Source organism: Zeugodacus cucurbitae, chromosome 4 (assembly GCF_028554725.1).
Source record: "Zeugodacus cucurbitae isolate PBARC_wt_2022May chromosome 4, idZeuCucr1.2, whole genome shotgun sequence".
In the NCBI taxonomy this organism is placed as follows: Eukaryota; Metazoa; Arthropoda; class Insecta; order Diptera; family Tephritidae; genus Zeugodacus; species Zeugodacus cucurbitae.
In genome coordinates, this window is record NC_071669.1 from 23,340,216 (window position 1) to 23,484,394 (window position 144,179).

The 144,179-nt window shown below is 35.0% G+C and overlaps 6 protein-coding genes across 6 annotated transcripts; 1 reads left to right on the plus strand and 5 right to left on the minus strand.

The window, feature by feature from the left end:
• Positions 1-7,693: 7,693 nt before the first annotated feature.
• Mkp3 (dual specificity protein phosphatase Mpk3) lies at positions 7,694-80,494 on the minus strand. The gene is made up of 5 exons (XM_011188080.3): positions 78,630-80,494; positions 11,446-11,560; positions 11,171-11,354; positions 9,734-9,869; positions 7,694-9,667 (listed from the first exon to the last, which is right to left on the minus strand). The coding sequence occupies exons 1-5, from the start codon at positions 79,087-79,089 to the stop codon at positions 9,156-9,158; spliced, it is 1,407 nt and encodes a 468-aa protein (XP_011186382.2). The 5' UTR covers positions 79,090-80,494; the 3' UTR covers positions 7,694-9,155.
• A 20,030-nt stretch (positions 80,495-100,524) lies between these two features.
• LOC105214603 (uncharacterized) lies at positions 100,525-104,340 on the minus strand. The gene is made up of 5 exons (XM_029041907.2): positions 104,242-104,340; positions 103,081-103,200; positions 100,978-101,133; positions 100,743-100,910; positions 100,525-100,674 (listed from the first exon to the last, which is right to left on the minus strand). The coding sequence occupies exons 1-5, from the start codon at positions 104,338-104,340 to the stop codon at positions 100,525-100,527; spliced, it is 693 nt and encodes a 230-aa protein (XP_028897740.2).
• A 937-nt stretch (positions 104,341-105,277) lies between these two features.
• LOC114804267 (uncharacterized) lies at positions 105,278-106,115 on the minus strand. The gene is made up of 3 exons (XM_054229121.1): positions 105,909-106,115; positions 105,660-105,806; positions 105,278-105,427 (listed from the first exon to the last, which is right to left on the minus strand). The coding sequence occupies exons 1-3, from the start codon at positions 106,113-106,115 to the stop codon at positions 105,278-105,280; spliced, it is 504 nt and encodes a 167-aa protein (XP_054085096.1).
• Positions 106,116-112,608: 6,493 nt separating this feature from the next.
• On the plus strand, positions 112,609-113,078 carry LOC105214602 (uncharacterized). The gene is made up of 3 exons (XM_011188125.3): positions 112,609-112,635; positions 112,704-112,871; positions 112,929-113,078. Exons 1-3 carry the CDS (start codon positions 112,609-112,611, stop codon positions 113,076-113,078), a joined length of 345 nt encoding a protein of 114 aa, XP_011186427.1.
• Positions 113,079-114,548: 1,470 nt separating this feature from the next.
• Positions 114,549-115,922, minus strand: LOC105214601 (uncharacterized). Its single transcript, XM_054229123.1, has 3 exons — positions 115,901-115,922; positions 114,770-115,032; positions 114,549-114,701 (listed from the first exon to the last, which is right to left on the minus strand). Exons 1-3 carry the CDS (start codon positions 115,920-115,922, stop codon positions 114,549-114,551), a joined length of 438 nt encoding a protein of 145 aa, XP_054085098.1.
• A 23,754-nt stretch (positions 115,923-139,676) lies between these two features.
• LOC105220393 (uncharacterized) lies at positions 139,677-140,240 on the minus strand. The gene is made up of 2 exons (XM_029045781.1): positions 139,896-140,240; positions 139,677-139,829 (listed from the first exon to the last, which is right to left on the minus strand). Exons 1-2 carry the CDS (start codon positions 140,238-140,240, stop codon positions 139,677-139,679), a joined length of 498 nt encoding a protein of 165 aa, XP_028901614.1.
• Positions 140,241-144,179: the final 3,939 nt, after the last annotated feature.

Consider the following 144,179-nt stretch of genomic DNA (forward strand, 5'->3'; position numbering starts at 1 on the left):
AACTGGTCCCCGAGTACAAGGCCTTTATAAATATAATGAGGGTATCCGAGACTTCTGTACATTTTAGAGCATTCCAAAACGCACGGTGACATAGCGTGTCGAACGCTTTCTCAAAATCTATGAAAGCTACATATAGTGGAGAGCGCCACTCCGCCGACTATTCTACGATTATTCGCAGCTTGTTTATATGGTCAACACACGACCTTCCGGGGCTATACTCCGGGGCATTTCTATACTTAATAGGATCCATAGCTGTAAACTCGGCAGTCTGTTCTCTTTTTCGTAACTTACTAAAACTATGAACAACAAACTTCATTGCAGAAATAAACTCGTTAGCAATTAGCAATAATTAAACTCATTTCCATATGTGGCTTCGTCTTCTTCTTCCTCTGCTTCCACCATCAAGTACTGCATCGCTGAATTATTTCTATCTCGAATTACTCATACAGTTCATCGTTCCATATCTCGAAAACTCCCAGTGCCGTCTCATCGGATGCTGAAATCGTCCACGCTTCTGCACCATAAAGTAGGACGGGAATAATGAATGACTTGCAGAGTTTGGTTTTTATTCGTCGAGAGAGGACTTTACTTTTCAATTGCCTACTCAGTCCAAAGTAGCACATGTTGGCAAGAGTGATTATGCGTTGGATTTTGAGGTTGACCTTGTTATTGGTGTTAATGCGGGTTCCTAAGTATACGAAATTATCTACAACTTCTATAACCTCCAGAGATACAAAACACTGATCTCCGAAAGATTATTGGCTGCCTCCATATGCACTATATACATTTAACACCACCTAATTTGTTATTTAGACAACCTTAGTCAACTGTAGGAAGTCATAATCAACAATTAAAGAACCTTCTTACGCCTGAAATCGTTGAAACATTTGACAAAGTTTCATTGCGGTCTTTATTGAGTTTTCCTAAAAACGGTGCTCCCACCGAAAAAAATTAATAGTTAAAAAGCAAATTGTACTTTTTCCGTCTCAGCGCAGTTCGGTCACTTTTCAACACCAGTCACCATTGATCAAAAATTTATCGATTCGGTCCATGAGGATTTTGTGTTAACTCATGTGGAATCCACATAGCGCGATTCTTTATGCATGCAGAGTTATTTCAATGGTTCCAAAATGTTAGTAGTGCAATTTTTAGCTCCCGAACAATCAAAACAGTGCTAACAAGGTGGTCGGACTCGTATGTTTCTATTATTTCATCGATAATTTCGACAAATGGCCTTTCAAGGTCTGGGCATATTTCACATCATTACTTTATGAGTGAAACCAAGTTTATATTTAAATACTCTAATAATACTGACTTTCTATCTACCATTTTTAGCACGAAATCTTACCTTTCTGCCTGATTGCACTTATACAAATCGTGATACAGATTACTAAAGCCATATATCGGATTTCTTTTAGACCTAGACAACATCTTTTACAAAATTGATGAATGGAATGGAATTTAGCGAAAGCTGGAATACTTTTGATCACCTATGTATATTGAAAATGAAAAATTATCAACAGCGAACATTATCGGTCTCTAGATTGATCTTATATCATGTTCCGACAGGAAATTTGAAGTGAAGAGTTGTTATTTAGTCTTGTTGTGATTTCGAATGGAAGACAGCTGTAATTTACTCATTACTCTCACTAATTTATATATTTTTTTAATAATTTTCCAAAGTCACCATTCATAACAATTACGGCAACGAAAGTAAAACTTGTTAAAATAATTTTGATTAAAAAGTTTATTCAATAAGCAAGTACACAAAAACATATGAAATGACATCGGCCTGTCTTCTTATGCAATCAGAACTATTTTTTAGAGCTTCTTCTATTGTTGTAGTCAAAATTTGTGTTTGTGTAAAGAACATTTCAAAACAGGGTGTAACCGAACATTTTATACTCTCGCAATTTATTTATTTAATTTGATTAATATAACATTCGGCTTATATATATAAAGTCCATTGAAAGTTTGAAAACCCAAATATTAGGTATATGGGAGCTAGGGGAAGTTATGACCCGATTTCACTCATTGCACGGATACATATTATTAGAAGAAAAATATTCCCTCTGAATTTCTTCAAAATATCTGAGAGACTTACTTATATTTTTGGTAACAAATTTGTTAGAAGCACTGAGGTCTTGAAAACTTATGAACCGATTTTTAGATGGGCGATGCCACTCTTTAAATACAGTATTTTTGCACAGTTCTATTCGGATATCTTCACTAGTGCTTACTTTATATATCATAAAGTAAACGATTCAGATCGACTTCAAAGTTCTGGTATATGGAAAGTAGGCGTGGTCGTGAACCGAATTTCATTGAAATTGGTCGAGTAGTTTCGGAGATATGGTTTTATTCAATATTCAAGTCTTCCAAGTTTCATTAAGATATCAGACAGACCTCCGGATTTGGACTCCACTCATCACCGTGATCATCTTGATATACATAACCCAACATCTAACTCGATTAGTTTTGGGTGCTACAACCAACCGTTATGTGAACAAAACTATAATACTGTCATTAGCGAATTGTTGCGAGAATATAAAGGGTGATTTTTTAAGAGCTTGATAACTTTTTTTAAAAAAAAAACGCATAAAATTTGCAAAATCTCATCGGTTCTTTATTTGAAACGTTAGATTGGTTCATGACATTTACTTTTTGAAGATAATTTCATTTAAATGTTGACCGCGGCTGCGTCTTAGGTGGTCCATTCGGAAAGTCCAATTTTGGGCAACTTTTTCGAGCATTTCGGCCGGAATAGCCCGAATTTCTTCGGAAATGTTGTCTTCCAAAGCTGGAATAGTTGCTGGCTTATTTCTGTAGACTTTAGACTTGACGTAGCCCCACAAAAAATAGTCTAAAGGCGTTAAATCGCATGATCTTGGTGGCCAACTTACGGGTCCATTTCTTGAGATGAATTGTTCTCCGAAGTTTTCCCTCAAAATGGCCATAGAATCGCGAGCTGTGTGGCATGTAGCGCCATCTTGTTGAAACCACATGTCAACCAAGTTCAGTTCTTCCATTTTTGGCAACAAAAAGTTTGTTAGCATCGAACGATAGCGATCGCCATTCACCGTAACGTTGCGTCCAACAGCATCTTTGAAAAAATACGGTCCAATGATTCCACCAGCGTACAAACCACACCAAACAGTGCATTTTTCGGGATGCATGGGCAGTTCTTGAACGGCTTCTGGTTGCTCTTCACCCCAAATGCGGCAATTTTGCTTATTTACGTAGCCATTCAACCAGAAATGAGCCTCATCGCTGAACAAAATTTGTCGATAAAAAAGCGGATTTCACATTTCGAACCGAACACTGATTTTGGTAATAAAATTCAATGATTTGCAAGCGTTGCTCGTTAGTAAGTCTATTCATGATGAAATGTCAAAGCATACTGAGCATCTTTCTCTTTGACACCATGTCTGAAATCCCACGTGATCTGTCAAATACTAATGCATGAAAATCCTAACCTCAAAAAAATCACCCGTTAAAAATTACAAAATATTATTATTTAAACACTTCGCCGCCCCTTTGGGTATGCAATGAAATGCAATAAATTTTTCACTTTTTATCTGCCTCTCTCTCGCTCTATCCCTCTTTTTCTGCATATGAAAGACTTGAGGGACGAACTTATGATGATAAAGACTTATTCCAGAATTTCATAAACCCATGTTGAGTTATTAAATTTGAATTCCACACACAAGAAAAATCCTTCAATTGTATAAATGTATGTATGTATGGAGTTATGTGTGTGTATATGTAAATTCATTCAGTTTTGTATATGAGAAACAGCTTACATTTTATTAAGTTATTTATCAATGGTTTATAAACAAATTTGGCGATGGACAATTTCAAAACTGCATTGCTGCATTATTAGGTACGTCATTACTTACTTATTACATAATTTATGCTTTTTTGTGTTTTTTTCTCAACAATATGAACATTATACCCTTAGACTTATGATTAAATATATATATTTTTTTAATAATATTTATGGATTTTGCGTACGTTTTTTTTACTACACGATTTTCTATTTGCCAAAAGTGGTCCTTTAAATAAACTTAAGAGAAGTTTACGCTTACTGCGCCGCACGTACACACATACAACCGTTGGATAAGTTTAATTTTCATCGATTTTAATTTTATACGTTTTAATATTTTTATTTTTTGTTTATTTTTTTTTTTTTTTTTTAAACGTCGCGACTTTTGACTAATACACAAGTTACGTTTACGTTTTGCTCATTAAATACAAAGCAAACTAATATAACGGTACTTTGTAATTTTAATTTTTTATTTTTTTCATTCTTCAAGATATTAAATTTAAAAAAAGAATATTAATTTTTTTTTAATTTAAGGTTTTGCATATTTATTTTCACATGCTCTGTCAAACTTAGTTGTAAATTACTTTATTTATTTTCAATTAAATTTTTGATTTTTTTATTTTAATTAATTAATTTTTTTTTTCATTTATACACAGCCTTCATTTTCGTTCTACATGTATCATTCACCTGAATTATTTGTACGCATCACCTTTAGCTCAAACCATGCCGCATAAAGTTACAAAATTCTCATAAGCTTAACCCTTGTGTGGGCACACACACACACACACTTCAATCGTATATGATTTTAACGTTTTAATTTTTAATATAAAGGATATTGATACTAAGGTTTGTAGTAAATTTTTAATTTGTACACTTTATGATACGATCATGTCATACATACAACTATAAATCTGTATGTATGTAATATATAAATATTTTTGTAATTTTCTGTCTGTGCAAATGTCAGTACAACGGTATATAGTATGTATGTAAATATTTATGATATTTTATTTTGTTATATGTTTGTATATAGTTCATAATTAATTGCGAGCCAAATTAAAATAAAAACAAAAATAATTAATTAAAAAACATTAATCGATGATAGCGAATTTTGGGTACACTGATTCCAACTTTCTGCATTAATCTCGGTTTCCTTTAATCAAGCACGTGAGCTAGATCCCAGCAGTTAAATCAAGTAGTTATAAAATATTTTCCAACTGTTATGTAACTTAAGCTTTAAGTAAACCGAATTTCTTTTTTCCACACGAGCAACTCCTATCTGTTACACGTTGCAGTTTACCAGTTGCCAGTTCTCTCAGATATCAGTACGGAAATATATCAATCTCGCACTAGTCCGAAATGAATAACTATCTGGAACAGTTATTTTTTTATATATTAATTTGCCGAGAGGGTATTCTCATTCAGAACTAGGTTACCAAAAAATGTTATAATTCGAATGGTTTTTAGTGATAAATGGTTTCTACTCCACCATAAGTCTTGATTAAATTTTAAATAAGAATAAATTACTTAACGTTTTGTCTAAATGTCTTATTAACAATGCAAAACCCACAAGTATGATATTTACATATTCTCCACGTTTAGGTTAAACCAGTGATTTACTAGGAGAGGAATCATATATGATTCAAATCTTTTAAAAAGTTTTTAATATCTTGCAGTCATCATCGACAATACTTGACGATTTTAATCCTTCGATCTTCTTGAGAAAAAATCGAGAAATAGGTCATATACTTTGATTTCGATTATTCGGGCCTAATAATAAAGTTAAAATTTAAAATAATAAGTTCAGTAAGACCCCACTTAACGCTGGGGTTCCTTCAAAGCAGTGCGTAATGCGAAACAGTGCTAAACGAGGTGTAAAAAATGGGGTTAGGGGAAAGTGGATAAAAAATTGGTTTGGTATTAAATTTAATAATTATTTTTTTTTTTATAAAACTAAGAGCAAACATCTATTTATTACAATAGTAAAAACAAAATAAACAAATATTCTAATAAGAACACATAAAATACAAAGCATTCATTTAGTAAATTCTGTGTTTCCGATTTTCTAACTTTTTGTTAAGAAGCTATCTAACGTAGTTTGCGTTTTAATTTAAGAAGTGGTTGATAATTGGATTATGTATCTATAACACCACGGCATACTTCTGAACTCCTGTCAAAATTTGGATAATTGGAACAAATTGGTAATAATTTCAGTTATAGTGGTCAAATTCCTTTTTACAAACGGAAGCGAAACTTGTTTTTCTTTGAAAACACTATTATCAACATTTTTGTTTTCTTCTTGCTATGTGAATTTCTTGAGCTCATCATTATATATACTACTTGGTGTTTCTTGAACTATTTCCCCGACGTCTTACCTACCGGTCTCATTTTACCGGTTTGTTTCACTAATTCCACTATGTCTTCCATATTTTACTTTAAACTGGCCAAATATTCTTCCATACTCCTCTCAAAGAACTTAATGTTATCTCATTTAAAAAAGATGTTTGTTTTCTGTAGTTTTTTCAAAAATTTCTTATTATTATTTTTCTTCTCCGTCTGTTTTTCCCAAAATCTGTTTGAAAGTACGCCGCAAGTAATAATACTTAAAATTGTATATAATGCCTTGAATTAAATGAGCGCTAAACCGATGTAGCGTTAAACGAAGCTTTGTCAACCTGGCTGGCTTCTAAGTGAAGTTTATATAGATTTATTTAATTACTAAAATTGAATGCCTAGTTTTCTGCTTTTAAGCTTAAGAAATTCCTAGGATTGTAACCAGAAAAATTAAGCCATTCGATTTCTGCTCTTGTGGGTTCAATCTTATCAAAAAAATAATATTTAGAATTATTAGCATGCCCAATATACCCGAAAATAGCTAAATAGATATGAATTCTGTATAAAATATCAGCAATGCAATTTGTACAATTCAAAGAGCTATTCAAAATACCCGAAAATAGAACTTGTTTGAATTAAAATGAATTGTGATATCAGTCACGTAAGTAGTGGAAAGGCATAGGGCCTTCATATGACAACATTGAAGAGAAATTTTCATAAGAACTTGTTATATGTACTAACAATATTACACTGTCTGAGGAGTTTAAATCATGAAAATGCAAAATATTGTTTAACTGTTCAGGACAGTCTGTGCGATTCATATAAAACTGAGCTGGATGGAGGGCTGTACGCTTGTCAAGCATTCGATGGAATATGATCTTTTTTATAACACATAAACGGTCCTAGTTTTAGAAAATCAACTGCCAGGCGTGTATTCTTCGATGATGGTCATGTATATCTGTTGCAAAAATCTGCAAAGTAAAACTTTTTTTTTTTTGCAATCAAGGCTCAGGTCGAAAGTATACTGCCTTTTTACTCAAAATTGAAATTAATTTTATGCTGTCCATATCTCAGATGTAAATACGTAATCGGAAAGTAATTATAGTTTAATCTGGCAAAAATAGTCGACTCAGTAGCATTCCTCATAATTATTTCTGGAATCTGTTCCGACAATACAACTTTCCTTAAAATATCTGTCATGCTCTAAACTTTAGGCTGACTAAATATTTACAGAGGAGAAATTACCATTATTATTATAGATCCCCCTAAAAAGTGCTTTTCAATGCTATTATTCTTGCTTTTTTTGCCTTTTAAAATTATATGCATCGCCTGTTGTAGTAGAGTATGCTGTAAATGCTGTGATCCACTTGGAACCCAGTTGCTGGTAGTTGTTTTGAGTTTTTTAATTACAATTTTACTAGTTCAATAATATGGTAATGAGCGCTAAGTGAAATTTAAAATGAAAACTGAAAAAATAATAATTTCTATATCAAACAAACTAAAAACTAAACAAACGAAATAAAATGCAATAAATTTATGTTATATTATTTTGGCAAATAGTTTGCAATTTCTTTCAAAAAGAATTTTTATTATTTAACAATATTTAATATAAGTTTTAATTTGAAACGTTATGTATTAATTAATGAATTAATTAATTAATTAGTGCACTTCATTGCTAACGGCTTGAACTTAAATTACGCTTCACTGCATGCGCCTTGGCGCCTTGACTTTATACTTCATTTTACATTTGTTGATACGCTTACATTTCTATATGTATGTATATATATAAAATACACTTTACAATATGTAAATTTGTAATTCACTTAATTTCGTAATTACTTTGCATGCATATTGGTTAGATCTGTAGCTATGTTTACATATGCGTGTATTTGTATCTGTTAGGGGTTTTGTGTAATTGCAGGTTCTTGTGCTTTGACATAAATCACGAACTATATTTTGTTGTAATAAGTATGTGTGAATGTCTAATTACTAATGATAATTAGCATACAGTTATTACATACGTTACATAGAAAACTTATCGTAACAATGCATTTACATACATTACTGGCTTAAACTAGATTGTGGGATTTGTGTTACAGTACATTTTGATATAAAAATAAAAAAAATAAAATTAAAATAATAATTTGTAAATTTATGCTTGAATGCTTTTGGTACAGGTTGTCTCCTGGGATTATCTTTTTCAACTTCATATATTTAATTCATTTGCACTTACTTAACTAATGTTTATATTTAATATTACTTATAATGTTTTGCGATGATTTCTGTTATGCTATGTTGGCATATGTTATGTTAAGTTATGCGTACGAAGTGTGTATTTTATAAATACATATACACCTGAACTGGAAATAGCCCTGATTTGTGCTATACTCAATGACTAATCATCTAAACAGTTATACGGCTTACATATATATAAAAAGGAAGCAAATAAATTTTTAAAATTAATTTTATATTTAAATACAAAAGGATACTCATTATTTAGACTAATTTTTATAAAAAAAATATTTGTTAGCAAACAACATATGCATTTTTTCACAGCTGCTTCGAAAACTTCTTTATTTTAATTTTTTATTTGCTGCTTTTGTGATATATGTTTGTATGCTATATGTATGTTAAGCCGCCTTCCGCCTTAGCGTTTGTGCTACTTTTGTAGTTGCAGTTGTTGCTGTTGCTGCTTTTGTTGTTGTTGTCTCCACCACCATACCTGTAGGAAAAAAGTTTCGCGTGCCTGCGACACACCAACTCAATCGCCAATACCCCCGTGTGCCCATTTGTAGTTCGGCCTGGCCGCCGCCGCCTTTTATCGCTCGTCGACGACGCTCGGCACCACTTCGACCACCGACACTGCCTCGGCCGTTGTGGTTGTCGATGTGGAGGAGGAGGTAGTCGAAGCTGGTGACACATTGTCGGCGTTATGCGCCACTGGCGGCTCCACAATACTCGGCGGCAACACGAAACTTTTTCCCACAAGTTGATCTCATTTCAGTCCCGTATCGCTAGTCGGTGTCCACCGATCGAATTCAATACCCGAATCGGGTGACACACCGGTTGCCGCCTTCGCCAGCTGCGCCATGTAGCCGCCCGTTTGCATACACTTGCAGTCCGTTGCAATGCAATTGCATGTGAATTTCGAACCCATATCGCCGGCACAACGGCCAGCCATCAAGGTGTTGCCTAAGCTCGCCTGTGCGGTGCAAGAGGGCACACTAACGCCGCTTCCACCACCGCCACTCTCATCCATGGCGGTACACTCATTGTCGCCACCGTTGCCGTCTCCAGCTGGACGCAATTTACGTTCGAATGAATGTAACTGTTCCATGAAATGGAAGTTGGGTGCCACATCTGGTTTGCGATCGCGCACCAACGTGAATGCGTCGTTCAGGCTGAGTGTGCGCGTCTTCATCAGATAGGCGAGCGTCACCGTCACCGAGCGTGAGACACCGGCTAGACAGTGCACGAGCACGGCGGCGTTGTTGGAGCGTGCTTCTTCTGCAAGTGGCGTGAAAGTAATGGTTAAATCTTGAATGTATAGAAAGGGCTGTTGCGGTTACTCACCTATAAATCGGATGGCAGCTGGGAAATGCATGGCCAGATCTTGGGAATAGTGATCGGTTATTGGAATTTGTAAATACTGTATGTCGCCGGAGGACTCGAAGACGTTTGGAAGATCCGGTGTGACGTTTAAAACATACTGAAAAGAGAGTACAATTCCATTATAAACCAATTTATAACAGTGTAAAGGCTTCACGAATCTAGTAAATGTTGTCGAATCATTGTTTAGTTTCAGTCGAAGTTGGAACATAAAAATTCCCGTAGTCTGATTCATCAAAAGTCGATGATATCTTCAAGTATTAATGCAGATCCATGCGATATGAAAATTCAGAACTTTATATTCGAATTAAGCTTTGGAAAGAAGACATCTCTTAGAATTCTTGCACTTTGAGGTTCTCGGAATAGGATAAATATCTTGATAGACCTAATAATGCTATGTTGTTTTTGGTCTTTATAGAGGCTTCGAAACTTATATCGAGTGATCCAAGTAGGCTTTTTTGACAGATCACGCGTGAGTCGTGTCGCAGCTGTCATGTTATTTTTGTTCGGTATTGTTTGGCATTTCATCATGAAAGGACTTAAGCCTTAATAACGTCTACAATTCCACATTCTGTAAATAATGTCTTTTGTGCGATTCGCTCAGCCTATGATCAACATAATTGGCATACTGATCGTCCAACACGCGGTGAAGAAAATATAGCAGCGTAAACTGAGAGTTTACATGAAGACAGTGAAGGGTCGATTCGGCGCCATTCGTAGCAACTCGGACGACTTGAAGAATTTTATTTATGTCGAAATCTTAAATGTAAAGCGTACAAAATACAGCTTGTGAAAAAACTGAAGCCATTCAACCTTCCCATTCGACATCGCTTCGTTCTATGGGCTCTTGAAAACTTCCAAGAAGACTTGAGGTTTTCTAGCCAAATTCTGTTCAGTGATGAGGCCCATTTCTGGTTCAAATGGGTCATATGTAAACAAGCAAAATTGCTACGATTGGGAACCAGAAGAGATTCAAGAGCTGTCATTTCATCCAAAAAAACAACGATTTGGTATGGTTTGTGGGATGGTGGATCGGCCCATATTTCTTAAAACTTGTTGTCGGTGAAAACGTAATCGTCAATCGCGACCGTTATTGCGCTATGATAACCGACTATTTGATACCTGAAATTGAAGCTCAATCGCATCAATCAATGGACTTATTGAGAGAACACTTCGATAAGCAGATAATTTAAAGTTTCGAATATTCTTTCAAATGATAATAAATATTCCCCAATAAATTAGCATTTTCCGTGTTATTTTCTTCAAAAAAATAGGGTCACCCTTTATAAGAGCTTCGTAGATTCAAAAGTTACCTCTGAAATGCTTTACATTTAAGCTCCGAAGTATTTTCTTCATTTACTTAATTGATTTTTTCAATATTACTCTTCCATCTGAACTCACCTTAATATTGTACTTTTGTAATGCGCGTGAATCACAACTATGCGACTCATTGCCAAGAAACAGGCCCGGAATGATCTCCACAGGTGCCTCATTGATATTGTGATGTGTGGTGCTCTCACAATCGGAAGATTCAGCGGAACTACTGCAGGTGGAATCCGAATGCGGTGTCGATATTCGCAAAGATCTGTGAAACAATGGAAGAAAACAGAACGCATATTATTGACATTCACTGAAAAAATATTGCGCAATTTCAGCAACAAAATGACAAAACATACCTCAGTCCCATTAATTGATCGGCCTGTGTGCTGTGACTAGATTCCATTTCTTTGTTTTGTGCACTATCATCCTCACACCACTCGGGAAATGCCTGACGGAAACTCGAAAAACCATCTGGAATGAAATTCGGAAAAAAGAACATAACTCTAATTAATGAATTTTCGGTGGAAAAACATACAATACAATAAAGTTAATAAATTGTGGATGAAATTACTGTTATTTCATGGTATCAAGACGAAATCAATTATACGCGAAGTCTTCACTTTTTACTAAATACCGTAATGTAGCAGTAATAAGCTGTCATTGCGACTGTAATTCGCTGAGTTCCGAAAAATATGTATATTGTGTTGTAAGAGTGTAATTAATTAAGCGAATGAATGCAGTTGACGTCATTGTTGTTTTGTGTGTGTGCTTTGTTCAACCCACTGACCTTTTGAGTTTTTATATTTGCATTTCCGCCAACGTGAAACCACACTTATTATACACCCACGAGCGAAAACAATGGCAAGTGGGCAAGTCACAAGTGTAGTCGGTTTGTAGCCATATATATGATTGAATATATATGCATATATGTAAGTATATTTGTATTGGCTTTAATAAATTTGTGAATGTTTTCCCAGCAAAAAATTTTTGCGCTTATATAACGCTGACAATACAATTACATTTCTTACAATACAAATTTCTTTACGGCGTTCGACAGAGTTAGCTACACAATCTTAATATCAAGTTGGTTTCTATCCTAGAAAATGGATATTTGACAAGATGAAAATCCAATCAGGTTCTGTGACACCAGTGAAAATCGGAATTGGTTTGCAAATCTGTCTTGGATTCCACAACATCGCAGATGTAAGGTCATGATTTATAATGCCTTTGATTTTTTTATCGCAACCTTTATCACTACTTTTGGGTTTATCTAGTTTAGCATTTTAGGTTAAGTTTATTCAGACTCGGTTAAGCTGCAACCCAATCGTAATGATGTTGTTTTCTAATATATTTCTATATCCAGTCTGGTTATTGACTCCATATTTGTTCTGTTTAAATCAAATTTGCTCAATGGGCAATGTAAACTGGCACTATACAAATCTATCGTTCGAAAAGTACGGCAGAAAATAAATCTGAAAGTTTTCGAAATAAAGACCACATTTTTATATGGAGCAGTAAAAAATAATGACGAGCCTTTATGAGGGAACCATAAGCTGGACCAACTTATAAAAGGTGAAACATTCAAAGCGCAGAAGACAATTATAGAGCTTAAAGCGTTCACCACTAAATCAAAGGGAGACCAACTATCAAGAGGAGGCGAGAAGTGTGGAGACACAATTTGCCGTGAACCAAAAGCTACAAGGAACTGTAGCACGAAAGGATGATCATGAGTCATTAACGATTGACTCTACATATATTTACACCTCAATGAGATTTAAACAGCGCTGTTGCTAACGCATATTCTATACTTGCTTTCATTCGCTGTTTCAGTACTGATCTCAGGGATCCAAGCACCCTGAAATTATAAGCATATCTTGTTTGGGGTTTCTTTATTAATACTAGTCGGATCCGATTACTCCTTGCAACGTTAGATGTATTCTGAAATTTTTGGCTGAACATATATTTTTTGCTTGTTTGTTCCAGTGAAAAGAGATTCTAATCTGTTTAGCGCTACGTAGTGATCGTCCGTTGTATTAATATCCATATTTAAATAGGAATTTAAAATTACAAAGGAATGCTTTACATTATTTTTGGGTGATGGTTTTTCAGAATCTTTATCGTTTTCCATGGCGATAGAAGTCATATTCATTGGGTCTGAAATATTCTAATATCTAAAATTTAATAATATTTGAAGGGATATTTGTATTACTATTCCTCATCCATAATTCGAAATCAGTTGACATCAATTTTTGATCACAATCAAGGATCATCAGGAATATTATCTTCGACCAAATACAGCCTTTGTCAATTTAAAAGTTCGAATTATGGAAGGAAATTTGTATGAAATTTGACTCCTATTGCCAATTCAAGAGTTCCAGTTATGGATATTTTCGAGTTAGTTGAGTTCAACTGTATTTTTATACTCTCGCAACCTGTTGCACAGAGTATTATAGTTTTGTTCACATAACGGTTGTTTGTAACACCCAAAACTAAACGAGTTAGATATAGGGTTATATATATATAATGATCAGGATGACGAGTGGATTTGACATCCGGATGTCTGTCCGTCCGTCTGTCCGTGCAAGCGATAACTTGAGTAAAAATTAAGATATCTTAATGAAACTTGGAACACACATTCCTTGGCACCCTGAGGAGGTTGCTTTCAAAAATAGGCAAAATCGGTCCACGCCCACAAAATGGCGAAAACCGAAAACCTATACAGTGTCATAACTAAGCCATAAATAAAGTTATGACATTAAAAATTGGAACATAGGATCGCATTTGGGAGGGGCACATTTGGGTGTAAATAGGCGTGACCCCGCCCCCAAATAGGTTTTTTGTATATAACTCGCAAACCAATAAAGCTATATAAACCAAACTTTCTGTAGTCGATTCTCTTACGTACCCCACCAAACCCTATGAAAATAGTTGAAATCGGATAATAACCACGCCCACCTCCCATACAAAGGTTAGGTTGAAAATTACTAAAAGTGGGTTGGCTAACTCACTAACGAAAAACGTCAGAAACACTAAATTTCACATAAGAAATGACAAATGGAAGATTTTTTTTTACAAAATGGAAAATGGGCGTGCGTCGCTCACTTATGGGTTAAAAACTATATCTCAGGAACTACATGACCGATTTCAATGGAATTTGGTTTGTAATAGTTTCCTTACCTCCCAATAATATGTTGTGAAAATTGGCCAAATCGCTTCACAACCACGCGTACTTCCTATATACCAGAACTTTGAAGACGATCCGAATCGTTTACTTTACAATATATAAAGTAAGCACTAGTGATAATATCGGTGCAGAACTTTGCACAAATACTATGTTTATAGTGTGGCAGCCCCATTCTAAAAATCGCCGAAATCGGACCATAGGTTTTCAAGGCCCCATATATCGAACATGAGGACCTCGGTTCTTCTAACCTAATATTAGGGTTTCCAACTTTCAATGGACTTTATACAACAATATATATGTTGAATATGTGGGTCAAATTGTGTATTATATAATAAAATAAAGTTAGATAAATAAATTGTGAGAGTATAAAATGTTCGGTGACACCCGAAATTAGCCCTTCCTTACTTGTTTAAAAGTACTTATATCCAGTGCGCACTGTAACACCAATTGCAACTCTGTGACAACATAAAAGTCGCATTTCATTTTAATTAATCCATATGTAACGAATGCGCGGCCACAAATGCATGATATTGCCACAAATAAAAAAAATAACTCAGCATTTTTTCATTAAAAATATATTAAGCACATTTGGAGCTGGAAGCAAGCGACCGTTCGCCATTGAGACTGTTGCGCTGACATCATTTGCATGCCTTTAAGTGGAACAGGCAGCGACGGAACAAGCCGCACGTTAGTTTCGTGATTCAAAGAAACTTATATACAAACACATTTAGTTTGAAAATAATTTTTATTTTAATTTTTTTTTCAGCATTTCCGCGCTTATACGTTGCTGCTGCTGCGGATGCGCTTGTGTGCCGCCGCCGCTGCTGTTTTGCTAACATCAAAACCGAATTTGAATAAAATCACGTCAAATGCGCAAACAACAAAAACATCAATTGAAATGCGATGCTAAATTAGCGTAAATAAAATTGCGAACAATTGTGTGCTGTTGCTGTTGCTGTTGTTGTTGTTGCTACTTATTTCATTGTATGTATGACGAGTATTGTTTTTAATACTAAAGCGTGCAAATAACGCGTTTGCTCTGAGCCATGAACGCGCTCATTCATTCGAACTCGTGCGCAAGTGCCGCTGCAAAAAAACAAAGGCCTGGAACATGTCTGTCGGTCAGCATGTGTGCGCATATATGAGTGTGTGTGTGTGTATGTTTGTGTATTTGTTCCAGACAAATGCTAATTCATTCATTGGCACATTCAAAGTAATTTTAGCCACAAAGCGATGACTGACCGGCGTTTATTGTGCGCCGACAAACAACAGCTCACACACACACACATACAGAGAGGCAGGCAGTTAGTCGGCGTATCTCACTCGGCCGGCTATCTGCTTAACCACCTGCCACCCAGCTTATTGCTGCCAACAGTCATTCACAAATCGCAAATTACCGCTCACGTTGTAGCGTGAAATTCACAGTTGTGCTGCTGTTGCGCCGTTTACACTTTGCATTCATTATTTCTCTGAATTTTTTTATTTTTGTTTTTGTAATTTAATTTATTTTACATTGTATCATTTGGCGTTGATAATGCGTCATAAGCGTATTCCATTGAAGAAATAATTTTTTATTTATTTCTGCCTTCTTACGCCAAGCGCTTCTCACATTTAGCTCATTTAATGGCAGCGCGCTCGTCACCAAAACTATCTATTTACGTGTGTGCGCTTCCAACCATATTTATTTCTGTGTCGCAACAATATAGTTTTGCTTTCACTTCCGCTCGGGCCGGAAGTGTGCGCCACCCGCACAAATGTGCCTAATGGGAATGCACATTGAAGACACACGTGTTGTGTTGCGGCTCACAAACTCATTTGTTTATCTATTCGAGGAAGTGTACATGCGGACAGACAGACATACATACACTCCTATAATGTGTAGAAAAAAGTAAGGACGTAAAAATACTTTTATAGCTTCAACGTTGGCGCTTTCCAAGCAATTTCATACGAACAGCACTTTGTTGCTGTGAGCTAAATTAATTGATTCTATCTACATAGTACATGCTCATGATAAAGTATGCACAGTCGTAAGTTGATCGGTGGTCCGAAAAGTTTAGCACTAAAAAACCAAAAGATGGCTTTAAATAACTATAAGTATGATGTTCTCTTTTCTAAAATGTTTACATATGGAGAAGAAATATAAAATTTTTATGAAAAGTGAAATTCTGAATCGAGCTTTCCTTTCAGTGGGTGGTGTGGATCTTGATAACATCCCACATATGGTTCAAAAGGTTGTAGAAAGAACATCGTCATTTACAACGTTTTATAACCACAAAATAGCAAGTGTTGCCATCTGTCGAATTTGTTCTTAAATACTTAACACTTGCTATCCGTTATGATCTCGAATAGAGCGTGAAATATGTCAGCAAAAATTTTGACGAATCACTAAATATAGAATATCTCCAAATTTCATTGAATTGGTTGGTTTGGAACCTAAGTGTACTGAGCCCAATCCACAAAAAAGGAGACCCCACAATCTGTGCTAACTACCGTTGGGGATAAGCAATCTCAACATTGCATATAAGGTTCTATCGACTGTACTATGTGAAAGACTAAAGTCCACCGCCAACAACCTGATTGGACCTTATCAGTGTGGCTTTAGATCTGAAAAATCCATAACAGACCAGATATTCACCATGGACCATCTCTTTGTCGATTTTAAAGCTGCGTTTGACAGCACGAAAAGGAGCTGCCTCTATGCCCTATATCTGAATTCGGTGTCCCTGCAAAACTAATACGACTTTGTAAGCTGACGTAGCGCAACTCCAAAATCTACGTCAGGATCGGGAAGGACCTCTCAGTGCGAGTCGATTCCAAACCAGGCTTAAAACAGGGTGACTCAGCTGCTGACGTACACCCGCGCCGTTAGTTCTGATTTTTCCAGACTGGATAAGGAAGCGAAGCATTAACAATGTCAGCCCTGAAATCCAACCCAAAATCGTTCAAGTTATTATCCCCGTCCTGATTTATGGTGCAGAATTGTGGACCATAAGATGAGACGGCACTAGGAGTTTTCGAGAGAACCGTTTTGCCGAAGATTTATGGACCTTTGAACATTAGTAATGGTGAACTGTACGACTTATACGACGACAATGGCATAGTTCAGCGAATAAAAAGACAGCGATTGCGATGGCTTGGTCATGTTGTCCGAATGAACGAAAACAATCCAGCTTTGAAAGTGTTCGATGCAGTATCCGTTGGTAGAAGCATAAGAAGTGGAAAACCTCCACTCCGTTGGATAGACCAGGTGGAGAAGGATTGCTATGATTTTTTATGCATTAAGCTCAATTACAATGTTAGGCCTATTTCTTAGTCAGCAATTCCTGAAGATAAATGCATTTCTTTATAATGTTATAGAAGATGATAATATATAAGTACCAATATGATGACTTTTAATACAATATTTAATATATAAATTGAGAGAACTTGAGAACTCAAAATATATTTCGCTGTAAAAAAATAAGCCAAATTCAATAAAAAAAAATTGGTCACACATATAAAGAATAAGTTACGTCATTCGCAATACTTTCTCATGTCAGCATTAAAAATAAAAAAAAAAAAAAAACCAAATATTTTAATTTTCCGCAATATGTTTATCCAGCCTTTTAGATAACCCCCATACAGTTATCTTATTTGCATTAAAAGGTGGCCAGCACCCTGTATGCAAACAAATAGGTGTTGTTATGCATACAGAGGATGTACAACACATAAAAGTATATGTGTGCCTGCATAATAACAACAAATTAATGTAGGCAACATAGCATACCATTTATTTGCCGGAAATAACAACAAAAACAAATATGTAGCTACATATAACCGACAGCATTCGGCGCGGCTCATGTGACGTTTTATGGTAAGCCTTTGCACACTACCATCGCAAGCATTTTCCCAGTACAGTGTCGTGACTAATTGTTTAAATGCAAACACACACGTATGTCTGTCTGTCTCTCTGTATGTATGTATGTATGTGTGTGTGGCGCACATTTATATGTAATTAAACTGACTTATACATACTAAGTATTGGTGCGTAATTCATTTTCATAATTGAATTTGTGTTTACAAATGGGCATTTGCATATCTATGTTTTCCACAAAAGCCATGAAGGGCTCCCACAGAACAATTAAATATAATAGAATTAGGTTTCTGTACACAAAAACGATTGCTATATCTTTATAGAGGGTGCTATTTTCGAGTTATACTTTTTTATAAAGAACAGAGGGTGGTTTGACAGCTACCAAGTGTCAAAAAAGATTTGTTTGTTTCGAAATAAAAAGGTAAGAAAGCCTACCGATCTTTTCGCAAAGTTCTCCTCTACTTAGTCGTAGGGGTTCTAACTGGTCATTGGTCCACATTGTAGATTAAAATTTTTAGCTGATGATACTTTTAGAAGCAGACTGGAGGAGGACGAGGTCAAATCATCTAATCACTTTCTTCCCGAATGTCCGGCCTTTGCGAGATCAAGACAAAGATTTCATGGGTCTCACTTTCTTTAACAACCGCGCGAAATAGCGGTTTTGTTGTAGGTTCAAGGCACTTTGTCGAATCTTAAGAGGTATTCTGGCTTCCCAAAAGCATGCCTTTAATAGTTTACGTGTGGTTCACTGGGAACCTAGGTCGTGAAGAGTCAATCCACTCTCCATTATCCTCTTTTTTTTGTAAAATAAGTGTTTCATACCAAAAGATTGAGAACACAGAATGTATAATTAATTTTGGAAATAATTCCATTGTGTTCAATACCATATATAAAAAATTAACCTTTATGAGTCCACTTTGTCCTCCTTTTTACTGTGTAAGGTTAGGTATGTAGCTACGCTGCTCATAACTAGATCTTAAAGTAGTTATGGAATGTCCAATTTCAAATTAATATAGCTATAACTTGTGAGACTTCCATAAGATATAGATATCGGAAGGGAGATAATTACATTACTGGATTCGAAAACTGGTTTTCTTAATAAAAATTTTCTTCAAATAATGAAGTCAATATTGTTTCAAAAATTATTCGATTCTAGGTCAGAGAAAGAGGTTGTATCCATCGCCTTATCATGGGCCCTCGGAAGTATTATGGTAAACGTTTTTAACTCCAGCATAGGTCAGTCTTATGATGCTTCAAATCTCTAGGAGCAACAGCGAGATATCTGAGCATATCGACGCATGAACAAACATACTTTTAGAACCAAATAAAACTCAAAAACATTCTATTCAAGTGATTTATAAAATATGTTTAGTGATAATGAAGCTCACAATAATAATAAAATTTCATAGATTGAATTTATATTTACTTCTAAGCACTTTGCGTGCGCTCCAAATCTATATTTAGAGACATCAAACGTCCAAATTTGACTGACATTTGCTATTTTTGCCGTGTTTTTAAATACATCTTTAAATATACGGGTCTGTCCATATGCAAGCAAGCATGTTAGCAGATAAATTTAAAACAAAGTTGAACTCATAAATACAATCTACGCATGCACAATCATACCTATATATGTACGATTGTATGTTTGCCTTCATATTTTGAGATATTTCTTCGTTATGCGAATGGAATGCTCGTGTGTTTTTACAAACTAATAAATAAGTTTTTTTCTGCAGCGCCGGCCGCATTGAATGCTGTGTTTATTTATTTACTGCGCTGTCACTCAAAAAGCGGGAAAATAGAAATTTAAATACTGCCGAGAGTCAGTGCGTAGAAATTTTAACTTAAAAGTTGTTCGTCATCTTAGCCGAACATAATTATATATCAATATTTGTAGATATGTATGTATTTTTTTATAATTTATTATTGGCGCTTACAGCTTAGCTGGTTGTCAGAAAGCGCTTGTCTTGCTATTTGTGGTATGCGTCTTAATTTTATTGAATAAATTAATAATAGGTGGTCGAAGATATAGCCAGGGGTAACGTACTACTGCCGGCAAAAATTTGGAAAACAATTTTTTCTCATAGTTTTGATTGGTAATCATGGTTGGATTTTTAGTTCATTACTCACGCAGGTGTATTCACGCACACATCTCGTATTGGTGATTACAAAAATTTGATTGAAAACACTAAAGCAACTACATTTAGAGGTTAGACCAAGATTTCAAAAAATTTATTCGTTGACAAGCTACCGAAAAGTCTTAAAGGTATAAAAGTGTAGGAAAAGTTCTTGTTTTCTCAGAACAAATCTTTGAAATTTGTTGGTTTCCATTGATTGTTAGCATACATAGTTGGTATTTCGATAAAGATCGATAAAAGTTGTCTTTAATACACTAATTATTGGATAGTAGCAAATCGAACAAACTAACAGTTTTTCAAATAGATGGGCATATGTGATAGTAATTTGCCAGTTTATCCATTTAATAAGCCATATGAGAATTCTTGGATATTATTTCAGCAAATTCCAGCTCAAGTTTTTCAACCTAGCCTTAATTTTTTCAAGAGTCTTTTCACAATGTAGCAGTAACTTTTTATTACTTAACTTCCCTGAATTCGTTAAATATTCGAGCTCGTGCTGCCACTCCTTTACAATAGATCGGGGGTATTGTCACAAAAAACTTTAATAGGATCAAGAGAAAGCTATTTTAAAAGTGACAGAGGTTACTAGTAAATTTTCTGAACATAACTATCTTATAAACTTTTTCTTTCAATCCTAAATCCATGAAATTTCTCTATCCATAAATGTGTATTAAAATAATAAAGTAAATATTGACCCTGATAAATATTGTTTTTTATCATTGCAGCTTCTACAAAATTACTTGGTGACAAAACTATTTAATCCATGGCAATGATTATGAAATTATGAAATTCAGTTTAAACAAGTAGAAGTTGAAACACTCAGAATTGAGCCTGTATATGAGGCAATATTTGCAGCTTACGATTTTCTGTCAAAAGCGATAAGCTGTGCTCAACAGCGTCAGTCATCATCAATGTCATCAGCAGTCGACTAGTTATCGCTAATGAGTTGAGGGGGTAACTCATACCAATTCCAAAAGTGATGGTTAAATTTCCTTGCTAGTTTATAGCTGTCCAAGTCGAACATGCATATAATGTCTGTATGTATGATGCTCAACTTTCCGAAGAAAGTGAAAATCACAGATAAATAAATATAATCCGAAATATAAACAGTGATCTTATGCCCACCATTGATGAGTTCATACAACAACATGCCAAAGTAGCGGCTATTGATGACAACAGCAAGCAGCGAGTAAATATAAAATCTCAATTAACGAAATCAATAAATGACGAAGAAAGAATTGAAATAGCTAAAATAAACATATGTGACAAATATGTTGCGAGTTATTGAGCTTCAATGAGATTCTTCAGATGCTACGCGTACAAACACGGCCGGTTCATTCATAGAGCTTTTTGAGTAATACAAAACAAAAAGAAGAGTTCAAACAAAAACCAAAAGGTAAAAAAAAGAAACAAAAAAGAATTGAAAAAAGTCACAAAGAAAAATAGGAAAAAAACAAGAATTATTCTCTTAGCACAGTAACATCAGCACAGCATCGAAAAGAACGCGCGTCGGTGTGTCGCGGCAAAGTACTCGCTGTTGCCTCGGAGACACGCAGTCACCAAACCGGATTTTGAGTTCAACGCCAACAAAATTACGCTATAAACAGCATAAAAGCGAATTGAAGAAAACAAAAAAAAAACAGAGAAATATGTGCCATAAACGACAAACAGCAACACCTACAGAGCTAGCAGAACTAACGAGAAATGTGGAGCCGCTAAAATAGACTAACAAATACAACAAAAACACGCAATATTGAAACCCACACTAAATAAAAAAATTAGAAAAATAAAATAAAAACAAAAACAATACATTAAATACTGTAGCGAGCGCTTGACTTGATAAAAGTCCAACTATTTGTATATCTGTATATATATTTGTATATTTGTATTTATATTTCCCTACACACGGCTGATTGCTCTTGACAGCGTGTGGGGGTACTGTCAGCTTTATCATTACCTCTCATGCATATTTTTTCACTTTTGTGCTTTTTTGAAGTCGCGTCACGCTGAATTGTGCCGTAAAGTGAGTGCTACTCGTCCCCCAGACGACCGTTATGACCCGCCCTAGCCGATAGTTGAGCAGCTAAGCTGTTGGTTATTCTATCATTCACACATTTTTTGAGCGAGCGCTGGCAAATTCAATTTGTTTTTTCTATTTTTACATATTTACATACATACATACATAAATATACTGTAGGGTATATACTACGAACTACAAGTATTTTCGCCGTTGTACTGTTACAATTTTGAAACTAAGCTCCATCAAGTGATTTTCAGCACAACTTCTTTCACAAAATGAAAATATTTTTACAACTACTGCCACACTCACATATGTACATACATAGAAGTACTTACAAATATGTCTGTGTGTGTGCTGTCCGCAGTGGCGTATGAGTTATCTACTAAGGTAAATGCAACAATTGAGAGGAAGTGGGAAGCATATGACTGTTCGCTACTTTGTTGCGTGACATTTTCTGTTTATCTGTATATTTGTGCGTAAATGGGTGTGTATAACCGTAATACAATACACATATGCATAACAGACAACAGGAGTCCGACTGATAAAAGCAACAAATACCTGCATAAAGCGGAAATATTTACCACTACCATAGAGTTTTTGTATTACGAAGGTGTATTTCGTGCTTTTTCATTTAATTTCCTCCCTTTGTATGTATATGTGTTAGTTGTAACGAGCGGCCTTAGTAACTCAATTACATAATTTTCATAAATTTTTCATTATTTCGAATGCAAGCGATTCTCATATGACATTTATTATGTTGTGACTGTGAAGTAATGGAGTTTTGTTTTTATTCCACGGCGCATGGAGATTGCATTCCGTAAAGGTATTGCCTAAAGTAATTTCTCACTTTTTTTTATACCAAAGACAACCAAACTTGAATACTTTTGGACGCAAAATTTTAAAAATAATATTGCTAAAGCAAATAAGAGATCTGTAAGTTTGAAAATTGTGAATAGTATTCAATTTTTTTCTAAGTTTTAGACGCAATTTCCCTGGCCACTATGTTTGAACTCTGTTCTCTCACTCTCTCCTAGGTCGGTTTCAAAATATCAAAATTTAGATTTTTTTGTCTTATTAAATAGAATAATATGTTTAAATTATTCTCCAAAAATATCAAATCGATCCGAGTAACATTTTAAGAGATAGACCCACACGATATCTCGAAAAGTTATAAAGCGATTTTTGTTTTTATAATTTTGCAGACATCTTTTTGGAATAGCATTATCTAGTTAATGAATGAAGGATTTTTTCTTTTTATTAACCCTTTCATGCAAAATGTTGCCTATAGGTTATTAAAATTTTTTTGTGCAAGCTTACAGTTACATTTTTTGTTATGAGCTGTGCACGTATTCATTCAGTAGGCGATCTCCGCAGAGTGGAATTGTCAAAATCGGTTTCGCGAAAAAAGTTATACTAAAGTGGTTATACAAAAAGTGTTCAAAAACATAAAAATGATTGTTTTATTTTAAAACAAAGTGAACTAAATGAGCTCCGCCCATTTTAATTCGGGCATGAGAGGGTTAAAGCTATTTTTTCGAACCAATATATGGAGATAATTTGACCAAAAAAATGATTCTCTGCTTTGATATCGATATAATTTTGGGTTTTTGATTTTAGATGAACTTTATTAGAGTAATGATGTCCATGACAAGATCTTTTTTTTAACACATCATGGAAGATGAGGTGCCAACAAAGGCTGAGTTTTTAGAATTTTTAAATAAAAATTTCACAAAATACTATTTAAATATGTATCTTTGATATGTTGAATTGTTTAAATGAAATATATGGTTATATATATTAAAAAATGGTAAAAATATCCTGGTTTTCAACATCTGAAACCCCTTAAACCCTTAAGTAAGGTTGCAAAGTTCTTCCAAAGAGTATATCTCTTATAATATATATTTCTTGCTCCCTCCTCCCTCTATTATGCCAGTCTGTTTGTTTTATACCAGTTGTTTACTCGATTCGGCACTCCCTAAGTTTTGTTAAAACGACTAAAACTAGTGACTGAGTTATGTTTATCGTACTGGGTGGACTTGCCATTTCCAATAATTGAAGTAAAAATCAGTCAATTTGTAAATTGAAGCGTTACGGCTAATTTAGAACAACTTTCAGTCATAATTTATACAAATACTTAAGTACGCAATTTAATAGATTTTTGAACCATTAGGGAAAATATTATGAAGTTTCTAATCTAACGGCTGCTTATAGTTTATTCTTGTGATTGAAAAACATTTACATTTCCTAGAGATTATTTATTAATTCCACAATTTGTTGAGAGATGGTTAAGCAACATGGAGATAAAATTATGAAAAAACTTGCATCATTCCAGTAATTAACTTATAAACTTTTTAAATAAAGGTGTCTTTTTTGCAATGAGCGGATTCACAAATGATTCTGTTTTACGCTTTCTAATAAATTTCGATCCATGTGATTTACCGCAATGTATACGAGGTTTTACTACTAAAAAATAAAATAAAATATAATTTTAGAATTCTTAATGATTTCATGCGAATTGTATGAAACTACACAATACATTCTTTGAATAAAAATTTTGATTATGTTGAAAAAATATAAAAATATATGCTTCCAAACGAAATTAGCAACTAAGTATGGGCATAAGAGGCACTTAGGAAAATCTGTCACTTCCGTTAGCGCTCCAACAATAAAGCTGATCGCATTGTAGGTTGTACGATCGCCTCTTCAACATACAAACAAACATATATACATGCGAAGGCAAATGTAAATTTATATATTGTATTTGTACAACAAAAGCAACAACAGCATTATTTGTGAATGAATGAATGAATGAAGCGCATTAAATTCGATTCGTTTGTGGGCAGCACACAAAGAATTCGAAGTGAAATGAATGGACAGCGAAAAAATAAATGAATGCATGAATGATGAAATGTATTATAGACATACATATATATATGTATATATAATATATATATATATACATTTGTATGCTTGCGAATCAGTGAGACAATAAAACAGATGGCAAACAGACGCTCGCATACAATGGCAAATAGGAAATGTAATAAAATCACCGAAATACGAGTGATACGTGTATACTCTCAAGTAGGTATGTTTGTATGTAGGTATGTCCGGTGCTATTGAAAAAACGCAAGCGGAAGGAAGGAATAATACGCTACTGCTGTTTAAAAGCAAATGAAGCACTTGGATGTGGGTGAGTGCCTTTGGGTACTTTTAAGTGCTCAATGCCAAGAGAAGCAAGCGAAAGGCATGGACTTTCGGCAATGCCTTCGGAAGCTAATTAGGTACATTCATATGTAGTTATTTTGGTACATATTTTCATACAACTGTAGGTATAATGCTGTGGAAATCAATAGGAGAATTAGAATTTCTTAAATTTACCGATCACAATCGAAAAAACTATAAGGCCGATAGCATTTTTTTGGAACGTTGGTATCTAGTTAGGTGTATTATCACGCCAAAGCATCAATTGCTCTGTTGTCAATTTGTCAAAAGTTAGAGAGTATCAAAAAACAGCTGTTCAAACAGATTGGCAGCACTTATTGAAAGGAAAAATATTTTGTTTCAATATTTCAAAAAATTTAAAAATGTTACTAAAAATGAAAAAAAAGTAAAAAAGATCTTCTTTGGTACTACAACCGTGTATCTGGATCTGGGCGGAGCACACCAAAAAAAACAGTTGCCTATATACTTTGTGAAGTCACGTTAGTTGTACATCCCAAGTGCTAACAGGTCCTTCCATTGGATGCGAGGGCGTCTTCCGTTGTCCATCCATGGGTCACGAATCGAAAGAGATTTTCTCCGTAGCATCATCTTTCATACGTACGACATGGCTCAACCAGCGCTTTCGTTGGATTTTTATGCGCTTACCTATATCTATATCGTCATAGATCTCATACAGTTCATAGTTCCATCTTCTTCGGTATTCCAAAAATCCTGCGAAAAACAGTTCTTATGAATGTTCCAAGTACCTTCTCACATCGGATTGTCAATTATGAGAGACTAATAGAGTGTAATTTTTAATTATCGAAAGAGGGATCTGCTTCTCAATTGCCTACCGATCCCTAGGTAGCACCTGTTGACAAGAGTTATTCTGCGCTTGATCTCCAGGCTTAGATCGAGGGAGGTATTTTTATTGGTTCCGAGATAAACAAAGTCCTTAACTTTTTCAAATGTATGGATGCTAATAGTGACGTATGTAGTTCCCGCGAGGAATATTTGTGTGTGACCTCCAGGTACTTTGTCTTGCCCTCGTTCACCATAAGACCAACATATTTCGCTTCTCTTTCCAGTATGGAAAAAGCCGCGCTGACGGCTCTGTTAGTAAGGCCTATAGTGTCAATGTCAAAGTGTCATTGAAGAAGACGTACTAGAGTGAATCACCCTATCTAAAACCACGTCTAACAGTCGGTTGAAGGTTAGGTAGGTTGAAGCTTTTCTAAGTGTAAATAATTAATAAACAAAATAACTTAATAATATAAGGAATGAATGGTAGGGAAAATAATAATTATTGATTCACGTATTCTTAAAAAATAATAAGAAAGTTCACACATATTTTCTCTTAATCGCAATGATTAATTTATCTTTAATTTTGTCGCAATTTTTTCCAAGAGAGTTCAAGCGAGTTTCTCTATAATATGCATTTTTTTATGTATATTTTTAGACATTATCAGCCGCTTCGAAGGCAAAAGGGAAAAAATATAAAGCTAAATATAAATAATGCATGTCGAGGCAGTGAATGCGGTTACACTTTACGCCTATCGGCTTAACACTTTCGCTGGCAATGCGCTAATCCGCCGATGTGAGTGCACAACATTTTTATGCACATTTCCTCTACTCTGCTATTTTTATCGTCATCGCTCATATCTATTACCGTTATTTTAGTTTTGCCTTGTAGAGGAAATTGTGCACTTCCGTTGCAGACCTTTTCTCAATTGTAACGGAGCTTCTCAGTATCACGGAAAGGGAAGGGGGAAAGGTGTGCTGATTTGAATGAAACTCTATTTCCGTGATATCTCGGGTGTGTATTAACCGTCAAGCTTCGGTTGTGGTAAAATTGTCAGTTGTAAGTGTACTTAAAATATTTAATAGCAATGACAAGAGTAGAACGGAATTTGATATTTTACTGACATGCAGACTTGAAATAGTATTCTATATCCGTCTCCTATATCCAAATTACTATTGTCTCAGTGGCATTAAATATGTAAAAAATATCAAAAATATTTTCCGTTAAAAATAAGATAAAATAATCCGGTATTTATCAACTGGTATCCTCAATCCATAAACTATTTTGGCTGCTTTTTTAATTTAATTCGTTTACCATATTAATTTTATTATACCAGTATATTTGATTTATACCAGTTGAGTGTTCATTTGATTATATCGATATATTTGATTTATACCAAAATGTTCATTTTATTTAGTCAGTATATTTAATGTCTAAAGTCTATTTGATTTATACCAGTTTAATGTTCATTTGTCATTATTATTATGCCAGTATATTTGATTTATACCAGTTGAATATAAGCTTGACTATGCAGCCAATTTGATTTATATGAGTTTAATGTTTGCCTGCTTATGTCAGTCTATTTGATTTATACCAGTTGCTTGTTCGATTCGCCACTCTCCAATTTGGGCGTATTCTTTGCTAACTTACTACCCTTAATAATAATACTACTATTAATAATAATTTTATAATATTTCTGCCCAAATTGTAATGTTAAGTGCAAAAAGCAACCGATTCGCATGATTACTTCCTTTGGGGCAGCTATTTATTTTTAGCATAGTAAGTGATGTATTTTAATGGCAGCATAGCTTCATCACGAATGCAAAATTTAAACAAACAAAAACTGGCATCGACCTTTATCAAGGGCTCAATAAGCGCAAAAGCAACGGCTCGTACCAAGCAGTCGCTATTTGCATGGGTAAATATGTACATATGTATATTTGTATGCATGACGACTCAGGCTGTCAGTCACTCAACACTCTTGACTGATTCTGCTCTATGCCTGTCTGCCGGCTATAAATCAATAATTCCAAAGATGTTAAAATTTCATTAAAAATTAATTTGTTGCCGCTGAAATAAACACAATACATATGTACCGATGTATGTATGTATGTTTGTATATCTGACAGAATCTGATGTGCCACGAGTGGATATCTAGTATATTATGTAAATATAACAAGTATGGAAAGGCTAAGTTCGGGAGCAACCGAACATTTTATACTGTCGCAATTTATTGCTGTATTTTTATTAAGAAAACACACAATTTGACCCATACATTCGGCATAAATATATTTCACATATTAACCGATTTATAAGCTATTAAGCTCATCGTATTTTTGAAAATCCTATAATTAGGTATTCTCGTATATTCATTTATAAGGGAAGTTATGACCCGATTTTAACCTTTTCTGGTACAGAGACACACTATTAGAAGAAGAAAAATATTTCCTCTGAATTAAATTAAGATACCTGAGAGATTTACCGAAATTTTCGGTGAAAAGTTACCATGGGGCACTGAGTTCTTCATATTCGATATCCGGGGCATTGAAAAGTTATAGTCCGATTTCGACAAATTTTTCACAAGTGATGCCACAGATCATATACAGTATTTGTGTAAAGTTTTATTTTGCTATCTTCATTGGTTCCTTATGTATATATTATAAAGTGAAGGAATAAGATGGAATTCAAGAATGAGTTATATGGGAAGTTGTCGTGGTTGTGAACCACAACCATTCCATTTTCCACACGTGTCATCAGGGTGTCAAGAAAATATAATATACCGAATTTTATTCGAATCGGTCGAGTAGTTCCTGAGATATAGTTTTTGACCCATAAGTGGGCGATGCCACGCCCATTTTCCATTTTGTAAAAAAATCACAGTGCAACTTCCTTCAGCTATTATTTCTGTGAAATTTAGTGTTTCTGACGTTTTTCGTTAGTGAGTTAACCCACTTTTAGTAATTTTCAACCTAACCTTTGTATGGGAGGTGGGCGTGGTTATTATCCGATTTCAATTATTTTCATGGTGTGTAGTGGGGTACATAGGAGAACCGACTGCAGAAAGTTTGGTTTATATAACTTTATTGGTTTGTGAGATACATACAAATAACCGATTTGGGGGCGGGGCCGCGCCCACTTCCCCAAAAAAATTACATCCAAATATGCCCTTCCTAGTGCCATCCTTTATTCGAAATTTTACTTTTATAACTTTATTTATGGCTTAGTTATGACACTTTATAGGTTTTTGGTTTTCGCCATTTTGTGGGCGTGGCAATGGTCCTCACGCCCTCAGGGTGCCAAGGAATACGTGTTCCAAGTTTCGTTAAGATATCTCAATTTTTACTCAAGTTATCCGTTGCACGGACAGACGGACGGACGGACGGACAGACAGACATTCGGATTTTGACTCGTCTCGTCACCCTGATCATTTTGATATATATAACCCTATATCTAACTCGTTTAGTTTTATAGCTTACAAACAACCGTTATGTGAACAAAACTATAATACTCTCTTATCAACTTTTGTTGCGAGAGTATAAAAATCTGATTGTGCTGTAGAATGTGGTAACGGTTGTTTTGTGTGGCACTTCAGCCATATGTTTCATTTTTGATATCGGTTACGTGATTTTCACGGAAAATCAGCAGATATGGCATGAAGATGAGCATATTTTTGTGTGTTTTGAAAATTAGGAATACAATTTTAAAAATCATTGCAACCGTATTATTTCAAAAAATTATTTTCGTTCACATCTACAGAATCTCACCAGATTCGATTTCGCCCAGTCACTAGCAACACAGAATGCGAGTGCGTATACGTAACCTGGCAAAGTTCATCGTGCGCTGCGCCACTGCCACTATTGTGCTTGTTGTTGGTTTGCCGTTGGCTGTTGGCAGTTTTCAAAGTTTCCAACCGCGTATCAACAACTTAAATGATGCTAACAAATTACAAATTTTACAACAACAACAATGCAAACGAAAAAGAAATTATGGCATGCAAACTTTTGCTACATAGAGAACAACAACAACAACAACAACAACAGCGACATCAACATATTAAATAATTAGCAACGATTTCTGTGTACGCCGCTGTGCTGTGTCAGAATCTAATGATATGGTCGCGTAAATATCACACACACACTAAACATAATGTACATATGTATGTATAAAGCCACAACTAACACCATGTAACCCAAATACAAATGATGCTGTAGCCATAATTTGCCCAGTTGAAAGTTGATATGCAAAATTAATGAGATCGCACTGAGCGAAATTGTAGGCAAACGCGTTATTAATCATTTTCGTTTGTCATCTAAGCGATTAGTTTTCGAAACTCTTTGGCTGATTCAACTCAGCGCCACTTATGCTAGATTTAGTTTTTGCTAGATCATTTTAGATTTTTTTTATTTTTCTATTTCTTCGTTTCGTTGTCTCATTTCATTGAATTTCTCCAGTTCGTAAATGGCTTGAGAAAAGTGTGATGAGATTTTAATTGTTTCATTTGCCTTGAAGGAAGTATGAAGGGGTAAAAACCCAAAACTATTCTCTTCCACAAAAATAAAAATGAACCGTTATATTTATATATAAAAATGTATAACTGTGATTCGGAGTTTATTTATGTAAATTGTAAGAAACGATATTTTAATATTGCGTATTATATAAATAGGTAACAGGGTATTACAGGGTTGCAGAATCTTTAGAATTAAATAAAAATCTTCATCTCTCTTGATCTTGGTCTCGTTAAACTTTACAGCATTTTACGACGGCAATTTTTTTATTCGGCAATTTAAGCTTACACTTCAGATATTTTGGGATTGGTTACAAAAGCAAACAAGAGAATAATATATTTTATTTATTTAAAAAAATCTATAACTTTCAATATTATGTAAAGAATGTTATGAAAAAATAGTTTAATATTTGTATTCTGCAATAAAATCGAATGTTCTGATAAATATTGTAGAGAACTTTGGTTATTCCAAAAAAAATGATTTTATACCAAGACTGCAGAAAAGTACTTTGTATTATCGACTAACCGAATTAACCGGTTAGGGGATTATTCGAATTATAGTATTCGGTTTGCAATATCCGGATAGACGTAAGTTTTCGACTATTCGAGTAGCCGCTCATTTCCGACTATCCGTTTAACCGTTCGTTGTCGAATATTCGAATAGTGTAAGCTCATTAAATTTCCATTTTTATTGAAAAATGTGAAACTCAGCAGATCAACTATTCAAATAGTCGCAGCAGAACTACTATTCGAATAGTAATAATCGGTTAATAGTCATACGAACGGTTACAAACCGGATAATCGAATAATCGGTTTCAGGTTATTCGAATAATTTGTAGTATTTAACTTTGCCTAAAGAATTGATATTTTGGAATATTTGTATGGAAACTTACAATTTCGAAGTAAGCCTGAATAAAGAAACAATAAATTAGAAATATCATTTAAAAACAAATCTATTAAGCTTTTGGGCGATGTGAAAGCTCTATGCGAAATAAAGCTTTTAATTGCTGATAAGAGTACATTACTTGTGTGTTGGGTTAAGTGAGTAATGAACGACGGTAATGTTTTCATTATTATAATAGAGAGATGATTATATCAAGAACAGTAGAATGTCGGAACGATACATGGGGGGTATTCAGCAGCTTTGTTAATTCGTTAGTCGTTATTCGGTAGTTAGTTACGTGCATTTTGTTTTAATAAAATCAACAAATGATCGTTCTATCGAGTAACGAAGTACCAGCCTGACAACACTCGACACTGTATTATTTTACTTGGTGAAATCAAAGAAACCAGAATATATTGTTGAAATAATTATTTCATAGTTATTAAATTCACCCATTTTGGTTAATGTTTTGGTTATGAAACTCGATTATTTAAAGATTATTTAAGAGATCTGCTGATTTTTTTTTTAGAAAGAGAAGATCACTAAGATTAAAGGTCGTTTTAAACAAGCTAAAAAAAGTCATCTCCTGTCATGGAATAAGTTCTCATAAAACACATATATCGTTCGGAGTCTACAAAAACCAGGGATAAAGGGATGTCCAACTTATTCCAGTGTAAGAGCGCCTCAAAATTTGAGTTTTTTATAACATTTTGCATTGTTACCAGATCAGACAAAATTTTAATTTTTGGGCATTTAAATTAAAATACCCAACATTTACTACGGTTAATAATTTGTATTTACTTAACGATTAATATAAATAATAACTATTCAAATCTCGGTTAGCGATATTATGGTATATTAATACTGGTTTTCGAACTTTTAGTGATAAATAAAGTGAATTAGGACGTATCATTTTTTTTATTTATTATTTTTTTTTATTATTTTCCATGGAAAATTAAAGTCACGACGCTGCAGATCACAAAACATTTCATCAAATACCTTAAAATTTCACGTTTCCATTTATATTTATTGTTTTGAGCTCTTATAGATGATCTTGCACGGCTGTTAAAAATGCCTCTGTCGTATAATTTTTTTGGCAACATTTCAATCTGGCCGTTCCAGTTTCCCAATTGCGAAACGTCAAAACTTACTAATATATTCCAACTGTCAAAAGATTAGTAGGTTTTGACGTTTGATATTTCGCGCTCACTTCCAATGAGATAAGAGTTGTACATCTCTTTATCTCTGACAAAAACTGTCCGAACTCTTCGTATCTTATCCATAAATAAAATCTAATTTTGGAAGAAAAGCGTTGATACAAAGATGCAATCTCTTAATTTGAAGTTAGGTGACAATTATGAATAGAAACCAGATACTTAGTGTCCATTTAAGGATTCAGTTTTTACGGACAAATAATTGCTTAGGTTGGGTTATCTCTTCAAATCTTCTGTAATTGAAAATCGATGTTCTCGGAAATTAACTCTCTAACTGCTTCTTTACAAGCTATGAATTTTTTAATACTGTAATAAGAGCAACCACTTTCTAAATGATAGCTCAACTCAAATCTCTCTTCGTATCCTAGCTTCTAAGCATTCTTAGCAGTAAAAGGTTTAAAAACAACTTTAATGAAAGCCATCAAAATTAAGTTTCGATTTCACTGCTTTTAGCTAATATCTTCAATACATATGGTATGTATGTATGTAGAAAGCTCTTACGAGACAAGTTGTGTTAGTTCTAATGTGTTTGTTAGTCATTATTTAAGATGTGTTGCAAGATGTTGCAATAAAATTTTAATATCTCACAGTATCGGCAACCGATGTGAAGGAAGCAGCAAGTCATTAACGGTCTGTATACCCACATGACACATACATATAATTGCGAGTATTTCGAGATTAAATATTATTCAATATTACGCGCCGGCTGAAAAGGTGTTGCAGAGCCGTATTGGCGCAGCGCCATACACACGATCAGACGAAAATATCTAGCACAAATGTATAAATATATAAATGTACAAATGTGTGTGTGTGTGTATGTTAATATGATTGTTTCTATATTAAAATGTTTATTTGTTTGCTTGTATGTATAAATTAAGTGTGCTGCTCTCTTTCCGGCAAGGGTGCTGATAATTTATACGTTTTTCCTCAATTCAATTCATTCTATTTTTTCGTGCTTCGTTGTTGTTGTTGTTGTGCATCCCCACATTTTCGCCGTTGTTGTATTCAGACATGTTGTAGTAGTAAAATTTTACTGCCGCTTTGATTTGCTTAAATTACGAAATATAAACAAAATGCACGGCAATATGCTATGTCCTAGCTGAACTTTCGCGCCTGTTGTTATTATTATTGTTGTTGTTTTTGTTTTTTTCACTTTTGTTTTTATTATTATTGCCAGCTCATATCCGTAGGAAAAGCACATGTGTTTTGTGCTTTTTTTGGATTTGTTTTTACGAAAATTTCACTTTTTCCGATGATTTCTTAGGGATGTGTTGTTTTGTTCGTATGTAGATGCTGTTTATTCCTGCATTTTTTGTTGTTGTTTCGAAACCATACAAATAAACAACAACAGCCGAGAATGAGTCGAGTCGGTGTACGCGCATTTGAAACGCTTTAATTTAAGCGAAAATTCATCTGCCATGTCATAAAGCAGCTACTATGAGCCAGCAGCACTGCTGTTTAATTTCGAAGCAATAACAACAACAATAAAAGAAAAGCATAATAACAAAATAAACAGAATATTTACACCGCTGTTTTTTAGGTTTTGTATGTAGCTGCAGATCTGCGGTATTTGCTATGGCAACTTTTGACTGTCGATTCTAGTGAATGGATAATGATGAGCAGATTGGCTGTCGGCGGTGGGCGGCACACGCACGCTTACACATACACACACAAACAGTTGGCATGGTTGCCATATTTTTATCTAGATCTTTATGTTTGTTTGTGTCTGTCCATTGCGGCGCTTGTGATATGAGTCAGCGCCCAGCGCTGCGGCGAAAAGTAATTGGAAAGCAGCGAAATGCCACATTGTTTAACTCTTTCATGGAATTGTTGTTTGTTTTCCTTTTGCACACATTTTCACATTTTCACCATTTCAGGTGTTTGTGTGTGCGCCTGTAGGTGTGTCTGCGCGTGTTTACTTGTACAAATGTGTAATTTTGAGTGTAAGAATATGCATAGGTTGCGCAGTTCCGCTGTTGTTGTTGTTGCTGGCCGCTTTCATTTTAATTTTTACTGAATGACTGAGAATATCTTGTGCACACAGTTAGCGATATGCAGACACACAAACATATAAACACATAGAGCATATGCGTTTGCAGCTTCTACAAAGAATTTGTACAACAACAAGCACATAGATACATATTTGTAAAGGAAACTGTGTGCTATAGATACATATATACATATGTACTTATACATAATTTCACATAAATATTACAGTTTTTCCCTATGCCTCTATGCAGCAGCGCATTCATTGTTCTATGCACCATTTTGCTCGCCACCTTTTTTCCCATTCAGTTTCACTTGCATTGTGCATTGTTTTACGAAATTCGCTGTTTTTTGTCGCAGGCTGGCCTCGTCTCGCTTCTAAATATTTTTCAATCATTATTACTTTGTATGCTTTGTCACGCCCGTGCCTCTGCTGCCTCACTTTGCTGCCTCTTTACGGTTTTGTCTTTTATCTTTTGTCAGCTGGCTGCAGCACAGACCGACGTACATTGATATTTTGCATGCTTTTGAATGATTTTTTTAATTGAGCAGCGAATAATGTGCATATATATATAAATACATACATAAGTATTGCTTAATAAGTTTTCATTGATATTTCATTGAACTTTTTTAGTTCTATTGACACTTTGTGCGAGTTGGCGTTGTAACGAGCCAGCTTCAATGAAATGCATTACACTTTGCTACCAAAATGAGTGACATCGAAGAGTGTCTCAAATAAATATCCAACAAACATAAAATAAAGTAAAAAACAAGAAAAAACCTTAACTTCGGCTGTACCGAAGCTAATATACCCTTCACAGGTGCATTTCTTTTAGTAACTAAGTGATTAAGCAAATATAAAGACGTAAGAAAAAGTAAGTAAAAAAAAAGAAAACATTTTACTAATTCTTTTTGGCCGGGTTGTTTGCTAGAAACATTTAGGTTATATAGTTAACCGATCTGAACAATTTCTTCGGAGATTATATTATTTCCTTAAGCAGTAATCCATGTCAAATTTCGTGAAGATACAACGTCAAATTCGAAAATTTCCCATACAAGCCATTGATTCCAATCGTTCGGTTTGTATGGCAGCTATATGCTATAATGAACCGATCTGAACAATTTTTTCGTAGATTAAATTATTTCTATGAGCAATAACTCACACCAAATTTCGTGAAGATATGTAGTCAAATGCGGAAGTTTTCCATACAAGCCCTTGATTCCGATAGTTCAGTTTGTATGGCAGCTATATGATATAGTGGTCCGATATCGGCAGTTCCGACAAATGAGCAGCTTCTTGAAGAGAAAATAACATCTGCACAATTTCAAAACGATATCTTAAAAACTGAAGGACTGGTTGGTATATATACAGACAGACGGACGGACATGGCTAAATCGACTCAGTTCAACATACTGATATATATATACTTTATAGGGCCTCCGACGCTTCCTTCTGGGTGTTACAAACTTCGTGACAAACCCTGTTCAGGGTATAATAATTATGTATGAAAGTGAATAAACGACGCACGGGAATATGTTTCTGGTGAGTCTGAACTCTCTGGCCCCCTCCAGTCCTTAAGGTGCTATTTCTGAAGGATTATTGGATACGAGTAAACTCTTAAGGTTGCTCAGTTTCACTAAAAAGGTAAACAAAATAATTATTGTTGTTCTGGTTTAGGAATTAGCTCTTACTATTATAATAAAACCAACAAGTAATGCACTTTCCAATGCTTATATACATATGTACATAATCCATGTGAAGGTATGCTGAAATTAGTGAAATAACACTCTCTTTATTGAAACTTGCTATCACAATTTATTTTAAAATTTTGAACAAATTCATAATTGCATATATTCTATATTTAGTGTTTTAAACATTTTTGATTTGCAATGTCAGACTGGCTGCTGTGGTGTGGTGTTCTAGGTGGTGCACTCTACAATTACGCAGGAATATCCTTAATATAAAGAACATCAAAAGTTGTTTCCTCTAGTAGCCTTTTTGCACAGCCAAATCAATTTAATATAATACATTAAGATTATAATTGAGAAACCAGTTTTCGCCTTTCGCATAGCCGGCTAAGCGATTAACGATCAGCTGATATACATTTTGTTTTTTTCTGTTCATAAGTTGGTAAATTTCATCAGCTGATTTCTATTTTTTTATCAATATCCACAGCTAAGTAACTCTACAGCGTGGACAACAACCTACAGAGTTGCATTCCAATTTCAACTCGATTTGTGAGGTGAAAAGGTCAAAAATTCGTTTCTATTTATATAAATACTACGACATTCATTTAATATTTTTTAAGTATTTTGACGAATACTTGCTAAAATTGAAAAACGACTTATGTTTCTTATAGTTTGTGTTTTTACGTTTTTCTTATCATCTTCAGCTTTTACATTCCATGCCCAAAGTATAACACACGTTTGTTCACACTTCAAGGAAATAATAATTTTCATACTAAAGCATCAAATAGGAGGGCAGTATTTAGCTTTTGCTTGTGAAATCTGAAGTAAAATTTACTTGTTAAATATATCTAATAAACTCACCGCACATTCGACGCAATTAAGACAAGCTAGCTAACAAATGCTTACCTGAAAATAGAATAAAGAAAAGATAATGATTAATCGATTTATAACGCAAAATTCTAATGAATAAATTCAATTTAACATTAATTTAATGAGTTTAGAACTGTTTTCACATCCCCAGTCATATCATAATTCGCACTATAATATTGCCGACATCACCCACATAGCAGGAATGTCGTCAGTGGATCATTATTTCGAAAGTTTTTCACTTTATTACGCACCTGGTTTCCTAGAATAAAAACTTTTTTCACTTCATAGAAAATTCAACAAAATACCGTAAGCGTGAAAATGTTGCTGTTTTGCACTAAGCAAACAGAGAGAGAGAGACACTCACTCAGTTTTGTTTCTGCGAAAGGATGCTAGTCGCAGTGCTATATATGTATATATACAATGTATGAATTTTTTATGTTTCTGCGAAAATGTTAGGCGTGCACAACATACCGATTTGATTGATGGCTTAATGATTGATGCTGCTTCTGCGTCATATCATCATATCACCAACAATAAAAGGGAATATCTGAGAGGATAGATTGTCATAAATATGTACGCATGTGATTGGGGACGTAAGCAGTTCTTCCATAGTCAAATAGTGCAATTGTAGGCGTACAGGGAATACATACACCATATGTAAATATGTATATAAGTAACGCTAAAGAGCGCCCTACTCAGAAAAGGGTTGTGTGCTGAGTATTCGCTGGTTACGCAGTAACTCAGAGGTAAGCAAAGATTAATAAAAAAGTTCGGTGGCTCGTTTGAAACCACTTTGCTTAATTAGAAAAATAGCCAAATTTCTGTTGTTGCTGTCTTTTTTGAGCGATGAATTATGCAAGCTTTAATATGTCTGCAAGTATTTTATGAGCTTCTAGCGTTCGTAGAAAGATAAGTGGAAAAAACCTTCGTATCTCACAAGGAAGGTCTAAGAATACCTTGCAATCTTTTTAGAATTCAGCCAAAATCGGTTAAGTTTCTATCAAGAAGAAGAAGAAGAAATCTCTCTATTACTATAAAATCTTCATTGCTTTCTCGGCCGGTAAGGTTGGACCTGTTTTTAAAAATCTGACGATTTTTGTTTTTTTTTTTTAAGTTCACTACTCAGAAACAATACGGTAACGATGCCCCAACCTCCATATTCACCAGACATGACGCCGTGTGACTCTTTTTTTTTCCAAAGATAATCTTAAATATTTTATATAAAACTTTTTGGATTCGAATTTTCTAAGCTCCACACAATAGATTCTGTGAGATCAAAGCTATTTAATTATCGATCTATGCTTTTAGTATTATCCATCTCTATCGTATAATGTACTCGATTCGCTACTCTCTAACGCTTGGCGTATCGAATACAGCTGTATACAACAGCTTGCTTAGTAGAAAAATGACATAACTCCAAAAATGTAATACAGTTGTACTTCCATAACTAGAATTTCTATAACTCGAAGTTCTCCATAACTCGAAATCTTGAATTGACAATAGAAGTCAAATTCCGTACAAATTACCTTCCGTAACTCTAAAGTCACTCTAACTCGAAGTTTTTATTTTATTTGTATTCCACTTTTTAATCAATGTCGAAATGAAATAACGGTATACTTTTAAATGTTGTTGTTAAATCAATTAATTTGCTTGTCATTGTCAAAGCTTTTACTAATTTGAAATCTTTAATATTTTAATTAAATATATTGGCAAGTATTAAGCATCGAAACGTCTTCGTAATTGGAAATACTGATATGGGCTTGTTAGTTCAAAATCAATTTATTACATACACATACCACATACACATGTAAACATAGTTAGTTTAAATTGTCTAATTAAAAACAGTTTGCCTCCATCCATCGTCCATGCAACAATGACCCACTGTGCCACAGCATAAAGGATAAAATTTCAACTGAAACATCATAGCATTGTGGCAGCAGAAGAATTAAGTATTCGGCTTGAATGCCAAAGTAATGCGTATTTAATTAAAATTGAGTAGCAAGTTCTACAATGTGCACTTGTGGTAATACTAAGCACATATACAGACATAAATATGTATGTACATACAGACACATCTAAGAAAGTAAAAGTGAGTAAAGAAAAGATATTTGATTAAATTGCCTAGCTTCTTGAAGCGCAAGTGAGGTGTATTTCAATTGAGTCAGAGCAACTTTCAGCTTGACAAAAAGTAAAAGAAAAACAAATTGAATTTCAGCATAAAAGTAAAAATAGCAAAATGTTTAGATTTCGCGTAATTTTCGCAATGAATATTTAAATAATTTTTTTTCTAATTTTATTTTTAATTTTTTTTTCAAAATAAAAGCTGTTTGGTTGCTGCTTGCTTTGCATATGAAAAAAAAAATAAATGCGAATTGTTTCAAATAATCTCAGCGTTTTGTTGCCCCACGGCAAGCGGTCGCGTGTAGGCGCTGCGCATAGAATTATTTGCCAGCTAACGCACAGGTAAACAAACAACAAGTACAACAAAAACAAAAAAAAAAAACATTGCGAATACTAAATATACACTTAAACAATGTCAAGGCGAGGGGGCTGATGCTACTGCTGGCGGCTGCAAGCTTTTTATTTCGACTTTTGATTTCAACCATTTTTTTTGTTTTTTTTTTCATTTCCGATTTTTTATTTATCCAGCCATGGTAATATGCGCTTTGCTTGTGGAATTCAAAAATTTCCAACACTCTCTCAAACCAACATAAATATGAACCTTGAAAGTAGCAGCGCTTTGCCGTGGGAGTTCGTACGCCAGCGTTCATGGTGCGGCTGCTGTGCTGTGCGCTTTGTGGTGGGCGTTTATCAATTTATTTTCATAAGAATAAAATCAAAGCACATTTCCAGTTAAATTAAAGCACACATAGTCAGGATTCCAATTTTATTTTCAATGCCAAGTGCGCAGACTTTTTTGTTGTTGGCGTTACTTTCGCATTTTTTGTTGGGTTTTTTGTTTGCTATTTTGCTGTTTGCAGCGTAAAAACAATTTGCAGCATTAAAATTATGAAGCGATGGAAATTTTTTTGTTGCGTTGAATAATATATTTTTGGAGAAAAATTACTTGCATATCAGCTTTTGGGGAAGAGTGAATGTGGTCGCATTTGAAGTATTTACAATAACAAATTTTAAACTTTATCTGTTAAAATTTGGGAAATCAAGCAAATTTCTTAGAATTCAATTCATAATTGTATCCAAGTAGTGTTATCGCCACAATTATTATTCGCATAAAAGAAATTTACCACTTTTTTGGAGATTTTTTTAAATTCTTTGTGCGTGATAATCTTAAACCAATTCTAGAAAAACAGCATTCTTATTTATGTATTTCACTCGGGAACGTTACATAGCATCAAACAATGTTGATGATAGGTTTTAATAGTACTTGAGGATGACGTTGTTGCTAATACGCAATGAAATTTGCTGACCAAAATCAATACTATGCGGTTCTTTGTTAACTAAGCGCTAAGATCCAATAAGGGGTTATTCAAACATTCCTTCAAGTTCTCAAAAATTATTTTGAATTTTCTACCATTAATATGAACAATACTGAATGGTTTTTATCATTTTCCTCGACTTCATTTTGAAACAGGTGGCAACCCTTCCCAAAAACACCACAGGTGGTAACCCTTCAAATAAATTTCAATGATTTCTAAATAACAATATTATAACACCAGCTATTATAATATTGAATTAATTTGATAAGTTTGCTGGAATTAATATTTTATGGCAACTCTACTCAAAAATATGGCCGACATAAATTTTGCTAAAATCTTTCTTTGTTTGAAACAATAATTAATTTAAGTAATAAATTTAAGCATTACAAAATAGTTGTATAAATAAAACAGGTGGTAACCCTAAAAAACAGAAATCAAATATTCCTCAATTACAATACTCTAACACGAATTATTACAATATTAAATTAATTTGATCAATTTGCTCGAACCAATTTTTTAAAAGGTGGCAACCCTGCTCAAAAATATTTTCAAGATAAATTTTGCTCACATCTTTCTTTCTAATCTAAGTCATCACATTAATAATTAAAAAAAAAGAATTTATTAATAAAACAGGTGGTAACCCTGCAAATAAATAAGTATATTTGCAAGTCTTCTTAAACTTCTTAAGGTTAATTTTATATAAAAAAAAATTGTATACCATATCAATTTTGTTGAATTAAAATTTACTGATAGGTGGCAAGTCTACATAAAGATAATTTTCGATTGTAAGCTTTCCCTAAAACATTCGCCCAAGAGATCACAAAGATAAAATATAGCTAACTATACTAATACTAATAGACTATGATTGCCCTAACGGTGATGCGACCGCACCTAGGTCATCATTAGGCCCATTGAACCCTAACCCACAGGTAATGCGGCAACTAAACAATTCATTTTATTTAACGAAAGCTGCAATTTTCGCTTAGGTTGTAGTATTAGGAGCCATAGAAAGTGGTTTTTGTTAAACGGCTGAAGGCTGGGCATTTTGTTGTTTATAAATATTGGAAATTTAAAGGAAAGATTAGCGCTTCTGTTTTTTAGCAGTTCGAGTAAAATTTATTCAATAAACGGAAGTGCCTTTATTCGATGTGAATACTGGTTTAGAACTCTCAAAATGTTAATAAACTAATTATCCTACTAAATCTACTGTCCATTGCATCAGTTCAACATGTTATAGAACAAAAGTAACTGTTAAGGTGACGAATGCACGAGCAATAACTAACGAGAGCGAACTGCAGCAACAATCAATTCAGTGTGACATTGAACCTTACTTACTTAAATTCACTAAAAAACAAACAGAACAGCATCGGAGAAGAACGAAAGTGATGTTGTTGGCATTGCCTGGTGGGTGCGACAGAAGGCAGGATCTGTTGGATACATACCAAAAAGACGCCGGCTGTTCGCTTTGCGTTCGTCAATCTGCTCATTCATTTCTACAAAACTCAACTGGATTTGGCAATTGTGCTGGCTGGCTGGCGAAGTAACGAAACGAAGCTACCGAACTTTTCGTCGAACTCCACACGCACATACAACAAAAACAACAATGATTATGCTAAAGAAGGATAAAAAAGCAATGCTTTGCACGCAGCGGGCATGTGGAGCATTCGTGAATGAAAAGCCGTTTTATTTTGATTCCATTGCTATACAAATACAAGCATATATAAATACATATTGAGATACATATATGTATACATATGAATATCTATCTATGTATGTATGTATTCATGCTGGAAATCAGTAAGTATCCAAGGATGTGATTGGCAAACACTGCAAGAGCGAGTGAGTGGGAGAGCGAGCATTTGCAGTTTTCGGGTATAGTCGAAAATTTACCATAAATAGGATACATATTGTATATACATATGTATGTTAGCAGGTGTGTGAATACAAAATAATCTGCACTGCGCATGTTCGGAAATTTTCTAGGCTTAAAGCCAAGAGAGCGCGCGCCCCAAACCTCGCACATTGCAAAAACTAGTGAAGCTGTTTTGTAGTGCGCAACCATTATTGGCCATCAAAATGAAGTTCATTGAAATTCGTTTATGTAATTCGTCGAAAGTTCCACAAGTGTACTAAACTCTGGTTGTGCTAGTCTCTGGGTGAAGCGTTCCTTTCAGTCTCATATTAGCAGTAAGTAAAATGCATTTTGTTGAATATTTTCACTTTTTTTTACACTAAATTGTGACCACGAGCTTGTGAAATACAATTTTTCCCATGAAATATGCGTATGTACTCATACATATGTAAGTGTATGTATGCATGTGGATAATAAAATTATTTATATATGTATGTATGTGTGCAAAAACATCAGCGCGTGTGTTTTTGTTTATTTTCTGTGCAAAAAAGTGTCGCACAGAATTTAAATTGAATGAGGTCAAGTTTAATAGCCATTTCCTGTTCACACCGTGTGATGCCAAACGACCGTTGCTTGTTTGCTTAACGAACGTTTACACCTTACATAATATAAAATGCGGTGTGAAATATTTAAGTAAATTATTTAAATGCATTTTTGTAATTTTTTCATGCAAGTAATGTGCACACTAAAAATATTATTTTTATAATGCAAAGCAAATACCTTAAAATCAATTGACTTCTATTGGAGGTGTAACTCTTCAACCTTTTTTGTATTTTTTAATCTTTTTGACATATTTATTTGCAAAATCTCTCTATATAGCCTTTTCGCACAGCCAAAATAATTTAATATATTAAGATTATAATTGAGAAACCAGTTTTTGCCTTTCACACAGCCGGCTACTCGATTGACTATCAGCTGTTATACATTTTTGTTCTTCTTCTGATTGCTATTTTATCAATAAACACGATCAAATTTACAGCGCGGAAAAAATTCACTGAATTGCATATCAGTTCCAACTCGGGTTTTATTCGATTAAGAATTGATCAATTAACTCCTGTGCGAAAAGGCTATTAGTCAAACTCGTTTCGTAACCGTTATATCGGTAATAATCGACAACCACAACAGCAACACAACTCACTCGTTGAAATTTTAAATAATATTTTATCAACTCGATTATCCTTCAATTTAATTTTAATGAACTCAGTTTGTAAGCAAGCAATAGCATCTGATAGGGTTAATCTACTGTGACCTACTCAAACGAGTGACATTCGGAATAGCGCTAATCTTTATCGATGGAAAGATGTGAAGAGTATGGTTTTTCCCTTCTTCATAATAGCAATTTTGCACAATAATAGCTGCCATCGATTGGTCACTTCTCTGCTCGCTATCTTTGGGCGCTGCTCGCCTCTCAAAAATATTACATGTGAAAGCAACAACAAAGATATCTAGTTGAATTCGTGCTGGAGAGTATGCGAATACCGCATTAAAATTTCAATAGTCGCTTGCTGAGTGCTACCAAGTTTTGTTTTACTCATTTCAGAACCATTTTACTATTGTGAACGGCTCAAAGGACAAATTACTGTCAAAATAATAAAAATTGTTATACACAAATTTGAAATTGAAAAGGGCAGGCGAAGATAAATCGTTAGTATTTTTGTATTGAATTTATTGAATAAAAAACTTTAATAAAAATTAAATTTGTTGCAGAAAACGTTAGACATAGACGGTGGTTGAAGAGTTCAGTGCGACCAAGTATATACAAATCGATTTCAGTGCTGGCAGTTTGTATAGAAATTTGGAAAGTTTGTTCTATTGGCTTGTCTATAGCAGTTAGCCAATCGATGACAGCTAATGTTTACTTATTTGTCATTGAGGAATTTAAAATATATCGAAATATTGTGTACTAATTCACTAATAAATCCCATATTAAGTTTTTCTGGGTTAGAAGTTTGGGATATGTATTTGATCTCTTCCAGTTTTGCTAAACTTTCGAGAAATACCTACATAGTCCTATCTTTAACTCTGATTAGATTTTCTCCTAGAATATTGCATTAGTTTAATATTCGGCCGTGATTGATAAGTGATCAATATTAAGTAAAAAACCGATTATAGATACATATATTTCTTAGCTGTCACGCACAGTAGATATTATCTATAATATATATATGCATGTAGTTATCACACTAACTAAGAAATTATGTATATTTCTGATAAAGTAAACTTGAAAATCATTTTCCTTGCAGTCAAATTAAAAGTAAATACAAAAGTGGGGTGTCCTCTCTCATTAGTTTACTTACAAAGAGAACAGATGGTCACAAAGTGATTAATCATATCATCATTAGTGTTGGCGGTGAGCATATTAAGCTTAATAAAGGCAACGGAAGGCAAAGGAAGAGTAATGTGAAACATTGGCACGTGTTGCTAGGATGATTAATAAAGTAACTCTTTTTTCACATGGCAATTTAAATAATTTAACCTAATATATCACAGTATTATTTTATATATATATATATATTTATATTATAAATTTTTTGATGTCGGAAGGGTTTCCTTTACCCTCATGGGTTCCTGAAGAAAACTTTCTATGATATACTGATTTCAAAAATTTTTTTTTGTGATTCGGAAGGGTTTCATTTAGACTCATAGGTTCCTCAAGAAAAGCTTAATATACAAAAAGAAAATCCTTCTTAAATGAACTAGACAGTGTCTGTTCTGAACTAGTTTTAAAATGTTTTATTTCTGAGCGAAATCTGATAATAGTCTTCCCCTTCTTCCCCTAAGTTAATAACTCCTTAAAATTAACATTGTTGGTATTGAAAATTCGGTTGATTAGTTCACTATTTGTAAAGTTGTGATTTGACTGCAGAGCATTCCGTTTCAGTAATTCTCCACACAAACAAGATATCTATATACAATATAACGGCATCGTAACGGCACATAATATACAAATAAAAAATAATACAAAAATACTCGAATCCAACAAAAGAAACCATTGTATAAATTAATTCGTCACGTTAGATCGCAAAATAAATAGACGCAAATCCCGTTCATCGTTATGTTAGTCACGTGCCAGCTATCTATTGCGATTCAGCGACAAATGTTGCGAATCTCATATAAATATTTACATATTCCAAACATTTCTACTCCTACTCCTACTTACAACCAAACAAACATGCATAATAGTGTAGTTATTTGTGGGGATCTATATAGATTTATCACTACATAGAAGTGTAAACATACACATAGTATACAGTAATTATACTATATAGTGTGGATTTTTTGCATTTTCGCATGCGCAAAATATTTATTTTGAAACGTTAATATAGCAAAATTGAATTGAATTGCAAATAAACAAATGTCAATGTCAATGAGCTGAGGTTTTGGTCATGGTCACGGTGAAGTGGAGGCGTAAAGTCGGTAGAAAATGAAGTGAACATATAAATTGTACGTGTCTGCATAGAAATGGTTCAAAATATCTAAGTATGATACAAGTGGCTTAAGCTAATAATAAGGGTATAAATATAAAAACAAAATTTAATTATTTAGTTCATTTGAAGAAATATTTAACCAATTTTACAGCTATAGATAAATATACCATAGAAATGTGTCCAAAATTTTCAATTTTGGCATTACCCGGGAGCTCTAAAATGAATTAAAGTTTCCACATCAACGTAAGTTTTAACAGAGTAAACGTCTTTGTGGCAGATCTAAAGTGATGGTCCAAAAAATATACTAACCCTTATGCAACTATATTTCTGATTTCCATAATAGTTAGGCCCGTTCGGTAGATTCAGTTATTTCGTTTACGTCAGCATATAATCTTCTTCTCTACATTAGGCTCCTAAACCTCTCTTCAAACCATGGTTTTGAAGGTATTTCAAGGAATATTCCAAATTTGTTCGTGAATACCTTCAATTCTTTATAGAGACATCGGGTTGTGTGTGACTGAATCTTCATTAAGGCCAGGTAGTTACTATAAGATTCTCGATGGCGTAGTTATTGTCGGATCATCTATCACTTTTTGTTTGAATTTTCAATTTTTTTATTTTGAGCAGCCGCCATATTGGAAAAAAAATTATCTTGTGTATTCCTTCGATCAATTACAAGATTATACGTTACTTTAACGAAAGCGTTTGATAATTTAATTTCAGATGATACAATTCAGAGGTATAGTGGTCACCGTAAAACGCCTTTTAGGAAGGGGTTTCTGGAGATCTGCTGTAGCAGCTTCAAGAACTGTTATTTGTACAAATAAAAAATTATTCAATATTCTTCAAAGTAGGGCTCTTAAAATTATTCGATTAACCTGAAAACCGATTATTCGAATATCCGGTTTGTAACCGTTCGTACGAATATTAACCGGTTAGTACTATTCGATTTGTCACAATGTTACAACTATTCGAATAGTCGTTCTACTGCGGTCATTCGAATAGTTAGACTGTCACTATTCGAATAAATGAAAATTGTTTGAAACCCAAGCAGACTTTGATTTTTGTTTGTTTTTACTTGTGAAAATGTCAGTTGTGCGCTTTTTTCCTGTATTTTACTTTTTTCAATAAAAATGGAAATTGAATGAACTTACACTATTCGAATAGACGACAACGAACGGTTAACCGGATAGTCGGAAATGAGCGGTTAATCGAATAGTCGATGACTGACGACTATCCGAATAGTGCAAACCGAATAATGCCCTATTCGGTTAGTCGATTAGTCGAATACCAAGAGCTCTACTTCAAAGTTTACCTTAGAATAATAAATTTAGAAAATTTCTCAGGAAAAATGTTAAAAACCTAAAATTTAGGGCTACTAACTATATGTAAACCATATATAAAGGGATCTTAGGTTCTTTGCTAGATGTTGTACTGGGTGAAAGCGTTTTTTGCTATAGTGAGAGAATCGTTTTGTCGATAGTATTATAACTTACAGAAGGAATGTTGTGTTTTCTAGAATTCCTATTACATTTTATAACTCCTCTATCGTAAAGACTTGACACAGCCGTCTTCATACAGACCAATCAGTCTTCTACCCTGTCTTTCTAAAATATTTGAAAAAGTGTTACTATCAAAGATGTCTCCTTTCCTCCTTGAAAATAATGTAATACCAACGCACCAATTCGGTTTTCGTGCAAAACATGGCACTGTAGAACAAGTAAATAGAATTACTAACGAAATCAGAAGGGCGTTCGAGTATAGAGAGTACTGTTCTGCTATATTTCTAGATGTGGCTCAGGCGTTCGATAAAGTGTGGCATGACGGGCTTTTATATAAGATTAAAAAAAGCGTACCTCTCGAAATGCATAAAACCTTGGAGTCTTATTTAAAAAATAGAAAGTTTACTGTCAAAGTAGGAGACTTCATATCTGAAGAACGACCAATAAAAGCTGGTGTACCTCAGGGCAGTGTTTTAGGGCCAACTCTATACATAATATATACAGCAGACCTTCCAACAGCTAGTAATATTTTGACATCAACTTTTGCGGATGACACAGCTTTAGTGAGCCGAAACAAATGCCCAATTATAGCATCAAAAGTATTAGGAGCGCATTTGATTTTTGTCGAAGAATGGCTAGCAAACTGGCGTATAAATGTAAACGAACAGAAGTGCAAGCATGTTACATTTTCTCTAAGACCAAAAACGTGTCCGGAAGTTAAAATTAACAATATTTTAGTACCCCAAGCGACTGAAGTAACATATCTTGGTATTCACTTGGATAGAAGGCTCACGTGGAGAAAACACATATCGTGCAAAATAACCTGCATGAAGATAAGAGCAGCACATTTAAATTGGCTTTTAAATAAAAATTCAAAACTTAGCCTAGACAACAAAGTTCTATTATACAACGCGGTCATAAAGCCGATTTGGATGTACGGCATCCAACTGTGGGGTACGACCTGTGCAACCAATATCGATATAATTCAGAGATTCCAATCAAAAATGCTTAGAACAATCACATGCTCACCATGGTATATGCGTAATGAAAATATCCATAAAGATCTTGGTATTCTCATGGTAAAGAAAGAAGTAGAGAACAGCAGAAATAAATATTTGTCCAAACTCCGCGATCACCCAAACCCATTGGCTAATGCTTTATTACATTCTTGTAATCAATCACGTCTAAAAAGAAGAGATATGCCAGCACACTGAGGAGCAACGTTTCACCAAAACAACTCAATCAATTGGTTGAGCTTGTCTAGTTTTAATTAGAGCAGATTCAATAAATAAAGAATTATATGAAAAAAAAAAACTCTATCGCATGTTTTGTTGGTTCACACTCCATAGCAATTCAATAATCCAGGCTATCCGCCTAAAGCTCAATTATAATTATTATAAGTTAACCTATAGATAGTCAAGATCATCTGATTATTTCATAATACCTTCATTAGAGAGCAGCTCAATAAATGTTCCTATATCTTCTAATTTTGAGATATCCAACTATGAGGCTACTGTCAGATCAGAAGAGAAGCCAACACTTGACAACAAACTGCCTCAATAACTGACACGTCGATATCCTCAATTTAATTGACGTTCTTCTAGAGCAAAAAAGCGCACAAATAAACTACAGACGATTGCAGAAATTATGCAACTAAAAGGAAAATGCGAAATTGAAAGTGAACAAGTAAACAGCAAAAACTAAAACACAAAGCAGACACAATATGCAATATAGAATGTTAGAGAACAAGCGACATAAAAACTAAAGTGACTTGCCAGCAACTGCAGGCAACAACAACAACAACAAAGGTGTACAAAGACTAATAAAAGTGCAAAGCTAGATTGCTGCAGAGGAGCAACGCTGTCGAGGAGTCAACAATCAACGAGATTATGTCCAGCGAAGAAAGAGCAAAAGTTAAATTGCCACTAAACTTGTAACATTGTGAAGGTGAGCGCGCCAGAACAAGAAGCAGCAAGAAGACACTACAAACAACTGCAGAAGCGATTTTACAGCAAGCAACAGGAAATCTTTAAATTCATGACGTTCGATAGGCGGCGATGCGAACGGATGGCGGCGGACAGCAAGGATTGCGATGGACGTGTGTAAAGAGGTGAGGGGCTGAGATACGCATAACACGCATAGAAGTATGAGAAGAACATAAACAAGCAAGAAATTGCAGAAGACGCTGCAAACGTAGCATGGCAAAGTATCAAACGACGAACGTAGTGGACTTAACTTTAATTTGCACTTACTGCGTGCAGTATATATTCATATATGTATGTATGTATGTATACATATACATATGTATATACAACTACATGTCGCATATGCAGCTTAATGGCCACGAGGAGTCAAGCAAGCCTTGCGCATTGCCTTCAGGCAATGAATCTATAATACCAGCGTTGTTGTTGTAAATTTATGTATGCACACTGGCATTTATATTTTATTGTTGATTCTGAGAAAAACAACGCCAACCATAGCAACAACAACAACAGCAACAACAAGTAAAAAAATAAACTTTTAAACACTGAAAGGAAAAACAAAACAACAACTAAAAGACAAGCGGAAGGCACACACACATACATACATATATACAAATGCACATATCGCAGGAGCGTTGGATGCGCGCGCCACAGGAAACGCGAAATGTGCCTGCTAATCAATGCAGTCGCCCTTTGCTGTGCTGCTACGCCAACAACAAGCCTGCTGCGGTGTGGTGGGTATAATTCTTTTATTTTTTTCTGAGATTTTTTATTGCAACTCGCTTTTATGATGGAAGTTATACGCCTATCAACAGCACCTCGAAGTGAGTAAATTCGCGAAAATTTTCAAATTTGCTTTCGAAAACAGGGGCAACAATTGTGCGCGAGCGCTACGTTTGAGCAAACGCCGAGACAGAGGACAGTGCGGACGGCAGACTATCAATGAAGGGACACATACATACTTACATACATACATATATAATACATACCTATGGATTTTATATATGTATGTTTGTAGTAGTGCCCGGCGGCATGGCGTGTCGTAAGAATGCGTGACGCGACCACAATGCGGCGACCTCGACACCGGAAATCGTCAACAACGTCGCCGATTGTTGCGAATTTCCTGTCTTATTTGTGTGGAGTCGTCTTATTTGTGGCACAACTTGCGCTAAGCACTGTGTGTGTGCGAAACAAGTTTAAGCATGTTGCGGCTGGAGTGTTGGGTGCTGGTGTTTGTTGACTTTTGAAAATTTTTATGTATGCCAATTTGTGGAATGTGATTTTCACATACTTACATATACATACATACATATGTACAAATGTAATCGCAAGGGCGCATGCAAAGGTCCGAAAATATAAATGAAATGAAGTAATTATTTATTGATCATTTTTAGAAAGAATTCAACTTTTGACGAATTTAACTACCGATTTTCCATATATAAGATTCATTCATAAAGTTATTTCGATACCAATTGTATTAGCAGTTTTAATGGATACTTCTTAAATGAAGAGACTAAATAGCTTAATTTTGAATAATTAAAATGAATCAACCATTAAAGAAAGGGTATATATGTATGTATTTATTTTATATGTATAGATATCATACATGGTGCGTTCAAAAAATAACGGGAATTATAAAATTAAAAATTTCACATGGTTTGGAGAGCCCAATTGCCAAACTCTTCTTACTTTGTCTGTAACACCCGCTAAGTTTGAACGTGTTTTTATGAGATTGGCGCCTTTCGTTTGTTAAATGATCACACTTCATTCTTTGTTCGTATATATTTTTACGATGCCCGAGCCTCCATATTCGTCAGGCATGACTCTGTGTAACTTCTACATATTTCTAAAAATAAAGAAGAGTCATTTTGAAACAGCTAAGGCTATCTCAAAAATCGAGTTTGAAAAGTCTCTCGACGATTGGAAGGAGCGATTTTGACGATTGTAATAAGTGCATGATATCTAATAGGAATTATTAAATAATTAAAGGCGGCAAGATTAATGTGGACGAATGAATAAATATTTTTTCAAAAGCAAAAAGAAAATTACCGTTATTTTTTGAAGAATCCGTATTCGTGTAAACGAAAAATAAGTTTCTACATTCTGGGTGTAGCTAGTTGACAAATTGGCAGTATAAAATGGTTCTAGATCACCTGTTGGCCAGTTACCAAAGATGGAAATAATGATTTGACATTAATAAATTCACAATTTTTTTAATTAAAGTCTAAATAATTATTTATGATTTCACAGTCGAGTATTTCCATATTTCATTTAAATATTTATCCTCCAGCTAACTTCACATAACATTTTCCATTCATAGTAGTAAAAAGGTTTTCAGATTTGTCAGCATTGTCTCACTGAAATTGACCAAAATGGTGTGTATTCTCAGGTAATGAAGTAGCTCTATCTTTGATATGTTTCTTGCATTTAAGAAGAAAATCCTCCAAAGATATATATATACAAATAATCATTTCCAGTATGCAGTACAACAACATTCCAACAACTAAATATACTCGACTATTTTTTTTCCTACAGGGCATCTATGTGCAATTTTAAAAGTAAACAAAAAATTTAACAAAGAATAATAGTAAACATTATTCGCAATTAATGCGACTCATTTATGCAAGTGCCAATGCATTTAAGCGCTCAGACTCATACAAGTTGTACACAAATTGTTTTTGAATACCAAATATGGCTTAACTAAGTATGACTTGATTACTAATTGCATCACGAATACCTACATTCATTGAGTAAACTTATTCTTTAAGCGCAAATAGTAAAAACGTAAATATGAAATGAACTACAAAAATGCATTTAAAATTTTGTTATTGAATACTTTTGTATAGAAATAATATTCTTCAATCTCTGGATTGTAAGAATGCTCGTAAATCTCGGTATTTTTGAAACACTGAAACCCATACACCATATCAACACTGATAATTGTATGAAACGGAATTCTAAGGTGTGTTATACCGAGAGAAAACGCAATTTTTCGACTCGTTAACCTATTGAAATGTGCACAATCACGACTTGTTTGTGCTACGAGTATCCAAATATGGACGCATTCAGTCAGTGTTGGCCCATTAACAACATCAAACAAGCTGACATTTTTCAACCATATCGGTTGTGTTCATAGATAGTATGTTGCGATTTGCGAAAACACTCATTTTGTATTATATTATGTGTTGGTTCGACTTGAAGAATTTATGCACAATATATTATATAAATACATTTACACCACTCTAGTCAAATAGACATAGAAGTAGTTGGGAAAGTATATTACTACTTGATTATTAGGGTTTCGAAATGAAAAGGAATTTTTAATTGTTACCGAACTGATAGAGAGTTCTCCATCCCTTATAACCACTACTTTTGGATTACAGTATTTCGTGTACATCGGAGTGAATCGTAGGAGGTCTCAGGAGATATCCAATGTCAATGTTATTTATTAGGTAAGAAGATGGACTAGTATCATCACTATCTTCTTGATCCAATGTCAATGTTATTTGTTAGGTAAGAAGATGGACTAGTATCATCACTATCTTCTTGATTTTATCTATCTGATATCTATTGAGTTTGTATATAAGAAATCTTGACTTTGAGAATCAAAACGTTCGTTATAAAAATATTTTTTGATGGAGATTCATACTATTCCTAATTTGAAAAACTTAAAGACTTCATAATAAAGTTCCACTAGGCATATTTCTCTCTCTCTCTCTCTCTCTCTCTCTTCTCCTCTCATTGAATACAATTTACAGGGCTGCATAGGTACTTTTACATTAATTTGTCATCATTACTATAATTCATTTAGCATATTTCTAGGTAATTAGTTAATTGCTCCATTGGACCATGTATGGTAAAGCGACACTAATTATTCGTTAATTCGCTGTAATTCTCTTAATTGCACAATTAAGAGTCTATTTGGAGATTATGTTGCTTACATATGTTTCTAAAATAGTTAATACATATATTTATTTAATTTTCATAATATTATTGCTACTATTTAGTGGACGACTGTAGAATTTTATGGGTTTATATAACCAACGAGATAGCGATTTAATGAAGCAAATCTCTCAGTAGATCTCTATATTAAATAGTTCTGATGAAATTTTATGAGAGCCTTTAAAATATTGTTTATTTTATTCGTTCAACGTATGTATATTTCCAACAATTTACTACATTAAAATATATATATATATGTATATAGTTGTGTATATATAAATATAAATATTATATTTAATTTCTTATCAGTATACAAGTTCAGTGAGCACGTGCTTTCAGTCAGGCGAAACTGTTTTATTCAGCTTTATTTTACGTTAAAGTTCAACTTAACTGTATAGGCTATGTGTTGAATATGCTGTTCGGAATTATGAAATATACTTTTTTCAGTAAAAAAAAAAATATAATTGTAGTATATTAGTTTGTCGTTTGATAAAATAAAAACCGCAGATATGTATGTTATCAAAAACCACAATTATGTATGTACATATGTGTGTATGTTTGTAAGTATGTATGTATATAGTGACAAGCGATTTAAGTTGAAATGGAAAAAAATCGTATTTCTGTTTTCACCAGCGTCGTAGAGTTGTAGAGCTACGCACATAAAAAGTATGGCTTATAGTGGCACCTGTGCCTCACTCGCACGCACCAACAAGCAACACGTGCCAAGTACAACAAAAAATAAATAAAAGTTGTGATAGGCAACAATATAAAAATGAATAGAGCTAAACATACTTGGTACAAAAGAATGATTTAGAGTAGTTTGGAAAAAAAATTGTTTTTTTTTTGTACTAAAAGAGGCTTAGTCACTTAAGCTATGAAACGACAATTTCTATGAATTAAGCTTGAAATGAAAAATATAATACTTTTCTGATTTTTTTAATATGGTGGCCACTTAAAAATTTAAAGGAATTTAAGTATTTTATTTATTTTTTAAATTATTATATTATTATTTATTTAATGTATGATTTTCTTACCGAGACAAAGTGTGACCAGAAAATGTATTAGAGCACTTTAGAAACAAATAAAATGTTAGATTGAATTCAACACCATAAAAAATCTGTCATTTGAGTTCAAAAACGTGGTGATTGAGGAAAAGAATTTAATTTCTTTAAATTAAGTTTTTTATGTTCTAAGGGTCTTTAGTGATACTTTTACTACGATCGCGTTAGCTCTAACCCAGGAGCTAACTAGATATAAAATAAAATAATATTTTGTGAGATTTGACAGCACTATTAGTAGAATGGAAATATACAGCAGCACCGTTGTCCTATAGTATTTTAATACTGTATAGATAGGCCTCAGCTGAGCTGGGTAAGCGCTGGTCAGTCAATAGCACTTGCGCAGTCGCCAAATCTTTCTTGGCTAAGACGTATCACAGGAGGTTTACCGAGCTGTTCGTTCTCAAAAAATATTAATTTTAATATTAATTTCATTAAATTTGCAAGTTTATTTATGTATTACTTATTACGAAATTACGATTTTTATGAGAAAATATTTTACTTCAACTGAATTCTTCAGAAACATGTGGATTTTGGGAATATTTATGAGGTTTTTCAAAATCTTTAACTTCACGGTCATGTTTTGTGGTCAGCTCTAACCTTAATTTAATTTTATTTTTTTTTTTTCAAAATAAATTTCCTGAATAAAATTCTTGCTGATTTGGTTTTAATTTTGCTGTTGAACTTATAACAGGCATAAATATTGACACGTGGTCATATAGAATACGCTTTCTGCTTGAGCTAATGCATTGTAATGTCTACTATAGACAAGTAAGAATCGCAAAAACGGCTTACAAGACATAAAGGCTTTATGATTGCTGCTTTATAATTGCAGCTTAGCACGACTATTTGTTGTAAGAGCATGTTAGAAATGCTAGTTTAGAAATATTTTGCGTAGAGTACTATAATACTCATATGTATACATATTTATATACCCCCGTATATAATTAAAAAAGTTTTATTTGATTTTGGAGATCTTCAAATGTCCAGTTTGTTTTTTACAGCGTCAAATTAAATTACACCAGCAATTAATTTAGAAAAAACATTCCGAAATTGTGTTTCTGCAATGAGGCTTCGACTTGAAAAGACACCGCTACGACTGTTTAGCTGCCTAGAAAGGCGTCTTTTTGCCAGCAAAACACATTAAGACGCCGTAAAAGTACTTCCTCAACATTGAGCCAAATTAAAAATTTTTGCTTAAAGCTCGAAAAGTACTTACTGTTTTTGGCATGCCACAAAAAATTGATAGCGACTTACGTAAATGAGTAGATGAGTGTTTGTGAAAACCCACAAGGAGTATGCTACGAAGAACTAAATTTGGCCGAAATAGAAATCTGCAAGGTGTGTAAAGAAAGCAAGTTGGAGAAATGTCAGTCAATGAAATGTCGCTACCGGATGGAGGTTTGGCGATAAACACAACCAAATACTACAGCGCTTAGTGGAGCAGCACCAAAATGGCAGCTAAGCGGCGACCAACTTATCACGATTGGTATCAACGACTCGGCGTAAAAGGTGTGTGCGAGCGCCGATAAGGTAAGGCTAATGAAAATGCAATAACAACAGCAAGCAATCAGTGAAATAATGCTGATGAAAGCCACAAACACTCAAATACATACATACATATACACAAATATATAATATATACATATGTAAGTATGAAAGAAATAAACATAAATGTATATATGGAGGCAGTCGCATATGTGGGTCTGTTTGTACGTGTTGCCTTGAAAAATCGCGTGAGCCAAAGGCCGCACACCGGCGCAACGCACTAAAAAAAAATCATATGTACCGAGAGCGTTGCAGGAAGATGAGAAAGAGACGAGTTAAAAAAAAAACAATAAAAACAATAAAAACAAAAACAACAAAAAAGAAAGAGTTAAATGAGGCAAACGCGGCGCGGCAATGACTAAAACTAACAGTAACAAAAATGAAAGAAGTAAGAACAAACAGTAACAATAACAACAAAGCAGTGCTAATAACAAAGTGAGTAGGGAAGAACCGGAATGAGTGAGCAGCAATGAAGCCAAGAAGTCGCATTGAAATTCCAATGGCCTTTGACGGAGCATGTTGGGTTCAATTTCTGTAAATGGGAGGACGTTGACAACAACAAAAGCAACGGCAACAACAGCAACAGCGGCAGCAGGCGGCAACGACATTTATGGACGCAACGTTTGAGACAACGAAGACGCACACCAACACACACACATGTACATTTGCCGCATCACCAGCGCGCTGTAAGCACCATGGAGCAGCTGTGAAAGAAGTCAGCAGCAAAGCAATAAGGCTTGAACAAAAGGAAAGCGTTGCAAGCGCGCCACTCACCTCGCTCCACTCACCGCAACCCCACAACACAGCAAACGAACCATTCAGCCGCGCGACCCACCAAGCGGCCGCGCTTCAAAAACTTGAGCTGTTGATGCGTAAACGTCAACTTGATATCCGTAAACTATGCAGCGAGTTCGTGCGTGTGTTACAACAACAACAACGTCCGACAAATGCCGACAAAACAAAAGTGCAGTGAAAATGTAACATAAAGCAAAGAGTGTAGAGAATATAAGTAAGGAAATTCTTATTTAGCTGCCAGCGCAGCAGCATCAGCGGCGTTGAAATGCAGTCTACGCACTGCAGCGTGTACAGTGTTGCCGTAGTGCTGGAAATTTATATAAAATTTTAATACAATTTCACAACACAGTGTCTGGCTATAACGGAATCGCAGGAAATTGTGAGGCTGGTGAGCTTGCAAGGTCAGACGGGTCAGTCTCACCAACAGAATCATGGAAATAGGTAGGTGTACCAATATCCTATTGTGGTTTACTACTGGACGGTTGGGTCTCAGCTGAACTGAGGAAGCCATGATCAGTCACTAGCACTTGCGCAGTCGCCAGACCCTACTAGTCTAGGGTGAATTTCAAGTAGTCTAGGGAGCTATTCAACCTTCCAAAATTCATCTCTGCTTAGTCGTGAGAGTTTTAACTGGCCACGGTCCCATCAGGATCCTCGCAGTTAGATTATATTAAAAATCTCAATGGGTTCTAGCTTCAGAAAATGCCTGGAAGGGGATGAGTTGGAAATTTACCGCTTTTTCGATTTCATGGGTATCACTTTCTTAAACAATCGCGTGAATCTCTGCAGATTTGTGGTAAATTCAGGGTGCTTCGTCGAGCTTTAATATATTGATCGAAAAGTTGGACGATCGCAATAATCGAATGTTCTTCACCTCAAAGTAATATGAACTTTTCAGTCTGCTAACGGTTGATCAGTTGATCCATTAAACTGATTTGGTATTTCTGTTTGAGTTTATTACTTACTCATATACTTTTAGCAAACATGTTTGAAAAATGGGTTAATGGCAAGAACATTTACGTCCAAGAAACATTTAGTGTGAGAGTAGATGTGACATCACGAAAAGACTACGATTGTCTTTATTTTATATATGTATTCCGGTGAATGGTTAGAAACATATTTATAATTCTTTCGGAGATCTTCATTTTATTTGCTCTAATAGTTAATTTGGAGTAATTATATATTTTTCCAAAAAATCTCGGTTAAAAAGGTATTAACACAAAAATGGCTGGTTTGGTAGCACTGCTTTTGCGCTGCTTTGTCACGCGTGTTAGTTATGCGTAGCGCGGGGTGGGGGGTGGTGCGCTATTGCACCCGAAGCACAAGGAAGGGCTACTGTGTCGGTTGTTGACTTTTCTGCAATGTGCGGTGACAACAACGCCAGCCAAGCCACTTTATCGGCGCTATGGAATGCCAGAATGGGGTGCGGTAGCATGTGGGTTCTGTAAAACGTTGCTAATTTACTGGTCGCTGGTTGCTGTGCACAATTTTTTAGAAATACAAAAAACCCACTTTTATTTGTTTTATTAAGGTAGCCGATAAGCTTTAAATATGTAAGCAAAAAAAAAAAACAACAGAAATGCGAACTTTGTAAACTTGCGAGATGGAAAATGAAACACAAATTAAACACGAGTGGAGTATGTACTCTCAATTTTGTCAAGGCTGCCAGTGGCAATTATAACGCATACTTAGTTTTCGAAATTCCCCATGTGGTTAATCCCATGCATATTTCACATATTTGCGTACTTTTTATCGAGTTTTGTTGTATGTATTGCTTTTATGATTAGTGTTTTGTTTACAATTTAAAAATATTTCCGAGAATTAACAAAAATTTATAAAAAAAAATATAATAAATACAAAAAAATATAAAATATTTGTTATAAAAAAAAATAAAAATAAAATATTAACAATAAATAATATAAAATATGTATAAGTATGCTTTGGTAAAAATTTAGATTAAATACAAAAAAAAAACAAATAAAAAAGTATAATTAATAAATAATTTTAAGTCATTTTGCAGCATAAAATAATATTTGTTATAATTAAAAAAAAAAATAGAATATTTATAATTTATGTATTAGCATTATTTTTTTGGCAAAAATTTCAAAAAAATCAAAAAATAACTAATTTGAAGTTTTTTTGCTGCATAAAAAATTATATATAATAATTAAAAAAAAATTAATCAAATAAATAATTTATAATTATTATTGTTGCATTTTCATAAATTTTTTTTAACATTTTTTAATAAGTTATTTTATTTTAAATTTTCATACATCGAGATAATTTAATAATTTTTTTTTGCAAAAATTTGGAATAACTAAAAAATATTTAAATAAAACAATTGTAATAAATAAATAATTTTAAGAATTTTATTTTTAAAATTTGTTTAAATATTTCTATATTTCTTTTATTTTCGATTTTCATATACCGAGATAATTTAGTAATATTTTTGACTTGCCTTAGCAATTTCACATTCTCTTACGCAATAATAATACAGTTAGTTGTATCAGGTGGGCGTGGTTCTAACATTTTCATTTCACATATTGTTGCTGTTGCTGCTGTTGTTGCAAAACTTTTAATTTAGTTTTACACAAAAATCTTAATACGAAAATGCAGCTATTTATTGTATAAACACACATACAAACTCATACATATGTACCTACACAAATGCTTGCATTAAGTCAATCTAGCGCTCATTGAGCCACTAGCCACAATTTAATTTATCATTTGCAACGGAAATCATTTATTTAAACGCCAACAGCCAGCCATATGGTGTTTTTGTCTATATATGGCACATACATACATCCATACATACAAGCGTTTGTTTGTATGTATTGCAGTGAATTTATTTGCATAATCATATATTAAATACACTTAAAAATAACGCGAATTGTGAGTGGGCATTTTGAAATGCGTAATTGCAAGCAGCGACGAGACACAATGCATTCATATGTCTCTGTGTGTGTGTGTATTTATGCAGCTTTATGTGTCATTTGCTGTTTTTTTGTAGGCACTATGCTAAATTTTAACATTGAGTCCAACTTCAAATGCAATTGCACGCGCTCGAAATTCTTATTTAGTTTTTTACTCCCAATTCAAAAGGCTGGTGAGAAAATACTGAATTTGTTGGGGACTTTTTGGGAATAACATAATTTCTTATTAATTTTTATGCAAAAAAAAAAATAAAAAATGAATAAAAATTTAAAAAATGTTTTAAAAAAATGAACATAAATATTCAGAAGTAGAATCGGTTTAGAAATTTTGAGACTCAGAGCAAGATCTTCAACTCAAAATTAGATCTTATGCTCAGAGTTAGGTTTTAGTAAATAAAATTTTACCATTAAGACCGCTGCCGCTTCAAAAATATTGAAAAATCCTTTCCATAAAGTCCAAACTTTTCCTACAGGGTTTATATGCAAGAAAATATATAGACGTTTTTGTTCAGATATATATATGTTTGTATATCCATGTGTGTGATATTTCTTGCATTTTTGTGCACTAATGTTTACAGTTGTATGAGTTATTTAATTGTTGTTGATTGTTGTGAACAGCATGGCACGAATATAAAGTGGAATTTAATGAAAATATTTATGTGCGCAAAAGTGTTGGTATTACTGACATCTGGCAGCATTAAGTAGCAAATTGCATGCGTGTGAGGGATTAGAAGCGTTTGGGTGTGGTTACTTTATATAATCTATACATATACATATATTCATACCCACGTAGGACTTTATAAAACTATTAGTTAAAAGGGGAGGTCAAAAGGTCTCTGAAAGTGAGAAGTCACACTTTCATAATATTATTACACAAAGCTAAGATCCAACAAGTATGAAAGGGTTAAGTTCGAGTACAACCGAACCTTTTATACTCTCGCAATTTATTGTTGTAATTTAATTACTATATCATAATATGGCCAAATATATTCGGCATATAGTCCAATAGAATAACGAAAATCATATATAGCATATGAAAGCTGAGATAATGCTTAAAAGGATTTTACTCATTTTCACCACCAAAGGTACGCCATATCCAAGATCACTTAATTCAGTTAAGATATTTCACATATTAACCGTATTCTTGAAAAACCTTTAATCAGGTATATGGGAGTTAGGGGAAGTTATGCCTCGATTTTAAATATTATTAAAGAAAAATATACTCTGAATTACATTAAAATATCTGAGAGATTTTCTGATTTTTTTGGTGAAAAATTACCCATAGCCACGAGTTCTTCATGTGCGTTATCCGGGGTCTTTTAAAATTTATAGTCCGATTTCGACAATTTTTCCACAAGTGATGTCACAGCTCAAATGCAGTATTTGTGTACAGTTTTATTTCGTTATCTTCATTGTTTCCTAATTTAAAGAAGGAATCAGATAGAATTCAAAATTGAGTTACATGGGAAGTAGACGTGGTTGTGAACCGATTTAGCTCATTTTCAATAGCATCCCTCCTACAAGATATCTTAATTTTTACTCTTACTACTTTCTGTGGTAAGCTCTCAAACAGTCAAACAGTCGATCAAGTAATTAAAATAAAATGATTACAAATTTTTGAAGGGACTGGATAAAGTGTAAAATAACTGTAAACAAATATTACGTAATTTCAATCCTGTAATTATTTTAAAAATATTCAATTATAGATAGTGTTCTTTTCGCCATCGCATAAAAGAGAACGAGACTCATTCATTGTGTTATTGGACTGATTATAGTCGAATACCAAAACTCTTACGAAAAATTACGAAACTATTTTGTTGGTTGCAATTCTAAGCATTAACTAAAAGTTCTAGCAGACTATTTACGCACAAACTTTGCACATTTCTAATAAATTTACTTGTGAATTTCGAAACACATTGCATTTTATGCTAATTTACATAGCATCTGGCAACACTTTGTTGTAATAAAATTTAGTTTGTTTACATTTCGCTCGAATAAAGTTGAGTAAACTACAAAATTTACGAGTTTGATTGAATTTACAGTAATGAGAGGAGTGAAAATACAATATATGATGCTAAATAAATATAGTTGCACCTACATAGATATACTTATATAAGTATTCAGCGCATATATGGTAAAATACACACTTGTTGAAAACAAAGTGAATACTTGGTAAATACAAAGTAAATATTAAAGAATGTCTACCAATGAGCCGCAAACACCCACACAAACCCACGTAGAAAAGTTAGAAAACATGCTATATCATATACAGTATACTCTCGAAAAGTAAATCGATTGGTATTTTGGGTAATTTACTTTTTCGAATAATTTACTTTTCCAAATACATATATACATAAATTATCTGTTTTTATAATATTAAATGCATTTTTAAACTTAAAAAATTCATTCATTTATTTGCTTCAATAAAACATATGGATTTACATGAAAAACATATTTACATTTACATACATATGTATATACATAAGTAACTACTATAAAGAAAAAATCTTGAATATTTTTTTTTTTATTTTGCAATATATTTTCTGACCATTTTTGTATGACAATTCAAAAAGTCTGACACCTAATTTGCATCGTTTTCATTTTTAAACCAGTGGATCAAGTAGGAGAATTTATTTACTAAAAAGACGCGATAAACAAGAGAGTAAGTGTTTTTGCAACATCGTAAAAAACGCTGCTTGCTTCGTTTCGAATTTTTTATCACACTCTCTGAAAGGTAAATTAAAAAATTTACTTTTTCGAGGTGCATGTCTTAAAGGTGATTAACTTTTCCGCGATTATTTACTTTCTGAGAATTTACTTTTCGAGAGTATACTGTATATGTATGTAGAGATATATTTGTATATATCTATTAAATGTTAACAACTTTTTATATATAAAAGCCTACACTTTTAGTTTCTTCAGTTTTATTCGTTGTTTATATTTTGGTTACACAGATTTTTAACACGAAATCGTTTCACATTCTCTCCATTTCGTACCGGTTTTCAGCTTGCCTGACTGTGTAGGTTGCCTTGTTAGCTAGTTGGTTGCTGCTTAGGCAATTACTTAGCGTGGGAGTAAAGTCAGTTCGTGTCTTTTGCCACTTCACTGCCATATTAACTAATGCAAATTGTATGTAAAACAAATCACTACGTATCAGTAATTAATACAAATCACAACATATACGTTAAACCGGGTCTTATGCTAAATACTTTAGTGGCTGTTTTGTAAAAGTATATCAACGGGTATTTCCAGGTATTTTTGGTGACAAAATGGGAATTTCATTATATTCATATATTTATTTGTAGAATCATATGAAATCGCTACATACTCTCAATTTAGACTGGTTTCTCTTGATTCTTGCCAATTTTTATAATATAAATGAAAATAAAGTGTGGGTTCTACTTTACTTATGCTGGGGAAGTGAAAAAATGTATTTTATTTTTTATTAGAATTCTGGCTGAAGAACAACATATTCATTTATCCTAAACATAATCTCAAATTCGTTTTCGATTTGCTTTTTCTACTCTCTGGTTCACAAATGTACGACAATAAAAACTTCCAGTTTAATGATTCAATACAAGAATGATAGAAATGAAGATACTGTCACTTCCATTCCCCTACTATTTTTGAGTGCACGTGACAGAAAAATACTCAGGACGTAATGTCATCGAACGTCTTCTCTTACTTTTTATACTATATTTAACAACCATGCCTACTTTCAATATACAAAAATTTTGAAGGTCATCCTATTCTTTCACTTTACAATATATACAATAGTTAAGTATCAGCGAAGATAGTGGAAAAAACTTTGCCCGAATACTTTACTTCTAGTTTGGCGTAGCCCGTTAAAAAATCGAAATCGGACTATAACACTTAAAGGCCCCAGATATCGATCAGGAAGACCCCAAAGCTTGTGCCTATTTTTTTATCGAAAATATCGGTAAATCTCTCAGATATTCTAGAGAAATTCAAAGGAGATATGTTATTTTTAATAATATACCTCTTTGCCAAAAATGGGCATAATCCATTCAATGTATTCAATAATATTTCTTCTAGCACCCATATACCTCATATACGGTTTCCAAACTTCCGGTGTACTTAATATGTCAGATATCTAAGTGAACGTAAAATCGGGATATAATGTAACTTGGTGACAGAAATAGTTGAAATTAGTCCCCAGCCCCTAATACATATGTATTACATATATATATATATATGTATTATATACAATTATTTTTCTAGTGGACTCTATGTCTAATACTCCCGAAAAACAATGGGACGAACATATAATAATCTTTCTATCCTACCTATACTTCTAACAGTTTACACCAATATATCTGTTTTATGCCAATTGGTAGTTCGATTTCTTTCAAACGTTACTTGTTGTTATTTCTTATCAGTGCAGTGGTTAAAAGCTTGACTCGTTGCTTGCTGATTTGTGTTGGACATTGATAGATGAGTCTTATTATTGAAAGAAACCTTAAATGCTTGCCTAAGAGTCAAAATTTAAGCATAGATTACAGAGAATAGGGATAGAGGGAAAAAACATTAAAAAAATGGATTAAATTTCAGTTTTTTTCGACATATTGGCTATAAGGACACAAAAAACATTGATTTTGGGGTTTACAGTCATCCAAGAACTTAAAGACGGACTTATTCTGAGAAGCTTTGCCAAAGAAAGTTTATCAAAAAAGTCAACATTAAAAAAGTTGGAGACCGAAGAAAAATGTGCCTTTCTCTTACAATGGGCAACTTTGATGAAAAACTTCAACAAAAATTTTTGTATGAAACCATGATTGTAACTCAAAAAAGTAACGATGCAGTTCGATTCGTAGGACCCGAAATAGGGGGAAACCGTCGAATTTGGTCTTGTCTTTTTTTTTTTGTGTTTTTGAAAAAAACTATCACAGTGTTATTATTGATATATGAATGAGCTTCCCAGTAGTATTAAAATACCACAAATTTTTACAAAAACATACAAAATCTAAAAATTTTGTTGAACGTAAATTAAAAAAAATTAATTTCGCCCTTCAAACAAACATTTATTATTAATAGATAGGGCGCACTAACAACTAAAGCTGTCCTCGGGACCTGTTACGAGCGCACGATAAGAGTCCCTTTACTAAAACTACACTCACTCACTCGAATACATACAAATACAAATAACGGGTGATTTTTTTGAGGTTAGGATTTTCATGCATTAGTATTTGACAGATCACGTGGGATTTCAGACATGGTGTCAAAGAGAAAGATGCTCAGTATGCTTTGACATTTCATCATGAATAGACTTACTAACGAGCAACGCTTGCAAATCATTGAATTTTATTACCAAAATCAGTGTTCGGTGTTCCGCTTTTTTATCGACAAATTTTGTTCAGCGATGAGGCTCATTTCTGGTTGAATGGCTACGTAAATAAGCAAAATTGCCGCATTTGGGGTGAAGAGCAACCAGAAGCCGTTCAAGAACTGCCCATGCATCCCGAAAAATGCACTGTTTGGTGTGGTTTGTACGCTGGTGGAATCATTGGACCGTATTTTTTCAAAGATGCTGTTGGACGCAACGTTACGGTGAATGGCGATCGCTATCGTTCGATGCTAACAAACTTTTTGTTGCCAAAAATGGAAGAACTGAACTTGGTTGACATGTGGTTTCAACAAGATGGCGCTACATGCCACACAGCTCGCGATTCTATGGCCATTTTGAGGGAAAACTTCGGAGAACAATTCATCTCAAGAAATGGACCCGTAAGTTGGCCACCAAGATCATGCGATTTAACGCCTTTAGACTATTTTTTGTGGGGCTACGTCAAGTCTAAAGTCTACAGAAATAAGCCAGCAACTATTCCAGCTTTGGAAGACAACATTTCCGAAGAAATTCGGGCTATTCCGGCCGAAATGCTCGAAAAAGTTGCCCAAAATTGGACTTTCCGAATGGACCACCTAAGACGCAGCCGCGGTCAACATTTAAATGAAATTATCTTCAAAAAGTAAATGTCATGAACCAATCTAACGTTTCAAATAAAGAACCGATGAGATTTTGCGTTTTTTTTTTTTAAAAGTTATCAAGCTCTTAAAAAATCACCCTTTATATGTGCACACAAGTATAGAGAATATAGCGACACAAAGGTCATTTGCTGATTTCGTCTGCCTTTCAGATTGTGATCTGCTGCACAATTGCCGCGATTTTGCTACTGTTTCGCCGGTCTTTTGTGTTTTGTGTTGTTTTTAAACACTTCGCGCTTCGGCTACGTTTTGGTTTAAGCTTCGCTTTTTTTATTTTGCTTGTTTTGTTCGACTTTTAACGTTACTCTCGTAAATTCAAAACGAAAACCAGTTTTGTCGTATTTGTTTTCATGTCACTGGCTGGCAGCAGCCACTTGATAATATGATTTAATTTTGAGCTGCCGAACTTTTTCCGATTGTTATAAATATAGTATGTTATATTTTTATTTTTGATTTGTGTTAAGAAGTTAGTTCATATTTATTTTTATCAATTCTAATTTCCTGTTTTTTATGTGTGTTTGTTAAAACATGAAAAAGCGCCGACAATTGCTGTTTATGAAGAAATCCGGCATGCTGTCATGTGGGCTGTCATGTTTGACATTTCGTTATTGTTGTCTATATTATCGGCATATTTGCTTTTATTTCTATTGATCAGCGACAAGTGAATTCAACGCAACATGTTTACATTAGAGATTTTATATAGTTTTCATTTTTAAAATTACATATTCTTGATTTATTAAATGTAATAAATTTAAAAAGATTAAATATTTATAAATATTTACTTGCAGATAAGGTAAACAATATATTTATATGAAGTCATAAAATTATAATTATTTTAATGAAAGCTAATAATCTTCAGTTCCAAAGGCTTTTCAAGAATTTAAAAATAAATATGACCATATTTATACCATTAAATTCCGAAAATTTCAAGAATTCAATATAAAGCTTTATTTAGAAATTTAAGAATTTAGTTTTGCTCTCTATTTATAAAGAAACCTGTTTTTATCGAAGCTAGGAAAGTATACAAGTGAATTTAGAATATTCTTGAAAGTGTTGCCACCTGTTTCAGGAATAAAATATACTTGAATACTTGAAACGTAAAAGGTCTTGCAATGAGAGTCTTGCAAAAGTTTGGGATATCATTGAAATTCTTTATTTCTGTGAAAGTACATTCGTTTCATTATGTGTGGAACCCGATTTATTTTGCATGGACCCAATTTTCGTCATATAACACGTTCACCAAACTTGGTTTTCAATAAATCGTGTTGGAACCACGTATTGTCCAAGGCCATATAATCCAATTCGGGCCAAAAATATTCAGTTATCATTGAGCGGTCAGACAGGACGATTATGACGACCCTAAATTGGACGCAGCGCTCTTAAAGTTGAAGCCACTGACTCCGAATCTCGGTATTAAATTTTAATAATAAAATGGCAATCCTGACAGAAGAGAAATGTGAAAAGAGCGGGGAAAAATATAGCGTTGTTTGCTGCCCCTATCTACTTTTGTAGCGTCCTTTTTGAAAAACCATTTATAAATATATTTCAGGTCTAATATATGTAGATTTAAGCGAACTTCTATAAAATAATTGTTTTACCAGAGTTGCCTCTAGCACTAAAATTGTGTGAAAATATATCTATACATATCAAATGGGAGACTTTTAAATATGGAGTTAAATATATTTTGACAAATATTTTTTTCAGAGATCTTAGAAAAAAATTTAAATTAATATTCAGTAAGAGATTTTGAAAAATAAATTTAAGAGGAATTCTGTATTTTTCAACAGAGTTGCCACCTGTCTCAGAAGTAAAATTTAATTTAATATACCAAAGTACATATATATTTAATAGGAGCTTTTGAAATATAAATTAAAGAGAATTTCTATATTTTTTAATAAGAGTTGCCATATAATACAAATATTTTTTTTTTGTAATTTTTAAAAATATAGCAAGATTGTATAGAAAATAACTCACTTGTAATTCAAATAAAAATTAAGCACAAAGTGAGATCTTCAGCAGCTCTGCAATTTCACCACAGAGCTGATGATACATTACATTACACTTAATTTTAAGACACTTGTAAACTTATAAATTAACCGATTGGCTGCTTAATCACTTCATACGCAGTTGGGATGTCACTAAAGCACACACACATATATACAAAGGTTTGCATGTATGCGAGCATGCTTGATGAGCTTTAACAAGTACAATTAATCGGGTCAAAGGGTTGCGCTTAAATTGCATATGGAAATAACCAATAAAGCGAGTCGCACGCAATAATTAAAGTGTCACTTTATTAATTTGTCAACGGAAATGCTTATAATTCTTAAATACATGCACAGTTACACATCTCAATATGTATGTATTCGTATTTGGTGTGACTTTGGCATTTAAATGCAGAATTTCACAACTTTAGTGCTTTAAGATTCCCGCGTCGCTTCTCTTTGAATGCGCTGGTATTAATAAATACTTTTATTGGCTTTAAAATTTCTAATCTAAGATTATTTTAATGTTTTCCTCTTTCTTTCTTTGTTATCAGTAGATACTTTGTGTGAAAGAAAAAAACAATAAAAATGTAACTGTTTTTTATTGCTAACAATACTTAAGTGTAACAGCTGACGTTACATAGTGCGCACAAATAAACTTGAACGTGTTGACTTGCGTGCTTGAAAGCTTGTACTCGCATGCCCTGTAGGAAAATTGTGACGTGGGTGTGTATAAAATGTTGTTGAAAAAAAAAAATAAATAAAAAAAATCTAGTGAAATAAATAATTTTGAGATGTAATTGATTTAAGAATATTTTTTGATATTAGAGTCAGTTTCAAAAAAAAAAAATTTTAATTTCTTTTTTAATTTTGGTATTCGTCTTCCATAAATATGATATGTGATATCATAATTCATTATTGGTTCATCTGAAATCAATAAACCAAAAATATTTCGATAGTAAATTGATAAATGTAGTAAATGAACAAAGGAAAAAAAATATTAAAATTTGAATTTTTGACAGAATTTTAACAAACAAATTAACTTTTTTGATAAAATTATTGCAATTACTGGCTTGAAAACAATAGTAGTAAAAAATCCTTCATTCATTAACTAGATAAGGTTATTTATATTAAGATGTGTGCAAAATTTGAAAAAATCGCTTAATAATTTTTCGAGAAATCGGTAGTAACGACGTGAAAATTTTAGTTTTGAGATAAACGCTTTTAAAGTTTTAAATTCAAACTAACCTGGCCTGATGGGCGGAGCTTCCAAAGGATCTATCTCGTAGAATTTTATTCAGATCGATTTGATATGAATGAACAATGAATTTGTGGAACACCTGCTTTACTGCATACAAACTAGAATAAGTTACTTAAATAATATTTAAAAATGTGAAAAATAAAATTAAATGTCAAAATTGTAGATTTACATTTAATAAATTTATTTCGAACGATAAATATATTTCCAAAATCTTTTTATGTACCTTTAGTACACGCTCTAGAATTTTTACTTCATAATAAACAAATTCCTACTGGGTTACTTGAAATCACACACACTGAGACATGTGCATGTGCATTCTATATACATACAGCTTTACGTACTTATATATGTATGTGTGCATATAAAATTTGTGTCCCTCCATCAATTCTTGGATATTGTATATTTTAACACGAATTTCTATGCTTTATCGAGTTGGTTGGTTAGTATGTGTGTATATGTGTCTCATCACTTAAAAGTGTTGTTGACATTATTTTCTCCATCCACATGGAATATGCATAAAGTGACTTATTTCATAACCATGTGTTGCGCCCATATAAACGGCACGGACTCATTGTCAAGTGGAAGTGACACAGTTGACAGACGTGCAGTTTTCAATGAATAGTTTATTGTACTTATTTTTAGAAGCGACATTTGTGCACTTTGACTTTTACACACAGAGTACACAAAGTAATTTTAATAGCATATTCAGATATGTATCTACAATTTACATGAATTAAATTCGAAAAACAAAAACAAATTATAATTTTTTGCTAACATTCATATAACTGAAGCTTGAGAGAGTATTCTTCTAGTGGCTACGGTTGAGTAAGGGAGGGGAAAGAGGTCCACGTAAGAGGTGCCCAAAAGAGGCTATCTAGAAAGCTCTGATTCCACAAATCAGTTAGTCTCTAAGTGAGTTACAATGCCTCGTCACGTCAAAAAAGTTCAATTGGTTATATGCTTGGCAATTTGATATCTTGAACAAAATTTTTGAAAAACTCTATTTATTTGCTAGTAAGCTAGTAAGCTTAAAATACAGACAATTTCTTTCAATACTAGTATTAATAGATATCTCGAAGGGCCTTAATGGTTAGGTCATTACCTGATCTGAGATTTCAAATATTTTATAAAATGTATTATAGTTGTTGTTGTTATAACTATAGAAACCATTCGTTAAATAATTTCGAAGCTTGCTGTCGAGTTCATAGTTCTTGACAAGCTAAAAAAGCTGACCGGTTCCATGAACGTAAACCCGACTATCGTTGGAACGGGCTTATTCAATCAATGTGACTCAACAAAGTTCCTAAAAATGAGAGATTTAAAAGTGTTTATCGAACGAGATAGTGAAAAAAGCATAGAGAAATACTCGTACTCCACATTGAATGAAATCAACTTTTTTTTCATTTGTATAATCTAAAGCTTCTCCGGAAGTTTAACTTTGCGATAATAAAGTACTATTTACATATCAACAATAAACTTCCTCTGTCTGCTGGTGTGCATGAATGCCGTTATCATTCATTTAAGTGGCCTTGAGTGCACCCAATAAACCATATTCATAGGGTGTGAAAGTATAAGTAGGTGTGCGGTCAAATACATATATACAAATATATGATTATATATCGCCCGGGCGCATGCTAACACCTAGACTATTTCACTTATCTACTAATATTTATAAAGCTTACTCATCAAATCCGCTACCTGGCGCGGTACAGGGTACTACACATTCTATACTGAAACGTTGTTTAACGCTGAAGCGTGTGTTTATTTTGTAAAATATAAAATACAACCAAAAAGCACGTGACGCTTTCCCGAATCTATAACCGATTACCGAAACAAACTGGTTTTTATGACACTTTGCACTGTACGCCATAAGGCGTTTCTTGATTTCATTTGCCAAACTCGAGTGCTTTGAAAGAATTGGTTTTGCGCTGGATTTTCCTGGTTGTTTATTTATTTAGCAAAACTGTGTTAGTGGCCAGTTATTGCTCTACACAATCGTACAGAAACCAGTTGCTTGTTGGCCGACGTCATAAACTCGGCCAAAATGTCTCGAAACCCCATTAACGCTCGGCAAAGCAAAAAAAAAGTTAATTCATAAACGCTTTAATTATCATATCGTAAAATAAAAGTAAAATCATAATTAAATATGACCGTTAAGTGTAGAGGTACGTCGGTTTACTCGTTTACTGTCGTTTATCTTATCGCCAATTGGCATTTCTACTCAAACATATTGACTTATACGAGTGGATTTGTTGTCATGCTGCTTGAGTTCACTTATTTGCCTAGTTGCCTGACATACAACCTAAAAGGTAGAAATGGAGATATCGCAACTATTTGCAATAAATCTGCATTTAATGTGGAAATATTTTTTTCAGATGTATATGGGAATGATAATATATATTAATATATGTATAAATAATATATTAATATATGTATAAATAATATATATCTGTTGAAACATTTTTCAATGAAAGTAGGTTCAAATTCAGATCAGACCCTTTTATGTAGAACTTTATAGCGATCTAGACACAAGTAAGGCTATAAACAGGTATAATACATGCATATGAATATATAACGGGTGATCTCAGTAGAGGTAGTTTTTTCAATAGCAATAGACCACTCCAGCACGCAGTGAAGAAAATATAGCAGCCGTAGCTGAGAGTGTACACGAAGACCGTGGAGAGTCGATTCGGCGCCGTTCGCAGCAGCTCTGATTGACGCATTTTACGTCGAGATCTTCAATTGAAAGCGGAAAAAATATAGGTTGTGCAAGATCTGAAGCCACTCGACCTTCCCAAAGACATCGCTTCGTTGTATGGGCTCTTGTAAAGTTAAAAGAAGATTAGTCTTTCGAGTCGACTTTTGGGCCGGTCGATTGGCCACCAAGATCGTGTGATATTCAAACATTAGAATTTTACCTGTGGGGATATGTGAAGTCTAAAGTCTATAGGGACAATCTCGCTTCTATTCAGTCCTTGGAGCAAAATATCACGCGAGTCATCGCCAGTTATAAGTCGAAATGCTCGAACGAGTAATCGAAAATTGGACTCAACAGATGGACCATCTGGAACGTAGCCGCGACCAAACATTTGAAAGAGATAATAAATGCCAAAGTATGTTCAAGTATGTTTCTTGCGAAGCCAATGGGTCTGGAGGTGAATGAGGACAACACGAAATATCTCCTGTCATCAAGCAAACAGTCGGCGCATTCGCGTCTTGGCTCCCACGTCACTGTTGACAGTCATAACTTCGAAGTTGTAGATAATTTCGTATACCTGGGAACCAGCATCAACAACACGAACAATGTCAGCCTCGAAATCCAGCGCAGAATAACTCTTGCCAACAGGTGCTACTTTGGACTGAGTAGGCAATTGAACAGTAAAGTCCTCTCTCGACGAACCAAAATCAAGCTCTACAAGTCGCTTATCATTCCCGTCCTGCTGTACGGTGCAGAAGCTTGGACGATGTCAACATCAGATGAGACGACACTAGGAGTTTTCGAGAGGAAAATTTTGCGTAAGATTTATGGTCCTCAGAACATTGGCAACGGCGAATACCGCAGACGATGGAACGATGAGCTGTACGAGTTATACGACGACATTGACATAGTTCAGCGAATAAAAAGACAGCGGCTACGCTGGCTAGGTCATGTTGTCCGAATGGACGAAAACACTCCAGCCCTGAAAGTGTTCGATGCAGTACCCGCCGGAGGAAGCCGAGGAAGGGGAAGGCCTCCACTCCGTTGGAGGGACCAGGTGGAGAGCGACCTGGTTACACTTGGGATCTCCAACTGGCGCCGAACTGCGAAGGAGAGAGAGAGGTAAAACTTGAAATTTGAATGTTTCTTTCTTTAAAAAAAAAATAGAAACAAAAGATGGAATATAAAATCATTCCCTAAGCAACTTAGAAACTCTGCTAAGGTTTAAGCCCCCAAATCGATACGCAGAAACTGTTCTATAACATTGTTTAGAACATCTGATGAAATAATGGGATATAAAATGATTCCCTAAGCAAATTAGAAACTCGCTAAGATCTAAGCTCCCAAATGATACTCAGAAACGGTTCTATAGCATTATTTTGAACATCTGATGAAATAATTAAGAGATCATAACAGATCTCTGGTTCATTACTTCTTCATGTAAAACATTAAATGTCTGTGAGAAGATCAGTAATATTAAAGTGGTCGTCTGCAATTCGAAACACTTGAATATTGGCGAATCGAAGACGCAACTGCCATAAATGACATTAACTGGTATATTCGAATAGAGGCAGAATGGAAGGTGTTTACATCACTTTCGTGAGTTCTCTTTAATTTAATATAACTGAATTTATTGTTGCTTTAATAGTCAAATATTTAAATAGATAATTAATATTTTTGTAAATGAATATAATAATGAAACAAGCAGTGAGTAGGCGATATTGGTGGTTAACATTTTTCTTTTTATGAAGTTGTATGAAGTAATCTTATACCTAAGACAGACATATGGTTTCCATACTGTTATATGTACTACAATAAAAGCTCTAGAAACCATGAACCAGCATAGTGACACACATGTAGTATATTGTACATTCATCAGCTGATACAAATAAATTCAAGCAAAATGTAATTATGAATAACAGGCAGGAAAAATGATCCTGACTTAGTTATAACTTCAAGCAATCTTAAAATATTATTGTCCAATATAATTATTACATATAACATATTTTCACATCATTTTTTTCAAATTTTGTTTTTTGATTTCAATTAATTTTGAATTTAATTTATTTTCTGTATGTAAAAATGTCAGAAAACATATGATTGTGGCAGAAGAGCTTAAAGCTTTCGGTGTGTTCAATGCAATCCATTGTAGTACATTTCACAACACCACAAAATTTCAATGGTTTCTAGAACTCTATTGTAGTACGGAACACCATTTGCTTTCAAACAAAATTCGGAAAACCGGTGATACACATATGGTTTCTGAAACATACTACAATAGATACTACATGTCTGTCTCAGGTATTATTGACTCTATGGCACTCTAATAGCATTTTGTTATTTACGTACAGCAAGTAAATTTTTTTGCACACAACTGTAAATGAGTATAGGCATATATAGTACATACAAAATGTCTATATAGAACGATATATATCAGTAATATATATATATATGTATATGTATGAATGATTGATACCATATGCGTTAAAACCAATGTCGGTATATGGCTGATAAGACGGAAATGAACAAAAAGTATACTTACGTACAATACATATCCATACATACAGACATACATACATGTATTTTATATTCCTACAATTACGTGTATGAACAATTTGATTGATAGAAATGAAATGTACTGAAAGTGAGACGTGAAGTGGGCGGGGTGTATGGGGAAGATAACAATTTAACAAGTATCACGATTCATTCACTAATAACTGTATATAAGACACCCATAGTTGGCAGAGGAAGAAAAGAAAAAGCAAAAAATAAATATTTTTATTATACAACGGTAATGAACTGTAATTAAACAAAGCAAATAAGCAACAATAACAATAAAGTTGGCAAATAAAGATAATTCAATAATATAGCGTACTCGCATTCTCTATAAGTGTACAAGTAAAGAAAATGTAAATAAATTTTAAATTTTTATTAGCATACATACATACATAGAGTATTTGTAAGTGCTAAATACAAATGTACTCATTGAGTATTTATGGGCAAATACTGTAACAGATAACAGCATTGTACTTGTAGTAACGGTGCACAAAGTGATATGGGTGAGTATATATTTGTAATTATAATAAAATTCATTCATTTAAAATGATAGTTAAGCATGAAATCAACGAATGTGTTGAAATGCACCAATGATTTTTTATATCTCATATAATATGTATTCTTATGTATGTTACATAAGTATGTATTTATATATGTATGTTATCATTCCACTTCATTAATTTAACACAATCATCCTCAATCGTACAAAAGGCCGGTCATTACAAATAGAAGTATTCATTCATTAGCACTGTCGAGTGGATTCTACTAAAGTTCTATGTATTTATCATATTTTTAAAAATATTTTATTATTCTTAAAAAACCAGTAACAACTTTAAGCATTCGATTTACTAGCGAAAGTGCTTGAGATCCGCATGAAACCTTTGAATTTCGGACTTCGTTAGCAGAAACTGTTTATTGTTTCAAAAGTAATTGATAAAGCCTTAAAGAATTCTTTATATACTTAATACTGAGATAAACAAAGTCAAAACTCCCTTATAATTTTCTAAACGAGTTACAAACGAACGCAACAAACCCGGTTAATGTTTTCTAATGTCATTGAGATTGTATTTCTACATTGTATTGAGTCGTTCACCAAGTAATTTCGTTTGATGACAACCGCTGATCTATTTGATTTTTTTCTTTTGCAGCTAACTTCACAACTAACTTTTTACCGTTATATATTTCAACAGCGGAAGATTTTTTTTGAAAACAACTTTGTTACTTTTTTGTAATAGTTTTTGTTTGTTGCCCTAACGAATATGGAATATTGATTTGCAAATTTTCATTTCGGCAATTTCGATCTTGAGGAATCACAACGTCCTGGAAAGACTCTTGAAACCAATGCGGTTAAAATAAAGTCCTTAATCGTCGAATAAGGTCTAGGATTAATTGCGAAGTTTGGTATTCTTACAGAACGAAATTTCCTTCGTCGCATTAATGAATGTGATTTGTTTATGAAATGTCAAAGAAGTGATCCTTACTGGCGATGAAAAGTGGGTGATTTATTTTATTTAATAGTCACCAAAAAAGGTTATGTTGTCTCATTGCTGGGTTTTCAAGGGAACGTTTATTTTGAACTTTACCATGATTAAGTGCTGAGGTGCATTGTGATCAGCTGGACAAATTGAATGATGCACTCAAACAGAAGAGGCCAGAATTGAGAAATAGAAAAGGTGTAGTGTTCCACCAGTATAATGCGAGACCTCATTCAAGTTTGATGACACGCCAAAACCTTTGCAGCTTGAATGATATGCTGCACCACATCCATTATTTGCTCCAGACTTTCCTCAGACCTTCGGACTATTACTTGTCCAGTCTCTGCAAATATTTTTTGGATGAGAGAACCATCACCTCAAAACAGGACATTTGGACCAGTTTTTTGCCTGCAAAGATCAACAATTTTATGAACCTGGAATCAATCTCTTGCACTGTAGATGCCAAAAGGTATTGGCTCAAAATGGAAAATATATAATTTCATAAAATGCTCACAATGAAAAATAGCGTTTAAATTGCACTAAAAACGAAATTATATAATGGGTCATTCACAATACTATTTTGAATTATATACATATAAGTTTAGCAAATTCTAAGGGTGTATTGTCTGTGGTATGATTTCACTTCAGAATACGGCACTTATTTCCCAAATTGGGTTTGGTAATGGTTTATTTTTGTATTTGATGACTATTAGAAACCTCTAAAGTTACATAATTGTCTGATGAATCATTTTTTGCTTTTTTGTTATTGCTGTACCAAAAATAGTTTCAATTAGACAATGCTTTTATTTATAATGACAGTATTTGCTTTTACTGTATCTATAAGCAAAACGATATCAAAAGTGTTTATATATATGTTCCATATTAACTAATTTTATTACATATATCATTTATATAGATACATAGTACCTACACACATATATAAAGATAAGACTTGCATTGGGATACAGCTATCCACTGCATTATCAACCATTAATGGATATTGCCTGATTATACATCTTCAACCAAACTCTCTGTCTAACTTGCCACACTTTAGCGCTTAAAAAACACAACAGTGTGGTGCTCACTGTGTCTATCGCTGTTTTCTTTTCTTTTTTTGTTTTCATGCTCGTGATTGAATATTGGTTTTTGGTCAAACCTTTCCCTCTGTTTTTCCACTGATTACTTATACGCACAAACACACACACACTCCAATACTTTTTTGTGTATTTTTTGGGTGCTGCACTGCAACTCAACTGAAGCAATGTGCTGAGCGGCACGGTGCGACGGCGATAAGGTGTGCAGCGCGGTGTGTCATTAACCTTTTCAGGTATTCAGCAGATGTAAACACAGCGGTGGCAGGCAATATTAGTAAATTCTTCTTTCACTTCACCAATGGTATTTTTTTTCGAACTAACATGTGTTGTTGTTGCTGTTTTTTTTTTAATTTTTTGATATCGCAGCAATTTGACAAGTTCCACGAGACCATTTCTCAGTGGCGCGTTGTACAAGTATTTCATTGTAACTTTCTGCTTGTAATATGTGGAATATTGAGGTTAAGCCAAGATTTTTCCTCGCGTTGAGTAGCAGATTAATAAATCAATACACAGCAGCATGAAAAGGTTTTTTATTCGAGATTTGTGCTTGTAATAATGTTTTGAGGTGTCTCAAATGCAAATTAGGTCATTCATCTGGAGTGGCCATGCTGAATAAATCAGTGATTAGTAGACAGATAAAATAAACTAAATTCAGATTTTGCATTATTATCACTTGAGCAGCAGTATTAAGGTATTATTTATGGCGGTCATTGTAATCGAGTGCGTTTCGGGAGTCGCTAACAAGCGTTGTGTAAGAGGTTCGGTTCTAGCTTACAAGTTACCGTTCTAAAAGGCATTAGATCGCCGAAAAACTCCAAACAATTTTTGAAGGCCGAAAAAACCGAAAGAACTGTCATTGTATTTAATTAGTGTAGGCACCGCATACGCGATTATTGTCGATTCAATAAGAGCGCGCGTGGTGATACCAAGTGCAGCCAGGCCCTTCTCCACCTGAGCTTTCCAACGGCGGAGCTGCCTTCGAATAACAAATACAGCTCATCGTTCCATCGTCTGCGGTATTCACCGTTGCAATATTCAAAGGAAAGAACTGTCATTGGTCTGTTCAAATTAGGGACAATTCGGTTAACGTAGAACCGGCTGTCGTGGAAATTGACTAACTTCACATTAAGCATAACTTTGAAGGTTCACTTAAGCGTACCCAACTAGCACTACCTTCCTTATGATAAGACCTCTTCGAAATAGCTCGTTTTCTGGGTCTAGGTTAGGTTAGGTTAGTCCAGTAGGTCAACAGGCCACGCATAAACCAGTTATGGTCTTTAGCGATACCAGATGGAGTTACGTTACGTATTCCCAGAGTAGTATTCAACGTTTAGAATACCAGCGCTTGACGCGAATTTTAAGAGATTATGAGTCCTCACTAACAAACTTATCCATACTAAGGGGTCCTTTAAGGACGGAGTCCTTGGTTTTTAATAAGATTAATTGACTTCAATGGAAGTCAGCAACAACTAATTGCTGTTATACACACTTTTTAGTTCGAAAACACTTAATTATCACAATCTATTCAACATTCCAACAACGAAAATTTTGCGCCACTTAAACAACTACGAAAAATCTCTAGCTTACCTTGCAACACCACCACACGACAACCGTCCTGCTTCAAACGGCGGTACAAAATATTCAACGCATCCGCGGCAACCACCTCACCAACGCCACCGCCCGACGCCGCAGCGGACGGATGCTGCTCCTGCATGCCCGCGTCATTGTACAATATGAATAGACTGACTTTATAGCCATTCTGTATGCGCTCCTTCAGATCGGTCGATTTAATTGTTGATAGCAAATCGATTTTGCCATTCGCCAGACGGCGCAGCATAATGCTTGGGATGAAGAAATTCACCGCCGAACGGATGTGCGATTCGCTGAAATCGTGCGAACTGCGGCAATCCAAAAGGATTAGCTTTTGCGCCAGCAACGAGCTGATGTGCGGATGGTGGGCGTGGCTGTGGTGTGAGGAAGCGGATATGGCGCGCAATTCAGCCTGCAGGCAATCCTTTGTAATGCAATCATAATGTGTTTCCGGCATGTTGGCGTATTGTTTATTTTGCACACGATTTGTTTGATAGCAATTATTTGTTGATAAATTCTATTTTAAATTGTTGAAACGGTCACTTTGCACTGAAGGTATTTTTTTAGATTTTTTTTGTCTACTTTTTGTTTTTGTGAAGCTCTTTTTATAATTTATTAATTAATTAATTATATTCAATTTATTTATATTTTGCAAATTCAAAATTAAATTTTGTACACTGTACACACACGAGTCGCGCTAATTTCGTTACGTTACTCAACGCCGCGCACCGCTAAAATAATGACGCATCGCGTGATCGCTCGCTATATAGTTTTGCTCACTGCACTGCCAAGAATTTCGCTTGCAATTGTATGTCTGCACTTTTTTTGCACCGCTCCTGCTCGCTGTTGTTCCACACGTTTTTGTGCTTGTTGCACTGTCTTACTGTGTTGTTGTTGTGTTTTATTTTGGTGGCCACGCTATCTCACTAAAATTCATCAGTAATTTGTCATTTTCTAATTTCTAAACAAATTTGGCAAAAAAAGCCAAAAAATAAAAAAATTCACCGCAAATCATTCACAAGCGCTGTTGCTGTAAAAATAGTTGTTGCTTGTACGCACTGCACTGCTGATTGTCAACACACAAGACTGCTGCTGGCTGCCAACAACATCGACTTATTGACAACGCATCCAATTACTCATGGCACTCATCATGTATTGGGGCTTGCTGGTTAGAAATGCAATAACGATCAACGTACCAAACGGAATCACTGCTGTACGCCAGTGCCACTCAAACTATGCGCGCAATGTGCAGTGTTTGCTTTATTTGCTTTACTTCAAAATTTTACAATTTTTAAAAACTTTTTTTTTTTATAATTTTTCACTACAAAATTTGGCGTAATTTAATTTCACACACAACTGAATTGTTTCAACTTTTTTATTATTTAAATATGTATGTATGTATTTCACATTTGTTTATCGCAATTGCATGGAAAAAGCGCACTTTTCATTTTTTCACTCGTTTGTCGTTCATCTTTTGGTTTTCATTACACTCCTACTTTACCTTTGCTTTGGAGATTTGCCTTTTTTATTGTGTTTGCTTTTTTCTCCATTGCATCCAATAAATGTTTGTTGGCTCTTATACGCTTACACTTGTAAACCGCTTGTCGTTCATTCCAACTTCCTAAATTGTGTAGTTAAACTTAATTTCCAATAATTTAGTACACTTTTTACATTTCCCGTGTGAATTTACTGATTTATTACAACTTCGATGAATTATATTTTGAGCAGAGAAACACAGAACAAAAGTGGAAAAGCGACTACACAGTGCGCGACACACGGACACCAGTGATTTTATGTTAAACAAGCAAACACGACCAGCGACGATGGCTGAAATGTTCCGAATGTGAGCAACGACAAAGCCAACAGCATTCGAAACGCCAAGTGGATTCACGCTGCACAGTGGTATAATAAGCAGCAAGAACAACAAAAAAATATCAAATGAAATAAACTCTCCCACTTTTCTGCTTCTGCTTCCTCTTCTATGCATACATCTCGTTGGGGTACACGCGTATGTATGTGTGAGTACATACAAGTAGCATGTAGCGGGAGAAATTGCCCTTTTTGCCTTATACCACTTGTGTTTTGAGTTGCTGGTGGGAGCGCGAGAGCGTATGTGTGTAAATTGAGAGCGCGCGTTAAATGAGTGAGAGCATTACAGTAGTAAATTGTGCGCTAGTGGCGTGCTAGTGATGTGCTAATATGGCACTAGTCACGGGCTGAAACATTTTTCGGGTTATTTTGCGAATTTTCAACTGCATTAAGGAGAAAAAATTACTTTAATTTTCGTTTAAATGATTTTACGTTATTTTATGCCTATGATTAAAATTCTGTAATATAATATTTTTGTTAAGAATTTGCTGAAGAGAGAAAGAGAGAGTCAGTTACTTTGTGTGTAGGCGTGTGAGTGCGAATGTTTTGCTCCTCCATTAATAAGTTAACTTTGAGTGGAAGGAGTTCAAGTGAGTTGAATTTACTGTAAACATGTTTTTGAATCAACAAATTTGTGGATAATTTAAGTTTATTATATTAAAAGAAGTGATGCTCTTAAAGCATGTTTTGTATGTTCATATATGCTTATTTAAATTTAATAAATTTTGTTTAATTTTGTTTTTGTTTGCAAAGGGATAGATATACATACATATTTGAAGACATGAAATGTATACCTTAAAAAAATTTTGAAATTTCTAAATTAAAGAACAATAAGATAACGAATGTACAAATCTTCAATGTGAGTAACTGAAGAGGTTTAGGGATGCATACAAGAATGTTTATTAGTTTTCAACTGAATTGATGGTTGGTTGGCTTGTTGAAAAGAGAGGCAAAGTGCGCCTGACCGCAAGGGGGCGCATTTAGGCCACGATTAGGCCCGTTGTACCCTCGATAGCAAAATCTAGCCTTTGCAAAAATTCTTATACACCCATCAAGTACCACACTCTATGGAAATAATTAGTAAAAAGCGAAAGATTTATTACTGATTTGATAGGTGGCTTTTCGTATCTTGTGGCTTAATTACGGTAATCATGTTCCGTCCTAATAAACTAACTAACGGATAGGGCATTACTCGAATAATAATATTCGGTTTGCAGTAAGTCGTCGCCTATTCGATGAACCGCTAATTTCCGACTATTCGGTTAGCCTTGCGTTGTCAACTATTCGAATAGTACAATTCATTAATATTCTTATTTTAATTGAAAATAAGTGAAACTCACGAAAAACAAACAAAAATCAAAGGCTACTTGGATTTAAACAAATTTAATTTTTTCAAATACTCGCAGCAGAGCCACTTCGTAACAAAGCGGCTATTCGGTTACAAAGCGGATATTCGAATACCCGGTTTTCAAGTTATTCGAATAATTTTAAGAGCATTTAAGAGAGCTCTTAATATTATGTTAAGCGTAATTTTTCCGATGTAACGTCTTTATTTTCCTTGATTTCCGATTTTACCAAGTCTTCATATTTATTTAGAGACTATTAATATTTGACATTAATGTTTTTTTTTTTGAGGAACTAACATAAATATAGAGCAGGTGAATCGAATACTTTAAACAAGATATAGCTATCCAATTTTCTAAAAAATGTGGAATTTTGTATTTTCTAATACATTAATGGGAACATTTAGAATATTTTTGCAAAATTTTTAAAATTGTCCTAATTAATTTTGCAGCTCTTTTGTATATACATATTTTCATAAGTAAACATAAGATTATATCTACATATATGGGCATTTCGACTTTTAAAACATTCCTCGAATATATAGTTCCACGGATCACTATTATATTCAAATAGTAACATTTACTTTTGCTCTCAACCGCCCACAATAAGTTCTATAGATACATATATACATATGTATATACGAGTATGTACACATGAAATAAGTAGAATGTTTTGGAAGTTGTTGAATGTACATTGAATACATAAAAGGTTCATTGATATTTCCACGCCTTGAAATGCAGTTTGATTCATTGAAATTTTTCTGCAAAACTCTTTGTATACACGCACGCGCCCATGTACGCACATACATATATACAAAAGAATATATATATGCAATATGTAATATATATGTGTGTGATGTTTAGAGATGTATGCAATTGTCGTGTGGCTACTGCATATGTAGTTGAGGCAGTACGAAACAGTGTCGACAAAAACAATGCACTCTACTCATGCTCTTCGTATCTCACGCATAGTTGGCGTTGGCAAAGCATTGGCCCAGAAACAAATCCAAATGTCTCCACTGTTGTAAATAGGAGTGTAAAGAGCGTAAAGTGGCAATGTGAGCAAGCTGAGTATTTTAAATAATTCTTCACACTCAAAAACGGGGAATTTAGTGGGTGTAGAGTTGCCAGTTGCTTGGAAATATGACACAGGAAGCATTTTTTTTCGATATAAATTTTATAGTGATATTTAATTAATTAATTTCACTTAAGCGGTTTCATAGTTAGTTACATTTAGACCTATTTCGGATCAACATTATTTTCAAAAGTTAGGAGGAAGTCAGTAATTAAATGAGAAGGAGTCGGTAATGACATACTATCCAACCTTGCAACATTTCTTCAAAAAAATAAAAAGTAAATAATGAAAGAAACAATTTTTATTGGAACCTTAAGTTACTACACAGATCGAGACATAGTAGAGGCTTTTTTAGAGTCAACAAGTTCGTCAGTTTTTGATAACTAAGGATTGCCTCTATAGGCAGCATTTGTCAAAAAGAACTACAGGTAGTTCCTAAGTTTTTGACCGATCTTCGAAGAATTGAGAATGTTGAACAAATACACTAGTTGTTATAAATCCCTAGAAGTGGTGATTCTCTTCTATGAATAGATTTTGAGTTTAATAACCAGAATATGAAGATTAACTGGACCTAAATTCTGAATAACTACCACGAATTATATTCTCTTAAAAGGGTTTGCATATTTTCTGTCCTCAAAATAGTCTGATATACTATAACCATAACCTACTGGGTCTATTTCTTGCCAATAACTGTCGTCTTAGCAGCACTACTTAAAGTATTTTGAAAATTAATTTCTACAAAAAAATAACACGTAGAACGGTAAATAAATTTCAATGAAGCCTGAAACCCCGTCTTTGATGAGTATGGCTTTAGTTACAAAACCAAGTTCCACTTAAATATCCTTTCATTTAATCATGGAAATTTCAATTCAGGAACAACTTTGCCAGCACTTGTTAAAACACAATTTTGTAGCCTGAAAAATCTCAGGTCTCAGTTTTTGGGCAACAACAATCATTGCATTTCTCACCTGCACCAAGTCAAGCTATGTTTACACCTCAAGGTTCAGAGGGAGGGGGTTTTAATTTTTTGGCTCACACAAACTATTGTAGAGTCATTTGCTTCTGTGGAGACTCTTGGAAAAGTTTAAATTTATATGACCCCGATATTGGCGAAAGTAAAGCCAACGCGTGTACGTGGGGGCCTTGGGTGTGAACGGGGCAGTGTGGGTGCCAATTCAAGGATATACCACACACACACAGCTGAACTTGTACTCGCAGCGCATGCGCTGGCAAGTAGCCAGTTGCAAGGACTCAATGCGAGTAATTTGCCTCTATAAATTACCTTAGATAGGAACACAAATACATACATACACATTAGTCACTCATACATATGCGTATCATATTGTTTCAGTTGCTCTCTGCGCAAAAGCATATGCCTGGTGGAGAAGTGAGTGGCGATAGTTTATATAATAGCTATATACCGAATAATAATATGTATGTATGTAAATATTTGACCGCATACACAACGGTTTACATACATATATTATATGGATGTGCGTTGTAAAGTTAGCGTCTGTTCGACGCGAGCGTAGTACGAGAGTGTAGTATCTACATGCCAGTAAATAGAAATTTTCATGAATGAAAAGCCCACGCACTCGACTCAAACACAACAACAACAACTGTAATGCCATTGTACATTAACACAAACAAACAATAGGGTCAACAACAAGGCGAGGGGCGGTAGTGGAGCAATTGGTGTCTGCGTAAACTGCAAAAATAATATTGGCAACGCTTACACACACACACTCATACATATTTTTAAAGCCTCAACCTGAAAATAGCAGTATCATACAAATTTAAGACACATTAGAAGAAACATAAAATGGCAAAATCTGTAGCAGTAAAATGTGGCAAGTGTAGCTTTAAGTAAATGCGGGCAATCAATTTTGCCCGAATACAACGCAAAATATTAGAAATGTTGCGCAATATTTACAACTATATGCGAGATGATAAAGCGTAGGAAGCATTTATTAATTTTAGTTTATCCATTTTTAGGCAAAATAATAAAATTTGCTGCATTTGCGTGGCTGAAAACCTCACCTAACCTAAATACTTGTACGATCGGTTCACCTCATAGACGAAAGGTCAATACAAGTTCCTTAGAAAAAATACGAAGAAGAAAACATTTAAATATGTGACAACCCTTCTTAAAATAGTTCCGAAATGCATATTTCTCACACCTGCTTTGTTCAAACAGGCGGCATCCTTTCTCAAAATATCTCTGGCATCTTTCTCACACCTGTTTAGTTTTATGACTCTCATATTCCAACATTTCGTTATATTTTATCAATTCCATTAAATAAAAAAAAAACTAAACAGGTGGCAACCTTTCACAAAATTATCTTCTGTAGCAATCTTGCTACCATATTTAGTTTTATGACTCTAATATTACAATACATAGTTCCTTATATAAATTATGTGATCAATTAAACAGGTGGCAACCTTTCACAAAATTGTCTTCCAAATAAATATTATTCTTCTCTGTTTGGTTTTACGTCTCACATATTTTATTTTGTTTTATTATTTATGTATTATTTAAAAAATTAAACAGGTGGCAACCACCTAAAAAAAAAAAATTACGAGCAATATTGCTTAAACCTCTCTTTTCTAAATACGCTTTTGTAATGTATTATACATTTCAACGAATTACATTTTTCCAACAGGTGACAACTTATGTAAGCTTATGTAAAAACTTCCAATTCTTTCTCAAAATTTTTTAAAAAAATCCAATTTTTTATGTATGTGACCACTACATATACAGACATACTCATTTATTAGTACATTCTGCATCAAAATATGTGGCAATAACAGCTACTTTAAGTGAAAAATTATCAAATAACAGCAAAAAGCGTGGTACTGCGGAGAAACAGTTGCCAGACAGCCAACACTGTCACAGCCAACTTAACAAGAACAAGTTGAGATACGCACATTAAGCACATTTTTATAACTAAGTAAAGCATAACAAAGGTGTTTTATGCAAAAATAGCACATCCCACGTATAATAAGTGTGTCGTGCACGAGCCTAAACCCAGTTAGCAAAGCCACAAGGTTTGTTGCCATAAAATGTTGAACTCAAATCAGCCTCTATCAATACTTATAAACAAAAATTACTTCAACTTAGACACCAGGGTTGTCTTCCTATATGTATATTTTTTTTTTGACCCGAACACTATTTGAAAATACTTTTTTTTTCCAGATGTGCAATTCATAGTTCTAAAAACCTATTGAGATCCAACCCATCCTTTGAAGTACTTTATATCATATTAGTTTAGACAAGTCACTGAGACATCTAAGAGCAGAAATTCTCCCTCTTCTAGTTTAATCACCGATAGTTTGATCGTATTGTTATCGCATTTGAGTCTCAAAGTCTTGAAGATAAAGATCCTCGAAATAATAACGACCTTCAAAGCCTCTCACCGAAAAGCATTTAAGTCTCCTAAACAATTCGTTAATAACTGGTTGAAACTAGGTACATATATAGTTGTGATTTTAAGAAACAAGCTTTGACGTGAGCAGTACCGATCTACCGGTTTTGCATAGTGCAGTGTTGATTGTTTAATATAGTACTCCTGTCATTGTGTTTACTGGGTATTTTATGCACGTCAAACTTAAAAAGTTCAATAAAACAGCGATGGTACATTTCTATTTGATATAAAGAGTGCGATACATATTGAGCTGAGTGTTTGGGCGGGCCTACTTTGACAAGCGGTAGACTGGCAGCAACGCTGGAAATTCTTTTGAAGTATAAAAATAAAAATTAGGTGAACTAGTTAATAGAACAGGAAAAATGCTTAAACTTAAAAAGCAGAAATATTTCTCTTACTATTTCAGTGGGTGTCAGTAATAGTAACCTACCTCGTAATGCCTCGTTTCATTACCGTTGAGGAGGTGATGGACCGCAATAGCTTGAATCATTTAATTAAGGAGTGAGACAAAACATTTGAAGCTTTTATTTTTTTACAAAAGGAATTAAACATAGTTGGCAGGTCATGAAACATTTGATCAACAGATTGAATAATGACAATTCCAAAGGTAATATCTTGACGTTTCTTGATGTAAAGTGTATCTAATATTCCATTACTTTAAGCAAGTTTTCAACGAGTTGAGACAGTGGATGGAACTGCTTTTCCCGGTTCTTGTAAGTATAGAATTTGGAGATATATTAATAGAGTTAGGTTCGTGTTGACGCTCGGATCGTCTTGATTGTTTGTAGTTCGATAGAAAGAATGGCCTGTATTTAATTTGTCGTCAATTTAAACAGTTGTATATGCGTAGATACATACTTACCCGCAGTTTATTCGATTTGTCCGGCATTAACTTTTTTACTAGACAAATATTACATAAACCCTTGAAAGTAGAGAATTTTATTCTTCTTCCTTATCAAAAACACCAATGAATATATTATACTGTGGAGCGTTCTGCGCTAGAGTAGCACCTTTCGACTGTGGTTTCGGTAACCGCGACATAGATATTTATATTGATAAAGACTATTTACTCTGTAGTGATATTATAATTACCCGCGATAAGAATAACTAACGTCAGGGTTGATTACTAATCTCACCACATGTGTGCCACGGGCTTCCCACCCGCTTCCAACGGATTGCAAAGTAGTTCGAAGTGGCTGATAAGGATGTTAGACACTCTAATACGGTCACTCTACTAAAGTAGAGTGTGTTCAATCGCATTAAGCCCGAATTACGCAAATTGTTTTCAGAGCACTTGTCCAGCTGAACTTACACGAACTCATTCTTACTGAATTCAATCATATTTTTAGCTGATTTTACTGGCTTTCCCACTGGCCCTTGGCAAAGGTATTGTCCTCGCGAAAAATCTCGCCGCATAAATATGTTGCATTTAATATGTTCACCCAGCAAGCAGGGGAACTTTCGAATTCAAGGACAATATTGTTTTGCTTGATATTTACCTTATTTCCTCTTTAGAAGTTTCGCAGCACCACAGTTGTTGTTGGGTTCTGTAGAAGATTTCAAAAGTGCTCACACTCCCACATTCGCATTTGGCAAAAGAAGGATTTTCATGCTGACACCGGTTTCTATATGCCTCCACAAACCGAAATTGGTGGAAGGTAGTATTAGCGAAAGCTCTCCGTTAGTTGCACATGTGTATGTATGTATGTATCTCTGCGACTTGGATTATGTGGCACGCATACTTTGATGAATGACTTTGTCTGGAATTGTGTGGGTCGTATGAATGATTTCGGTTGCTTTTCAAGCGTCTGTACGCATAAGCGTTCCACCGCACAATAAAATGGTTAGCGAAAGCTTGCATATGCCCACACGTTTAAGTTTATTTATGTGCAGACGATGTAAGTTCAAGTTCAGTTCAACGCAGTAGCAGCGACGCGTATATTTTCGAACAAAAAACTAAGGAAAAAATATATAATATATATGTATATATGTAGTTATATACCTGTTCATGTTTTTATTTATAAATCACTACGTGCGCCTGTTATACACGCTTACATAAGTAAATAATGTACATACCCGAAGCATACTATCAGGCGTTTGCCGTTTGGCCCAACTCTTTGGCATGTTGCAAGCTTACGCGTGTTTATTGAATAACGCTACATGGCTTATGCTAAAAAAAAATTTCATTGAGCATTTGTATGCGTTGCAAAGTTGCAATGTAATCAAAGGAAAACGTAAAAAGGAATCGCGTCCGTAATGCGTGGCACAGCGCATGGCATTACGCACCATTGACCTATTTGGCCCACAATTAGATTACAAAACTTGTTCTACTCTACTTGAGCTGGTTCGCTTGTCGCGAAATGCAACCCACGTGGTTTTCATTACAGCGAAAGAATTAAGTGGGGCAACCCTGCAGGAAAAGCAAGGAAGATTACACCAATTAGTACAAAAAGTAGAAAAAAGTTTTTAAATTCACTTGAAATCACAAATTTCAATCATTAACTGTAATAAAACAACATGATATCTTCCCACACATTTTTGATGCAGTTAAGACGTAAGATTGCCCTGGACGTTCAATTTCTTCAAAATTGTTGTTTCTAAAAAAGATCTATACTCATAAACACTTCTTCGTATGCTTCGGGTGATTGGTCTTCTATAAAAATCAAATTTTTTGACAAATTTCTTCCATTACTAGTACAAACATAGTACATTATTTTAATATATTTGTGCAGGTCCATTTAGCTTTGAATAATGACAATCCGTCATTGTACTGCAGAGCAAAAGTATTATTTAAGGACCTGCCGCCTTTACGGTGAAAATTATGTTCTGCAGCATATTATAATAGTTTTTTAAGATTAGAACGCATAGCAATAAGAGACAACACGAAATATCTCCTGTTATCATATATTTATAAAGTCAGCGCATTTGCCTCTTGGCTCCCACACAGTGATGACGGTCATAACTTTGAACTTGAAGATAATTTCGTCTATCTGGGAATCAGCATCAACAACGCGAACAATGTCAGCCTCGAAATCCAACGCAGAATCACTCTTGCCAACAGGTGCTACTTTGGACTGAGTAGGCGATTGAAAAGTAAAGTCCTCTCTCGACGAACCAAAACCAAACTATACAAGTCGCTTATTTTTCCCGTCCTGTTTTATCGTGCAAAAGCGTGGTCGATGTCAACATCCGATGAGACGGCACTAGGAGTTTTCGAGAGAAAGGTTTTGCGGAAGAGATATGGTCCCTTAAAAATTGGCAACGGCGAATACCGCTGATGATGCCGCTAGCTGTATGAGTTATACGACGATATAGAGATAGTTTTGCGAATAAAAAGACAGCGGTTACGCTGGCTAGGTCATGTTGTCCGAATGCACGACACCTTTGAAAGTGCTCGATGCGGTAAAAGCTGATGGCAACAGAGGAAGAGGAAGAGTAGTGGAGGTCACTACGCTGGAAAGACCAGGTGGAAAGCGACTTGGTTTCGCTTGTTATTTCCAGTTGGCGCCAAATTGCGAGAAATAAAAATTCGGCGACTATTGATTCGGCTATAATCGCGTAAGAGGTGCCTACGCTTATTTTTCATGTATGTAAAATTTTTTTGTGAGTTGTTGGATTCAAATATGGATCTCACAAATGCTTCATAATTGTCCTTATACTCATTGGATCCTGGGAGCTTGTAAATATTTAGGTGTCTTTCAATTAATTCAATGACCTATCGGCCAGTTTTGTCTGACTATCGTTTTAGGCCACATTACTTTTATTTATTTCTCTGTTTTAGGCAATTTCTCACGACTTTTGCGGAACATCATTTTGTGTCGATATTTGCAAATTTTATTTTTTTAATAAACTTATAGTTTCTTCGTGGTAACACGTTTATTTAGCAAATTCTACTTCTTGACTGGCGTAGACACCGCTTACGCGGTTATAGCCGAGTCCCAAACAGCGCGCCACGTATCCCTCCTTCTGGCAGTTTGGCGCCAATTGGTTATACCAAGCGAGTACTGCATCGGATACTTTTAGAGCTGGAGCACTTTCATCCATTCGAACAACATGACCTAGCCAGCGTAGCCGCTGTTTTTTTATTCGCTTGACTATGTCTATGTCGTCGAATAACACATACAGCTCATCGTTCCATCGTCTGCGGTATTCGCCGGAATGATGAGGGACTTGTAGAGTTTGGTTTTTGTTCGTCGAGAGAGGACTTTACTTTTCAATTGCCTACTTAGTCCATAGTAGCACCTGTTGGCAAGAGTGATTCTGCGTTGGATTTCCAGGCTGACATTGTTATTGCTGTTAATGCTGGTTCCCAGGTAGACGAAATTATCTACAACTTTAAAGTTATGACTGTCAACAGTGACGTGGGAGCCAAGACGCGAATGCGCTGACTGTTTGTTTGATGACAGGAGATATTTCGTCTTGTCCTCGTTCACCACCAGACCCATACGCTTCGCTTCCTTATCCAGTCTGGAAAAAGCAGGACTAACGGCGCGGGTGTTGTTTCCAATGATATCGATATCATCGGCGTACGCCAGTAGCTGTACACTCTTGTAGAAGATTGTACCTTCTCTATTTAGTTCTGCAGCTCTTATAATTTTTTCCAGCATCAAGTTGAACAGGTCGCACGATAGTGAGTCACCTTGTCTGGAACCTCGTCTGGTATCGAACAGCTCGGAGAGGTCCTTCCCGATCCTGACGGAGCTTTTGGTGTTGCTCAACGTCAGCTTACACAGCCGTATTAGTTTTGCGGGGATACCAAATTCAGACATCGCGGCATAAAGGCAACTCCATTTCGTGCTGTCGAAAGCAGCTTTAAAGTCGACAAAGAGATGGTGTGTGTCGATCCTATTTTCACGGGTCTTCTCCAAAATTTGGCGCATGGTGAATATCTGGTCTGTTGTTGATTTTCCAGGTCTAAAGCTGATAAGGTCCAATCAGTTTGTTGACGGTGGTCTTTAGTCTTTCACACAATACGCTCGACAGAACCTTATACGCGATGTTGAGGAGGCTTATCCCACGGTAATTGGCGCAAATTGTGGGGTCTCCCTTTTTGTGTATTGAGCAGAGTACACTGAGATTCCAATCGTCAGGCATGCTTTCTTCCGACCATATTCTGCAAAGAAGCTGATGCAAGCACCTTATCAGCTCTTCGCCGCCGTATTTGAATAGCTCGGCCGGTAATCCATCGGCCCCCGCCGCCTTATTGCTCTTCAAGCGGGTAATTGCTATTCGAATTTCTTCACGATCGGGCAATGGAACATCTGCTCCATCGTCGTCGATTGGGGAATCGGGTTCGCCATCTCCTGTTGTTGTACTTTCACTGCCATTCAGCAGGCTGGAGAAGTGTTCCCTCCACAAACTTAGTATACTCTGGTCATCAATAACTGGATCACCTCTGGGGGTCCTACAGGAGTGAGCTCCGGTCTTGAAACCTTCAGTTAGTCGCCGGATCTTTTCGTAAAATTTTCGAGCATTTCCCTTGTCGGCCAGCTTGTCAAGCTCTTCATACTCACGCATTTCGGCCTTTTTCTTTTTTTGTCTGCAAATGCGTCTCGCTTCCCTCTTCAGCTCTCGGTATCTTTCCCATCGCGCTCGTGTTGCGGTCGATCGCAACATTGCGAGGTAGGCAGTCTGTTTTCTCTCCACTGCGAGACGACAATCCTCATCATACCAGCTGTTTTTTTGGCTTTTCCGAAAACCAATGGTTTCGGTTGCAGCTGTACGTAAGGAGTTTGATATGCCGTCCCACAGCTCCCTTATACCGAGATGCTGATGAGTGCTCTCAGAGAGCAGCCAAGTAGCTTGATGGATTTTCTTATGCTGGAATCTAGTACTACAGACGACCATATTTCGGGCCCCGGCGAAGTCGATCAGCCTCAGACCGTTTGGTGATGTTTCGTCATGGAGGCTGAATTTTCCGACTGTTGTGCCAAAGACACCTTCTTTACCCACCCTAGCGTTGAAATCGCCAAGCACGATTTTTACATCGTGGCGGGGGCAGCGCTCATAGGTCTCTTCCGTCGGGGCGTGGGCGCAAATCAGCGATATGTTGAAGAACCTCGCTTTGATGCAGATTGTGGCTAGACGTTCATCCACCGGAGTGAATGCCAGGACTCGACGACGGAGTCTCTCTCCCACCACGAATCCCACACCGAATTTCTTGGATTGCGGTGATGTCAGCCTTTACTCTTACGAGGACATCAACCAGCTGGGCAGAGGCACCTTCCCAATTAAGGGTCCGGACATTCCAGGTGCATGCCCTTAAATCGTAGTCGTAAACGTTTGCAGTGGTCGTCATCAAAATTGGGGTCTCTTATCCGAGGCTGTTTTGTTCTTTTCATTGGGAGTGTTTTTATGTGGTGGGTCCCAAACCCTACGCACAACCGCATAAGCGGGTTTCGCTTTCTCACTTTAGCTCGCCTGAAAACGGATGTCTGTTGGCTACCCAGAGGATACTTGGTCTAAGACAGGAAGTCGTGAGCTGCTTGAGCCACATGTAAAAGAATCGTTCCTGGCCACTCCCAAGTGAATGACAGTCAGAAACTTTCCTCACTTATTTAGCAAATAGACCAGGGTTTTTGCATTGAATCATGTGCACTGCTATTAATATGAAGAGAACTGTATAAATCAAATGATCAAGATTAAGAGAAGAATTTAATTATGGATGATCTAACTGATCTGATAGAACTTAGTACACATATTCCTTGGTTCTGTGGTATTGCATGATATTGCAGATGGGTATATCGTGTCATTCAATATTGCTTTCATTTTGAACTCAATAGTGGGTATGATATTGATCGTATGAACAGACAGATACGAGGATAAACTACGCACCTATCTCAAGCATTTTTTTTACCGATATGCTTTATGTTAAGCGAAATCTTTTTACTCATGTGTGTTACAATATTGACCGATAAATACGCGATAAAAATCTTTAATAAAAGAAAATGTGGAACTATTTCAATATTAGAAAAATATACAATATTACAATTATTACTAAGCCAAATGTAAAATGTGACCCAGATCAAGGTTTGCACAATCGTATTCTTATATGTACTTACTTACTTATGTATTCGTATAATCACAATTGAAATAAATTATTATCACATAAATATTCACACAAGTGGCAGCAGCGTGTAATATCCGAATGAAAGATTATGACTAATATAACATTAAACTAATAGTATAACTGAAAATAGGCTCATTACCGCAAACTCACCGCAAGCACTGTTCGTAGAACTCAAAAAACCCACTCAAATAGGAAGTGAGCCGGAAGTACTCACGCTTAATTCCGTGAAATCATTAGATATCGCTAAACCGCGCATACTTCGCGGTACATATGTACATACATATTTACAATTATACTGTTGCATATGCCCCAGCGTTTATTATTCAATTAGTATGCCAGGCCGCGCTTCGTTGTGTGTGGAGAATCTTTCGTTTCGCCACCATATGCAATAGAATAGTCTGCACGCAACATTCAATTCTGCTGCTTGCTGCTTCTTCTTTTAATGAAATGTCACATGAGTTAACTAATAGTGCACAAGTCAATTGTCGACGCCTTACGACGATAATTGGGCGGAATTCATTGGAATTAATGATTACGAATGCGAACAGCGACACCAGTTGAACGCCAAACAAGTCGTTTGCCAGCGGATATGCAGCGCAAAGTGGTCACATTGGAGGGAAATGGTATCTGCGGCTAAACAGGAAGGAAGGAAACGGAGGAAACCTAAGTGCGATGCATATCTAAATGAAAATACAGAAAAAGTCCAATAAAAATAAGAGTTTTACGAGGTCAGCACTTACTAGGAGGGTCTGAAATTTGTGCAAACTTTGTTTAAAACCGGTTTTAAAAGTTTTTTCTACCACCTCTCAAACAGAACTATAATTTTAATTTTGTGCATAATTGTCTGGTAAACTCGTCGTTACATCTCTATCGATTTTTGAGATAACATGAAGTCTACCAGATATTACGTCCTCCTGAAACCTCGGTCTCCAAGTAAGTACTTAAATAAATATAAAAATGTTCAGAACTTTTCGAAATCCTTGCAGCCAATTCAATCTGCATCGTAATAAAAATCTATAATATATAGCTTTTTTAATGTCAATAAAAAATCAGCATTGATCTCCAAAATACCATGATAAATAGATTGGTCTTAGATAAACATACAACGGAAAGATTAATTTTTTGTCCTTCAAGAATTTGTTCTTAAACGTGTGGTCTGATACTTTTTTATACTCTCGCAATATTATTAAATGAAAAATATTCCCTATGAATTTCTTCAAAATATCTGAGAGACTTACCTATATTTCCGGTAAAAAAAAAATACAAGCCCTGAGGTCCTCATGTTCGATATGTGGGGCCTTGAAAATGTATGGTCCGATTTCGACGATTTTTAGAAGGGCGATGCCACACTATAAATGTAGTATTTGTGCAAATTCTGTACCGATATCTTCACTAGTGCTTACTTTATATATTTTAATGTAAACGATTCAGATCGTCTTCAAAGTTCTGGTATATAGGAAGTAGGCGAGGTTGTAAACCGATTTGGACTATTTTCACAACATATAATTGGGATGCAAGGTAACAAAAGTTGATAAGAGAGTATTATAGTTTTGTTCACATAACGGTTATTTGTAAGTCAAAAAACTAAACGAGTTAGATATAGGGTTATATATATCAAAATGATCAGGATGACGAGACGAGTTGAAATCCGGATGTCTGTCTGTCCGTCCGTCCGTCCTTCCGTGCAAGCGATAACTTGAGTTAAAATTGAGATATCTTAATGAAACTTAGAACACATGTTCCTTGGGACCATGAGAGGGTTGCTTTCGAAAATGAGCAAATTCGGTCCACTGCCACGCCCGTAAAATGGCGAAAACCAAAAACACATAAAGTGTCATAACTAAGCCATAAATAAAGTTATAAAAGAAAAATTTGGAATAAAGGATCGCACTAGGAAGGGGCATATTTCTGATGCATTTTTTTTAACCCCATATCGGTTATTTTATTGCAAATCAATTAAGCTATATAAACCAAACTTTCTTACTGCAGTCGGTTTTCTTACGTACCCCACCGCACACCATGACAATAGTTGAAATCGGATAATAACCACGCCCACCTCCCATACAAAGGTTAGGTTGAAAATGACTAAAAGTGGGTTAACTCACTAACGAAAAACGACAGCGATCTGTGGTTGCTTGATTTGTTATGAAATATAGATTAATTTTATGATTGAATATAACTGACTTTATGAATCGATTATCACGATCTGTGGTTGCTTGATTTGTTATGAAATATAGATTAATTTTATGATTGAATATAACTGACTTTATGAATCAATTATCATGTGGATCATATTTAGAAATTATTGAAACCTAGTGACATTAGAATGCCTATTCATTTCATTCAATGTGTTTCTGCTCTTAATCTAGACTCGTCGTGGAAAAACTCTTTTATAATACCTTTGCATAAAAGTGGTGTTCGATCATCCGTTGTGAACTATATACTACGTTTATGCTTCATTTCTACACGGTTATATTCCACATGGGTAAAGCCTATAAGCATAAACGGCAAATACTCTACTCGAGGTACATTCTGAATTGAACTAAATTGAAGGCTCCCGCATATTATAAATATGTCCGTATTTTCCAGATATAAGGGGTGTGCGGCATAAATCGGTTGAGAAGTGTTCGGGCAGAAATGCACTAGCAAAACCGACCACTGACCGACCCAAAAAAACCGGGTTTTCTACGAAAACCGACTACCCACTCGTCGAAGTTTTTGCAAAAAAAACCGGTTTTCGCTACACCAAAAAGTAACCAATAACCGGTTACTTTAGTACTACACAGTACCAGGCGTTTGCCGCAAAAATTCGGTAGTAAGTGGGGTAGGGGTTTTTAGCGAAAAATTGGCAATACGGGAACCCTGTATATGCAATTTGTCAAAACAATATACACCGGCACAAAAAATCAGCTGATTTGACGTTCAACTTAACTCTAAATCCGTTTATGCATCCGAGTTAACTCGTCTACATACGTAAAGAAAATGTGTATGTAAAGGGTGATTTTTTAAGAGCTTGATAACTTTTTTTAAAAAAAAAACGCATAAAATTTGCAAAATCTCATCGGTTCTTTATTTGAAACGTTAGATTGGTTCATGACATTTACTTTTTGAAGATAATTTCATTTAAATGTTGACCGCGGCTGCGTCTTAGGTGGTCCATTCGGAAAGTCCAATTTTGGGCAACTTTTTCGAGCATTTCGGCCGGAATAGCCCGAATTTCTTCGGAAATGTTGTCTTCCAAAGCTGGAATAGTTGCTGGCTTATTTCTGTAGACTTTAGACTTGACGTAGCCCCACAAAAAATAGTCTAAAGGCGTTAAATCGCATGATCTTGGTGGCCAACTTACGGGTCCATTTCTTGAGATGAATTGTTCTCCGAAGTTTTCCCTCAAAATGGCCATAGAATCGCGAGCTGTGTGGCATGTAGCGCCATCTTGTTGAAACCACATGTCAACCAAGTTCAGTTCTTCCATTTTTGGCAACAAAAAGTTTGTTAGCATCGAACGATAGCGATCGCCATTCACCGTAACGTTGCGTCCAACAGCATCTTTGAAAAAATACGGTCCAATGATTCCACCAGCGTACAAACCACACCAAACAGTGCATTTTTCGGGATGCATGGGCAGTTCTTGAACGGCTTCTGGTTGCTCTTCACCCCAAATGCGGCAATTTTGCTTATTTACGTAGCCATTCAACCAGAAATGAGCCTCATCGCTGAAGACCATAAATCGGACGTAAAGCGCGAAACACATTTCGAACCGAACACTGATTTTGGTAATAAAATTCAATGATTTGCAAGCGTTGCTCGTTAGTAAGTCTATTCATGATGAAATGTCAAAGCATACTGAGCATCTTTCTCTTTGACACCATGTCTGAAATCCCACGTGATCTGTCAAATACTAATGCATGAAAATCCTAACCTCAAAAAAATCACCCGTTATATTCTATCCGAGTAGATCATTTAACTCGTGGTGAAAAAGTGTTTATGCATGTGGATTGAACTTACCCGTGTATAATATAACCGAGTAGAAATGAAGCATAAACGTAGTAATAGAGAGATAGCAAAAATGTCACCTATACCCAAACTTGTTGAAGCTATTATCAACGGACAAATAACTTCCTCGATTTCTCATTTAATTTCATCGTCTCAGCATGGATTTTGTAAAGTAAAATCTACAGTAACAAACTCGCTTGAATTTTTAAACCATATGTCAATGGGTATTAGGGACAATGAGACTGATGTTATTTGTACATACTTTAGTAAAACATTAATCGAATCGACTAAACCACTCAATTCTCTGGCAAAAACTGGATCTTCTTGGTTTTCAACCAAGACTTCTTGAATGGGTATCTTCATATCTTAGCAATAGAAAACAACGAATATAACTATTTCGTAATACTTTATCCGATTCCGGTTTTGTGGTATGGAATCCTAGTTACCATACCCATTCTGTTAAGTTATAGTCTAAGAGCTAGCAACGTTTTTGAGCAAGAATTTCAGGTAGGCCAGTTTTTAGATATGCTATCTCTCTCACTCCCCCGGACATCATACAGGCTATCTGGCTGGCGGTAGCGGTTGCGTTCATCAGTGCGCATCGTACCTATAGAGGTAAAATATTATAATTTCAAATGATTTTAGGAAGTTTTTTTTTTATATTTTTATTAAACAATTCTCAACAAAAACTTATTATTGCCAGATATTTTTGATGTTGTTTAAACGGTGCCAAACGCTTATTTTTTATTAAACGACAACAGCTGCTTGTAGTCAATAAAAATTATTTCAAACAAGTAAGGAAAGGCTAAGTTCGGGTGCAACCGAACATTTTATACTCTCGCAATTTATTGAAGAAATAAATTTAACCAATACATAAAAAACAATTTCCTCTGAATTAAATTGAGATATCTGAGAGATTTACCCATATTTTCGGTTAAAATTTATCCTTAGGCGCTGAGTTCAACATGTTCGATATCTGGGGCCTTGAAAAGTTATGGTCCGTTTTCGACAATTTTTTCACAAGTGAAGCCAAAGATAATATGCACTATTTGTGTAAAGTTTTATTCCGTTATCTTCATTGGTTCCTTATGTTTACATTATAAAGTGAAGGACTAAGATGGATTTCAAAATTGAGTTATAAGGAAAGTAGTAGTGGGTGTGAACCGATTTCGCCCATTTTTTGTCAGTGTTATCAGGGTGTCAAGAAAATATTATATACCGAATTTCATTTGAATCGGTCGAGTGGTTCCTGAGATATGGTTTTTGACCCATAAGTGGGCGATGCCACGCCCATTTTCCATTTTGTAAAAAAATCTGAGTACAGCTCCCTTCTGCTATTTCTTCTGCAAAATTTAGTGATTCTGACGTTTTTCGTTAGTTAGTTAACCCACTTTTAGTAATTTTCAACCTAACCTAGGCGTTTGGCACCGTTTAAACAACATCAAAAATATCTGGGAATAATAAGTTTTTGTTGAGAATTGTTTAATAAAAATATTTTAAAAAAAAACTTTTTAAAATCATTCAAAAATTATGATATTTTACCTGTATAGGTACGATGCGCACTGATGAACGCAACCGCTACCGCCAGCCAGATAGCCTGTATGATGTCCGGGGGAGTGAGAGAGATAGCATATCTAAAAACTGGCCTACCTGAAATTCTTGTTTTTTTGACGTTGCTAGCTCTCGTACTATTAGAGTCTGTTCAAAAATAAGTTTTACTTTTCGCTTTAGGTCACTTACATTGGGATTCATGATTGAATCTTCCTTCGTATACTAGTCGTTTAAAACTTATAAATCTACGTACTCTCACTAGTCGTAGGGAAATGCTAGGAATAATATTCCTAGTAAAACTTCTGAATGGTTCAGTTTGTAGTTAATTCCTTTTGTCTGATATTAAGTTTAATGCCCCATTTCGTTCATCTAGGCAGTTTATACCATTGGTTTTAAATCTTCTAGAACAATTTTGGGTTAAACGAATCATTCTGCCAAATATGTCATGATTTTAATTCTTATTCCAGCAGCTGTGATCTATCTGACTCATTCAAAAAACATTTAAACCTTTTGTATTTCTAATTTTGAAATCTTAGCTGTTGAAGTTTTTCTTTCTGTAGCTGATCAGTTGAAGATCTACACGCTTCAAAATCTTTTGCCTTTCTTTTCAAATTGTCGAATTCAGATACTGTGACACCACTATTTTCGTAAGACGGAAAGACAAGCCATAATTATACCCTTGAATCTCAAAAATACGCATATTGACTCTCCACTTGTGAGCCAAATTGAGACTGAACAAAATTTTTTGGAGGTTCAAGTCCATATAATCAAATTCGGGCCAAATATTCGTTTATCATTGAGCGGTAACGATTCCCATTCACAGTAACGCGGCAGTCTTAATCATCACGAAAAAAGTACGGCCCATAAACCGCATCAAACCGTAAATTTTTCGGGATGCAATGGTGACTAATGGATTACGTGTGGATTGCTGCCTGAGAAATAACTCATATTTTCTTTTATTGACGAAACCATTCCGGCAGAAATGAACTTGTAGATGGTTTTTCGATGGAAATACGTATAATTTTCAAGTTGCTGCTCAGCCCAATTCACGAAAATATGACATTTCTGGTGGTCAAGCGGATTCAGCTCTTGCGTCAATTTGATCTCGTAAGAATGTAGGCCAAGATCTTTCGCCACAACGACGTCGCAGTCGCCCAACGCTTAAGAACGACGTGTAAGAGACTAATTACGCTAACGGCAGCAATATGTATTCTCGACACTACGGGAACATTTTGTACTGTGCCTGTGGATTCCAATTTATCCACTAGACGCTCAATTGTTGATCTGACAGGGCGATTAAGTCGACAAAAAATAGGATGTAGAGCTCTTAAAGTTGAGGCCACTGACTTCGAATTTCAGTAGTAAGTTTTATTAATTTCTACTCGTTGTTGGATCGTATACCTTTCCATGATGAAATGGCAAAGCTTATTGAAAAGAATGTCAAAATAGCGGGAAAAATATGTCGGCTCAAATTCACATTTCTTCACTTCTTTACGATTACAATTAATGAAATGTCACTTTAATGATTTTAAATAGTGTAGTTTAAATTCATATGTGTTTGGATTCACTATTCCCAAACTTGTAAAAATACATTGACAATTGCTTTCCAATCATTATAGGCACCAACAGCTATCTTTAAACGATATTCCCCCTCTGGCAGTGGCAGCAAAACAAAATATTGTGGTTTTAGAATTAGTCGATCAACGATGATATCATTCTGTAAGAATAATTAGAAAGTATTGTAACTGATCATTAGATCCTTAAATTGGTATTGTATACACTTACGTTATAAGGACATGTGTGGTTGATATTTGAATAGGCTTCTAAGAATTTGAAAATTATATCAAAAAAGCCAACGCGCTTTTTATTACGAAGAAATTCACAAAAATCCACTGTTTTGTTGAACAGGAAAGGTCGATAACCGTTAAATTTCTTGAATAATTCCACATTTAACTGAAACGGATATGAAAAACTGGCTATTACAAATTATATATATTTATTTAAATTAGTTTCAACTTACACTGACATTATTCACTGGTACTTCGAAGAGATTAACACGCAACGAAAGGGCGACTTCATCGCGAGACAACGCTTTGAGTTTGCAATTGCCAAAATCAGCGAACGATTTATCGAGCGTTTTACATTTTATATTCGTAAATTTGATCAACGATACAGGCTGCACATAACGCAGACAAAAAGTAAATATGAGGATAAGAATTAACCACAACAGCAAGGAGCGCATTTTGTCGACTGGATATGACCTCAAAAATATCAAAACTGTTCTGCACCAAACCGACTCTACTAATGGATATTGCTGTTTATTAGTTACTAATTTACTTTAAATTAAGCTAATGATAATGACTCTTTATGTGATATATATCACTGCTTTTAAATTGCATATTAAATGGTAGTCAATTGTCGTCAGTGGGATGGTGTACCGTTGCACGTTGTAAATATGTATATGTTTGGTATTTCCCAATATCATTTTCGTATAATAATTTGTTATTTGCTTCAAACTAGGCCGTGTATATCCCGAAATGTGGACGCCATAACTTTGTATTTAAATAACACTAGTTTTTTTTTATTTAAATTTTAATTAAATTAATTTTTTTATTGACTTCGTGCAATATATGTAGATCGGCTACCAATTATGAATCAATCAGTAAATAATTTTGGTTTATACTACCTCTAATTGTATGTACAGTGCACATCTCCTTCGTTACATAATCATTTTGGCCGAATTAAGCTAGGAACAGCCGCACCATCCAGTTCTTCTTTAGATTTGCTTCATTTTTGTTTCCAAATATGAAGTAATTCTTTGCCCGACAGAAATTTTAATTGGATGAAAGGATTGTTACCGCCTTGGAAACCTAGTTTTGTAGTCGGCAGCAGATTTTTCAGAAGAGTTAAAGAAGTCGTAGTAATGTTGGGTCAACCATTTTGATCAATAAATATCTCACAAAGTTATTGAAATAATTGATGAATTTTTTTCTTATAGATTTGAAAACCTGCTTAAATATTAGGTTGTCAAATATCTCCCCGCCTTTTTGCCTTTTGAATTGTATATAATTGAATTGTGTAGAAAGCGCTACAGAGCTCGTATCTGGCAATACTATACATCTTTGAAAGGTCTTGACAGAACCTACAAAACGACGTTATGCATGATTAATTTTGATATGGAGTTCACTAACGCCGAATTCGCGCTATTTTAAAGTTTTCCTTCGTTAAAGGCAAATCCGCTGGAGAAACGTTCCATGAGATTAGTGGTGTTTTGGAGGATGGTACTATATCACTTCGTACTGCGGAGGAATGGTTTCGACGATTCAGAGCGGGTGGAAACGACACCATGGATAAGCCAACCGGCGGAAGACCAGTGACGACGAATACCGATCACACCATGGAAAACATCGAGTTAGACCGGCATGTCGCATCTCGTGACATCGCCCAGGAGATGGGAGTTATTCACCAAACCATTTTAAACCATCTGCAGAAGGCTGGATACACAATAAGCTTGATGTTTGGTGCCGCATGATTTGATGCATAAAAACCTTCTGGACCGAAACACCGCCTGCGATATGCTGCAGAAACGGAACGAACTCGACCCATTTTTGAAATGTATGGTGGCTGGCGACGAAAAATAGATCGCATACGACACTATCAAATCAAAACGGTCATGGTCGAGGGCCGGTGAATCGTCCCAAACAGTGGCCAAGCCGGGATTGGCCGTCAATGGGTAGGGTGTGCTGTGTGTTTGGTGGGATTGGAAGGGAATCATCCACTAGGAGCTGCTCCCATATGGCCAGACGCATAATTCTACCAACTACTGCGAACAACTGGACCGCTTGATTTGAAAATTCATCCGTATCACTTCAAACTCGTTACTCGGGGTTTTCGGGGTTGCTGATTAAGAATTCGGTGTCGGCTTTTCAAAAATCAAAACCTCCGAGTAAGAGTTTGGATCGATGAATTTAAAAAAAAAGACTTCCGAATTCTTTCCGAATATTCATTCTTTTTCAACTAACAGCCAATTATCGCTTCGCTTGATTAATACTGAAATAAATAAATTCTTCTTCGGACTTCGGTGCCGATTTAGTTATTCCCAAACTTGTGCAAATATATTTACAACTGCTTTCCAATCATTATAAGCACCAACGGTAATTTTCACGCGATATTCACCTGCTGGAACTGGTAACAATGCAAGATATTGTGGTTTTAAAATAAGTTCATCAACGATGATATCATTCTGCAAGAATAATAAACATTATATACTGTTTCTTAAATGTTGCAAATGGTTGAGTAATAGAGGCGCTAAATGAACGACTTATTTTTAGATAGATAGAATATAAAATATGATTGGAAGTTGTGAGATCCTGCCTCATTCCATCCGGAAGTTGATGCCATTTCCATTTTGCAATCATGTAATCAAATGATATGAAATTGGGATATGAAAGAAATCGTAAATAATGTGAAAACTAAAAAATGTCCGAGGCTGATAGCGATTGATAGTGATATTGTCTAGTCGTCTGATTATATTAACCACCTTGAAAATTTCACCTTACATCTTCTATTATACTTAAATTATAAGGACAAGTGTGGTTGCTATTTGAATTGGATTATAAAAATTTGAAAACCAAATTAAAACGGTCACCACAGAAATCAACAAGAGACGGCTCACAGGAAATTTACATACAGTAGTAAAAAATCATAGTTATTTTATATAATTTTAGTCAAATGTTTAAACTTTTTACTTTAAAACAATAATATATGTAGAATAATTGAGTATTAAGTGTAAACAGAGTCAGTGTTGTTGATTGCACTTATTCTTCCATTTATTTTAATTCATTTTAGATATTTTATCATTTTGGTAGCTAACAATATAAACAGTGATATCTTTTTTGTTCTTTACACTAAAGAAATATTTCCATACTTCGGTTCCATCTATTAGGACTAGTTGTGGAAGGCTGTGCTAAAAAAAGCATCCCCAGACCATTCGGCTGCCTCCCCGCTTAACGATTCATTGAAGACATTCGTCCTTGAACCAGTCACAAGTTCTCCGCCTTACGTACGACATGCCGTCGCTACTAGAAGGGTTAAATTTTGATTCATCCGAGAAGATAACATTTCTCCAATGAAAATGACTCCAATTTCCATGATCTTTTGCCCATCGAATACGGTTTTGATGCATTTTTGAGGTCCAAAGTCGTTTTTTGGCGGACCGAAGAGCGTTCAAATCAACATCTTGAAGCCTTCAACGATCGGTTCTTGCGCGAATTTCTGTACCGACATCTTGAAATAACTTCACTTTAACATCCTCAGTAGTTTTGAAGCGATTCCTCAAACAAATACGTCCCATCACTCGATTTTTCTTTGAATTTGTCTTCATCTTTGCTCCAGAGCCAGTTTTTTTCTTAAGAGACCTGGTTCTATCGATTTCTCCGACGGAGGACTTGCTGAAGCCAACTCTATCACTTATTTCACGAATTGTCAGTTTTTATTTTTCCAAAATCAAAATATTACTTTTTTGCATTTCGGGCATTTTTTTTTTAAATTCGGCATATTTAATTTTTAGCGAAGCACAAGCACAAAATAAATTATTAAACTCTTAAAAAATAAACTAAAAGTTTCTTTAAAACGTGTACCCACCCACTGTAAAATACACTGTTCGGTCACAATCGCCCGTTAAATACAAATAAAATGGTTGTCCGGATTTCACTGCCCGCTACTGTACATTGAAGAGTTAATTGCTGAGGCTGCGCATTATTTTGACACAAAAGACTCAAGTATAATGGCAACCGCGCTATCTATAATATATATTTCTCTAATTCCCATCGACAAAATTACGAGCATTAGTAGAATTGAATCCATATTAATCAATTTATTTATTTTTAGCACCAAACCACATTATTTTCAGATATCTTATATATTAAATACTATATACTCGAGAAATATTGACAACCGGCTTCGAAAATAAAGTTTTGAGAAACCTCGTTTAAAACTTTGAGTGACATCATAACTTTCATGGAGCACGTTCTGACTACTTTTTCCTATATAACTAACACAATGTAGGTGCCTGTATGAAATGGGTCTGTAGTGCAAGTAAAGGATTCGTCTAACCCAACTCTCGGCTGTTAGAATAAACAATATATTAGTACTTCAAGCTAATGCAGTTACTTATCTTTAAATTCTGCTGGGTAGGAGTTTCACGTAGAGAAAATATATATAAAGCAAAACTTAACTTAAAGATAAGAAGAAAGATATAAATATGACTTCATTAACTGTAATTATTCAAAGACTTTGATTTGATCTGCATACGGATTTAGTTATTCCCAGGTTTGTGCAAATATATTTACAATCGCCTTCCAATCATTATAAGCACCAACGGTAATCTTCATGCGATATTCCCCCGCTGGCAAGGGCAATAAAGTAAAATATTGTGGTTTTAGAATAAGGCCATCCACGATGATATCATTCTGAAATAAAAATAAGTATGCATTTTACTTGATAATAAAGAAAAAGGCTCGTCCATAAAGTGTTTTTTAAATATTTTGTATGAAAATGATTTGTTTTCATTTGAAATAAAAGATATGGATGGAAACCGTGGGATCTCGCTTCATATCATTGATCTTATACCTATACTATATTGTCGTTTAAATTATATGGACTGTCCATTATATTGTACTTTATATTTGTCATTATACTTACGCCATAAGGACAAGTATGGTTGATATTTGAATAGTTTTCCAAAAAATTAAAAAATATATTCAAGAATAGGACACGCTTTTTATTGCGAAGAAATTCACAAAAATCCATTGTTTTGTTGAACAGGTAGGGTCGATAGCCGTTATATTTCTTGAAACATTCTACATTCAACTAAAACAAATAAGACAAACTGCCAATTACAATTTTCTATATAAAGTTATCGGTATTTAGGCTTACGCTGACATTATTCACTGGTACTTCGAAGAGATTGACACGCAGCGAAAGGGCGACTTTATCGCGAGACAATGCTTTGAGCTTACAATAGGCGAAATCAGCGAATGGTTTATCGAGCGCCAAACATTGAATATTTGTAAATTTTATCTTTGATATAGAATGAGTAGAACGCAGAGACAAGCTAAGTATCAGCGTACATATTAACCACAACACCGAGCAACACATTTTGACGACTGAACAACGACTATCAAACGCCAACAAAATATTTGGCAATAACTCCAGAACTGTGTTACTAAATTTGGTAACATAACATAAATTTTCTATTAAATTGCTTTAATTATAGGGCATTATGACTAATTACTTATTAAAATAAATATAATTGATTTTAACATACTGATTAAAAACACGAAACAATAGTCACTGGAGTGACATACAGTTGTTCGAATTTACTATTAGTCTTCGGTTCCACAATTTAAATAGCTATAAAATACATATATATACAGTTGAACTTCCATAACAAGAACTTCTATAACTCGAAGATCTCCAAAACTCGAACTCTTAAATTGGCAATAGAAGTCAAATTTTATCATAATAGTCTGAAAAAATTTCGTCTACTTGTGGAATAAAAGTAGAGTATAATCTAGACAATATTTCCACGAAATTCTTTTAACACACTACTGTATTGTTATTTAAATGAATAATATGACATTAAATTGGGGACAATTAATGTTGTTTATATAATGTTTTTGTATATATACATATACATATGCATCTCTGCAATATGTAATCGGTATTTATATATGTTTTGAGTTATTAGCTTTTAGAACTGATTATTTCTTTTCCTTAAACCGAACATGTCGGAGTGACCCCACTGAAGCTTGCCTCTGTTAGCAGTGACCAAATACTCCAATGTATCTTGTACAAGGGTGCTCGGGGGACCAGGCAAGTATAATTCCAAATCATATTATGCAAAAAACTATAATGTCTAATAACTAAACCAGAATTTTATCTACAAAATGAAAATTGCAGAGTATGACAGTACGGGGACAGTCTGTGGTAAGCATCCAAAACTTGGTTTATTATTGGTTAAAAGAAGCATAGTTATGGAATTTAAGTGAATCATATCGAGAACAATTCTCATATCAAAATATATAATTGAAACAATTAAAATTATTCACTTCAACAAATCACGTTAAGCTGTAGGGTTCTGAGTAATATACTATATTTGGAAAATAAGATCGATATGTATAAAAAAGTATATGCAACGATGCAAAACCGTATTGTAAGAGAAAGTATTTATAATTATAGAACCTTATGTATACAATCAAACGGAGTTATCTAAAAGATTCTTTTTATTAGCGGATCGGATACTCGTTATCCTCTTGCCTTACATCACTGGATCAGACCAAGAGATAAATTGAACCACTTACGCTGGACTAAGGATGAAATAATTTTGCAAAATAATTATTTTCTTTTTGGCAGGAAATAAAGGATATGGATGGAACCTGAGGGATCTTGGCGTAAATTTGAATTTTTGTACCCTCTCATTCTGCTTATGATGAACCACCATGTATTTAACATTATACATACATTATAAGGGCAAGTGTGGTTGATATTTGAATCCAACACGTCTTTTACTACGAAGAGATTCACAAAAATCCTTTGTTTTGTTGAACAGGTAGGGTCGATAACCGTTATATTTCTATGAATTGAATTATTTTTGAACTTATGCTGACATTATTCACCGGTACTTCGAAGAGAATAACACGCAACGAAAGAGCAAATTCATGTCGAGATAACGCTTTCAGCTTAATCCAGAAAAAAATTAAATGCCAAGAAGAAATTTAACCACAAGCACGAATAACGCATTTTGTCGACAGAAAGATAATACCGTCCGAAACTACTGTGTTCTGTCGTACATCCATTTTTGCTATTTATTTACCATGAGTTATGCATATTAATTACACCTGACAAAAAACTCTAATTCTAAGTTATTTATTGACGGCTGGTGTAATATCGATTCAACCAAATTATGCGTGACATATTGTTCTCAGATAAAATCTTGAACATTACAAATAAATCATATTCCGAATAAAGTTTAAAATGAAAAACAAATTAAACTACTAAACTGCAACTTAGTGTAGTGATCACAGTTTTAAAAAGTGAACATAGAATTTTCAAACAAACATTCGGTTGTAACCGAACATTTTATACTCTTTCAATTAATTGTTATAGTTTTATTAAGATAAAGTGCCATAGAATAACGAAAATCATCATATATAGTATAGAGAGGCTGAGGTAAATCCTGAACCGATTTCATTCATTTTCACCTCCAAGGTACACTATATCCAAGACTATGTGCTCACTTAATTTGGCTAAGATATCTCACATAAGAACCGATATATGCTGAATTAATTAGCTATATCAGAGCTAGGGGAAGTTATGACCCGATTTTAACCATTTTTGGAACAGAGACACACTATTAAAAGAAAAGGATTTCCTCTGAATTACATTCAAATATTTGAGAGATTTACCGATATTTTCGGTGAAATTTCGAGGCCTTGTTATAATCCAATTTCGACAATTTTTTCACACATTAGACGGAATTAAAAAATATATATTATATAGGAAGTAGGCGTGATTGTTAACCGGTTTCGTCCATTTTCCACAATAATACCAGGATGTCAAAAAAAGTGGTATGAACCGAATTTCATTGAAATCGGTCGAATAGTTTCAGAAAGATGGTTTTTGACCCATAGATGGTCCACGCCCATGTTAAATTAAAATAAAAATCTCAATCAAATCTGCGCCCTTCTAATGTGATCATGTGTACCATTTACTCGTTTGTGCTTTCGGTTTTCGACTCTTGTGGGCGTGGTATTAGTCCGATTTCACCCATTTTCAATAACAACCCTCCAATAGCTCCAGGAACTTGTGAACCAAGCTTCGTCAATATATCTTAATTTGTACTCAAGTTTTCTGTTGCACGGACAGACGGGCGGACGGACAGACAGACATCCGGATTTCAACTCTTCTCGTCATCCTGATCATTTTGTTATACATACATATAATGTGCACCCGACACCTGAAAATAGATCCACGACTTTTAATTTAGCCTCTAATTAATTTAATTTATCTCAGTCTTTCCCTACTTATTTCTGTTATTCAAAGAGACGTGAGCTTAGCATAACTTGAAATTAAGTATAAAAAAGCATAAGCACATATAACGGGTGATTTTTTTGAGGTTAGGATTTTCATGCATTAGTATTTGACAGATCACGTGGGATTTCAGACATGGTGTCAAAGAGAAAGATGCTCAGTATGCTTTGACATTTCATCATGAATAGACTTACTAACGAGCAACGCTTGCAAATCATTGAATTTTATTACCAAAATCAGTGTTCGGTTCGAAATGTGTTTCGCGCTTTACGTCCGATTTATGGTCTACATAATCGACCAAGTGAGCAAACAATTAATGCGATTGTGACCAAGTTTCGCACTCAGTTTACTTTATTGGACATTAAACCAACCACACGAATGCGTACAGTGCGTACAGAAGAGAATATTGCGTCTGTTTCTGAGAGTGTGGCTGAAGACCGTGAAATGTCGATTCGTCGCCGTTCGCAGCAATTGGGTTTGTGTTATTCGACCACATGGAAGATTTTACGCAAAGATCTTGGTGTAAAACCGTATAAAATACAGCTCGTGCAAGAACTGAAGCCGAACGATCTGCCACAACGTCGAATTTTCAGTGAATGGGCCCTAGAAAAGTTGGCAGAAAATCCGCTTTTTTATCGACAAATTTTGTTCAGCGATGAGGCTCATTTCTGGTTGAATGGCTACGTAAATAAGCAAAATTGCCGCATTTGGGGTGAAGAGCAACCAGAAGCCGTTCAAGAACTGCCCATGCATCCCGAAAAATGCACTGTTTGGTGTGGTTTGTACGCTGGTGGAATCATTGGACCGTATTTTTTCAAAGATGCTGTTGGACGCAACGTTACGGTGAATGGCGATCGCTATCGTTCGATGCTAACAAACTTTTTGTTGCCAAAAATGGAAGAACTGAACTTGGTTGACATGTGGTTTCAACAAGATGGCGCTACATGCCACACAGCTCGCGATTCTATGGCCATTTTGAGGAAAAACTTCGGAGAACAATTCATCTCAAGAACTGGACCCATAAGTTGGCCACCAAGATCATGCGATTTAACGCCTTTAGACTATTTTTTGTGGGGCTACGTCAAGTCTAAAGTCTACAGAAATAAGCCAGCAACTATTCCAGCTTTGGAAGACAACATTTCCGAAGAAATTCGGGCTATTCCGGCCGAAATGCTCGAAAAAGTTGCCCAAAATTGGACTTTCCGAATGGACCACCTAAGACGCAGCCGCGGTCAACATTTAAATGAAATTATCTTCAAAAAGTAAATGTCATGAACCAATCTAACGTTTCAAATAAAGAACCGATGAGATTTTGCAAATTTTATGCGTTTTTTTTTTTTTAAAGTTATCAAGCTCTTAAAAAATCACCCTTTAGCACATAAATATATATGTAGAAAAGTTCTTTCAGTACCGTTCGTGCTACGTCACAACGAAACTGCTTTATTACAGCTCTCAGAGGGCCAATATAAGCACGACGTCACTACTTCGGCCATTATGATTTCGTTTTGACTGCTTATATATATATATATATATATATATATATATATATACTCAGTTATACCTACGCCTAAAATGTGGTTTTAATCAGCCTAACGGAATGTGGCTGTCGGCATTGACGTCATTAGCTGTGAAATTTCCCAAAATACATTAATTGCGTATGTATATGAGTATATGTAAGTAGTGGGCGTGAGTAGAGTATGACGAACAACTGATTGATACCTCCCATGCTCTGTGATTCGTACTCACGTTCCGTGGTCTGCTTTTTGGAAGCGTTTTGTCTTATTATGCGTAGGCGTAAGTACGCTAATAATAGTCTTGATAATGCGGCGTGGGGGAGTGATTTTATTGTGAAATTTAGAGGATGTGGTCCAGCTGCGTAAGACAACTGATATGGAAGGTAACAATTTTAGGCAAACGCTTAGAGTGAACAATGAGTGGGATATGTTTAGCAAACAGCTGTGGGGAAGTCTTAAATCATTCCAAGAAGTTACTTAAGTATCTATATGCAGTTTTTTCCCCCCACATGTGGTGTCATAAACAAACTGAACTGTCAAGCTTTCATAATAATTGTAAACAACCACAATTCATGCCGTCATGAATGATTGGCGAGAACCTACTAACCAGTTTAACGATTGTATGACAAAAGTGTCTGATTTTTTTATTTTCAAAGAAAAATAAAAAAGACTTGTTCCCCGCAGAGAAGGCTCCAGTACCCCCAGCAAATTTGGAAGAACATTTCGGTTATGATGATGATGGAGAACTGAACAGTGCAGAAAAGATGGACGCTACGTATTCTCCTGAAAACAACGACAAATATGACCCCATTTAATCGAAAAATCTGAACTAAACGACCTAGTAAGTGACCCCCACTTGTTCAAGGTCCATACGGAACTTTTATGTTCAAGACTACAATATTGGCATCAGGAACAGAAGTAACCATTTTTAGAGCCCGTAATCAGAAGCTATCCCCGTTTTTAAAAACTCGCAAAATGTTATCACCATAAGAAGGTTGCTTTCATACTCAACCGATTTCAATGAAATCCGTTTCATAATTTCTTCCTGGCTTCCCAATGATATGTTATGAAAATAGTCCAAATCGGTTCACAACCACGCCTACTTCCCATATACCAGAACTTTGAAGTTGATACTCAATCGTTCACTAAGCAATCAATGACTTAAGCACCAGTAAATATATTGGAACAAAACTTTATACTTCAAAATCGGACTATAACATTTCAAGACCTACCAAACTTGGTTTTCAATAAATCGATTGTGACATTCGCTGTGTGGCTTGTGGTGCCGTCCTGTTGGAACCACATAAGTCCATATCAGACTCCGAATTTCGGTAGTACATTTTAATAATTTCGGCTCGTTGTTGGATCGTATATCTTTCCATTATGAAATGGCCAACCTTTCTGAAGAGACACCTCAAAGAGCGGACGGAAATGTCAATATAGAGTCGATTGCTGTCCCTATCTGTCTACTTTTGTAGCCTCCTATTGAAAACCCCTTTATGTATGTAGCGATTCTCGTTTTTCTAGTGGACCTTATGTCAAATATATGGGTCGAATTGTGTGTTTTCGTAATAAAATCACATAAATAAAGAGTATGAAATGTACGGTTACACACGAACATAACCTTCCTTACTTGTTTTAATTTATTTTGTGTAGTGTAAAAACTTTCCAAACATTAATGCACGTGTACATCCATTAAATAATTCAGCATTAAATGGAATATCGACAACAATTATAGTCTATCTATCGCATATTTTGATCGCGAAACCATTAAATATATAGTTGAAACAAAATATGAAATGGTTTTTGGTCTCTCAGTCGTAGTAAAAATGCACTCTAAATTGGTTCGTTGGTATTTTTTGATGATACTCTGCTATATCGGACTGTGGTCTGACTATAGTTCGGGCAGTTCATTTGTACAGGGTACTCGTATCGTTTTCAATAATCTACAATGTCATTCGACGAACAAAACCCTTTTTCGTTTTCAACAATGCCAAATCAAGCTACAAAAACGTGGATATAGTGAAGTGAATATTTACGGGAAAATGACGAAATCAATTGACAATATAACAGTTTGTATATGGCATACTTCATGTGGTTCTTGAAGTATGTTTTAACAATAAATTTTTTCGCATTTCAGGTAAGAGCTGAGCTATTCCGCAAAACAAATGGTTACACTCCGTTCAATTACAAATTCAATATGGACTTTTGCGAACTGAAACGCTATCCGCAACGTCAACCAGTCATGGCTATATTCTTCAGATATTTGGAGCGGAATAGTAATCTGAATCATACCTGTCCATATGATGTAGGTTAACTGTTAATAATTTTTTCAAGTTAGATAATGGATGAATTTTACTTGCAGCATGATATTATACTGAAAAACTTCGTTATGCCGGATGAAGTATTGAGACTGTTGCCATATCCCAAAGGCGATTATATGGTGCAGTTGGGCTTCGCTATATACAATACTTGGCTCGTTGATGTGAAGGCATTTGCACAGATAGTCGATTGAAGCTGAGATATATATATAAATCTCATATATTTCAATACGCTCTGCACTTACGCGAATAATTAGTGTTTCAATATACAAATATAAATAATACAAGCAAATTGACTAAATTTCGTTTCGAACTGTTTAGTTTAATTCATCAAATCGAGAAAGTTTACTTCCACAATCGTAACCATTTATCATAAAAATTGAAGGGTAATCCTGAATAAAGGCTACTTCTGAAAAAAGTTTTAGCAGAACGAGGAGGTCTTATGTACGAGGATGTAGACCAATTATTCTCTGTCTTGCACATTCATTATTCATTTCGTATCACAAGTGACCTGTAGACTGCTGTACAAAGTATTACTTTTCTTCGATTTCGTTGAATTCCTCTAGACATTTTTGTCGGTTTCTACCTATCGATGGGGTCTTCTTACAAAAGCAAAAATTCCGACTTTAAAAAGGTTATCGGACACTGCCCGATGTCATGCTAAAAATATGCTTTTATATGGTTTTATCACTATTAAGCAAGTTTTGGAAGACATTCTCCAAATAGTAAAAAACTGATGGAATCTTCTAAAGAAATGTCCGGTATGTTGCCTACAAGCGGATACCAGAAACTCCGATTCATGAACCGTTTGATTCATAGATCTCAGAGTCGGCGTTTATCTCTTCATTACCGCTATATTTCTTTCCCTTCTATTAGAGATGAGAACAGTAAAAACCCGTAAGGGCGTTGAAAGCAAACATGCATTTCTGACATAAGTTTCGAGTCGTTCTATTGAGAGCTTTCGTGGCACCCACGTTGCACAGGATATTTTCCTTAACGACGGACTTACATATATGATCCGCAAGCATTTTAGAGAAATACGATAGCGATTGGAACTTGTTGAAAAATTCAAGACTCGCCACTGTTAGTTAATGGTAATGATCTTTGTGAAACCTAGCGATGCTCTTCACTTCTCTCTCACTCTAGACTGGGGAACTCGTACATACTCGTATATACACTACCATGTACAAGAAGTGGTACACTTAGTTGATCAATACACATACACTAGGAGAATGGGTTGATCACTTCGTGACTTCGTGATTGACTTCAGAATTGGGGAAGTGATGAACGCTGTGGAATCAGTTTTGGTGCAAGAGTTTGTGTTAGTGTTGGTGAGAATGATGACGTCTTTTGGCAGTGCAGTAATTAAAAAAATAAAAACAGTTTTGATAATTCCTCAATTAAATAAATTCTTTTTTAAAGTTTTATATATTATGGTAAATATTGCCATTGATCCGCTAGTTCTTTTTCTCTAATTTGGAATTAAATGTGAAATGTTTCGAGAAATGAGTATAACATATGAAAGGTAATAAGATCCTTAGATTATGGTTAATTACATAAGGATTAGTCATTTAAAATAAAATTTCACTTTAATAATCGTTTTTATGTATCTTATTTTTATTTCATTAAGCTTGATACATTTTTTTTTTTGGTTTGAATGCCGTCTAATTCTCCACTACTTGTATATAAGCCTTAACTGTGGCCTTATAGTCGTTGTAGGCTGCAACGGAAATTTTGAGCAAGTAATCACCCGTCGGCACAGGAAGTAATTGCATTTGCTCAGTTTTCAAAACCATATCCTTGACAATAATATCATGCTGGAATTTATATTTACAAAAATAGCATTAGAATTATTTTTTTTACATTTTTATAGCACAGCACTTACGTCGAATGGGCAAGTGTGATTGATGTTTGAATAGATCTCTATGGTGTCCATCAACAATTTGCCAAAAGGTACACGTTTTTTATTTTTCAGAAAACTACAAAAGTCCACGGTTATGTTAAACATGAAGGGGCGATAACCATTCGCCTTTCTATAAACATCCAGGTTAACGGTGACATTATTCACTGGCACTTGGAAAAGTTGAACATGTAAGGAAAGTGAAACAGTGTTGCGAGACAAAGCTTTAAGACTGCATTGTCGGAAATCTGCGAAAGGTTTATCGTAGTTCACACAATTCAAATTTGTAAATTTTATATATGCGATAATCGTTGACAATTGAATGAGGATATAGAATCCAGTAATAACTACAAGAGAGGTTCTCAACTTCATTTTGTAAGCGTATAACTCAACTAAACGATTCTTTCGCTTCAAAATTCCTGCAGAGTATCGTGTTCACAATTGATTTTTGACATGATTGCTTTTAATACATACTTAAATGATGTAATTGCATATTATAATTCATATGCAAGATTCATTTGATCACTTATTTTGATAAGAAAATTTAGTCATGTGAAAAAGTACTTCTAATATTAATCAATTATAAATATGCCACACTAAATATAAAGTATTTGTGCAAAGATTTGTTCCGATATCGACAATGGTGCCAAATTTGTATTATGTAAAAAGAATGAAACATATATATTTCAAAATTCTGATATATAGAGAGTTGGCGCGGTTGAGAACCAACTCTGAGAGTTTGGTTTATAAAAATTTGGAGGTTTGCAAGATATTATATAACAAGTAAGGAAGGGCTAAGCTCGGATGTAACAATTTACACAAATTTACCCATAAATTCGGCATAAAGTTTAATATAATAACGAAAATCGTCATATATAGTTATATAACCAAGACCAATTTTGCTTAGATATCTCACATATTAACCAATACACACATACTTATATGCGGAATAAAGCAAACCGTATTTTTGAAAAACTTATAATTAGGTATATGGGAGCTAGGAGATGTTATGACCCGATTATAATAATTTTTGGAACAGAGACACACTATTAGAAGAAAACAAGTTCCTCTGAATTACATTAAATTATGTAGGAGATTTACCCTAACCTAACCTACCCTTAGGCGGTGAGTTCAACATGTTCGATATCTGGGGCCTTGAAAAGTTATAGTCCGATTTCGAAATGAAACCAGAGGTGATATACACTATTTGTGTAAAGTTTTATTCCGCTATCTTCATTGGTTCCTTATGTATACATGATAAGGTGAAGGAATCAGATGGAATTCAAAATTGAGTTATAAGGAAAGTAGTCGTGGTTGTGAACCGATTTCGCCCATTTTTTATCCGTGTTATCAGGGTGTCAAGAAAATATTATATACCGAATTTCATTGAAATCTGTCAAGTAGTTCCTGGTTCCTGGTTTTTAACCCATAAGTGGGCGATGCCACGGCCTTTTTCCATTTTGTAAAAAAATCTGAGTTCAGCTTCTCTCTGCTAATTCTTCTGTAAAGTTTTGTGTTTCTGTCATTTTTCGTTAGTGAGTTAACTCACTTTTAATAATTTTCATCCTAACTTTTGTATGGAAGGTGGGCGTTTTTATTTAACCGATTTCAACTACTTTCAAGGTGTGTGGTGGGCTACGTAAGGGAATCGACTGCATAAAGTTTGGTTTATATAGCTTCATTGGTTTGCGAGATATAAACAAATAACCGATTTGAGGGCGGAGCCACGTCCACTTCCCCAAAAATTTACATCCAAATATGCTCCTTCCTAGTGTGATCCTTTATTCCAAATTTTACAATTATAACTTTATTTATGGCTTAGTTATGACCCTTTATGTGTTTTTGGTTTTCGCCATTTTGTGGGCGTGGTAATGGTCCGAGTTTGCACATTTTCGAAAGCAACCCTCTCATGGTCCCGAGGAACATGTGTTTGAGGTTTGATTAAGATATCTCAATTTTTACTCAAGTTATCGCTTGCACGGTCCATCCACTCGTCTTCCTGATCATTTATAAATAACCCCATATTTAACTCTTTTATTTCTTGGTGACACAAACAACCGTAATGTGAACAAAACTATAACACTCTCTTTAGCAACTTTGTTGCGCCTACTTTCTATCTTTGTGCTGGCTTTTTGTTTTATCAATGTGTAAACATTTTTACTCACGATATTTCTTTCAGGGGCAAACGGAAGGACGTCGTAAGTAACACGTCTACTTATATGTAGGTGTTACATATAAGCATTATATGGACAAAACTATTATATAACAAGTGAATTAAAAACATGAAAAAATTGCATCTATGGCGATAGGGAAAAAATCTATATTGGAGTAAATGACTGCATTGATAACTATTCTCTCAGCTAAAGAGTTTTATCTCACAACACGGTTCTTAGAACTTCATATTTTCAAATAATTTTGAATAATTTCATTCCTCTAATATTTGTATATATATATCGGTCCTATATTTCCAAATATTGTAGAATCCCATCGTAATACGAAGAAGATATTCACCAGTTGGAATGGGTAGTGATTGAAGATGTTTAGTCTTGAGCACCATATCCTTGAAGATCCAGTCATGCTGCAAAAGTAGTAATTTATTGTAAACAAAGCATTTAAAAATTTGATTACATGAAATCTTACATTGAACGGACAAGAGTGGTTCAGATTTGAGTTTAATTCCACCACATCCATTACCAACTTGGCAAATGGTATTCGCTTTTTGTTTTTATAAAACTGACAAAAATTCGCAGTTATATTAAACATGAAAGGACGAAAGCCATTCGCTTTTTTATAAACATCCAAATTAACTGTAAGATTATTCACGGGCAATTGGAAAAAATGTATGTGTATGGAAAGCGCAACTGTATTGCGAGACAAAGCTTTAAGCTTGCATTCTCGGAATTCCAGGAAGCTTTTGTCGTAAGACACACACTTCAAATTCGTAAACTTTATATATGCGATAATCGTTGATAATTGAATGAGGATATAGAATCCGGTAATAACTGCTAGAGTGGTTCCCAACTTCATTTTGTTAGATCAAAATTCAACTAAACGTCTCTTCGAAACTTCAACAATCCTGCAGCGTATCGTGTTATGTTTTAATTTTTGACATGAACACTTTTAATGCATATTTAAATGATGTAATTGGATAGTATAATTGATATGGAAAATTCATTTGATCACTTATTTTGATAGTAAAATATATTAACTATATTAACTAATTTTAAACAAGTAAGGAAGGGCTAAATGTGGGTGCTGCCGAACATTTCAATGTTTCGAGATTTGTTTAGAACTACCCCGTTCATCTACAAATTCACCAATGCGAACTGAAACTCTATTCGCAACCTCAACCGGTCATGACTATATTCTTCTCATATTTGGAGCGGAATTTATTGATATAGTTTTATTAAAATAACAAATAATTTGACCCATATATTCGGCATAAAGTCCAATAGAATAACGAAAATCATCATACATATATAGATATAAGGGTTGAGGTAATTCTTTAACCGATTTATAAGTTATTAAGCCCATCGCATTTTTGAAAATCCTATAATTAGCTATTACAACGTTTATGCTTCATTTCTACTCGGTTAGTTTATACACCGGTAAGTTCAATCCACATGCATAAAAACTTTTTCACCACGAGTTAAATGATCTACTCCGACAGAATATACACATTTTTTTTCCTATGTAGACGTTTTAACTCGGGTGCATAAACGGATTTAGAGTTAAGTTGAATGTAAAATCAGCTGATTTTTGTGCCGGTATATATTGTTTTGATAAATTGCATATAAAGGGTCCCGTATTGCTAATTTTTCGCTAAAAATTTAGTTATTTGACACAAATTATCTAAATTTATAATATTTTCTTCCATACTTCAATTTCTCAGCTCAATAAAAGTCAATGTGAAGAACTTGAATAAAAGATATATAAAACAAGTAAGGAAGGGCTAAGTTCGGGTGTAACCGAACATTTTATACTCTCGCAATTTATTTATTTAACTTTATTTATAATACACAATTTGGCCCACATATTCGTCATATATATTGTATAAAGTCCATTGAAAGTTGGAAACCATAATATTATGGTCCGATTTCGGCGATTTTTAGAATGGGGCTGCCACACTATAAACATGGTACTTTCACGCCCACTTAAAACAAAAGTTATATACAAATGTGCCCCTCCCTAATGCGATCCTTTGTTACAAATTTTATTTTCATAACTTTATTTATGGCTTAGGTATGACACTTTATGTGTTTTCGGTTTTCCATTTTGTGGGCTTGACAGTGGACCGATTCGAAAGCAACCTCCTAAGGGTGCCAAGGAATATGTGTTCCAAGTTTCATTAAGATATCTCAATTTTTACTCAAGTTATCGCTTGCACGGACGGACGGACGGACAGACATTCGGATTTCAAATCCACTCGTCTTCCTGATCATTTATATATAACCCCATATTTAACTCTTTTATTTCTGGGTGATACAAACAACCGTTATGTGTACAAAACTATAATACTCTGTGCACCATGTTACGAGAGTATACAAATTATTTATTCAAATGATATTTTTGTTAAAATAAATTGCATGATATTATTGTCAAGGATTTGGTTTTGAAAACTGAACAAATGCAATTACTTCTTGTGCCGACGGTTGTGATTCTCGCTCAAAATTTCCGTTGCGGCCTATAACGAATACAAGAATACATTAAACGCTTATATACAAGTAGTAGAGCATTATACAGTTTTTTACATTGGAGACATGTTAGACACATCGTCGTTAATCAAAATGTTCTGGTAAGGTAGATGCGTTTTTTAACGCTCAGCGTTAACGTCGATGCGCCATCCCAAAGAGGCAAATTTACGTCATATATCGAAATGCTTACTTGAATTGTTGTTCTGAAATTTTATTGTACAGAGAAACTTCGTTTTTCGCAGTCGCTGCTGCTTTTATTTAGGGAATGCAGTTACTGTTCTCGCATAGAGAACTATGGCGGTAATGAAGAGATAATAGCCAAGCTTGAGGTCTATGGACATATCGGTTTATGAATTAGGGATTGTGGTAGTCGCGACTTGCTGGAACTGCAAGCAATTTACCAACGAAAAATGCACTTTAATGATTGCAAAGAATGTTGCCAGAATCTATAAGTTTGAATATTTGACTTTTCAAATACAGTGCGATTAACATAAATAAAATTACCGATCGATCGTCCAAGTCAATTAAATTTGTGACACTGAATTTGTTTTCTGAAAGCACATTATTGTTAATGAGTATATATTTTTTTTTAAACAAAAGGTAGAGGGGTCAATTATCACAAAAGCCGCTTTGAACACAAATTATTAAAATTTCATTGATGACAGTGGTAGTGTGGTCTGATTTCAAAAGTCTCTATTTTTATATTCTCGCAATAAAGTTGCAAAGAGAGTATTATAGTTTTCTTCACATAACGGTTGTTTGAAAGTCATAAAACTAAATGAGTTAGATATAGGGTTATATATATCAAAATGATCATGCTGACGAGACGAGTAAGATATCTTGACGAAACTTATTACACATGTTACTTGGGATTGTGGGAGGGTTGCTATTGAAAATTTGCAAAATCAATGTCACGTCCACTCCACAAAATGGGTAAAACCGAAAACCCATAAAGTGCAATAACTATGCCATAAACAAAGTTATGAAAGTAAAATTTAGCACAAGGGACCGTACCAGGAATGGGCATATTTGGATGTAATTTTTTTAAGTGGACATGACCCCGCCTCAATTAGGTTCTCTGTATATATCTCACAAACCAATAAAGCTATATAAATCAAACTTTCTGCAGTCACTGCCCTCACTTACCTAGGGTTGCAAACATCGTGAAATGAAACATCGATGGTTCGATGTATCGATGTTTCTTCAAAACCCATCGAAATCAAAAACATCGAAACATCGATGTATTTTTTAACTTTTTTTAAATTTAGTGTGAAAAGCAAAGGGATACAGAAGCAGAATCATAAATAAATGAAATGTAGTACGTCTTAAGTTGATACATTTTATTTCACTTAGCATTATATGTCTGTTAAAGTTTTTTCTCAATAAATAGCAGAATTTCAAAACAACGACATGGAATGTTTGTTTCACTGTCATTTCTTTTCGATTTTACTTCTGCGTGATAGTTGCACTGGATTTAGAAAACGGTCGTTTACTCGGCACTGAAGTGGCCACAATGTGTAAATATTAATAAGCCTATTTATACAACTCCGGAAATACGGTATTCATGTCAACCCAAACTCTATTGGCTTCTGAATGGTAGGGGTAACAGCCGAGATACACTTTCTCTTCAGCCTTCCGTCCCTGTAATTTTAGATAAATTTGACAGCTCAGTATTTATTTTACCTTACATTTCACCTTTTGGTGGACCAAATGTTTATTATATAGCCTACGCCAGAATTAAATTGTATAAATAAATCATAAAAGTAACCGCAGTATTGTCCAAACGCTCATTCTTTTAACGAGTTCTTCGTATTTTACAAAAATCGAATTCGAATGTAATAAAGCGTATCCAAATAGAGGGTTTCGAGTTAATCATCGAAAAAGGTTAAGGTATAAAGCATCGACATAAAACATCGTTGAAAGGGACATCGATGCATCGATATTTTTAGATTCGAGACATCGATGGCTAACATCGATGCTTTTTGACGAAAACACACACGATCTTCGCCTTTCCTTACCTGTTCAAAAAAAGATCATGCTGCAAGTAAAATACATACATGCATTATCAAACATAAAAAAGTGTTTACAGTTAACCTACATCATATAGACAGGTGTGATTAAGATAAATATTACGCTCCAAATATCTGAAGAATATATCCATGAGTGGTTGACATTGCGGATAGCGTTTCACCTCGCAAAAGTCCTTGATGAATTTGTAGATATATGCTGCCACATTTAGTCCTTCCTTATTTGTTTAAAATTAGTTAATATAAAGATTACTTATTTTTCTTATCAAAATAAGTGATCAAATGAATCTTGCATGTCGATTATAGTAGGCAATTACATCATTTAAGTACACGATAAAAGCAATCATATCAAAAACTGTAAGATTATTGAAGTATCGAAGAGACGCTTAGTTGAATTGTGATCTAACAAAATGAAGTTGGGAATCACTCTAGCAGTTATTACCGGATTCTATATCCTCATTCAATTGTCAACGATTATCGCATATATAAAGTTTACGAATTTGAAGTGTGTGTCCTACGACAAAAGCTTCGTGGAATTCGGAGAATGCAAGCTTAAAGCTTTGTCTCGCAATACAGTTGCGCTTTCATCACACATACATTTTTTCCAATTGCCCGTGAATAATCTTACAGTTAATTTGGATGTTTATAAAAAAGCGAATGGCTTTCGTCCTTTCCTGTTTAATATAACAGGTAATTTTTGTCAGTTCTATAAAAACAAAAATCGAATACCATTTGGAAAGTTGTTAATGGATACAATCGAATTATACTCAAATGTGAACCACTCTTGCCCGTTCAACGTAAGATTTCATGTCATTAAATTAGTTAATATTTTATTTATTTTTTTATTAGTTAATATTTAATATTTCACTGAATTATTTAATTTCTAGCATGACTTTATCTTCAAGGATATGGTGCTCAAGACTGAACATCTTCAATCACTACCCGTGCCAACTGGCGAATATCTTTTTCGAATTTCGGTTGGATTCTACAATGTTTGGAAATATAAGATCGATACATATGTGCAACAGGTAGAGGAATAATAATAATGTCAAGCCCTATACAAAGTTTATGCTGAGAACTACAACAGGCGACGACCAAATCCTACATCCGAAAAACTATCTAACCATAAATAAATCGAAATAAGAATTGCCAGGTTATAAAATGTTCGATTACCTCTGAACTTAGCCTTTTACACCTCTAAAAACAAATGGAATATACCTTTTCGAGTCCCAGATACTGAAGCTCAACGGAATTGCATTCATATATAGCATATATCTAATGCTTTGTTTTGTGTAATGTAATGTGGTTTTGTGCCGATAATAAGTGAAATCCCTCATATAGACATAGATCATGTTTGATATTCTAGAGTACTTTAAACATCGATTAAACGTTGAATTAGAGCTAAGTTCGGGGATAAACGAACATTTTATGCTCTCGCAATTTATTTATTTAATTTTATTTCCATCTGCATTTCTTCAAAATATCTAAGAGACTTGCCTATATTTTATGTAAAAAAGGTTAGAAAGATTAGCCACATTATAAATGCAGTATTTGTGCAAAGTTCTGTTCTTCGCTATTGCTTACTTTATATATTGCAAAGTAAACGATTCAGATCGTCTTTAAAGTTCTGGTATATGGGAAGAGGCGCTTGGCCTATTTTCATAACATAGCATTGGGATAACAGAATCTCTACTGATGTGGGCTGTTCTTAGCGTTAAATAAGTCTCCCATTTGCCTTGTCTCGAGTCATATGAAAGCACAAATATATATGGAATTGCTGAACAGTGAACTTATCACGTTTGCTGAGGAATATCATGGCAACAACTAGGTGTTCCAGACGAATAACGTGCTTATCTACGTCGCAGGGCTTACTAAACCCTTTTGTGAGTCCCGTAATATTCCGTAACTGGTGTCCGGCAATAAGTCCTGACCATAGAGCATTTATGGGTCATACTTTCCGCAATTTTTTTTTAAGCTGAACAAAGCAGTATGACAGCTAAAACAAGCCATTGAGGAGGAAAGTTTCAGTAAGTATTTGTTCTTCACTAGTTCTTACTTTATATATTGTAAAGTAAACGATTCAGATCAAGGTCTTCAAAGTTCTGGTATATAGGAAGTAGGCGTGATTGTGAACCGATTTGGCCTATTTTCACAACATATCATTGGAATGTAAGGAAACTATTATAAACCGAATTTCATTGAAATTGGTCGAGTAGTTTCGGTGGGCGGAACCACTCCCATTTAATATTTTGTATACCATTTTAAGTGCAGCTCTTCTGTACCTTCTTTATAATGAAATATAAGGATTCTGTTGGTTTTCCTTACTGAATTAAATAAATTACTGAATAAATTTTTGTATGGGAGGTGGATGTGATTATAATCCGATTTCCTGCATTTTTGGACTGTATAAGGAAATTACTGAAAAAAGGACTCCTGAGTTTCGTTGATATAGCTGTAGTAGTTTACGAGATATATACAACAATTTTAGTATGGTGCGGGGTCACGCCCACTTTCCCGAACAAATTGCATCCAAATATGCCCCTTTCTAAAACAATTCTTTGTACCTCAATTTATACTCAAGTTACAGCTTGCACGGACGGACAGACGGACGGACGGACTGGCAGACATACGGATTTGAACTTTACTCGACACCCTGATCATGAAGAGATAAATTCATGTTTAATGATTTCAAGAATTGTGGTACTCCCTATGTCAGGCGCGGGGCTAACAGTATCAAAACACAACAAAGTGAAACGTGATGGATTATCGGCCATTGTATGGGGGTGCTTTACCTCATACGGGGTATGTCCTTTTGTGTAAATTGAGGGTAAAATGTCATTTTAATGGGAATTATGCCTATGATTTACTGTTAGCTTGGATCTTTCAGCATAATAACGACGCGAAGCACAGATGAACCATATCAATGCCTCGAGTTATCTGCCCAACAGAACAGTTTCGATAAGAAAACCGTCAAATGAAGCTTCATTATGGTTTGTTATAAAGGTCGAATAGAGGAAAATTATTCCAGATCAATGTAACACAGCGGTACGTACAAAGAACAAACACTGCAGGGATGGAAGAATTAGTTGTTATTGTTTTACATTTAGAAGTGAGACTTAAAAAATCTTCAAATATATTAAATTAAATCTATTCCTTTAATTTTGAATTTTTATTTCGATTTATATTAAAATTCTTATACGACGAATGTACTTCATACAGTTCAAGTGGCTTAATTGTGTGAGCAGGAGCAGTATATAGAAACTTATTACCCTTTCTTCCCCATTGTTGCCTATAGGCAACATTGTACTTATCGGCTTCTAATTCTTGTTATTTAAATTTTTTTTGGCCAGTGGTTTTTTCAATTATGTAGATTTATGTGTTGTGCAAGCTTACAGTTACTTTTGATACTCTCGCAACAAAAGTTGCTAAGAGAGTATTATAGTTTTGTTCACATAACGGTTGTTTGTGTAACCAAGAAATATAAGAGTTGGATATTGGGTTATATATATATAAATGATCAGGGTGACGAGTGGAGTTAAAATCCAGATGTCTGTCCATTCGTCTGTCCGGGCAAGCGATAACTTGAGTAAAAATCGAGATATCTTAATGAGTTAAGACTAATCTATATCTGTACTAAAAAAAATGTTACCTCCGCCCAATTTAATTCGGGCATGAGAGGGTTAAAAGCGATGCCAAAATTACTTCCAAATATGCCCTGCTTAGTGCTATCACCTCTTTCACATGTTAGTTTACTTTAACACGCTGGCTGCCAAAAATCGCCCATCGGCACAGGAAGTAAGTGCAGTTGTTCAGTTTTCAACACCATACCCTTGATTATAAAATAATGCTGGAATTAATATTAACAAAAATACCATTTGAATACATTCTTTATATTTTTATAACATGGTACTTAAGTCGAATGGGCAAGTGTGATTGATATTTGAATACATCTCTCTGGTGTCCATTAACAGTTTGCCAAAAGATACACGCTTTTTATGTTTTAGGAAACTATGAAAGACCACGGTTATGTTAAACATGAAAGGGCGATAACCATTCGCCCTTCTATAAACATCCAAATTAACGGTTATGTTATTCAGTGGTAATTTTCAGGAAACTTTTATCGTTGTTCACACACTTCAAATTCGTAAATTTTATAAATGTGAAAATCGTTGCAAATTTAATAAGATTATAGAATCCCGTAATAACTGCAGAAGACCCCAACTTCATTTTATTAGCGTAAACCTCAACTGAAACTCAATAGTCCCACAGTTTATGGTGTGATTATATTAAGCCTACCTAAATTGTGTAATTGCTTACTGTAATTTGATTACCATTATTCATTTGATCATTTATTTGATAAGAAACTTTTTCCCGATGGAATGAGTCATAAATATTGTACGAGTAAATATGCTTTAACCTAGTTGTTGTCTCGCGATTTTTAAAATATTCCATGCCAGCCAAAAGTGGTGAAAAAACTTTAAACCGAATCTTTTAAAACCCACAAAAGTCGTTAAAAGAGTGGTGAGTCTGCCAAAGGCCATCATAGCTGCTCGTGCAGCTTTTAACAACTTGTCCCCTCACAATCTTGCAAGGTTTGATCATACGCTTCGGCGTCTTGCGTAAATGACGACAGTGGTAAGGATCGATGATGGCGTCGATGCGGTGTGCCCTTGATTTCGGTTTATAGACAATGGACCTCTTTCTGGCGCACGCCGTTACCACATTCTACAGAGCACTAAGAGAAAGAAAGTACAAACACATAAGTTTTGTAGGTGATGTGCATAACTTATATTCGACCAATTGGACACATATTTGATGTTGCAACATTTACGCTTCGATAAGGGGCGTCGATCTTTCGGACAACCATAGCCTAATTATACTCTGGCAGCAAAAGTTGCTGAGAGAGTATTATAGTTTTGTTCTGTTGTTTGTAAGTTATAAAACTAAACGAGTTAGATATAAAGTTATATATATCAAAATGATCAGGGCAACGAGACGAGTTAAAATCCGAATGTCTGCTAGTCCGTCCGTCCGTCCGTCCGTGCAACGGATAACTAAAGTAAAAATTGAGATATCTTTACGAAACTTGGCACACATGTTCCTTGGGACCGTCAGAGGGTTGCTTTCGAAAATGGGCAAAATCGGTCCACTGCCACGCCCACAAACTGGCGAAAACCTAAAACACATTAAGGGTCATAACTTAATCATAAATAAAGTTATATTAATAAGTTGGCTAAGTTCGGGTGTAACCGAACATTTTATACTCTCGCAATTTATTTATTTTATTTCATTAAGATAACACACAATTTGACCCACATGTATGTATGTGATTGGCGTTGCAACCGTTTAGCCGGTTATAGCCGAATCGACGATAGTGCGCCACCTCTCTCTCTCCTTCGCAGTTCGACGCCAGTTGGAGATCCCAAGTGTAACCAGGTCGCTCTCCACCTGGTCCCTCCAACGGAGTGGAGGCCTTCCCCTTCCTCGGCTTCCTCCGGCGGGTACTGCATCGAACACTTTCAGGGCTGGAGTGTTTTCGTCCATTCGGACAACATGACCTAGCCTAGCCAGCGTAGCCGCTGACTTTTTATTCGCTGAACTATGTCAATGTCGTCGTACTCGTACAGCTCATCGTTCCATCGTCTGCGGTATTCGCCGTTGCCAATGTTCTGAGGACCATAAATCTTGCGCAAAATTTTCCTCTCGAAAACTCCTAGTGTCGTCTCATCTGATGTTGACATCGTCCAGGCTTCTGCACCATAAAACAGGACGGGAATGATAAGCGACTTGTAGGGCTTGATTTTGGTTCGCCGAGAGAAACCCTAATATTAGGTTAGAAGCACCGAAGTTCTCATGTACGATATATAGGGGCCTTGAAAACCTATGGTCCGATTTCGTCGAATTTTAGAAAGGGGCTGCCACTTTAATCAAAGTTCTGTTCCGATATCTTCACTAGTGCTTACTTTATATATTGTAAAGTAAACGGTTCAGATCGTGTTCAAAGTTCTGGTATTTTCACAACATATAATTGGGATGCAAGGGAAATATTACAAACCGAATTTCATTGAAATTGGTCGAGTAGTTTCGGAGATATAGTTTTTGACCCATAAGTGGACGGAACCACACCCATTAAAAATTTTGTATACAATTGTGAGTGCAGGTCTTCTGGTCCTTCTTTATAATAAAATTTAAAGTTTCTGTTGGCTTTCCTGACTGAATTAAAGCATTTTTAGTAGTTTTCAATGTAACCTTTATATCATCCATTTTTGGACTATATAGAAAAAACGACTTCTGAGAATTTCGTTGATATAACTTTAGTATTCTACGAGATATATACAAAAAACTTAGCAGGGGGCGGGGCCACGCCCACTTTCCCAAAAATATTACATCCATATGCCCCTTCTCAGAACAATCCTTTGTACCAAATTTCACTTTCATAGCTTAATTAATGACTTAGTTATAGCTCTTTATGTGTTTTCGGTTATCGCCATTTTGTGGGCGTGGTAGTGGTCCGATTCCGCCCATTTTCGAATTTAACCTTCTTATGGTGCCAAGGAACACGTGTTCCAAGCTTCATTAAGATATCTCAATTTTTACTCAAGTTACAGCTTGCACGGACGGACAGACGGACGGACGGACAGACAGACATCCGGATTTGAAATTTATTCGTCACCCTGATCACTTTGGTATATATAACCTTATATCTAACTCGTTTAGTTTTAGGACTTACAAACAACCGTTATGTGGACAAAACTATAATACTCTCTTAGCAACTTTTGCTGCGAGAGTATAAAAATTTGGTACAAAGGATCGTCCTAGTAAGGGCCATATTTGTGTTATCAGGGTGTCAAGAAAATATTATATATTTTTTTATAAATTTTACTTTTATAACTTTATTTATGGCTTTTTTATTACACTGTATAGGTTTTTGGTTTTCGCCATGTTATGGGCCATCTTCGAAAGCAACCTCCTCAGTGTGCCAAGGAATACGTGTTCCAAGTTTCGTTAAGATATCTCAACTTTTACTCAAGTTATCCGTTGCACGGGCAGACATCCGGACTTCAACTCGTCTCGTCACCTGATCATATTGATATATATAAGCTTTTCGCACTAAAAATGTTTGAAAACCCTAATTTTTGAGGGCTCCTAACTAGATGGTCTGCAATTTACTTCCAAGTAAAATCAAGCAAATTCACTTTCAATCCGTTAATTGAATTTCGCATTCACTTTCTTAACTCAATTTTTTTTTTTTTTTTCAAAATGAATTCCGCAAATGAATCGCAAAAACTAACTACTGCGGTGCGAAATGACAGATAATTCCAGCGAAAATGAAGACATGCCATACACAGTATCCACATAGGATTTTTGTACTATCTTAATTATACGAATGAAAGATTATGGCGTTTTTTGTTATGAGTTAACACACTTTTAGCAGTTTTCAACAGAACTCAATTTGCACCCGCGCATGCTCTTATTATAGTGATCCTCAGTAACGAATTCCAATTGTATTGCTGATATTAGCTTAGGTGAGTTGCAATAAGAGGAAACACACTTAAATTAAAAGAATTGCCCTTAGGTTAGGTTAAAGGACTGATACCCGTCCTTTGTGAGGTCGTAAACTCTCAAAAAACACTCAAGTGACGATAAAACTCTTTGAGTATTTACGAATTTACGGCGAGCTAAACTATACTAAGAACAAATAACAATGGGTCTTCTGTGATTACAGTAGGTTATAATGATCTCGCACCGTGTCCAACTCCTTCCATGTTCATTCGACGACCACTGATCCAACGTGGAGATGCGGCCGATGAGATTGCAGCTTGGGTGCCTTACGCGCAAGCTCATCGACTTTGCAGCTTCCAGCACTCCTTGACTAGCTTTGAGAACCAGCCACCAAGCTCATTGCCATTCTATTAAGGACAGTTGTAACGCAAAAACTTAGCCCCATAAAAATCGACTAACCACCTAGAACCTATGTATTATAAATCTAAAAGAATTTTCTACTTTTACGAGCATATTCGTTTATTCGCGAGAATATTTAGAATAGTAAGATCACAGAAATTTTATGTCAGATCTTGCAGAGGCGAGAAATTTTTGAGGGCACATACTCCAAGCTCTCTTGAGCCTGATAGCGGCTTTCGCGACGATAAACCGGTTTTGTCTACGGGCATTATATGCAGTAAGGAATTGAGTGCCAGTAAATGTCCGAAGCGCCCCACACTACCCAGTAAGAGCCACTCTTTTCACGCTTACTAGTTTTTTGTGGCTTTAACGGCATTTTGTGGGGGCAGCAATGGTCTGACTTTGTCCATCTATCCCCTCAGTGGGCCATGTAATATACATATATACATATGTATATACTAAGTTTCATTCGGATTTCTCATTTTTTACTCCAGTTATCTCCTGCTCAGAGAGTCAGAATCCGGAATTCAACTCGTCTCGTCATCATGAACATTGAACAATGAAAAATCGCGAGGAAAACATTGGAAATATTAGTAAAATTTCTTATTTGAACATTTTAAAAGCGAAAAAGAGGAAAGGGGAAGAAGAAACTGCACGAGAATTCGACACAAAAAAAATTGTTATATATTACAAGGATGACGATCCAATGCATTAATCGAGCTTGTGTCGCATTACAATGAGCAATAATTGACAGACGCCACTATATAGAAGTGGAACAAACATCCAGATTCCTTCTGTCGTGAATTGGTGGAATCGGTTCCAAAATCCCTTATACCTGTTTTACAACAAAAATAATTGTCAACTATGTATTAAAAACTACAAATTTTTTACATAATTTATCAGTAATTATTTAAATTTGTTCCATTATTACTTTGAGATTGAATTTTTTGTTTCTGTTATTATATTAAAATTTTAGGTGGTAAAGATGAAAATAGATAAAAAAACAAGTAAGGAAGGGCTAAGTTCGGGTGTAACCGAACATTTTATACTCTCGCAATTTATTTATTTAACTTTATTAATATTATATAATACACAATTTGATCCACATATTCGTCATATATAATGTATAAAATCCATTGAAAGTTGGAAACCCTAATATTAGGTTAGAAGCACCGAGGTCCTCATGTTCTATATAAATTATTCTATTTGAAGTGCTCTTTATTGAGTCTCTTTTAAAACTTAAGATGCAATTCACTTACAGCTATAGCTTAACCTACGCTGCCGTCGCTGCACTCGCTGTAGTTACCTGTCGTAGCCGTTGGGAGTATGTTGAGTCAGCGAATCCCACGATGCTTGCTGTTGGCATAAAGTTACTATTTTCAGATTGACAATACAGACTGAGTAACTTGACTGCCAGCGTTTCGCGTTAACTCCTCCCCTTCTAAGTGAGGATCGTCCACGATTCTTTCAGTTACCTTTTTTACCAAGGCATCTATTGCCCTTTTAGCAGCATATTTTTTGTATGTTATAAAGGCAAACCAAAACAATATTAGGTTAATGAGTGTCGTTATTATAACCATGAAAACCATTGTTTTCGAGTTTACATCTTCTTGAAGAGCGCCAATATAATTAACATTTTCTACATTCATTTCCTGAAGGTAGTTTAGGCTCAAAGTGTCTAAATGACCCAAAAGATTGATTTGCTGTGCTGTTGGAGTTAAAGGTGTTCGAGAAAAAGCGTTGTTTCGGTTACGGTATTCAGTACCACTTATCTTTACTGACTGGGCAAAATTCAACAAATAGGTGCCGCTGACGGTTCTGATATTTCCAAGCTGATCCTCTATTTCGGCTGTGATATTGCTAATAATAACAATGCCATCGTCAATTTCATTAATGCCCTTATTATGGTTGGCGGTAGTTGAGCAATTCGCCACTGATCCCATAATGAGCTGTTGCCCACAAGTGGTAGTTTTTAGTGTTTTGCAAAATGTAGCAAACGTAGATTTCTCGCATTTCACTGCATACGCTTTATTTTCGCATTCGGCAACGTTATTGGTTTCTCCAAAATGTAGTACTCGTCCTTGGTGCGATACGGCGAATAAGCTAATTTTCTTACAAACTATCTTAGGTATAGGATATTTTATAACAAAATATAAATTGTCACTATTTTGCAAAACCTTAATTTTAGACATTTCTATTATAGTTACGTTGGTAGAGTGCTCGTCAATAAGTGTGTTTAGATCATTATTGTCTAATAAAACAGGACTAATTAAATCAGGTTTGGCTAACGTTATAGAAATTGTGACAGCTTGTAACTCGAGAGTTATTATTCTATTTCGTGCTAATATTATTTCGAATAAGTGACCTGTATCTATGTTTTCTTTTTTAGTTGTAGCAATGATTTGATTAATTTTGTCTGTTATTTCTAGTATATTTTGCTGAATATGGGTATTTATTCTATACTGTTTGTTGTTAGAGTCAACCAGCATATCCTGTCTCATCTGTAGTCTCTGGAAGTCATCAAAGTCTGGGGTACCGGCGATAATTTTAAGTGTCGTACCTAAAAAGTTTAAACTTCGTGTTGGACGATGGTGATATAAATCTGCAATCAAAGAGTGACATTAATTGTATTAATGTGTTAGGGTGGTCGAAGATTGTCCTTATGTACCCTCCTACCCTTTATAAGAACGGTGGTGCCTAGGTCCTGTTTAACTAATTCTTCTGTATAAAGTGTGCTAAGTTTATTGCCTAGCCTTCGGTTAACCTTTACTAAGACCTTGTCACCAGCGTTATATGTCATATTCTGACGACATTTATTATGATATGAAAGGTCATTGGTCTGTACCTTTTATATGCGATTTCGAATTGATTCCGTAATATTGCCTGAGCCAGAATAAAGGATATCTATTGGTTTTTTGTTGGTAGTTGAATGAATTGACTTATTGTATTCTATAGTGGCTAATAAAATCAAATCAACAGTGTCATTCAGATTTCTTTCGAGTTTCAAGCACCTAGCTATTTCAGACAAAGTACTGTGAAAACGCTCGACTTGACCGTTTGATGTACTATGGAGTGGAGGAGCGTTTACAATTTTCACATTGTTGTATTCTAATAGTATTGATTTTATGGTATTTGAGTTCAGTGACTTTTCATTGTCACAGTATACTGTTTTAACGTTTGGAAAAATGTTTATTAGTTGTAAGATAGGTGGTTTTACGTCTATGATGGTTCTAGATGCAATTTTCTGCACCATAGCAAATTTTGAAAATTTGTCAACGCATGTTAGAAAATATTTCTGATCTGTTGAGAAAATATCGACGTGCAATATTTCTCGGATGCTACCTGGCACTGGTGTAGCTGCAATAACATGTTTTATTGGATGTCGTTCGTATTTCGATTTTGAACAAATTCGACAATTTGATGCTACTTCTTTTGCTTTTTTAACCATTTTTGGGAAAAAATAGTCAGTCAAGATCTGCTTCACATTTTCTTGTGCTGCTCTATGAGCTCGGTTGTGCTCGGCAACTATTATTTCGGTTTGGTCACCTTCGTTGTAGATATCTGTAACCATTTTTTCTGTGTGACGGAATTTTACGTTGGGGTGGTGTTCAACCAATCGGTGCTGAATTTTTGCCAAAACTGGTAGGCTGCATTGTATGGCATTTACTACGCTATCATTAATAACTTCTTCCAGCGTTTTTAATAATGACTCTATACTACAGAATGAAATTATCTGCCTGCTTTTTGATCCAAATATTATAAAGGACCGCTTTGATAAGCTTTCGCTCTCTTGAAGTATTATCTGATTTCGGAAGCAATTGACTGGTTTATCCACCGTTTCGATGGTGTAGGTCAGTGACTCTTCGCTGTGCATAGTGGCACAGTCAGAGTGTGCTTCCATTTCAACCTCTACCATATTCTTGTGCTGCCTTGATAATGCGTCGGCGACATGATTTTCTTTACCTGGTTTATAAAAGATTTTTGGGTTGAAACTCTCTATGAGTGACTTCCAGCGTTTAATTTTAGCATTTGGATTTTTATCCGAAACTGCGAATGTTAGATGTTGGTGGTCTGTATAAATGTACAAATGGTTTACACCATATAGATAATTTCTCAAACTGTTAAGTGCCCACACTATTGCTAAGAGTTCTCGTTCATTAGTTGCTAAATGTTCTTCTTTTTCTCTAAGTGTTCTCGATATCATGGTTATTGGTTTCTTTTCCTGTGAAAGCACAGCTCCTAAACCCCTTGAGGAAGCATCGGTTGTCAAATCAAACGGTTTAGTGAAATCTGGATACGTTAACGTGACATCCTCTGATGACAGAATTTCTTTAAGTTTGTTAAAGGCGTCTTCACCTTCTGGTGTTAATTCCACTTTATTTTTTTTCGATTGGGTGGCACTTACTTTGCCATTGTTCCCTTTTAGCATGTCTGTCAGTGGTTTTGCTATGCTGGCAAAGTCTTTGATAAAACATCTATAATAGCTTGCTAATCCCAAAAACGAACGAAGTCCGCGAAGTGTGGTCGGTTGTTCATAGCATTTTATGCCGTTGACTTTTTCAGGACTTGTTTTTATACCATTTCTTGATACGTCAAAGCCTAAATATTCTACTTCTTCTTTGAAAAACTTGGATTTTTCTACTGATACTCTCATATTAGCTTCGTAGAGATTACGTAACACCCATTTAATGTCCCTTACGTGATCTTCGGCTGTTTTTGAGTAGATGATAACGTCATCGACGTAAACGTGACATGTTTTGCCAATTTGGTCCCTTAGATAATCATCGATTGCTCTTTGAAATATACTCGGGGCGTTTTTAAGCCCAAAAGGCAAGCGGTAGAATTCATACTTGCCATTATTTACAGAGAAGGCGGTTTTTTCCCTGTCCCTTTCTGCTAACTCAATCTGGTGGAAACCAGACTTCAAATGAAGTGTGGTAAAGTATTCACCACCCTTTAAATTTGACAATATCACCATTGCACTTGGCATCGGATACTTGTCCTCGATTGTGATCTCGTTCAGTTTTCTGAAGTCAATCACCAAACGTTTCTTTTTATTCCCTGCTTCATCTATTCCTTTTTTATCAACAACCCAAATCGGGTTATTGTAGGGGGACCTTGAAGGACGAATGATGCCATTGGCAAGAAGGTCAGCTACTTCTTTGTTTACGAAGTCTGCTACGCCCATAGGATATGGGTAGAGTTCGGAGTAAACTGGTTCTCCGGTTTTGTTCTAATGTTAGCAATAATATTTGTATTGAAAGGCAAAGACTCGTTAGAATCTGCAAAGGCCTTCTTTTTATTAGTTATCATTTTAGAAAACAGATTTCGGACAGAAGAAGGAATCTCTTCCCTTCTTACATTAATAAAATTAACATTTTTGCATTCATGGAACAACAGGTTTTCGTTTCCAAAATCATGTCGTATATATTCCATTGCTCAAGTCTATTTGAGCATTTACCTTTTGCCTTACAGGACTATTGCCATGTAAAGACTTTACTAAAAATGGTCTAGATGCGGGAATGATATTTTTTAATTCGGGTATTTGTTTGATATAATTTTTTGATGCTCCTGTGTCTACCAGTAGTTTTATTTTCCTCCCATGATTCCCTACTCCACGCTCAATCCACGGGAGAAGGGATTTACCACTAAAAAATTCAATTGTTCTTCCTCGAGGTCTTCAATTTCAGCCTCAGCTCCTTGATTATAAAGTGTCTCGTCATCCTCTTGTTGTTTTAAAGTATTAATTCGTTGCATCTTTGGTCCAGTAACCCTATCGGAATCTGTCTGTCGTTTTTGTTGATGGTTACTATTAAACCCCTGTCTCAATTTAGTTCGGTACTGCTGTTGTCCTTGCAATGTTCTCTGCGATGGCTCTGTACGCCAATTTATGTTTTGCCGTAATCTTGACACAGAGGGATCTATATCCATAGGTGTCACCGACTCCTGCCTGTCATATCTATTTTGATTTGTTCTATATTGTTTGTTTGGGAAGTGAGGGTTTTTTTGTTGATATTCTATCTTTTTCTCTGCGTTAATACTTTTTCTAATTTTATTTTGATCTTCAATGGATGTTGCAAAATTTGAAGCGAATAAATATCTCTCTCTATTTGATTCTACCTCTTGTGCTAATGCTAATGCACTAGGTAGGTCACTAGGTTGGGAAGCAAATAGTATGTCGCATAACGGCCTTTTTAGACCTGATATGAAAATTCGTAAAGCATCTGCCCTATATTTTTCGCAAATGGAATCGGCTATTGGACCTTCATGAGTCATTATAGTCTTATTTGTGAGGAGAGTCAATTTCTTCTCAACCTCATCGAAGTATTGGATCACAGAAAGATTACCCTGTCTTAAAGCGGAAAGTTGCTGTTCAATTAAATATATCGTACGTTTGTCCGCATATGTAAAATCTAATCTAGCTATTATATCATCGAAATTTAACACTGTATTAAATGATGATAAAACTGCATCAGCCGAGCCTTTAACTTTATTTCTAATTATTCCAACTGCTTGGAAATGTCTCGAGCTGCCTTGGTATGTTTTAAATACCTCACATGCCGTATGGGCGGCCTGTCGCCAGGACACATAGGAACTTATTTGCCCATCAAATTCTGGTAATGATTTTACCAGATCAAGGGGCTCCTCACACTTCACGTGGGGTAATATTCTTACTGGCTCAAATGTTTGTGGAGTTTTTCCAGTGGTCAGAGTGGTCATTTAGTCCGTCAATCGTTGTAGTTTAAGGTCAAATGATTGTTGTTGTTGTTGAAGTGCGCCAGTCATGGCAGCCTGTATTAAGGCCGTTAATTGATTTGCGTCCATTATATTTCGTCGAGAAGTTTGTAAATTACTAATTTTTTCAATCAAATCTTCTAAATTGTCGTTATGGCTCATTAAAACGTCGTTTACATAAAATCGAATAACAACACTGTCACAATTTTTTTTTAAAGCTATTTGGTTTTTTTATAAATTTATTTCAAGTTATTTAATTTAATTTATAATAGCCTCAAAAATATTTAAATGCTTTTGCACACTTTAATTTTAGCTTTGAATTTTTTTTGAGCACTCTACTTACAATTTTAATGCTGCGTGGTCCATTGTATTTATTTAGATTAAGTTGCTTTTTCTCCGTCCTTCTACGATTCTGCCAGTCCAACGTTGGGCGCCAATTATTCTATTTGAAGTGCTCTTTATTGAGTCTCTTTTAAAACTAAAGATACAATTCACTTACAACTATAGCTTAACCTACGCTGCCGTCGCTGCACTCGCTGTAGTTACCTGTCGTAGCCGTTGGGAGTATGTTGAGTCAGCGAATCCCACGATGCTTGCTGTTGGCATTAAGTTACTATTTTCAGATTGTTCTGTTAGACAGACAATACAGACTGTGTAACTTGACTGCCAGCGTTTCGCGTTAACTTATATGGGGCCTTGAAAATCTATGGTCCGATTTCGGCGATTTTTAGAATGGGGCTGCCACACTACAAACGTAGTATTTGGGCAAAGTTCTGCATCGATATCTTCACTAGTGCTTACTTTATATATTGTAAAGTAAAGGTATATGGGAAATAGGCGTGGTTGTGAAGCGATTTGGCCTATTTTCACAACATATCAGTGGGATGGAAGGAAACTATTACAAACCAAGTTTCATTGAAATCGGTCGAGTAGTTCCTGAGATATGGTGGTTTTTGACCCAAAAGTGGGCGACGCCACGCTCATTTTCCATTTTGTAAAAAACTCTGAGTGCAGCTACCATCTGCCATTTCTTATGTGAAATTTAGCGTTTCTGACGTTTTTCATTAGTGAGATAACCCACTTTTAGTAATTTTCAACCTAACCCTTGTATGGGAGGTGGGCGTGGTTATTATCCGATTTCTTTCAGAAAGTTTGGTTTATATATCTCTATTGGTTTGCGAGATATGTACAAAAAACCAATTTGGGGGCAGGGCCACGCCCACTTCCCCAAAAAAATTACATCCAAATATGCCCTTCATAGTGCGATCCTTTGTACCAAATTTTATTTCCATAGCTTTATTTATGGCTTAGTTACGAAGCTTTATGTGTTTTCGGTTTTCGCCATTTTGTGGACGTGGTAGTGGTCCGATTACGCCCATTTTCGAGCTTTACCTTCTTACGGTGCCAAGGAATACATCTTCCAAGTTTCATTAAGATATCTCAATTATTACTCAAGATACAGCTTGCATGGACGGACAGACAGACATCCGGATTTGAACTTTTCTCGTCACCCTGATCATTTTGATATATATAACCCTATATCTAACTCGTTTAGTTTTAGGACTTACAACCAACCGTTATGTGGACAAAACTATAATACTCTCGTAGCAACTTTGTTGCGAGAGTATAAAAACAGCTGGTATGATGAGGATTGTTGTCTCGCAGTGGAGAGAAAACAGACTGCCTACCTCGCAGTGTTGCGATCGACCGCAACACGAGCGGGATAAGAAAGATACCGAGAGCTGAAGAGGGAAGCGAGACGCATTTGCAGGCAAAAAAAGAAAGAGGCCGAAATGCGTGAGTATGAAGAGCTTGACCAGCTGGCCGACAGGGGTAATGCTCGAACATTTTACGAAAAGATCCGGCGACTAACTGAAGGTTTCAAAACCGGAGCACACTCCTCACCCCCAGAGGTGATCTAGTTATTGATGACCAGAGTATACTGAGTTTGTGGAGGGAACACTTCTCTAGCCTGCTGAATGGCAGTGAAAGTACAACACCAGGAGATGGCGAACCCGATTCCCCAATCGACGACGATGGAGCAGATGTTCCATTGCCCGACCGTGAAGAAATTCGAATAGCAATTACCCGCTTGAAGAACAAAAAGGCGGCGGGGACCGATGGATTACCGCCGAGCTATTCAAATACGGCGGCGAAGAGCTGATAAGGTGTTTGCATCAGCTTCTTTGCAGAATATGGTCGGAAGAAAGCATGCCTGACGATTGGAATCTCAGTGTACTCTGCCGAATACACAAAAAGGGAGACCCCACAATTTGAGCCAATTACCGTGGGATAAGCCTCCTCAACATCGCGTATAAGGTTCTGTCGAGCGTACTGTGTGAAAGACTAAAGTCCACCGTCAACAAACTGATTGGACCTTATCAGTGTGGCTTTAGACCTGGAAAATCAACAACAGACCAGATATTCACCATGCGCCAAATTTTGGAGACGACTCGTGAAAAGAGGATCGACACACACCATCTCTTTGTCGACTTTAAAGCTGCTTTCGACAGCACGAAAAGGAACTGCCTTTATGCCGCGATGTCTGAATTTGGTATCCCCGCAAAACTAATACGGCTGTGTAAGTTGACCTTGAGCAACATCAAAAGCTCCGCGGGGATCGGGAAGGACCTCTCCGAGCTGTTCGATACCAGACGAGGTTTCAGACAAGGTGACTCACTCTCGTGTGATTTCTTTAACCTGAACCAGCATTAACAGCAATAACAATGTCAGCCTTGAAATACAACGCAGAATCACTCTTGTCAACAGGTGCTACTATGGACTAAGTAGGCAATTGAAAAGTAAAGTCCTCTCTCGACGAACAAAACCCAAACTCTACAAGTCTCTCATCTTTCCCGTCCTACTTTACGTTGCAGAAGCGTGGACGATGTCAACATCCGATGAGACGGCACTAGGAGTTTTCGAGAGAAAGGTTTTGCGGAAGATTTATGGTCCCTTAAACATTGGCAACGGCGAGTAACGCAGGCTGTTCCATCGCCATGAGCTGTATGTGTTGTTCAACGACATTTCAGCGAATAAAAAGACAGTGGCTACGCTGGCTAGGTCATGTTGTTCGAATGGAGGAAAGTGCTCCAGCTCTGAAAGTATTCGATGCAGTACCCGCTGGTGGAAGCCGAGGAAGAGGGAGACCTCCACTCCGATGGAAGGACCAGGTGGAGAGGGACCTGGCTTCGCTTGGTATAACCAATATCTCGTTTTTCAAAACTCGAAAAGCAAATTCGCTCGTTTTCATATTCATTTTCATTTTCACCTTCACCAGGATTCCAGAACCTGCCGAAATATGAACATTTCAGATATATTACGATGGAATCAACCTATAGGCTAAAGAATATGCCTGTATGAACTGTGTGATAAGTGCCTTATTAATGTTCAGCTAATGGTTTAAATACAGAATGTCTTGCCTTTTAAAATAATATTTCACTTTAATAATCGTTTTCATGTATCTTATTTTTAGTTTTTAAGCTTGATACAATTATTCCGGTTGGATATAATTTCCGCACAGACAAAAACTGTCTAATCCTCCACAACTTGTATATAAGCCTTAACTGTGGCCTTATAATCGTTGTAGGCTGCAACGGAAATTTTAAGCAAGTAATCACCCGTCGGCATAGGAAGTAGTTGTAGTTGTTCAGTTTTCAACACCATATCCTTGACAATAATATCATGCTGGAATTTATATTAACAAAAATAGCATTCGAATATTTTTTTACATTTTTATAACACAGTACTTACGTCGAATGGGCAAGTGTGATTGATGTTTGAATAGATCTCTATGGTGTCCATCAACAATTTGCCAAAAGGTACACGTTTTTTATTTTTAAGAAAACTACAAAAGTCCACGGTTATGTTAAACATGAAAGGGCGATAACCATTCGCCCTTCTATAAACATCCAGGTTAACGGTGACATTATTCACGGGCACTTGGAAAAGTTGAACATGCAGGAAAAGCGCAACAGTGTTGCGGGACAAAGCTTTAAGCTTGCATTGTCGGAAATCTGCGAAGGGTTTGTCGTAAGCAACACACTTCAAATTTGTAAATTTTATATATGCAATCATCACTGGCAGTTGAATGAGCATATTAAAGGCTACAATCAATTTTAAATTTTTTAGAATTCTCATTTTGATCACAACATACTGAATGTGACACTGTTTGTATAATGAATTGCGCTTGTAGAGCTTTCAATAAACGATAATGCGAGGCATTTTCGTCTACAGTATACTAACTTTAATTATAACTCTTTTAGACCAACTAAATATGTTTCTATTTAAAAACAAATTATATAGAAATTATTCACTTTCTCTTTGCTTTGAAACCCTTTGCTGAAGAAGGTGCAAGCTGTTAAAGTTTTGTAAATTGAGTTTTTGAGAGTGGTTATTGGAGTGCCAAAAATGTTTAGCATTAATTAAGCGGAGTTAACTGTACTTGATTACTTACAAATAATTTTAAATAAATGTTTTATAATAAGCATTAATTATGGCAAGTTAATGATACTTCGTTTACATGTTTTGCATTTATAATACATTTATTTACAATCGGTGGACCTTTATCTACATAATTATTCAGCATAACTGCTATAATTATTTTATAATTGAAATGCTGCTAAATTATTTAAAGGTTCATAGTTTTAGGTTCAAAAACAAAAAACAACAACGTTTCACAAACAATAATTATGGACCTTTGTCTCAGATCAGTAGTTTTAACTAAATTGATTTCAAGGTTTTCTAGGCATTTCATCTAATCATACCAAAGTTGTTGGTCTCAATGTGACGCCACCTCAGCTTTTTTATTTTAAATGGAGGAAGTGAACTGAAAAGTGAAGCGTATTTAACGCTCCAGTACTGGTGTGCTGAATTTCGTTTAAATGGTACCAGTATAAATGATGCATCCCGATCAGATAGGCAGCAAGAACCTGTAATGCCAGAAAACAGCGCGAACATTTGTGAAATTGTGATGGGTGGCCGTATAAGGAAATCGAGTGAGTGAGTAACCTTCTTTGGCATCTCAAAGGAATGTATAGATCATATAATTCACGATATTTGTCCAAAACTAATCTAGTTCGTCTAAAAAACAAAACTAATCTGATTCTTTACACAAGTCAGTCCTCTTTTCCTTAATATGTACATTCCTTATTTGTAGATTACAACGTGTAATTTTTCATGGAATTCGGGAGGAAGACAATGTTCGGCATAAACAGTCGGTTTCACATTTAAGTGCAAAACAGGTAAGGAAGGGTTAAGTTCGAGTGAAACCGAACATTTTATACTTTCGCAATTTATTTATTTAATTTGATTAAAATAACACACAATTTTACCCACATATTCTGCATAAAGTCGATTAGAAAACAAGAATCCGTATACATAGTATATGGGGGCTGGGTAACACGATGCACCGATTTCAACTCTTTTTGCCACCTAGCTGCATTCTATCCAAGATTATATGCGCACTATATTTTGCTGATATATCTCACATATCAACCGACATATATGGAATAAAGTCCAATTACAGTTTGAAACTGCAAATATTAGGTATATGGGAGCTAGGGTGAGATTTCACTCATTTTTGCCACTGAGACACACTATAAGAAAAAAAGAGTTCCACTGGACTACGTTAAAATATCTGAGGGACTTACTGTTTAGTCCAAACAAATTCTCCTCTGCATTACTCTCCAAAAAGTAATAGAGAGGTAATGCAGAGGAGACAAACCACCCCAACTTCATTTATCACCGATCACCCTTTTCCACACAAGAAGAAAAAAGTGAACAAGTGAACAATTCGAATAACAATACCCGCGCTTCTAAGTGAAAGCACACGAAACCCAAAAACCCGCGCTTTATAATTTAAAGTGTAATAATACCTAAGACAGACATATGGTTTCCATACTATTATATGTACTACAATAAAAGCTCAAGAAACCATATACCAGCATAGTGACACACATGTAGTATATTGTACTATGTTTACATCCATCAGCTGAAACAAATAAATTCAAGCAAAATATAATTATGAATAACAGGCAGGAAAATTGATCCTGACTTAGTTATAACTTCAAGCAATCTTAAAATATTATTGTCCAACATAATATTTACATATTACATATTATTACATACATATTACATATTTTTCACATCATTTTTTTTTTCAAATTTTGTTTTTTGATTTAAATTTTTTTTGAATTTAATTTATTTTCTGTATGTCAAAATGTCAGAAAACATATGATTGTGGCAGAAGAGCTTAAAGCTTTCGGTGTGTTCAATGCAATCCATTGTAGTACATTTCACAACACCACAAAATTTCAGTGGTTTCTAGAACTCTATTGTAGTACGGAACACCATTTGCTTTCAAACAAAATTCGGAAAACCGGTGATACACATGTGGTTTCTGAAGCATACTACAATGTATACTATGTACATGTCTGTCTCAGCTATAATACATTAAAAACACGCACTTTAAGTGAAGTGTAATAAGAACAAATAACTTAAAGTGAAACAATAAACTCACAAAACACAAACCCACAAACCAAAGTATAAATAAAGAAGGAAGAGGAATCCGCACAACAAAATACACCCATCACAACACGAAGCAAAAATACATCAAATGCAACATAAAAGAGAATTATCCAACAGGTCAATATAGTTACGATATACTAACACTAAATTCTAACTAATAAGAATATAAAACAATTTACAAATATTGTCAACCCATACACCCATATAAATAAACTAAATTTATAAAGGTTACACTAAAACCCACAACTAACTCTTTTCTTCAAACGGATCGGCCTCATCGTCGACTTAACTCGACACTTACCTATAGTTTCGTTAAAATATTTATTAGAAGCATTGAGGTTCTCATGTTCGATACATGGGGCCTTGAAAACTTTTGGTCCGATTTCGGCGATTTCTAGAAGGGCGATCACTAGTGTTTACTTTATGTATTGTAAAGTAAACGGATTCAGATCGTCTTCAAAATTCTGTTTTTTTCACAACATATAATTGAGATGCAAGGGAAATATTACAAACCGAATTTTATTGAAATTGGTGGAGTAGTTTCGGAGACATAGTTTTTGACCGATAAGTGGATAAGCCACGCCCATTTAAAATTGTGTACACAAATTTCAGTGAAGCTCTTCGGTACCATCTTTATTATGAAATTTAAGGTTTCTAGAGTTTTTCTTAAGTAGTTTTCAAACTAAATTTTGTATGGGAGGTGGGCGTGGTTATAATCCGATTCCCTCCAATTTTAGACATTATAAGGAAGGACCTGAAGGGAACGACTCTAGAAAGTTTGGTTTATACAGCTTTATTGGTTTGCGATTTGTGGGCGAGGCCCAAATATTGCCCTCCCTAATGTGATATTCTGTTCCAAATTTTACTTTCATAACTTTATTTTGTGGCTTAGTTATGTCACTTTATTAGTTTTCGGTTTTCGCCATTTTGTAGGCGTGGCAATGGACCGATTTCGCCCATTTTCAATACCATCCTCCACAGGGTGCCAAGGAATATGTGTACCAAGCTTCATTAAGATATCTCAGTTTTTACTCAATTCGATTTACATATAAAATTCCCCGCTTAAGAGCCTCCGCTCAAGTGCCTTTCCCGCTTAAATGCCTGTAATAAGCGCTGACCATTATCGGAAGGAAAACACATACATAGTTTTAAATGATTTTTTTTTTCATATTTAGTGTTATTAATAAGAATTTTTGTTATATAAAATTCATTCTAAAAGAAAAAAATATTATATCGAAGTAATTGAGAAAAAGTTTGGCAAGTAGCTAGAGGCACTTATGCGGGATTCATTTAAGTGCCTTCCCCGCTTTATTTTCTCCAAATTATTGCATGTTAAGAAGTGGTACTTAAGTGGGGATTACGATATATTCTGTACAAAAAAGTCACATGGTGTTTTAAAATCTGTTCATTAGTTTTAAAGTTATGGCGGTTCGAAAATTTTTTTACAAAAAACTTTGGCCCCTTATAATATGGCAACCCCGCGTTACACAGACCTAAAACCATATGTTT

Coding starts and splice junctions, on each gene's coding strand:
- LOC105220393 (XM_029045781.1), bottom strand. CDS start 140,240: ATGCTCATTCAACTGCCAGTGATGATTGCATATATAAAATTTACAAAT. Junction 139,830..139,895: donor ATCACACTTGCCCATTCGAC/GTAAGTACTGTG, acceptor TATAAATTCCAG/CATGATATTATTGTCAAGGA.
- LOC105214602 (XM_011188125.3), top strand. CDS start 112,609: ATGACGAAATCAATTGACAATATAACA. Junction 112,636..112,703: donor AATCAATTGACAATATAACA/GTTTGTATATGG, acceptor TTCGCATTTCAG/GTAAGAGCTGAGCTATTCCG. Junction 112,872..112,928: donor ATCATACCTGTCCATATGAT/GTAGGTTAACTG, acceptor TTTTACTTGCAG/CATGATATTATACTGAAAAA.
- LOC105214601 (XM_054229123.1), bottom strand. CDS start 115,922: ATGTTGAACTCACCGCCTAAGG. Junction 115,033..115,900: donor GTTGAACTCACCGCCTAAGG/GTAGGTTAGGTT, acceptor AACCTTTCGCAG/ATTTCCGACAATGCAGTCTT. Junction 114,702..114,769: donor ATCACACTTGCCCATTCGAC/GTAAGTGCTGTG, acceptor TATAAATTCCAG/CATGATATTATTGTCAAGGA.
- Mkp3 (XM_011188080.3), bottom strand. CDS start 79,089: ATGCCGGAAACACATTATGATTGCATTACAAAGGATTGCCTGCAGGCT. Junction 9,870..11,170: donor TACAAAAGTACAATATTAAG/GTGAGTTCAGAT, acceptor CTCTCTTTTCAG/TATGTTTTAAACGTCACACC. Junction 9,668..9,733: donor AGCTGCCATCCGATTTATAG/GTGAGTAACCGC, acceptor CGCCACTTGCAG/AAGAAGCACGCTCCAACAAC.
- LOC114804267 (XM_054229121.1), bottom strand. CDS start 106,115: ATGTGTTGCTCGGTGTTGTGGTTAATATGTACGCTGATACTTAGCTTG. Junction 105,807..105,908: donor TCAATCTCTTCGAAGTACCA/GTGAATAATGTC, acceptor GAATGTTTCAAG/AAATATAACGGCTATCGACC. Junction 105,428..105,659: donor ACCATACTTGTCCTTATGGC/GTAAGTATAATG, acceptor TTTTTATTTCAG/AATGATATCATCGTGGATGG.
- LOC105214603 (XM_029041907.2), bottom strand. CDS start 104,340: ATGAAGACAAATTCAAAGAAAAATCGAGTGATGGGACGTATTTGTTTG. Junction 103,201..104,241: donor AAGTGAAGTTATTTCAAGAT/GTCGGTACAGAA, acceptor TTATTCTTGCAG/AATGATATCATCGTTGATGA. Junction 100,675..100,742: donor ACCACACATGTCCTTATAAC/GTAAGTGTATAC, acceptor TTATTCTTACAG/AATGATATCATCGTTGATCG.